A 144179-nucleotide genomic window follows, 5' to 3' on the forward strand; every position below is an offset into this window, starting at 1 on the left:
AGAGCTGAGCAGAGACTTGCATGCAGCTGTCAGGGTTGAAGCTGGGGTTGCCTGAGAGAAGCTGGAGAGGAGCTGAAGGAGCAGTGGATGTCAGGTGTAGTCTGTGAAGGAAAAAGCCAGTGGCTGAGGAAGAAAGGAGAAAGTATCAATGGGAGTAAGTGTAAGTCAGCAAGGAAGAACAACAAGCTGTCAAAGGATGATTTTTTGATTGTGAATGCTGGAATTTCCACTAGCTTCACTCCGATAAGTCATGAATGGTAAGCAAGAATGGTTCCCTCTCAGACACTGGCACCTAGTTAAGTTCAGAAATCCAGACCAGTGCTACAGCAAAGAAAGCAAACTCACCCTCAGGCTAAGCATTGCATTCGTATTCCAGCCACCTCCTTTTACAAGGGAAAAAAAACAGTGTCTGTCTTGAGTTCAAGAGTCTGACAGTCACACTTAAATGCTTACAAGAAATGCACTGTGCAGTTAAAGCTGCAAAGGAAATATGGGGATTATCACATAGCTTTGGCGTGGTGAGGGCAGTGGTAGCGCAGGCAAATGTCTGCTCTGGCATTTCACAAACCTAATGGAGAAAGGCAAGGGTGAGAGAGCCTCTCACCTTTTTGGAAAAGCATAGCTAGAGAAGGGATTACTACTTAGGAGAAAGCAATAAAAAAACGTTTGTAATATATGCTGGTAATTGAAGAGCTGCTGCTTAATCCTGTTCATAGGTTTAATAGCTTCTAAGGGAATTTAAATAAGTTAGTGAGGTTTAACATTCCTCTGAGAGATGAGTCCATGTATAACCTTGTATTTTATAATTAAAAATCTCTTTGATCTGTAGGACCCAGAAAATTGATTATAGCAAATTACATTCTGAACAACCAACCACTTGATGCTATGAATAACACAGGAAAACTTCAAGACCAGATATAGCATGTCTGCATAGTCTACCAAGGATGTGGGGCAATGAAGGTCTTAGCTGCATAAATGAGAATCACATGCTATTGAAGGAACAACGCCATCATCTACTTCCCCTTACTTCCACAGAGTAGCAAAATATGTATAATTTTAGCAATAATGTGAATGGTATAATAATGATAAAAGAACCCTTAATCCCTGAACTGGGCTGAATGTCAAGCAAAAAAAATTGCGAGAAAATTGAGACAAAAAAAATCCACAAAAGGAGTTGGAGAAAAAAGGAGATAAAAATAGGTAAAATGAACTGGCCTTATTGTGGCTAAGAAGCATCAGCTGGGTCAAAGGAAGTGCAATGCCAATAAAATAATAGCTCAACCTAGGACAGATTGACATGAGTTATTTTTACTTCAGTAACAAATTGTATTAATTTATTTAGATTAAATATTGGATATGTTAACTCAGTAACTGAGCTAGACATAAACGAATACAGGTGTACACAAGTCAAAAGCATATTAATATTTAAACATAAAAACCTTGAATTTCCACCTTACTCCCCCTCATCACCCCTCTTCCAGAAATCAATCCCTTTTTCCCAGAAAATAATATTTCAAATTAGCAAGCAGGGAGTTTGCCATTAAGGTCATAAAGTCAAAGATGAACCAAGGGAAACAAAGTTGGGGAATACAGAAAAGAGAGTTTCAAAGGCAATAGCAATATGGAACTATTTTAAAGCAAGAACATCTCCATATTACAGCACATCAAAGAAAGCATTAATTTCTACTTCTCAGGCCATTCTGAACTCTACCAAGACAATAGTTGTCCTTTATACTCAAACTGTAATCACACAGAAAATACCATATTCTCAGCCTTTTCCCTGTTATTGAGCCATTGGAAACCAGACAGCTACACCATAATTTGTTCCATACAGGGAAATAATAAAGTGAAATTACTTCATTCAGCACTCTCTCCATCCCTGGGTAGCCTTCCTAGGAACCCTCATGGAGAGTGTATGCTACAAATCCAAGTTTTTCATAAAAACATGGATAGATAATCAAGACAAGGTGTGAAAGTATTATGTACAGGAGTCACATCTTTATCAACTTTAATTGAGTTTGTTTCTTAAACAGGTTCTATTTAAGGAGGTGTCATGCTTTAACCCCAGCCAGCAACTAAGCTTGTTCACTCCCCCCGCAGTGCGATGGGAAAAGACAATGGGAAGGGTAAAAGCAAGAAAACTCATGGGTTGAGATAAAAACAGTTTAAAAATTGAAATAAAACAAAATGAAATAATAGTAATGAAAAGCAAAATAACAGAGAGAGAAATAAAACCCAGGAAAGACAAGCGATGAAAATGAAAACAATTGCTTACCACAAACAAACCGATGCCCAGCCAGGCCCTGAGCAGCGGCTCCCCCACCAAGCTCCCCCCCTAGTTTTAATGCTGAGCATGACGCCATATGGTCTGGGATATCCCTTGGGTCAGTTGGGGTCAGCTGTCCCGGCTGCGTCCCCTCCCAGCTCCTTGTGCCCCCCCAGCCTCCTCGCTGGTGGGGTGGGCTGAGAAGAAGAATGGCCCTTGGCTCTGGGTAAGCACTGCTCAGCAACAGCAAACACATCCTTGTGTTATCATCAACTCTGTTCTCAGCACAAATCCAAAACACAGCCCCATATCAGCTACTAGGAAGAAAATTAACTCTACCCCAGCCAAAACCAGCACAGGATGTTTATAAGTAATTTTTCTCTACAAAGGTGAAACCCTGAAAGATAAGCTAGTTGATCTTAGACCTAGCTCCTAAATAGAAAGCTTGATGACACACCTTGATTGTAAGTGACATGAGACCATTAACTGTTGGAATATCGTTCAGATTTTGTCAGTAGTAGTTGAATGTTGACTGACTTTAAGTTGTAACAGAATTTTCAGTAAGTTACTTTTATGGAAATTTAACTGAATTTCCCCTAATTTTTTAGCATAAAGAGTATCGCAAGGTTTGGTGTTGGTTTTTTGTTTGTTTTTCATTTAGATAACATCACACACTTCTGTAACTACTTAAATAAGTTCTGGAAGGTTTCAAATTCATCATTTCCAACACATATTCCAAAATATGTACTTACATTTAGATAATACAAATCATCCTATTTAATCCCATTCATTGGACCAAAGGCACATTTTTATTTCAGTGCAAGTAGTAAAGGTAAAATAGGCAGGAAACATATGCCAATCTTAACAAACGAGACTAAGATGAGAATTCACCTCCATGTTTTCTTCAGTAGGATTTTATACTTGGATAGCTATGTTCAATTGGCTCTCTCAAAGGAAACATATCCTTTTGCAGTGGAGACATATAACTATTTTATTAAGCAGTTCAGTTTGAAAGAAAAGTTTCATAATCTCTACAGCAGCTTATACTTAATGAGTCAGAAATCTCTTTCTGTACATCTCATTTTAGTGTTGATTCCAAAAATAATACCAGATAAAAATCTTTCACAGCTCTCCAATATTCTTTCTCCCTCCCTCAGCCAAGCTTGTAATTTATATTTTTATTTCTAATGACTCAACTCTATACATTAAATACATTCCATAAAATAATACTTGTAAAAATAAAAATCACTTACTGAAGGCAGTATCACTTTTTAGTGACTGCATTTCTGTAAGAGTCAAAAGGCATCCTTTTGCATTCCTCCAAAATCACAAGAAGTGTGAAATAGGTGTTAAATAAAACTGGTAGTCACAAAACATCTACTACAACCAAAACCACCACAAACCATCCTCTACCTAGTATCCTATCCTGCAGCCATGTAATCAGCGCTAAGGCCAGCACTGCATTCTAGCAAGGATACTAATATGTACTACAGGTAATTTTGGTCAAGTCTGGTAAATCATATCCTGTATTCACCAATTACAGGAATATTCTGTATGTGTGACTAGAATTTTCCATCATGAGGCAGAGCAAGGTCAAACTTCTATTGCAGCCCTGCATTTTCTTTTCTGTTGCAGTCATTTGATTGCTGCATACACAGCACACAGTCAAATAAATAAGGAGAGCATTAAACGAAAGCCAGATAAGAGGTGATTGCTGAGAGCTGTGAACTAATGATAATGCTTTTTTTCTATTCTTCAGTGATGTACTCAGCAGCATACCTGCAATAACTAAAGTAGCAGATAATCCCCCTATCTTCTTGTAGAATCCCAATGATACCAATTATTGTCAAAGGGCTACATTTTTAGTCTTACAAATAGCATCCACTGATTTAAATTTTCCCTCTTAAGAATGCTGAAAACAGTGGCATCTCTTTTACACTTTTGTTGTCATTGCAAATCTATATCTGCCCATACTATATCAATGTGATAGCTTTTCTAATTGGATCTATTTGTGGGAGGAGAAAGGATCAATAACAGAGAGAGACACAGAGAGATACATTTTCAGAGGTGAGCTAGGAAGAATATTGAAGCTGAATTTTCATCAGTATGACAGGAGCTCTGCATCTAATTTCCATGAATATGGAAAACAGAAAACTTTAAAAAAAACCACATTTGTAAGGAAAACAGATGAACATTAAACTAAATCAGATGTTGTAATTATTATTTTTTTTTTAACCAGTCTCAAAACATCCATTCAGAACATTTAACTAAACCTCTGAAGATGCACAAATTGTTTGTGAAGAACAGAGAGACTGAGATACAACCCACGAAGGGCAGTGGACAGTGACCCAGGTGGTCAGAGGCTGAGCTCTTCATAGCTTACAGGCCTCCCCACACTCACTACCATGACAGTGAAAAGTGTAGTAACTTTGCCATAAATAGAGCTTCTATGCTGGCTTACTACATCAGATGTATGAAGACTAATAACCAACTATATGAAATGTCTTTAACTCCTCGTCTGTCTTATTTTAATGGAGTAGAATAATGTCAATGGCCTTTTCCTAACTTACAGATCCACAGGAGATACAGGTGTCTGGTAAGGAACCACAGAAATTGTTCAGCCCGTGACTCACTAACTGTACCACTCATGGATCTGAACCTCCACCAGTCCCTTAAAAAAAAATGCGGTATGTCATTGTTTCCCTAGCATTAGTACAGAAAGATACTGATACCAGAGGTTGGCAAAAAAACCCAAACCACTACCCCTTCCCCCCGCAAAAAATAAAATAGTATGGGGCAAGACAGTGAATTTGACAAAAGTACAGTCAACTTGAAATGGCTCATTATTTTACCCCAGATACATCACAAGGTTCAGGCTAGGCAAAAAAAAAAAAAAAATAAAGTACCTTTTAGCATTGTTTTGCCAAATGAAGTAGCAATTAATGGCTCAGAAACTATAGCTCTACAACAGGTTATAGACCAAGATCCTATTTACTGTTCAGCCTGAGGGATGAAGGATTCAAAGCTCCTACTTTTCACTGCCCAAAAGAGTGTCTTGACCATTAGCTAAGGGGAGATGAGCTCAATCTCTTGCTGTGAAAGCTAATCCATTTTGTAAAAGCTAGAAGTTCAGTGGCAGCAGGAATAGTGCCCAAGTATCCCAGCTTCCAAAGAAGTGTCTTACTGAGAGATTTTTAGCTCTCAGCACCTGTGAGATTGCATAACACAAATTTTCACTGTAAAACCCCATAGTTTTTGGCCTATCATCTTAAAACAACAGGATGTTAATTAAGTCATGTAAAGTTAAATAAAAATAAATTCATTTAAGTCAAAATGTCTCCCCTTTTCCCACCAAAATACATAAATTAAAAATTTCAAAGCTTCTTTATTGTCTACCATAGTGTCTACAAACAAGGTCATTTTCAAAGTTTCTTTATAGTATTTTTCAAACATATTTTCAGCACATTTCGGGGGGATGACTGAAAAAAGCAGCAGCACCTAGAAAGGTTAGTCACAAATTAACAAGTAGTTATTTTTGGTTCAGGTGTTTCCGCCACACAGGCTTTGTAAGGTCAGTGTGAACACCAAGCTTTTGTTCAGTTGATAATAGCATTTCCACGAGAATGTCATTCAGTTCTCCTGAGTGACTTCTCACAGATCCAGGGGGATATGTTAAAATTCTTGCCTCACTTCCTTTAGTTCTGCTTCACGCTAAATTGATCCCACACTGCGGTGTTCCTGCCAATAGCGCTTTTCCTTACATCAAACATCTCTAAACTTAAGAGATAAAGTCTCTGGTTGCTGCTGTGGTGCTCCCTGAATTTCTGTTTTGGATAAGAAACTTCTGAATCAGCAAGAGATTTTATATGTAACTACTGGAGTCAAGTTTCAGGGTAATATCTGTACTCCCTTTCACAGAATTATTTTTTGTTGCTTTGATTCTTGCAGCCTGTACCTTCTGTTAAAGATGTGGATTGCCTAAGATTTAAATTCTCAGAGAAACTCCAGATTATTTTTTAACTGCGAGCATTTCCATTGTGGGACTTTTTAAAAAAAAAAAGAATTGTCATACAGGTACAGCTGTCAGCTTCCTTTTGTTTCTGTATTCCCACCCCAGTGAAACTGTGCACATCATCTCATTTCAACACATGCATACACCTACATTTCATATCCAACATGGACCACCAAATCTCTCTAGTATGTTTACAAGAGTACATGTTTTGAGGATGACTATCTTTGCCTTAAAGCAAAGAAGTATAAATGCACACACCGTACCTATGACAAACATGGGGTAGTAAGCAAGAGCACTGTGTCCTTGACTGGGTACAGAGGCTGCCAAGAGACGAACAGTAAGAATAGAGGCTTAGCAGTTCTTTCAAAGTTGCTTTCCAGGTTACATCTACAGGTCTCAGGAAGTGGTCCAGAGGAGGTTAAGAAAACAATATAATCTGTATAGCCTTTTTTTAAGGCTTCCTGATAAGGATGATATATGCTTAATAAATAGTAGGTGTTAACTTCATTTCTTCTGGCACAAGCCTAATCGCTCTTGTATTGGAAGAGGATCAGATCAGGGAATACCTAAGCAAACTGGACATACATAAGTCCATGGGCACTGACAGGACACACCCATGTCTGTTGAGGGAGCTGGCAGATGTCATTGCAAGGCCATTCTTGATAATCTGAATTATCATGGTGACTGGGACCAGTGCCCAAAGACTGGAGGAAAGCTGGTGGTACTCTGTCGTGGTTTCAGCCCAGCTGGTAACAAAGCACCACGCAGCCACTCACTCACTGCCCTCCACCCCGGCCATGGTGGGATGAGGAGAAAATATAAAGGCAGGCTCGTGGGTCGAGACAAGGACAGGGAGGGATCACTCACCACTTATGGTCAGGAGCAAAAGACAGGCTTAACTTGGGGAAGAAACAAAATCAATTTAATTCACTCCCAATCAAAACAAAACAAGGATATTAGGAAGTAAAACCAAACCTTAGAACACCTTCCCCCCACCCCTCCCTCCTTCCCGCCTCAACCCCACTCCCGGTTTTCTCTCCCTCCTCCCCTCAGTGGCGCAGGGGGACGGGGAATGGGGGTTGGGGTCAGCTCCCCACACCTGGTCTCTGCCGCTCCTTCCTCCTCAGGGGGAGGAGGACTCCGCACTCGGCCCCTGCTCCACCGGGGGTCCCTCCCACGGGAGACAGTCCTCCACCACCTTCTCCAAGGCGAGTCCTTCCCGCGGGCTGCAGGTGGGCATCTGCTGCCCCGCTCCCCTCCATGGGCTGGGGGACACAGCCTGCCGCCTCACCACGGGCTGCAGGGGCAAACCCTCCTCCCCGCCTTCCTCCTCACTGACCTCGGTGTCTGCAGAGGGGTTCCTCTCACATCCCACTCCCCCCACTCGCTCCCGGTTCCCCTTCCGAAATCTGTTCTCCCAGAGGCACTACCGCCGTCGCTGACGGGCTCGGCCTGGGCCAGCGGCGGGTCCGACTTGGAGCCGGGGAAGCTTCCAGCAGCTTCTCACAGGAGCCGGCCCTGCGGCCCCTCGCCCGCTACCAAAAAAACCCCCAAACCACACAAACCCATAACACACTCCTATCTTTAAGAAGGGCAAGAAGGAGGATCCAGGAAACTACAGGCCAGTCAATTTCACCTATGTCCCTGGAAAGGTGATGGAGCAGCTAATCCTGGAAACCATTTCCAGACACAAGGAGGACAGGAAAGTCATCAGGAGTGGTCAGCATGACTTCACCAATGAGAAGTCATGCTTGCCCAATTTGATTAACTTCTGTGATGAAATGACTGGCCTGGTAGATGAGGAGAGAGCAGTGGATATTTTCTACTTGGACCTCAGAAAGGCCTTTGACACTGTCTCCCATAAGATCCTCATAGACAAGCTGTTGATGTATGGGCTGGATGAACAGTGAGGTGGATTGAAAAGTGGCTGAATGGTCAGGCTCAGAGGGTGGTAATCAGCGGCTTGAAGTCTTGTTGGAGGTCAGTAATTAACAGTGTACCCCAGGGGTCAACACCGGGTCCAGTCCTTTTGCACATCTTCATTAATGATCTGGATGATTGGGCAGAGTGTACCCTCAGCAAGTTTGCAGATGACACAAAACTGGGAGGCATGGCTGATGCACCAGAGGGTCGTGCTGCCATCCAGAGGGACCTCGACAGGCTGGAGAAATGGGCTGACAGCAACCTCATGAAGTTCAGCAAGGGGAAGTGCAAAGTCCTGCACCTGCAAGGATCAGTCCCAGGCACCACTATATGCTGGGGACCACCCAGCTGGAAAGCAGCTTTGCAGAAAAGGACCTGGTGGTCCTGGTGGACACCGAGTTGAACGTGAGCCGACAATGTGCCTTTGCAGCAAAGGCGGCTAATGGTATCCTGCGCTGCATTAAGAGCAGCATTGCCAGCAGGCTGAGGGAGTTGATCGTTCCTTCTACTCAGCACCATTGAGGCCACACCTGGAGTTCTCTGTCCAGTTCTGGGCTCCCAGCTACAAGAGAGACATAGACATACTGGAGAGAGTCCAGGGCCACAAAGATGATTAAGAGACTGGAGCACCTCACATATGAGGGAAGGCTGAGAGAACTGGGACTGTTTAGCCTAGAGAAAAGAAGGCTCAGGAGGGGTCTTGCTAGTCTTGTTAGCACCTGAAATGAGGGTCCAAAGAGGATGGAGCCAGGCTTTTTTTCAGTGGAGCCCAGTGACAGGAGAAGAGGCAATGGATACAGACTGAAACACAGGAGGTTCCCTCTGAACATTAGGAAACACTTTTTCACTGTGAGGGTGACTGAGCATCAGCACAGGTTGTCCAGTGTGGTTGTGGATTCTTCATCCTTGAAGATATTCAAAAGCCTTCTGGACATGGTCCTGGGGAACCAGCTCCAGGTGTCCTGCTTGAGCAAGGGGATTGGATCAGATGACCTCCAGGGGTCCCTTCCAGCCTCAGCCATTTTATGATTCTGTGTAAAATCTCCCGAGAAACAGGTCTGGAGGAATAGCCACTGGGGCTCTGTCTTCTCCCCCTTGGTCAGATGGAGCAGCAAGCTGGCATGAGCAAGAGGTCCCTTGAGCAATGGGAGGTGCAGGAGATCTTGTAGAACTGAGAGCAATGTCTGTTATATAGCAGTTATTTATAGAAGAACACATTTAGCAAAGGAAGATATCCCTTTCTTTTGATTCTGTTCAAGAGAATCAAAATAGCATTATAATGGGAAAGCTGATCCATTCTTAATCATTCCATCAAAATTAGTTTGCCGCAAACACTCCATAATTGAATTATTCTAATGAATAAAAATAACCGTGCAAATCCAGATACTTTCCCCTTATTAAAGAATTCTGATTATCTTCATTATCTTTAATATGAATTCTGGACAAAGAAAAGAAATAGAATATGCAAATTAATTACTTGCTTTCCCTTTGTGAAATTACCTTTTCATAATTTGTTTCAAAAATGCAATTATTACATATCTTGTCTTAAAATAATACTTTCAGTAAAATTCAAACCCTATAGAAACCATTCGAAACTCCCTCTTTAACTTCAGTTCTGTCAAATATCAGTCTAAAAATTAGCTCCTCCTTTTTTCTCTGAGAGCATTACTTTTTAGAAATTAGTTTAATTAGCAAGACAAATAGCTGTAACAGCATCACAGGAAATGCATCCTTGAGGGAAAAGGGCAAAAATCTGTGTAAAAAGAAGACACATTTAGGGTTTGACAGAGTATCTTTTTGCATACGGAAATGTACTAAAATTAAAAGAAATGCTTGCTTTTACTATTTTACTATTTTTTAGAGTAAAAAAGAAATCTTTGGGAGCAGACAGCAAGTTACCACACACATAACAATTGTGAGATCTCTGCTTGGAATATTTCACCTGTTTTTTCTCTTCCTATGGATGTCCACATCTTATGTGTAAAATAACAATGACACCTAGAGCATTGTTATGTATCTTACCAAGGAATCTGCATATTTTTTGTTCTGACCAAAGTTCACATATGTCTTTCTTCTTTTTCTGAAGGAGCTTATTATAGGATTAATGAGCTGGCAGAAGAAAAATAAAATCAAATGGTGACGTATTTAAGCTTCAATTTTTTCAGGTGACATTGCTGTAATATACATGATACCTTGCTTCTTCCCAACATCGTAGCACTAATCTACTAGTCAAAGATACGGTATTAGAGAATTTATCTAAACAGAACTGCCAAATTAATATTCAACAGATATTCTACCAAAAAGACCCTTTAAAACTTTGGAAATCTCTAGCAAAGTCCTAGCAAAGTCAATGGAAAGACACAGATGTTTCTGAAGATTGCCATGGGATGGTCCAGTCCACTTCAGTTACATGTTTGCACTTCTCATTGATCGTATAGAGTTGATCAGCTGAGATGCTCCTCACTAGTTGAAATCAGGATAGTAAGATCTCTCTCACACCCTACTACTGACTGCAAACAGGCAGTGGTAAACTCCCTCCCAATATCCATCGGCTTGTAAAAACAAGAAGGAAGCCTGACATGATGCAGAGCATCAACTGACATGAAAGTGATTTCCACCCTGTTTCTATCATCACCTCACAAATCAACAATTTACCATTTATTCTTGTTCTGCTCCCACCTCTTCAAGGCTTTTGTCAAAGTAGATGGTATTTTTCTTCTACTGCAAATATACAGACATCGTGTTCTCCAAAGCTTCAAATTTAACCTATGCCAAATCAGCTTAGCGTAAGACTTTGGTTTCCAGTGTCTTAGTCCTACCGGGCAACTGGCTAAAGCAGTGGTATTTAAGGATCCCACTGAAAATGCTATTGAATCCATTAATGCCACAGGAACAAAAAACCCCACTGAAGTTATCTTCCTATTAATGAATAAGATACAACTTAGCCCCCTGCTTTTCATAACATAAGATACAGGCAGTCAGCATAAGTGAATAGCTGGTATCGTGACATACCTTTTCATATTTCCCTTCTTTGATCTTACAGAGCTATAAAGAGAAAGGGGAAGGGATCTCTCTCCTCCCACCATTCCCATCCCAAGAAGACAAGTATACAACTTGAAAAAGAAGATACTAAGTTATGAGATGTAAAGGGGGTCCATATTTGTTTAAACCAGCCTACTCAATCCCCCAGCACTGCTGGGGAGCTGCAGCCACTGTCTGAAAACTGATCTCTAGACCTTTATTCAAGGAATACCAGTATCTAGAAAAGTCTGAGAAAAAGCCCCAGGATGACAAAGTTCTCTGATATCTTGCTCCTTTTCCTGTGACTCCAGAAGACTCCTGATGGAAATCATGATGGCTAACACTGGTATAAAAGTGTCACATTTTTTTTCCTGGTTTTCGTATATATTTATTCTGAATCTGAGAATTTCTTCCTCTTGTGGCAGCTTTCCACAGAACTAGGTCCTTTCAAGTTCAGCAATGAGCAGAAGGAGAATCAAGAAGAATGAGGGCCCATTCTGCTTTATTTAATTGCTTATTTCGTTTCTTTGGGGCGTAGGGAAAGTGAGGAGATAAGCAGTTTACTTTAATCAAGTGAATCACCTTCATAATCTGAAATTATCAGATTACTTCCCTTACGATTAAGCCAAAACTATTTTCAGTATCACTACTAATAGGTTTTAAACTGTTCTTGAAAATGTTTCTAAACTAAATGTAGGACTAATGTTTGAACTCCAGACTTTATCCCAGCAAAATTTGTAAGCCACTGCTGTCTCAGCCAAATTAGATCTATGACTGGCTTTTTCTTCAGCTGCATCCAGTGGTCATGAGATTCTCCTTTAAAACAGTGCTATGTATGACATTTATATTAAATCTTTGTTTTCTTTGCTGCTCTGCTCCAATGTAAAATCAAACTGTGAGAACAGAGAATGAACTGGATCACAAACAGAGGCTCAGATTTGGGCTGACCATGTCACCATGGAAGCAAACAGTACCTCTCTTAATTAGACAAGGACTTGTCTTGGTTAGAGAACACCCCAGAAGGAAACATAGTACCTAAAAAAGCTAATTGAAGAGGCCTTTACAGCCTCTAAGTGAAACATGTGCTTTTCACTGCTAGAAGTGGTCACCACTACAGTTAGTGGTTAGTAATCCAAACAGAAGTGGAGTAAACCATGTTAAACCTATGGATTGCTTACAGAATTGGCTGCCTCATCTGTGCTCCCACAAGCTCGTTTGCTGAAGGACTGATGATTTCCCTCCTGCACTGCCCACAAACATCTTGAAGAGCTCAGGTATCTGACAAGGATGCAGGATCATGTGTGTCTGACAGCCCAAACAGTGTGATGATGGGAACCAGCTGCTGATGAGCTGTATCCCCAGGTTTTCTCCTCTTCTGATGTTCTGCCACCAACTTGGCAAAAAAACAGGTCTGGTACATTTTGCTGTCATCGCCCCTTAAGCAAGGTTGTGTAAAGTGTGCCACACAGACCAAGATAGCAGAGAAGAGATGTAATTAGGTAATGTCTTGACAAACCAAAGAATATATTTATGAAATGTACACACATGGAGAACCCATCACAAGAAAAGCAGATCCAAGAGTTTCAGCAGAAAAAAGGACAGGCCTGGGCTAAGAGGGATGATTACTGCAAGAAAAGTTAAATTTTACGATCATATGGAAAAAAAGACATCCAAATTGGCAATCTTAGTTTCAAGAGAGAGGTGAACCAACAGATTTATATGCACAAATGGAATTTTAAATCATCCTAGTTTGGTCAAGTCACATATATTTATGTCTTTTTAATCTGAACTGATAAAGAAATCCCTCTTCTTCTTAACACTGATCAGGTTAACAAATATTCTTCTACTATTTCTTTTTCATTAATAGATTTCAAATTGAGCATTTATCTTATTTTCTACTTTGTCAGAATCACATCCCAGCTATTTTTTTTTACACAGCTTTACGACGGCTGCTGAGAAAGTTTCTGCCTGCAATTCAGAATCTCAAGAGGTGCTACACTTTGAGACAAAGAATCATTATAATTAGTGACTATATGTTGTTAGAAACAAATGTGATAGATACCAAATTATAATGTTGAAGCAACCCACATTCACTGATCAGCGCAAGTTCAATTGCAATAACCACTGATCCATGTTGTAGCTGACTTGTAATACAAGTCAGAGTATTTAAAATATAAAATGCCAGGTTTTGCCCAAGTTGCTAATGCCTCAGAGGTAAAAATGCTTAGCTGTGTGCATCTAGAGAAATAAAAGTTGCTGAGTTTAAAATATCTTCATTTGAGCTCTACAACATCAGCAAGTCTAAAACAAGCTGGGCCCCTCTTATGTTTCTTATATAGCTTTCAACTACCATTAGTATTAGGCCAAGATTTTTCAAATTGCTTAAAGAAATGGAAGTAATATCAAAAGACAAGACTTTCAGCCAAAAGTTTCAAATGCATGCATTTTATTGCCTATTATACCCCTAAATAAATGGCATCATTCTAATTTTTGTTTGTTTTTACTTAAAGTTTGGGTTCTTTACCCTTAAAAAGGTACTTAAAGCTGAAATCATCAAGATATTCATTTCCTGTAGCAGTGAGGCCTCAGATGATAATGCTTTATAAATCACTTTGATATCAACAAAATGTTTTTTTCCCGTAACTAATTTCCCTCAGGTTTAATATTTCCATTTCTAGCTCACCAACCTTAGCCGCCTTACTACTCTTATGCCAAGCTCCTAGTATGCTCACCAGATAGCAGTATTAGTAGGAATGTTTTCACATCCCTTAAGCCCTTAAATCCTCTTGTCTATTAATGAACCAATCTATTGTGGTTGCATACAAAATTAGTCCACAAAGGAGTTTTCAGTGCAATGCCAAAAGGAAAAGATTTCTGTAAGAGGACAGCTGGGGGCCTGTCCACTAGTAAATTTTATTCCTCTTGCCACATTCATGTTTCTTAAAAACTCTTTGTCTCTCCCGCTACCCAAAACAGATCATTTAGACTATTACCCAATGTCCTGCATGGTCCTTGATGATACAAACTGAAAACCATACCTAATCTCAACATCTTAACATCCTTTTCCTATAGACCTTATATTTCTAAATATAATATTTTATGTTTTCTCAGGATTTGAATTTCCCATCTTCATACCACATTTCACCAGTATCCAAAAAATATGATAACAGCAGCAGGCTTACCTGGCTCGCAGCTGCTGTCATTCAGCCAATAAAAAGAACTACCAATACTGTTAATACAAAAAATGAAAAATAAAAAATTCAAAGAGAACCCTTTGAATCCCAATCCTGTGGTCTGTTCCAGCCCCTGCCAGGAAAATACACTCTCATGGTTATTGATCATGTGAGTAGCAAAGAAATTAAGTTTTATATATTTGTTCTTATACCTGGCTTCAGTATGTGTGATTTTGTATTTGGTTTTCCATCTGATTTGTAAGACAAGAAAACAAGATCATTTTTTTTTCTTCTAGATAAGGAACATAAGTCTTGGATCAATTAGATGTATTAACACAATATAATAAAGGATGTAATGCTTGAGCCAGGTAACAGTTACCACCTCCCTAAATCATGTGGAGAAATTCCAGTACTTGCGGAGAAAACTGAAGTGTTCATGAATAAAAGGGACACGCAGTGCAAGGTCTCATGCCTTCTGCAGTAGAAAGTTCTCAGGAAGAGAATCCACACAGCAGCTCCATGAAGCTCTGTTAATGAAGGTGACCTGCAGTCTTTGAAAGCTTTGCTGCTGTTAAGTCTCCTGACTATTCCTTTGCTCTGCCAAATTGTTTATGCAATAAATACTTATGATTATCTGATAGCTCTAAGGGTTTCTTACAGCATACAAAAGCCATATTTGACTACCTTTCTGTATAAAACCATTACTATTTCTGATTCTCTATTCAAAAAAGAGATGTATTTTTTATTTGACATTACTGCTTACAGTAAGCTACCAAGCAAGTGAAATTCTAGTAACAAAAAGATTGGAAATGTCTAGTAATCTCCATCAGCTTTAATCTCAGCATGATCTATCATCTTACCTACTTGTGATTATAATCTTTTCTGGTTTGCCACCTGCTTGATTTCAGTGATTCTTAAATTACTTGGGCTAAAAAAATTGCTTCTATCAGGTAGCTAATTCTACTTGCAATCTTTTTTACCCCCTTTAACCTTGAGATTCCAAAGACTTCAAGAGAATACAAAACTCACAGAAACTGCGTTGTGAAGGAAAAATCCCAAACTGGCCAAGAGAGAGATGTGGGGTTTGGTTCTCCAATGAAGGGGTGGTGAAGTCTGCAGAAAACAAACAGCCCAGTTAAACACGTTTCAAAATAAAAATTTTTTCCAGGTTGGTTTGTACTAGAAATACTGCTTTACAGATCATCTATCATATTTTCATTTTTCTGATGAAAACCTTAAAAATACTGATAATTTTTCATACACATTGAACGGTTCCCAACAAGAAAAAGCCCTAAAATTCTTTGAAGCATCACAAAAGTCTTCGGTTGCCTGAAGGAACGCTGTTGCATTCTGTCCGGCATATGATCCCAAAATGGAAAAGTAAGAGTAAGGTACCAACACTGACTAAAACCTAAACATTACTCATATCAACTGGCTTTCACTTGGGCTAAGCAGCAAATAAGAGTCTCTGAACACCAGTTGGAAACTAATTTATAGCTATCAGCACTTTGCTCTTGGTAAACAAATGTTTGGTATTTGTTGATACGAAACTATTAAAATATTACACCATGCCCATACTTTAAATTCCCAACTCCCAAAGAGCATGCCATTATGCTCAGACATAAGAAATCATTAACACACTAACAAGGCAGCAAGAATACTACAGGGAAAATAAAATTTGACTTAGTTATCGGCTTCATAAAGTACATCAAGGAGTACTGATGGAATGGCTGTTCCTGTCACTGCATTTGCACAGCCCCATTTGTTACTCTTTTCATAGCCTTTCCTACTATATTTCTTATTTAGTTGTTAGCTTAAACCAGAGATCAACAAGCAAGGTACACCATGAATTCACAAGTTTATCTATCTGGTGACACAAGAACGATGCTGTACTGGGTCTGCCTGGGATGGAGTTAACTTTCTTCATAGCAGCCTGTATAGTGCCGTGCTTTGTATTTGCGGCAACAGCAGTGTTGGTGCCACACCGAGGTTTTGGCTACTGCTGAACACTGCTCGCACACCATCGGGGCTGCCCCTCCAGCTCTGCACCACCAAAAGCCAGTAGGCTGGGAGTGTATCTGTATTGCCCGCTCTTGTCGGTGTTGTGGTGAGGTTGCTTTGATATTGGCGTGGGGAACTTTTGCTGATGCATGCAAAGTTTGTGAAAAGCGGGTGATCAATTTATATTTTAGTGAAGATTCATAAATATGTGTTTCGAAGATGTGTGGGGTGGAATGTACCAGGTGCAGGTGCCCAGGCGGAGGCAGCGGGTTCTGCAGGGCGGCCTCTGTGAGGAGAGGCCGGGGCTGCCCCGTGCTGGACACTCCAGCTAGTTCCAGCCGACCCACCGCAGGGCACCGCTCAGCCCCTCAGACAAGATGGTGGCCTCTGAGAAAGTGTATGTCAGATAGATAGGGTAAAAAATGCCATGCAGCAGTGAGAGGAGTGAGGAAAAAATGTGAGAGAAGGAGCCCTGCAGACCCCAAGGTGAGAGGAGACGGAGGGGAAGGAGGTGCTCCACGCGCCGGAGCAGAGGCTGCCCTGCAGCCCGTGGTGAGAGCCCACAGATTTATCCTGAAGGACTGCAGCCTGTGGGAAGGACCCACACTTGAGCAGTTTGTGAAGGACTGTATCCCCTGGGAGGGACCCCATCCTGGAGCAGGGGAAAAGTGTGAGGAGAGGCAGAGAAGAGCTGTTATGGACTGACCACGACCCCCATTCCCCGTCCTCCTGCGCCACTTGGGGAGGGTGGCAATGAAGGAGTGAAGTTGAGCCTGGGGAAGAGGGCAGGGGGCTGGAGGTGTTGTTTGAATTTGTATTTGGTACAACTCAGTTTTAATTGACAATAAATTAATTTTCCTCAAGTGGAGCCTGTTTTGCCCGTGACAGTAACTGGTAAGTGATCTTCCTGTCTTTATCTCAACCCGTGAGCTTTTCCATCTTATTTTCTCCCTCTGTGCTCTTGAGGACGGGGAGTGACAGAGAGACTGGATGGGCATCTGACAACCAGCCAAGGTCAACCCACCACAGCCAGTTTAGGATATGGACTTTTCAATCCCAAATTTGCACTGTGGCCTTAGTTCATGTACCTTGTGTGCACATTATGTCCCCAACTACAGCTATGATAAATCTAACAGCAAGAAATCACTGCCATTCTACATTTATTTCTCACTCACAGCTTGAATAATCATTTCACTCTGTTAAGAACACACTTTCAAAGGTCTAAATGTCACCAATAAAGCTTCTTCCTTGCAAATACTCATATCGAATTTCAGTGTCTTTCACTTCATCCATCAGTAGAAAGCAATATTTTGTCAGTAATCCAAGCAGTTCTAATTGACAAAATCTGTGCTCTTAATGTCTGTCATTCAGGCATCATAATTGTAAAATCAATTTTCACCAACCATCAATACAATTTAATGAATATTATGGCAGAAAGACAGCATAAGACACAGAAGGAAGTTAAGCAGTAAAGGTAATGAAAAAGTTGAGATTCACAGCTAACAACAGACAGACAAGTAAAAGTTTAGTACTATATCAGTTATGGGAATATTTGTGTGTACGAAGCATATTTTGCAACCCTGTTTTGTACTTAATCAAATATCTCTAACAAAAGAGAACTGTAAGAACAAAAATTTTACTTAAGTTAGTATTACCATTCTATTTCTAGCCTGTTCATGTTATATTATAATAGTATATGATATAATACATGTAATTTATAGTATAAATTATAATTTATAATACAAATGAAGTAAGGAAATATCATAACATACACAATGCAAGAAATATGACTAAAAGGGATCATTACCTTATTCTACAAAATTTGTTTAGTATTTGAACTAAAGTTCAAGAGAATTGTGGAATGATAAGAAGGCTCTGGTAAAGTACCAAGCATATCCAAAATTTTGCAGTGTGTTTTGAGCTGCGTTATGTGCAGAAAAAGTGACTGAAAAATGTCACTGAAATGTGCTTCTCCCAGATCGAACCATTATCTATATATAACTCCTATTCAAATATATTTGTACTGAGGTAAAATTAAGATAAGATTAAATTGTTTTAAAATGTAACCTCACCCTTAGATTGAAAAGGATCTCAAAACAGAGGTGAGGAATATGCATTGCATATTAACTGACTGTTTAAAAAAGGTGAAAAAATTCCTTTATGATATTATGGTAGCAAATTTCTTTCAGTGAGCTAATAAATCTTGAAAATATGTGTTTCTGTACTCTAAACTAGTGCCTTAGTGAATGAATAAACTGGAGGTTAGAACGGGGTTCTGCATATCTATAGTCTTGCCCTGGGGCTAATCTTAAACCTTATAACTGCTTAAAATACTGTGTGTGGTTTTAATAGAAAATAGCTGCTTTTACTCTCTTTAATAGCTGACAGCTCAAAAAGGTTCTGGCTTATCTCCTGAAATATCTAAACAGTGACAGTATATGAAAGCTCCTTTTATATATCTCCTAGGTGACACTTAATACAAATTCCATTCAGGTAACATCGTTGTTGCCTATCAAACAGAAAAAAAAAAAAAAAAAAAAAGTATCCACATGCCTATACCCAGTTAAGTTAAACTAAAGCCTCCACAAAAATCAGTAAGCAGCTTCTTTATATCCCTTTCAAATTATGGTGAAAGCAAAAAAAAAAAAACAAACAACCCCAAAACAACAACCAAAAAAAACCCCAAACCCCAAAACCCTAATAATAATAAACTAAATAAAGTTTAAATAAACTAGATATTACATATTTAGATGAACATTTTGGCTTGTATTTCAATAGCTTACACTAATTCGGATCAGCGACATATACATTGTCCTTAATCACAGTCTAATTATAAAACATTGCTGCATTCCTAACTTCTAATTACTGCCTGGAAAATCACCAACTGGACAGTATCTTCTTTACTGCAGACAGATCTAGCAGTTTATGACCATGCATTGCTAAGGCTCTTCATTTTTAAGACCTCTGCCTGTTTTAAATAGGAAGAGTTCTTCTGCATGCCTCAATTTACAGTATATTATTCTGAAGATATCAAAATATGGGAAACATGTACTTTTTTATGTCTTTCAGTCTCACCTTAGAAATTATAGTGACAAACTTTCAAAAATAATAATGCAGTATTTCATCCTAGTTATTGTTGGCTTACACATTTTATTATACGTGCATCTATTTTGTATCTTTATATCTAGTAGGTCTTTAAAAGACAGCTATTGTCTGCCTTCACAATTCAAGATTTGTCATTAAAATACAGTGCATATTAGTAGCCTGTATAGAGCAAAAAGACTAATCCAGAAAACAGTTCTCTTTTGCTATTCAGTTTGACACTTGACACTGTATTTTGATCTCGAAAATTAAAAGAGTTACAGTAGCCCCATCACATTTTTTTCCTCCTTACTCCTTCTTTAAAAACAAAGCCAAAATACAATCCTTTACCAAGAGGGACATCAGGACTACCTCTACATGAACTCTGCCATATGCTGTATTTATCAATTTTTTACCGGCTTAAAAATTGAGGGAACACCAAAAAATGGAAGCTTTCATCACTGATTGAGGAAACCTGTCTTGTAGTCTCTCTCTTTACAAGACTTTATTGTTCTATCTATATTATTTCCCAGTGAGAAATTATTCCACAAGGATGTTGGTATAAATGCCAGTAATTTCATTTTCAAAATAAACACATTTCCAAGTGCAACAGAAATCTATTCATTATTATTAACTGCAAATTTGTATTTAGGTATCTTTAGAAATTTTCCCTAAAAATTGTTTCCAGCACATATCCACCCTTACCCTTCCTCCAAACCCTCAAAACATTACAAGAGATAAGAAAAACTGGATCCATTTCAAAGTGAAAACAACATTGGTTTTAGTCCTAGCTGCTTTCATATCAATCCTAGATGCTCAAATCTTTATGAGAAAATAATAGAAACTTAACGAAGGAGGACTGTATCAAAGCTATAGATTTTAAGATTTTCCTCCAAATTTTACAAAACCTTAAAATCTATTTGTAGATCCCCCCTTAAGAAATGCATAATTCTTACATTTATATTAACCCGAAACAATCAAAACATCCTTAACCAAGCAGACAAAACTTTTGTTTCAATACACAGTTACTCTTTTTCCCCCTGTGATTGCTCCCCTCTGAACCCTGGACTACAGCTGGGACCAGTTCCTCTCACAGGCAGAAAGACCAGAAACCATTTTGAATCGCTAGAGCTAAGCTTTAGGGTATGTTCAGGAGAATGTTTGCACTGAGGCACACATCTGCTTCACACACACTCTCCTCCAGGTGAAGTGGGACCCAGCTCTGCTTTAGAATCCATGTTGTAGTAGCAGAGTACCACGTTGCTAAAGCTATAAAAGAGATGGAGAATACTAGCCTGATCATACCTGTCTTTAACGCGGCTTCTTAGTTTCTGAATCAAAACATCCAGTTCCTTTGGAGCATCAACTGGTTTGACCGTCTCTGCCCAAACACCTGGATGTAATGTGAAAAAAAAAAAAAAAAAAAAGCACAAATCTTTAAAACACATGCTTGAATTTCTAGTTTAAAATAAACACTTTTTAATATCAGATTGCAAACTTTTACACTTCTAAGTCCCCACCTCTAAAAATAGCTATCAGAACCAATGTTTATTTTTTTTCTTTTTGACTGATAATCAAGTAAGAAATTTCATATTAAGCCTGTGCATTAGAAATTCTGTTGCTATTTTACCAAGCGCCTTTTACCTAGGGATGACAGCTGAGATGAGCCCTCAAAGGCCTAGAGGGAAAAAGCACCAGAATGTAAATGAAAACTCCAGCCAGCTTGCTTGAAATCTGAGTATCCCAACCGCCTGAGTAGCTAAAACGTACTGGAATTAAAGCTTCCACAAAATTCTCAACCAGAATAATGTATAAGAACCAAAACATGTTTACTTTTCATGACATTAAATTACAACATTCTGTTAAAAGTATGTTTTTTCAGTCAGTGAAATTCTGTTGAAGGTTTATTGACAGCCGCACTGAATCAGGACAATAAAAAATGCTATAGCCGTATGAGGTCTTAAACTAGATCTAATGGGTTATTTTAAATGCACACTGGAACTGGAAAACAAGGTTTTCAACTATTTTTGGCATGCATTTGAGGTAACCTTTTCATTCCACTTCCTGAATATTATTGTCCTCCTCATGGTAACGCAAAATGCTCTATCTTATTATTACCACTACTGGACATAGAAATATTTTATCTTTAATGCCAGAATCTGACAAAATACTTACATAATAAATATAGACTGCCTCTGTCCCTATTAGATTGTAAAATGGCCATTTCTGTCAGGTTGTCTGAAAATATTTGTGTCAAGTGCATTGTGGCAAACTAGAAAATATATTTTCCCCTTTCCCTGCCGTAGTAGAAAGGTGAGAGTTATATTGCTACTTCTTGCCCTGGAACAGGCCTCTCTTCCTGTCAATCTAGCATAAGCTTCAGCAAAAAAGAAAATGTAACTACACATTCAAAAGAAGAAAAAGCCAAGGACAGATTTGTTTTGTATCACTTAATGCATGACATGAATAATTGAGTGAGTCTTTTTTCTCTCCAGTTTCTATGCATAAATCCCATCATTCAGAGTGAAAACACTACCCCCACTCAAACTGTTTACAGATGTTATTAGAAACCATAAAGTCAAAGTCACATGCCTGAAAATCAATTTTGAAAATAGTGAACTTCTGAAGAGCATGTATTAATTACACAACTTGCCTTGGCAGGACTAGCAGTTTTATCCTTCTCTATTAAGAACAATTAACTTTTTTTCTTTGGTCTAAAACTTGCTTTAATTTTTTCATTAATTAGTAATGATATATAACACTGATGCACCAGAACTGTGTCATGAAACGTTACTGAAGAAAAATTAAGGAACTGCAACATCGTATTTTAGCTGGGTGAAGAGGTATACTATAAAAAACAATTCTGAAATACATTCACGTGCTTCAGAAATGAACAATTAACAACCTGTGAATGAATGATTTAGAAATTTTATTATAGATACATTCAATAAAGTGCATTTACACCTCGCTAATCAGAAAACTACTGCTTAAAGCAGTCCCAAGATGCTGATTACCATCAACACGTGAATACTAAACAGCTAGGCAGTTTTGCTCATAGCTGGAGTTTTGTACATCAGGCAAGAAAAGCTTTTTGATAAAGCAGCTCTGTCTGATTCAGAATGGCCCCCAATGCTATCCAAAATGACAGCTCAACCTTCATTACATTAGGAAAATACAACAACTCACACGTAGAATATTGCAGTCTGACATCTTAATGCTACCGATTCCTGCAAAACGCTACAACTGTAGCTCGAGGCAGCGAATTCCCCTATTGTTGGCACCAAATCATTTGCTAGACTGGCACAGGGCTGGCCAGCTGGCGACACAGGAGCTGGACCAAAGCCCACAGGATGCTCCTGGCTGCCAGTTCCCTAGAGGACATTGCCTGAGAAGCCAAACTGGGAGAAAGGGGCTGCCGCCCCAGCCCGGACCCCCAGCCACTGGCACGGCAGGGATTTGGCAGCAGCGGCTGCCACCACCAGCTCCTCCGTTGCATCCCCCTCGACAGTAGCAGCCCACCTCACTGCGCCAGGCAGAGCACGCAGCGACAATCGCTGGCAGTGGCAAGAGGGCCTGAAGAGAGGGAAGGGAAAGGGGAGCCGTAGTGAAGTGGCTCTAACGCTCTTGTAGCAAACAAGGTTGCAACGTAGGGCAGTAAGGTCAAGCGTGCTGCATGGATAAAGAGAAGTCTGTATCTTCCCTCAGTTCCGAGGAAAGCATCGATGTAAAACAGACTCCTAAAAGCCTGTACATGAAGGCTGGTCTTTCCGGCGAAATTCACTCATCATTACTCATTCCTGAGGGTGTTCATATTTCTGCAGAAAAAGGAAGGAAAAGACCATTTTTTTCATCAGTCAATGAAAAAGATCATTGGATATACTTGCATTTCTACATGCAAATGACCTTTCTTAATCCGGCTTCATCCCTCCAGAATCCCAGCAACTAACTCAGAGCAGGGACAGAGCATAACTACTAGAAAAAAAGTATTTAGAGTTCACCTGAAGGGAGAAAGAAGCCAAGCAGTGGGACCAAATCCTGATAGTCTCTCACCTTGCAAAAGTCTGAGGCACTTTGCCTGCCCTGCACCTCAGTCCGGAGCTACCACCTGGGGCTGACAAGCCCTCCTTTCCCTCCCAGTTCCACATAATTTGAGGCTTTTTTACTTAACAGTTTGCTGTACCCAAGCCCAGCATAAGTAGTAACCAGTGAATCTCAAAAGGTTTCAAGGTTTAATTCAGAGAAACATCTGAATGGCCTTAAATCCCTTCAGACTTAATGGGCTGAATAGCTCATAAGAATCAGGTCTCTGTTGACATTTCCAGTAACTTGTTTTTAACAAGGATTGAAATATTACAACAGCCTCTCCTGTTGTTTTGATATTTCTTTATATTTTCCTAAGCAAAATCAGACATAAGAGATTATGGGGGGGAAACAACAGAGAATGAAATTAAAGAAACACAATTTAAAGGTGCTTCAAGTTCCAAACAAAAAATTCAAAGGTTTTTAGGTAGCTGGTTGGTTATACATAGTTTCCAGTTTTGTGGTCAATTTTTTCCCAAACATTTTAATCAAGACTGAAGAAACAGTCTGACATTCTATCATAACAATATCACATCTTTGGCAAAGTGTGAACTCTTCTTCAGTATTGTTTTACTTGAAATTTGCTTGTTCAAGGCTACCGAATCGGTCTAAATCTAAATTATTATCTGTTGGATAAAAGAATCCTTGCCTACAAAGACTATTTATTTTCCACGGGTCATGGCCTGGTACCTAAGCTTTGCTTTAGTTTCAGTATGGACATAATACAAGATAGGCAGAGATGTCACTAGTTTGCTATATGCAAACTTTAAATTCAGTCACAGATGAGTTTTTTAAAATAAGCAAAGCTGATGGCATCATTTTGTTCAAATACACACGTAAGTTTTTTAGAACAACCCTTCTTAGCGTACATTTTTCTTGAATGATAATTTTAGGTTTTTGCAAAATGTCAGCCTGTGTGATTCCCAAGTTATGTGATAGGATTACTCATTACTGACATACCTGTATCCTTCATAATTCTACCCCCACAGGGTTAACTTCTGTTTAATAACCAATTTCATTCCTATTTTCCATGCAGTGGCTGTCCTCTGCAGCCATGGTGCTACGTCACCCTATGACACAGTTAAGGTAAAAATGCATTCTGGAACAGATTGTTCCCTGCTGTAATTCCTTTGAAGCCAAAACATTTTCATCAAGGGTAAACTCAGATCACAGTCTTTTAAATTGAACTCCTCAGTATTTATTGAAGGTAAACCGAGAAACGACTTGTTTCCAAAAAAAATTCTCATGAAACTTTTTCAGGTACTACTGTGTACTATTTCAAGGCAGGATTATTTTATTTATAATATTAGTCTAACCTAAAATGTACAATAGCTTCTGAACTTTCCAAGTGAACTTTTAAGTACCTGAAGTGAAAAGGTCACAGCAAAGATATTCTGAGCAGATTTAATAAACTGACAATAGGCTGGGTGTCCAGTCCTTAAGTAGGGCTTGTCATTGGTTACTTACTCCTAGTTTCTAGAACACAAAAGTTTACAAATGTTACTTCATCAGATGTTAAACCAATTATCCTTAACTTTTCTCTTAAGCATAACATCTTTTTCCATTCCCTTTCATTTTGCCTTGTGTTGGTCAATCTTTTTGACCTCTGAATACAGATGTCAGGAGCTATTCTGATTGTATTTGAATATTTTATGGTCTGGAGGTTCTTTCTCCATGTCTTAACCTGTCTCTGACAAGACTGGGAGGTTGCATTAGTCTCAGGGGTATAGAAATAGCTAAACTTTTGTGAGTTTCACATCAAATATAATACCAACAGCAGAGAAACAGTGTTTTATGTCATGTCAAAAATGAACCATGCCAGTCTGCTTGAACTGGAAGGGGCAAGTAGGTAAGCCCATAAAATAAAAATCAAACAGTCCACAATACATTTAGTATTTCAATGAACCAACAAGGAGGCTACAATCACAGAAACTGTATCATGTTAACAGATATCGGATGATCCGCCCCCCCCCCCCGCCCCGAATATTAAAATTACAGTACAAGTAGTAAAACAAAAAAGGTCTAGCATGATACTGTCAAAACAATGCATATGGTTGGGGTGGGTTTTTGTCTTGAAAGCCAGATGCTTTTTCCCCTGTAAGGCAGGAGTTTATTTTTAAATGCTCTATTTAACGTTGGTCGAGGCCCACCTTGAGTATTGTGTGCAGTTCTGGGCCCCACAGTTAAAAAAGGATGTTAAGGTACTTGAATGCATCCAGAGGAGGGCAACAAAGCTGGTGAAAGGGCTGGATGGCATGTCCAGGAGGGCCAAGGACACGGGCTTTGTCTAGTTTAGAGAAAGGGAGGCTGAGGGGTGACCTCGTTGCTCTCTACAGCTTCCTGAGGAGGGGACGTGGAGAGGGAGGTGCTGAGCTCTTCTCCCTGGGATCCAGTGACAAGACACAGGTGAATGGTTCAAAACTGTGCCAGGGGAGGTTCAGACTGGACATTAGGAAGCATTTCTTTACTGAGAGGGTGGTCAAACACTGGAAGAGGCTTCCTAGAGAGGTGGTCGATGTCCCAAGCCTGTCATTTGGACAATGCCCTCAATAACATGCTTTAACTTTTGGTCAGCCCTGAAGTGGTCAGGCAGTTGGACTAGATGATCGTTGTAGGCCCCTTCCAACTGGAACTATTCTTTTCTATTCTAAGGCTCAAAAATTTCAAAACCTCATAGAAAAGACAGCTATCTCCTGCTAACCGACATTCAGAAAGAGTTTTGCTATCGGTTAAAGGGGTAGGACTTGACCCATCTTTATGAAGCAAAGAACAATACAGTCCCCTCCTTACCCATTAAAATACCAAGAGCCCAACACCATCTTTTCTCTTCAGTCATTTCTCCAAACATGCTGCCACATTGGGTCTGCCAAACTTGTCTTGCCCTTTCTTGTACTTCTCCCAATGCAGTTTGTCCCAGGAGATGGAGACAAGCTTCAAGTTCGTGGCACTGGTCTGGCAGAGGAGTGGGAGATTAAGACATAAATTTTCCTTTTCTATCTATCTCAGCTAAATCTACTTCTTAGTCATGTTGCAAAGGGTGTGAATGAGTTGTGAACAGAAAAGGTCCTTACACCCTGGAAAAAATCCAGGTGATATCCTCTGCTTGTGCACACATGATCCCCACACTGGTCAACACCTGGACTTGCACAGAATACCGCTATATCAGACAAGCTATGCTTGGCCAGAACAAGCTCCATCTTGTCCACCTTTTCCTGTCTCTGATGATTATCAACAGTAAGCACCTAAGTATAAAAACTGAGCAGATATATAGCAATACTTTTCCTGAATATGCTCCCAGCCTTTGAATTCAGAAGGAATTTCTGTGGAAATTCAGATTCTGCCCAGTTAGGTAGTGTATCCCACTTCCTTCTAAAAAAAAAAGGTACAAGACCCCTGAATTGTAACAGTTATTGGTCCCCAGAATTGGTAACTGTGTTGCTGGGTAACAAAATGTAATGGTCAATGTACCATCTATATTGTAGTCTCTTAACCATTTTTACCATCAGTCATGTAGCTCCTAGATGTCAATATCTCATGTTCATGTAAAAAGAGGAACCCAACAGAATTGCATACCCATTGTAACAACTGATTGCTTTACTTATCGTTTCTTTAATTCAGTGGAGAAAAATGTACTTTTGGGTGCACCTAAACAAATAAAACAATGCATCAAAACATGTTTTCTCTTTATTTTCCCACAAGATTCTACCATTAATAGAAAACAGTCTACAATCAGGAATAGATTAGGTAACTAATTATTTAGTGCAACCTTAAAAATGCATGCTTTCTGGACAGACATATCCTTCTCTGATACAAAATTGTATGCATCTTTGAAACTAAGCCTGAATTTGTACTTAGGTTGCAGAAGTAATTAAGTATCGTATTTCTTAACAAGGCTACCACTTCCCAAGTATAAATAAAACATTGAGACTTGGTATGCATAGCATTATTTGGACATATGCCCAAGTTCCTGATTGCAGCTGGCTAATTGCTGTATGATTTTAGATATTACAGCATCCGTTTTTAATTTTGTCACTCGTCTGCTGTGCCAAAATCACTCATAGGAGCAGAATCTACAATTAAAACTTCTGCAATATGCAAAGAGTAGCAATAACGTGCATGTAACAGAACTAGACTAAGTCAGCCTTTGGCCTACGTGTTTTCTGAATTCAACTGATCTTCAGCAAGGCTTCATTGCATTCCTCCTGCAACATCTAAATGTAGTCACCTGTGACACAGAATGAGCTCACTCCCCCAGAAACAGAAACAAAAGGAAGGAATTAAAAGCTAAAGTTGCTATACACACAAGACACTTGTATAAAGTCACAAAATCAAGGCAATGAAAATGCAAGAAACCTGACAGTGTCACTGTCTTGTAGTGTAATCATTCCACTGCATGCTTTTATACTTCTTCCTCTGAGACCCAGTCTACTAGGAGTTAAGTAACTACATGAGAACATCAACCCTCATTAATTTCTACAGTCTCTGCCTTCATAGCTGAAAAAACACTTCAAATTACTACAGGAGTATAGCTTAAGAGGTGAAAGTCAGAATGCATATTATTCTGAAGAGTAAGTTGAGATTTTTAGAACAATCTTGTGATTGGAGGATTCAGCATTTTCAAATGCTCAAAAGTTGCACCATTACAAATAAAGCCTTTATTTTGCTTCCTAGACACAACCTTAATTTCTCCCTCCTGCAGCTACCAGATGTCAAGAAACTCCACCCTTTCCTCCTTAAGCACATCAGCTCTCCAGCCGCACTTTACCCCGTGCATCAGATTATGTACCCACCTTCCTCTCTACGGTTTCTTTCAGGGCACTACCACTCCTGAACCAACAAGAGAGAGAGTCTGCAAAAGCAGGAAGGCCAAAATCCTTATGTGATTTGTTTACTGAAGGTAGTTACAACTTTGCTCTTGGAAGAAGCTGGAGGGCAGTGTTTATCGTCATTATTGAGAGAAGCCCATAGGTTCAGATCCATTGAAAGTGCTGGAAGAGCACAGCCATTTTTGAAAAGTTAAAGTTACAATTCCTTCAAAGACAAAGAATGAACATCCCAATCTCTGCTTAAGGTGGCGTCAGTTGCAGAAAATGATACTGTCTCCTTAATATTTTTTTGACAACATAAGAACATCAGAACATGCCACAATTCACTCCTGTAACAACATTTAAACATATACCTTGAGGGTGGTTTGTTCTGCTCATTCCAGACTCTTGCGTGAAGATGCCTCTTTTTCTCCAAGGATTGCATGCCTAAGTGCAATGGCAGCAAAATGTACATGAGAGAATGTGACCAAAGGACTCAGTCTTTGGTATGGCACCGGCCCCGATCAATCACAAAGTCTGGAGAAGAAAAAATCCCCAAGCTGGTGACTCTCCAGGTATAAAATTAATTGCCTATTGAAATAGAAGACAGGCACCAAATGTCTATGAGTGAACTGGTGACAAACAACCACAACAAAACCATGCATATGAGAAAACTCTCAGTTTTAAGAGAATTTGAAGTGCTTTTTTGTTTTGTTTTGTTTTGTCATTCTTCACTCTGAAAATTATGCACCTCTACAAGTCCTAATTTATACAGTATATATACTATTTATGCAATGCTTATCACAAAAAAAAAATACTTAACATCTTCCAAAATAGTATTTCTACTATTAAAGTTCATATAATGAACTTCTGAATTGGCAGTGGTGGTATCCCATTTCCACAAATACTAATTTTCTGGACTCCTGTTCTGATTCAGCTATTTGATAATTAGGTAAACAAAACCAGTGTTGCTCTGCATTTTTTTACTTGGCTATTTACAAAATAAAACCCGAAACGCTATAAGAATCTATCACCAAGAAATTATTTGATAATCAAATAGTAAGACTACCTTATGTACTCAGGTAGCAATGGGAAAGACTTCAGTGATTGTCATTGGACTGCCTGCAATACATTCTTACATAGAATTCAGGATTACCATCGGATTTCCCACATTTTCATTTTCACATCTTAAAAAAGGAAATAACTTTTTTTTAAAAAAGAAAGATTATCATGTTTTGTCCCTGGTTACAAGTAGGATAGGAAGTACATCAAAAAGTCCCTGATGGGGATGGTTGCTACAGATCAACAACATGAACTACAGAAGTTAATGCTTATGAAAATGAGATCTCAGTATCAGCAGTTCAACAGTTCAGTACCTAAACATTAATGCTTGAAATACTGTTTTGGAAGAAATTGTTCATTTTCTTTTTGGATGATCACCATCACTTCATTACTTTAGCAGAAAAGCAGACAGTAATACCCCTCAAGAGATCAGTTGTGTTCTTGTTGAAAAAAACCCTCAAAATAGCAGAAGAGAAATCAGCATTGAGAATTGTAAGTGCCAAAAGCTAACTTCTAGTACTGTATGATTACTATTCTTCACTAGGCTTAGAAGAGAAAATTTCCATTGTCAAATGTTTTTAATGTCAACAATTATCACTTTTGGAAGTGATAATTAGTCAGCTAACACTACATGAGGAACATAAACTGAACACATAATATGTTCTTTTCTAACTAAAATAAGAAGAATAATTACTCTTCCATTGCTGCAACACCCCAAAGTCAATAAAAGAGAATAGGTTCTGAAAGCTGAGATAAAACAGGATAAATGGAAGGCATCTAACAGCAGCAATCTTCTCATTTTAAGTTCTAACTTCCACTAGAGGTTGAATTCCTTCTGAGAAATTCAATTCTACCCATATTCTCCTATTGACCTCTGTCCTGAACAGGTTCAACAGATTATTTTGCATAATAATACCTGCAGATTATCTCATAATCAACTTCTCAGAATTTAATCAGCAAGGATTTAGTCATATACTTACTGTTTTGCCATGATAAAAGTTAACTTTTTGCATTAGATCCTATTATGGTTTTTATACTTACTGCACCTACAAAACCCACTAAAATCAGCTTAATTCTCCTTACTCTGAAACTGACCTGTCTGCTAAACCTATTTCAGAGATAATAATTTGTTAGATTTGTAGTGAGTATGTTCTAAATTGATCTAATTAAAGTGTCTTGAGAATAAAGGTTGCAACACCTATTCTGATTAAAGCACCAATTTTAGCAATTTATGGGGTTTTTTTCTGAAACAAACTCCTTTGGGCTGAAGTTGTTTATTGTTTTGCCTCAGCTCCATAACTTGGAGAGGGAGAGGGAACAGTATCAGTTAGTTATCCTTATATTTTTCTTTAGAAATTATTAGAACAACTACAATTTTTTGTGATAGTCTAAGTATTCCTAATAAGTGTAGAAAATACCATATATTTCACAGCAATATCAGATAGTATATGCAAAAAAAAACCAAACCAAGGGGGGGGGGGTGTTAAAGGCCTTTATTTATTCTTGATTTTGAAAAAGAGATCCCCAAATTACATAAGAACTATTAAAAATCAGTACTTTTTTTCAGTTTTGGAGAAACAATGGCTTTCGTTGTTGTTTTAGAGTGACAGCTAAACAGACATGATGACATGTGCCCATGGTATGGTTGAGAGGAGCTGTTTGGCAGGGGGTGAATCAGGAAAGAGGAATGCTACTAGATGTAATAGCTCTGTGAAGTGGATTATCTTCCCAGGATTGCTGTGGTGCCTCACTTTGCCAGGGACTTGACTCTGCAAGGTGCTGGGGTTTTGGGGGACTGATTCAGCAAAATACCCTAACTTCAAATACATCCTTAAATATATCTACACAAAATGCCCTGGTGTAATATTACATACACCTTTAAACCAGCTTAATCACCAGGAGCTGTCGACCAAAATCATATTGTTGCACATAATCTCGGTACAGAAAAGCACCAGACTATAAGCTTATGACACCTGCCCCAGTAATCAGAAACACACTCTGCAGGACAAATTAGCCTGAACTATTTGCCACACTGCCACTGATAATACCAGCACAATGAGATCAAGTATTTATATACTATACTCCAGTTTCCACTATAAGCAAGACATGAGGTAATACCCCTCATAAAGTCAACTAGTCAGGAAAATAAAGAAAAAAATACACACAAAAAAAACAAACCAGAGAGACTTTCAAATGTAGAAACCAAGACTTCGCCTCATCTAGATGCTTAGAACACTATGTCACAACCACACTCATATTCCAGCGTAAGGATGCCTGTAGGCATGTTAACTATGCCCCCGGCACTTCAGTATCACTGACCATTAAAATTCAACAAACTGCATCAGCAACCACTCAACAGAGAATGAAGGCGCCAATGCAGATGCCCTGAATGCTGACTATATAAAGTGTTGACGATATACACAAATTCAAAAAAAGCAAAACATTTTGTGTTTTCTGTGTGAACAGCCACATAACAAGGCTACTCTTGTGATTGTACGTGGCTCAGTATTTAGTTGGACAGAAGGCTGTTTCTTTTATTCAAAAAAATCAAAATCCTTAGTATCCATTGCAGACATTTCATCTGCCACTATATAAAAGCATCCTGCATAAATTAGAGGATTTATGTTCACTTGCAAATGGAGAGACAGAAGATTAATTCATTGCATTTAAAGGTTTCAGACAAGGCCAGGCTAGTGAGTTAACTATCTGTAATGAAGGAACTGAAGCTTACGTTTCTTTGAAGCATAGGCAGAACTGGAAACGAATTTCAACGTTCTCTTTCTTTCCTTCATCTTCTGTCATAAGCAAACAAATAAAATTCCTTAATTCTTCCCCACATATTTCACTGAGGAATGGATGAAATGGAACAGACCAAATATAGAGAAAATCTGTTAGAAAATAAATCACCTTGACCAGGGAGGATGCAAGCAAGAGGCTCAGTATGAGACACTGGTAACAGGATCCTGGGACAGGTTCACTCTTGAAGCTTACCAAAAGACATTAAGGGTCTTCACCTCTTGTTGAAAAATGAATGATTTCTTCTCAGAAAACATAAACAAGAATGAAATCTCTCTAATGATTTTTACATGTACCTTTCCACAATTTTTCAGTAATTACCATTCTAACTCTAAAAGATAGGGCTTTTAGATCGTAATTTGAGCAGTTCTTTTGTTGGCTGAAGAGAAAATGCACTAAGCACTTGTACAAGAATCTGCTGTTGGAAAATCTAAACTGTAATACCTGAGTCTAAGAGCAGCAAAATTGCAGAGCGTTAGCCATATTGCCAGATTCACAGCCAGTAGCCAAGATATAGCGACAGGCATTGCCTATTACTATATCATCAATACAACCCTTCAAAATTATCTTTCTGTCTACTGAACCAGGTAGTCCTGAGAAACAGCAAAGACAAGGAACAGTTTATAATCTTCTGTTGTTTACATTACCCTCTTTTATTGAAGATCCAGTTTAAAGAACCACTTATCAATAAGGTCACATGCATCCCTATAGCAGGAATTACTTAAATCTCGCTGAATTTCTCTGTGCTGTATCTTTTTCCCTAATGAGAAATGTCCTTTAATTGCGCAAGCCTGTAAGGCCTGTCTGATCTTGGCACTGGAGCTGTGTTTGACTATCCTCATGGTACAACTGTACTTTATTGCAGAGGTATAATTCCTGTTAATGTGGACATGTATTACCTTGGTACCTCTTTGAAAGGTCAGCTTGGGTTTCACAAAGCCAGCAAAATTTGTCAAGAGGCCTTAGTCAAAATGACTCCCGCAGACCGCAATGCTCCCCAGCACTAGCAGTACCAAATTATCTCATTTGAAGCCAGCCAAGGTATACCTATATGAGCTTCAGCCACACCTTGGAACCTGAGCAGTGATGGGTTATTTATCCTCAAAACAACCCTCAGGAGTGCCTCTATTTTGTGTCCTATTACATTAACTTCTATACACCGTAGCTTCAGCTGGGGAGTATTTTGAAATAAGAACATAAAATAACATTTGAACATTTCTTCATATGATCTCTGAAGGATGGACTTTACACCAGGTATTAGGAAGGTATTTCTACCAAGATCTTTCAAGAGGTATTCGATTTCAAGTATAACAAAGATCTAGCAAGACAATGACAGTACATCTCAAATAATGCAAAGCATTTCCATTTTTATTTTGTTATATTAATGCATGCAGCAATTTCTAATATCAAACTGCTCAGCACATACTACACACGTTCCATTACTGTTGTTTACACTCAGTCAATATTTTAAAAAAACAAGTCCACATATTACAGGTCTACATGGGACTAAGTAAGAAAATAAAGATATCTCACAACAGTTTATGAACCAGATTTTTAAAAAAGCTCATGCCAGCTTTACTCACCTTCCAACATCAATGGTAGTAGACCTCAAGGCAGCCAGCACAGGCGTATGTTTTTCAGAGTCATAGTCTATACATTTTTTTTTTTTCTAGAGTATAGCTTATAAGAAGGTCTACTAATAAGCAATAGCTTGGAGCTGAATTTGCCTCCAAGTGAAAACAATGATCTGAATACTCTGGACATACAGTATGTTAGAAATTTGGGTTTATTTCTCTTCATTTAAGAAACATGCTATATTTTAGGAGGCCGAAGTTCATCTCTACAATTTTTTAAAAACACAAGATCACAGGGAAGAAAGAAAATCCTTTGGGGTGACCTCACACTCTGGTGCATTGACTGTGAACACAGCTATTCCTAGTTAGCAACAAGTCTGCAAGCACCAGCTTGGAAGCAAGGTGACATGCTCCACTTTAAGTAGAACTGAGCCACTAATTGGAACAAAATATCACTTTGCTTGAAGAAAAATCGTAGGTTATAGCTGCATTACTCTTTTGAATTACCAGTCAGACCCACCCTAAGGAAAAGGGTGAGTTCTAGACCCTGATAGTTTTCTGGGCGCTATGCTGAAAAGAAAGTATAGGAGCACAGTCCACCCACAGCGCACTTAGAGTAATTCAGAACTGACAGGCAATAAAAGAAATATTGTTCCTCTTCTCATTTAGAAGAACAAGAATAGCTGTATGCAATTTTATTTCTGAATTTGATAAGTGAAAAATGACTCATTTTATTAGACAAAGACCATTTAAAATGCTAAAAAAGCCTGCTGCTATAATTTGCATACTTTGAAAATGAAATTGGTTCATCACAGAACATTTAAGTATAGTATTATGAGATATGTGAAAGCCTGTAGATATAAAAAATGGTTTATATCATATTACTTTTCAGTTTTGTGTTACATTAATGGTCATAAAAGGTACACAATAAAAATATTATGTAACTGTTCATATATCATTTGACATTTTGGACTATCAAGGTAGGCATGATTGGAAGACCAAAATCAAATTGCTCTGCTTACACACAGCAATAAAGCAAAAAGGAATGGACTAAAAGGGAGAACCTGTTTTGAATTGTATGCCTCTTCTCTGCATTTACAAATGGATGTGCCCATCAAAACTGCAACCTCAAATCAGTTTATCACACATATGACACTCAAAGTATATAAACAGATGACCTTGTAGCCCTGTTGCACTGCTAGTTCTGTGCCCCAAATCAGGCAGGTAATAAAGATTTTACAGGTTGAGAGTTTGTCCTCAAAGGCATATACCATTATGTCTCCCACATACACACACACTTTTAATTAACGTATGTTGGTATAGCTGTATAGCAGCCTTTCCTCCCTCTATCCTTTTCCCATCTGTGCCATCAAAAAAAGTGAGTGGTGTTGAGGCAAGATATGGTTACACACCCAAGCAGGAAACAGTTCAGTCAGGCTGCCCAGATAGATGTTAATACATATGTAAAGTAAAATCTCAAGGTAGGTTTAAAAAAATTGCGTTGACACCATTAGAAACTCACAATAGAATTACCACTTTGCTATGTATAGTCAAAATATGAATATCCTCTATGTTGCCAGTTGCTTAATTTTAAAAGTTTAATTTAAGATGAATACTAGGGGGGGGAAAAAAACCCTTTAGGAGTCAGAAAAAAATTATTTAGTTTTTAAGTCACTGGGCTGGAATTCAGGACACAGTTCAACCAAGTTCACTACAGAATTTTTGTGTAATTTTAAAAACATCTAATTGAATCTCTCCATAAATCTCTTTTGCCTACAGTTTATTCAGGCTATTAACTCTTTGGGGAAAGAAGCAGGTTTTTTATGTGTATGAATGCTGCACCTAGATGACAGGGCCTTGCAATGGTCACTTACATCTGAAAAATGAATAATGAGGTTGTACGACCTTTGCGCTTCCCCCATCACTCACGCCTGAGAGCAGCCCCCAATGAACATCTGCAAAGCAAATTGATTATCCTTCTTCCAAAACTTGCCTTCCTTCTGATGCCTACAAATAAACTCGACAGCAGCTAGAAGCAGTGTGCTCAGAAACCAGCGTTACACCAACCAGTATCATCTCCTGTTTTCTTTTACTTTCCCCATTTTCCCTGTGCTTTTAGGAGTGGATATTGCCTCCTTGTCCTGTGTTTTTACACCATCTACAACAAAGACGGTCCTGATCCATGATTATGGTGCCCCTGTGTTACCAAAAACCCCAACTTCCAATATGCTGCTCTGATGGCCCCTGGGGAGCCCCTGCTCCTCCCAGCCCCCAGAGAGCTCCCAGCCGGTGCAGCACTCCAACAGTGATTTTGGTGCATCATTTTTATTTATTTGAAAAATAACAGTAGAGTGGAATTCTGTTTAAGCCACCTAACTTTTATAATTTTATATTTCATAGTAAAATAATTTTACATTTTATATTAAATTGGTAATAATAAGCACTGCAACCAGAAGTCTTGGGCTACAAAGTATTTGATAGCTTTATTTCTTTGAATTTTTATTGGTCTGTGGTCTCTTTACTTCTATCAAGTCCCTCACTGAAACTTAGCTTAAAGTACAGCTATCTCCACTTCTTATCAGGGTGTGGGAGAGACAGAAGGAATTGTAATCAAAAGTGTTACAACAGTTTTGCATTTCTTTTCCTTTTATATTTCTTTTTAAGTAAAAATCATTTCAATGCTATTTAACCTAGCTGACAAAAAGTTAAAATTAGTGCAAAAGCAGAAGGGGAGAAAATGAGCACATCTAGAATTGAGAAAAAGTGAATTTGGATGAAAACAAACTTATGAACAAGGTCTGGAATTAAATTGATTCTTTTTTGAAACAAGCTCACTTCCCCTTTTTCACATTTTGAGTCATCACCATGTAATGAATCATTTTCACGGAATATTAATGTCTCACATGGTTTTTTTACTTGCTAGGTGATGCAGCATTTTAAACTTTTAATTATGAAAAAAGGAAATTAGTGTTAATAACTTTGTAATATAAAATCCTTTACTTAAAGAATGAACTTGCCACAAACAGTAATAAATTTTGTTTGTTTGGGAAAAGTTATAAGTATTATACAAGGACAATAGCCCAAATGTTTGTAAAAGTCTATGAAGGAAAGAGCAAAACTGCAATGCCCTGAAAGCCAATTCAGCATTTCCTGATGAGGTCTTGCTGACCTCAGTAACTTTGGGAACATGCTTGGCCTGTCTAAGAAGTTGGAGAGTAGCTAATGAATCAATGTGAGGTCCAATTTTCAAATAGGCTTAGAGTGCAATTTCAAATGTGATCTCTTACATCCACTTCGTGACATGTAAAACATGTGAATTTGTACAGTGACATACAGAATGAGGTGGAGTTCTGTATCTAACATATGCACAATAGCCAACATGTTAAGGGTTCTGCTCAGAAAAATTATCTCCTTATGACATTTACAGAAAGTGCAGCAGATCTGAAAATAGTCACATCCAAATTTGGAGCACAAATGTTTGGTGGTTTAGATTCCAGCAGTACAATTTCCATTTTAAAGGTTGGAAATGGAAAGAGGGGGTGTGATTGGCACCAATTATTTGAGTAGTATAACAAGTAATTCTGATTTTTAATTCCAGTTCTGTAGATGATAACAATTTGCCTTGAAACATCATGCAATGATTGCAGGTGGCCAGCAGATAATGAAAGATCCTGTTTACAGAAGCTAAAATATTTTAATTCTGAGGAAGCGATCGTTACCTTGAGTTGAGAAGCAGTGTAGTTGTCTTTTATTTTTTGTGACAGTCTAGAGAACCAGTTTGTGATGTTAGAGATTCAGTTTTGCCTCAGAGCAGCCCAAGAAGAAAACTGTGCTTTGAATTACACCAAGAAGAGATCTGAATGGAGGTTTCCCACTGCTCAATGTGCATCTAGCTATCAAGGCTCTCTTTTTCTCTCTTTCATGTCATCAAGCACTGATTTAGAGAAAAAGTCCGAAAGGCTGGAATAAAAAAAAAAAGCTACAGAGCAAAGCTTAGAGAAACTCTGCAAGTTGTTCTGGAAATGCATAGCCATCTTTTATGCAAACTTGCTCACCTTGCTCCGGGTGTTTGAATGTTCTCAAGGACAGCTCTAGGCACAGATGAAGTCACTTGCTGCCTAAGGCAGCACAATGCAGAAGGCAGCAAGAGAGCCACGAGTACTCTGTCTTGTCAGCCTGTGCCAGTTCCCCAACATGACAGGCTTGCTATTACAGTTGTTATCAAACAGAGAGGCAGAAGTCTTTCTTTGGGGAAAAAAATATAAATACATATATATATGTATTTCCACTTCTTCTTTCTCATCTTCACCTTGACAGTAGGTTTACATCAAAGGAAAAAGTGGAAAGACAAAATATGTGTTATTCACAGTTAAATATCCAAAAGCTTACAAATTACCAAATCCAATTTCGGATATCCAAGATTATCAGCACTTATCAGTTAGGAAGATGTTAAAATATCTGACTTAATCATAAAAAATGGCATGTATATGTCCAAGATACAGGGCATACATACTTTTTGGTTTTTTTAAATATGGGCAAGATGCTTTTGAACCTCTAATTTCTGTGGAAACTTGTCCAGCAAATGGCATCTTGTTTTGGATTAAACCTACCTGTATTAAATCAACTTCTGTTAAGTATGAATTGTTCACTATTGACCCAATTATCTAACTTGTATGTGTACTTACCTGCCCACATGTACTCTGGCAAATGCTATAATTACCCTGATGAATCACAAATAGAATTTTCATTTTACCTTACAAGTACCGGAAAACAGTGGCTAGAGCATGACTTGATTATATAAATGCTACCTTATTGCCAGGAATGACGACAGAGCTGGTAAAAGGTGGTGTTAAATATAGCTCTAAATGAGCCACTCTGTTCAGCAGACAGAGAGAAAACAAAAATCAGAAAACCACAGTGAAAGAAAATAACAAAAGAGGAAAGACCTGAAAAAAATCACCATAGTCTGCTGTAAAAGCTGGAAGAGAAATAAACACCAATAAGCTGAAATTAAAAGCCTTCGTAGGAAGTATTTTAACGTAGGAAGACAGAAAACATTACATAACATAATACTCAAAAGGCAGGAAACACACAGCTGTGACTCTTCTCCTCCAGTTTTCTAACATGCTTAAAGCCACTCATTTCCACACAAACTATACATAAGAAGCAGCTGAAAAGCTCCAGTTATTTCTCCCAGTGTTCATTGTAATTTACACTCAGTAGATTACCTCCGGATCCCTTTTCTGAAGGGCAGTTGTTTCAATCGCCCTGTGACTGGAGGATACAAACATTTTTTCTTACAGATATGTAATGCCATGGTGAAGTCCAGCTACGTTCTGCCTTCTGACAACTCTTCAAATCATGGAAACCAGCTGAGAAGGACGTGCGAACATTTGCAAAGATATTCAGAGAACTAGATGAGAGTGTCCTTGGCTTCTGCACAGTAGGACCCATCAGATAACATGAGCTTTCATTTGCTTTGGTTTACTTTGGCTTTTCTTTTTTGAAAGAAATGTTAGAAAATACTTCCTATATTTGCTTAGAAATTGATCAGTGAACTTCCATCTACTGTAGCTACGTCTCCACAGAGTGACATCATGATTTATGAAGGCATCTTTATTTAAAAACTGTTTAAGCAAATACTTCATGGGAATTTTCTTGGGAGATTAACATGTGCCTTCTGAAACAGCTCCTGATGATCAGGTTAACTTCTAATCCACCTGAGGGTTATTAGGTTACCAATCAAAATCTTTTTTTTTTTTTTTTTTAATTTAAATTCACATCTTGTAATTATAAACTTTTAAAATGTCTAGAAAAATAATATATATTTGGATATAGTTTAGGTTCCCATGCATGGCACTGAATTTGAGGTTTGAGGTTGTGTTTCTTTCTTTTACAATGTTGATTGTCTCTTTTTAAATCTTGATTGGAAGATATTCGGAGGTGGGAGGCTTTGTTTTGGGGTTTTTTTTCATTTCTTTGTACTTCTAGGGGAAGAAGGTACTATTTCTCCTGGAACAAATCCTAGTCTGACTTTGATAAGAACACATGAGAAAAAATGCAAAACCAGTTTCTAAAATTTAAAAAGACTGGGGCAGCAACTAACATCACTTTGTCAAGAGCAAAGCTTGTTAAACCCATCTAAATGCCTTTATGGCAGGGTAACAGGCCTTACAAACAGAGGAGATGCTGTAGGTGTTATACAGCTCAACCTCTGGCACTGTTTCACATGACATTTTCAAAGCAAGCTAGAGCAAATAAGTCTAGCTGAAATTGCTGTTAGGTGGGTGCAAAAGAAAGAAAAAAATGACTTACAGAATATCAGTGGTTCACAGTAAAACTGTGATGAAGGATGTGTTAGGTTACAATTGTCTCTCCAGGATCTGGTACTAGTCGGTACTGCCAGCAGACTATGGTAAAGGTAATAGGCTTATGAGATTGGAAGAAGATATGAAACTGGAATAGACTGCAAATACACTGAGGGAAAGATTATAACTCCAAACAAATTAGAAAAATGACCTAAAAAAAGAGGAAAACAAAAATCATTAAAGATACATGCTTATGGGAATAATCCAACTCACAAATAAAGAATGGCAAAACTGACCTTAAAATTTAGTCCATAGTGAACTGTGACCTGAAAACAGTCAGCATAGAACTGTAAAAAACTGCAAAACACCATGCAGAATGCATAAACAGGAGCGTAACAGACAAGTAATGCATCTTCTTCAGTCCATACTGTTAAGTTTTCAATAGTAAGATCTTGCCCAGTTTGGGGATCCACAGTGCAGGAAGGGCACACTGAACTGCAAACAACTCAGAGCATGATCAGAGATCTCAGAAACCTATTCTATGAGAAAAGGCTACTAGGAAGGCTGAAGACAAATATGATAACTGTCCTCAAATGCATAAGTGGACGTTACAAAGAGGAAAGAAATTGCGTAGAAGTAATTGGGTGAAATTGCAGCAAGAAATAACTAAATTAGACATTTAGGAAAACCTTTATAGTGGTGAGGAAGGTGGAACACCAAAACATAGGCCCCGAGGAGATGTATTCCATCACTGGAGACCTTTAAGGATTCAATAAATGAGCACCTGTCAAATTTTTTATTTATTTATATGTGTTTTTTCCACCATGAAAGGAGATTACCTAGGTGATTTCTGAAAGGCCCATCAGATCTGATTTTTGTTGGTTTCTTTAATTCTACAACTTGTTTTCAAATGGGAAGAAAGGGAAGAACACAAGAGAAACAGGAAACACACAACAGAATTTTTTTACTATTTATATAAAACTACTAATTTTCAACATTCATGTAAATATGTAAGTTTTAAAAAATTATTGGGAAGTATTTACTTGTTCATTAACTGCAAAATTTCACATCCTTGTAAGTCGAGACATGATTTCATTTTGTACCTCAAGAAACAGGATTTCCCCTCCCTCCTCCGCATAGAAGAGACAGGATGGGCTTGTATCTTAGTTTCATAAGAGGTAGCCATGTCCTTCAGTGATAACCATCACCTGGATCTTGGAAGCAACTCACCATCTTCACTTCCTTTCTTTGTTTTTGGAACAAACCCCGTTATGCTCCAAATACATTCTACCTACCATGGTCATAAACATGGATTTATGTTAAAAAGCTCTAGATTATTCTTGTTTTGGAGACCTCTTCAAAACAATAGTAGAAATATTCCCTGTTTTCATATAGAGCAGACATTGCCCATGTTTGACCAAAACCACCAATTGACCAATTCAACTCAGTAAAGGAAACATGAAGCAGATCAATTTCTAATCTTTCTCCTCAAGACTGTGGTGGGTTGACCCTGGCTGGGTGCCAGATGCCCACCAAAGCCGCTCTATCACTCCCTCTCCTCAGCTGGACGGGGGGAGAAAATATAACAAAAGGCTCGTGGATCAAGATAAGGACAGTTTAATGAAGTGAAAGCAAAGGTTGCACACGAAAGCAAAGAAAAAACAGATGATGTTATTCTCTACTTCCCATCAGCAGGCGATGTCTAGCCACTTGCTGGGAAGCCGGGCTTCAGTACGCATAGTGGATGCTCTGGAAGACAAAAATGCCCCCCTTCCATCTCCCTTTACTTAGCTTTTATATCTGAGCTGATGTCATATGGTATGGAATATCTGTTTGGTTAGTATAGGTCAGCTGTCCCGGTTATGTCCCCTCCCAAGATCTTGCCCAGCCCCAGCCTGCCATTGAGGGGGGGGGCAAAAATGTTGGAGAGACAGCCTTGATGCTGTGCCAGTGCTGCTCAGCAGTAGCCAAAACACTGGTGTGTTATCAACACCTTGCTAGCTACTGATGCAGAGCGCGGCGCTACTAGGGCTGCTATGGGGAGAATTAACTCCATCTCAGCCGGACCCAATACAAGCACAAATGGCTCTGAGCCTGAATTCTCAAACATCCCACATCTAAGAGATAATTAAGACAACAAACCTAAGTATTGCTAACAAAAACTTAACATCTACTAAGCCGTTCAAGGAACTGTGTTCACTCTAATGTGCACAAAGCTTTGCTACTTTGTAGTGCTTTTAAAGCCTAGGTCCTAACATCATCTTGCACTGCAGAATTATGTTTTCCACAATGAAAAGAGCATTACGGCCAGATGAAATACCTGCATCCCTCAATAACCTTTTGAAATACACTTAAATGTCAGCTATGCTACTTAAATATATACACTTATTTTTAAAGCTGTTAACTATCATCATGGAAAGGCTTGATTGTTAGAAACATAGCAGTCACATCTTGCACCTCTGCATTAGTAAGTGCAAACGACTTATTCCAGCAGAACACCCCTTGGACACAGTATTAATAACACTGTCTCTAACAAGTGCTCAGCCTGTGTGGCTAAATGGACGGCATATGAAAAGATAACAGTGTTCTGTAGAATCCATTCTAAATAAAGAGGTACATTACGTATTTCCTACATGCATTTTGGCTGTGATACGTTACTAGAGCAGGACATCCCCTCTAGTCAGTACAGGCAAGGACAGAGTTCAGTCATTTTCATTGTATTGGACACTGAGAGAAATTTAAAAAAATACGGCTTTTGAAAAAACCTCCTCCAACATTTTTCAGTGCTGCACCTTTAGTTTATGCCATTTGGAGACGAAAAATTTTTGTTCCTAAATTAATCATTTTACATGCTGTTTCAAATGGAATCCAGGACCATACTACCTAGGAATGTGGTGTAAGTAAAATAGGCAAACTGGTATGAACGACTCTGTATTATCACAGTACTTTATTCTATATCAAGAAAATCATCTAGGCCTTAACTGTAGTATAAACTTCTCAAAGTCTTTACCCACTAACAATGACCTGCCTTAAAATCAATTATGCACTTTCATATCCAGCCCAGACTCATTCAAGAAAGGACTTAATGTGTTTTCCAAAGTAGACTATATCTGCATATTCTAAGCTATTTCCACAAATATATAAAATCTTATTCCTTTCCTACCTTTGCTTAAAGTGTCTCCTGAACACTGATAAGATGTTCTACGTTGTGATTCTTCCCATCCTACTCTACAATTATGTATTCTTCAGTTGTAGTAAGGTCACATTTCTGTAAGGAAAATAGTTTTGATTGTATGCATTGGAAAAATCCAACACTTGCCAAATGCAAACCAGACCTAAAATCCAACAGTCTCTTGTACTTTACAAACAAGAGGAGAAAAAAACAATTTTTATGGTTGCTTAAGAGTATTTATCCACAAACTATAACAGAAAAGATTAGGTAAATGTTAAAAAAATATAGCTTAATCAGATTTCTATTCAACAGTGAGAACAATACATATAAAATTAAAAATCTGAAACTCTGATGCTAATTACATTTAAAATATAGCCAAATGTTCTAGTTTTCTTTCAAAATCTGGAAAGTTTTTCCTTAGAGTCAAAACCAATGAAACATTTCATCATTATCTGATGTTAATTAATGGCTTTGTATTGACCTCAGTGAGCACAGATGTTTTGCAAGGTGCATTCTGTTAAAAGCTATTGATAGTCTAAACACTTCATAGTAACTAGCTCTGTCTTCCTCCTTCTTGCATTTCTCATACCTTGAACTAATTAAAACTAGGAATGATTACTAGTAATTTAGTGAAAGAGGCAATAATCTTCACCCTTACTGAAATTGTTTTGACTTGGTACAACACTTATATTTTCCAAGCTAAGCTGTAAACTAAACAATAAAGAGCACTAGATGTAAAGAAGGTTAAAATGTGAAATCCAGAGCGAAGACAATCAGTGAAGATGCAATCGTTCACGGGAATGCAGAGTAGCTGTGGGAAGTTGAGATGAACTTACTAGGCAGTGCTATTAATTTAACAGCTCAGAAAAAGCAACGTTTTGCTGAATTAAGATCTTACTTTGTGGCTAATATGTAAGCAGGCATCTGAACAGGCAGAGAGCATCATGTCCTTCCTGGCACTCAGAAGTACATTACGAAATATTCCCATTTGCATACAATCCCAGCAACAGCCCCCACGCTAAAGCGAGACTGTTGTACATGGGCATGCACAGCCACCTATTTTGAGAAAAGAAGTCTATGTTTTATAAAGCCAAGAGGTTAATACTCAGTCTCATGCTCTGTGTCTGTGACAAATTAATAAGCTACAGAATGTTCAAGACGGTGCATTTTTAGAGCAAACCAGAAAGTACACAAGACCCTCCAGCAGTCAATAACCACACAGTCCTGACATTACCTGAAGAATTGGGTTGTCCACCACATTCTTTCATAATTTGTGACAATGGATGATGCACAACAGCCCCAGCAAAAGTAGCTGGGCTCTGCTTTAGCAGGAACAGAAGAACAATCAGAATCTCGGTATAGTTCACCACTGCTTTCTATCAATTAAAGCCATCAAATCTGACATGCTTTTACAATCCTCCAAATTTCCAGTCCCTAAAATCTCTGTTGCTGTCCCACAGCAATGGGAATTCACTGGTACCGAGTACTCACTGTTGTGGAGATGCTGAAACGGCTCTGTAGCCACACTTGGAGATATATCTGGAAAAGGACTTGCATAACCTTGTAATGCTCCTACCAAGGCCACTAACAGCTGTAATCTCACACTTCTGTGACCACCTTCCCCATCTTTCTGCCAGTTACAGGTCCTGCGGCACAACTGATGGAGTGAAAGGAGCGCATCTCTTACAATACAAAGTTTAGCACCTTGCTTAACACTACTTTTACCGGCAGCGTTGACTCAGTACTGGCCTTTACCCAGAAGCAGCTGAGGTACAAATATGTTTTGTTTTGTTGACTTTGCAGTGATAGCAATAACTTCGAGCAGGAAGATGGTAACCATCCATTGGTGAGGGCAATGAAGTCTTAAACTGCTACAGCTGTTTCCTAAGGGATTGCAAGCAGAATCCTAACTGAACTTCCAGGCTACATCTAGCCTACTAAATTAAAACTGCCAGGAACATGCCAATCCTTGAAGACAGCTGACAAGGATCAACCTGCATTTATGCTGGTAAGAATCTTTTAGCCTCTGACCCAAACTGACCACATGCTAACACCAGTCGGGAGTGGGCCCTGACACATTTTTTAACTCTATTTATGCCCAGGTATGGTTTCAGAGTGATGCACTCCAGTACCTGGCAACCTTCCTAGGGAATATATTAAAAGTACAGGTGTAGATACAGAATCCTTTTTAGTACTGTCAAAATCCAGCTTACAGATGCATGGGTTGGTGTTCAGACTGTGCTAGGTGGGGAGCACCATTTTCTTTTCCTCACACCATTAAGGTGTCAAGGTGCAAGAGACTTCTGTTGGTTCCTTATGTAATAATGTATCATAACATCCTATCTTTTTGGATAGGATATTTGAATGTATCATAAGATCATATCTTTTTGGTCCTTTTCATTCTCAAACTTGTAAGACCAAATATCAGAGCCATAAAATAATATCAAATTTTTCATTCAACATCCTAAAATGGAAAATCCTAGTTTATTTACTCTTAAGACTGACACTTCAAAATTTCAGACTTTCCACACATAAACTTAGCTCAAGAGTATTTATACTTTAAGAATACTTGGATCAAGTGGCACCATATAAAGAAAAGAAGTCAGATGATAAACCAAAACCAGGTGAAAGGACTAATACTATTTTCCTCTCAGTGGAGCTATAGCAAAACATAGCCACCTGGTGCCACAGAACTTTTCCTGGAATCTAATCAAAGGGCTGAAAACACCACAAAGAAAAATGAGATATTGGAAATTTCCAGGGGAACATGTTCATGAGTTTTGTAACTTGACTATAGTTAATTTTTTTGGTTTTCCAAATCACATTTTGATCCCCAACTCAAATGCATACAATCACGGTGCACTGTGCCTGTACTTTTCCCACTCTTCAGCTTGTGAACAGCTTATGGAAAACCAACATGCCAACATTGTTTTAAAATGATAGCCAGCTTTGGCAGTTAGGCAGCTGAACCAGATGCTCCAGTGTAGTTTCTGGAAACTAAAAATAAAAATACAACAATTCAGAATCCTGATACGGAAGGACTAATACTAAAAAATACCTTATCTGATCTCCAGAGCACACAGTGTGAGAAGACTTCAGGTTCGGAGGGGCTCAGGCATAGCAGCACGGAGCTATGTTAGCACATGCTGAGCACGCTGGTTTTTTCTAGTTCCCAAACAAGTTTCACAAACAGTGCTGAGCTCCTAGCTGCTGAAGCTAGATTGCTGGCAGTCTTTTAGTTAGCTAACATAATGCCTATCTCGGGTATATATAGATTACACTGAAGCTTTGATACTTTTTTCCACGAATAAGCATTAACATATTCTATCATAACTGCTTTTCTAGGGAAGACACAGAAATCTTGCCTCATAAAGGGTTGTGGGTTTTTTGTAGCTGCTCTGTAGCACAATGAATTGCACTGTTGCACTCACTGTGATAACATACTCCCGTGTATATTAAGCAAGATATATTATAATGTTTCTGCATTTTATTTTTTAAACATGCTTTCTGTACCTGAAGTACAGCAAAATATCCTATATTGGATAGAAGGTATCTGCTGTTGTGTGGGCTTTTTTTCACGTGGGCTTTACCTTTTCCATTCTCACCTGGGCAGAAGAAATCATTGATACCCTTGCTTCTTTCTGCTACCAAAATGATGTTCAGAAGTCTTGTGATACTAATGTTATTCTCCCTGCTCCAAAGACCGAGCCTAGCAGGTTAACATCATTTTGGAGGAAAAAGTCTGGGAATATTTCAGTGTAACTAGTTTCCTTTATATAACTATTTACTACCCATGGAACAGAAATTGTCATCCTGCTTTAGCCCACTCTACCCAGGGATCTCTACCAAAGAGAAGGCTCAGGAAGATATTAACATTCTAACATCCATATTGAAGTGCGATGATACAATGAATATTTCTAAATCATCTTTCCCACCACAAAGACACGATATTTGAGTTTCTAGTGCTGAGGGGGTGGGGTTAGCTTTAATATTTTGAAGCATGAAAGTATTTCCACACAGTGATATTCAGCCAAGTATTAAACCATTCTAGTACTGTAAAGATATGCATCTTAGACGAAATCATCCCTGACAAAATTCTTACCCTACCCTTAGGTCCAATTTTTCACTTAAGCTGCAACAAATTAAATAGAACTCTTCAATATGCAACATAAATTACATACCTCCAGAGTATAGAACAAAGATTTGCTCTAGGGAGAGGTGTTAGGTTTTCTTTAACCCAGGATTGTATCAGTGATCCTGTTTACCAGTGCAGTCCACACCTGCACAGCTGAAAGGATAATGAACCACAGCAAGGGAACAAGCCCCTGGGAAAAGGGGAAGATTGTACAGATGAAAACCAGCTCACCACGCAACTATGCCCTGACACTGGGCTCAGGGGTTTGTATTATTTCCTCCCATTTGCCTTGGAGACAACTTGTTAAAAACATGCATACAAAAGATTTATCTTTTTGCAATAAACTAAAATAAAACGCTATTCCTTCTCTAGACTTCAAAATACTTTAGCACCCACGAAACATTAAACAAGCTCCTATCAGTCAGTGGAAAGTCTTTTAGTAATACTAATGAGCTTTGTATCAAAACCAATAAAGGTTCCTGTCATTATCACCTGTTATCACCTTATATTTAGAGAGCTACATTCACACATTTATAATACAAGTATAATTAGCTGCTAGCCTTGCTTATGATCAACATCACCTTTACAGAATGATAAGAAATATGATTTGATTAGCTTGTTTTTTTTTTTTAATTTCTCTCCCATTTTTGTTCCTTTTTTTCTTTTCCTCATTCATTTAATCAAAGGTATATAATTAAAAATTATATAGAATTGCTAAGGCTTCTGTAGAATATGATGCTTGCCATTGGCCTTGCTGGAAAAGGGTGTTGATTTCACCACGTGTCCTTTCTATCCAGTCTCTCAGCAACAAGTAGTAATTTCATCCATTGCTGCCTGTACCTGAATAACCAGCTTTTCAACAACTGAAATTCAGTTGGAGACAGAATGGAAGAATTAGTAATTCACCTGCACACCTTCAGTGCAAATGTTGCCTCTCTGGGGAATATTACATCTATGTCCTTAGCATAGCTAGACAGAAAAGTAAACAACCAGCAGAAGAAATTTTTGCAAAGGTACTGGCTACCAAAATCAGACTAAATGCTGCAGCAAACTCAGCTTAAATCATTGTCTCAGCAGTGTGGGGAAGCTCTGGGTTTTTATTTTTTTAATAAAAACTTATCAGTGGAGAATAAAAAAGTGCAGGATGGTGAATAATGCTGTCAGATATTAGATTTCAAATGAGATTTTCTTTCTCACCTCTGAGGGACCACAGCCATGGGCAACACACGCTGGGACAGGGACACAAGGACCGAGGGACTCCAGCCATGGGCAACGCATGCCAGGGCAGAGGAAAACCAGTAAGAGCAACAGAGAGAAAGCATTACACACAGTCCTCAACCTCCTGCACCGCCTCACCAAAGGGATCGGGAGGCACTGAGCGTAACACCCAGCATAAAGGGGAGGGGAGGTGTTGGAAAGAAATTAAGCTGGGGGGAGGGAGGGTTCTTTCCCAAGGTTTTTGTTTATTTTCTGTCTCTTACAACCCAGATCAGTGATGAAAAGTTTGTGTTAATTAGCAAAATTAAGTAAAATTCCAAGCTAAACCACTTTTGCCTGCGACAATGGGTAACATAGATATCCTGCCTATCAGCTAGATACCCATCCTGTATGACTTTTAGAGCTTGAGGCAAGTTTTTATTGCATTTCATGCTCATTTCCCATTACTACTGTTATCAACTGAGAGGCACCCGACTTCTGTTCACATTCCGCTCAAATGAAAAAGGACTTGAAGTGTGGAATTCAGGCTAGGTGTATAGAGCTAAGTGTAAAGAGCAGGGGGTTTCCTGTCCTGGTGTGATCAGGTTGCCAGAACAAGCTCCAGCTGATCTTCTGCCATACCGTTCTCCTTGCTATTAGAGATCTCTTAAATCATGGCTTCTATCACCTGACTGTATAGGGAGAAGAAAGTCACCTCAAAAATCTGAGAATGAATACAAACAGTAAAGTCCCACTTCTAACATGCTATTTTGCTGATGAACACAGATCTAAAGCAGTACTTATAAATTCTAAGTGGGAAAGAAGCTATCAACCTTACTTCACCAGTATTTTGGGATAAGGACAGTTCCACATAATCCTCAACTCACTAATACCACAGTCCTTCAGTAATTTTTTTTTTTTTTTTTAAATCTTATAACATGAGTTTATGTGTGAATGCTCATTTGTTCAAAATATATTAGAATGCCAACATACAAAGATAATAACAGAAGCCAACTCTCAGAGAACTACATGAGACAAAATACATCATCACACCTTTCAGAAATTGCATTTTCACTTGCTTTTCTGGGCTTAGATTTTTGTCATGTATTTGGGTCTAGAAATGTGAGATTGTAACCATAACAGGAAAACAATGAAAACAGCTGAAACTTGAAAGCACTATAGGATTAACTGTCAGCAAGAATGAAAACCTGAGTGTTTTATTTTTCCTTCATATATAATTTTGGGTTCAGAAATCAACTTGCATAATTTACTAGCACAATGATCATTAGGGATTTAAGGGGACTCTGCAGTGCAGTTGCACGTTTGTCATGCATACATTTTGCTGTCAGCCTACAAGTACCTGTAACTGAAATAACACACAGCTACCTAAATGCCTTTGTGGACCTAAAAATAAACTCCTGGGAGCTAGTAAGCACTGACATGAAGGAAAACCCCAATTTTAGAGGAACCTTTTCCACTTTTCATACTAAACATACCCTAACCATACGCCTGTTAGGAAGACAGGTACTGCATATTCATCTCATGACTGCATTCACTGGGGACTTCCACCCAGGGTGGGATTCACCTTATTCTACCTCCTAAAAGTTCAGGATCTTGTCAAGATGTGTTTACTATGAGAAGTATAGTTGCGTGGTGAGTACTCAGAAACCATCCCTTACCCGAAGCCACTGGGAACATGATCAAATTCAGCATAAAAGTTTCCAACTATTAAGTATTAGACCTGCATTTGTATGAAGCCTGTGTCATTCCCAAAGTTTCATTATTGGTTTTACTTTCATTTTAGAACCAAATCCTTCCCCTCCCATGCTGGTACTTGAGATGTATTCATAAAAGAAACAGTTTGATATGTCACATAAGGCTAATGAAAGCTCTCTCACATATGTAAGAATATCTGATAATGAATTAATTCTATATAAAAATATTTACTAAGAGTGAGTTAAGGTCACTGTCATACAAGTGGGATTTTGGCTACTTCCTTTAAAAAAAAAAAAAAAAAAAAAAAAACCAACAAATTTAACCTGTTCCCTCTCCCCTCCCTTCCTCCCAACCCTTTAGAAAGTATTTAAGGTTACAGCATATATAGTCTAAGAAATCTTCATTATATCAAAACCCCAAATCATATACTAGGTAAAACTCAGAAGCAAAGTTAAAATAACAGGCCAGGGCAGATGAAGAAATTGTAATGGAAATGCAGAACTGTAAAAATTGGAGTCTTTTCATCTTGGACGCAGAAATGATGAGTCTATAATATTTGTCATAGGCAGGAGGGGAGGGGGAGTTAAAGTACTTTGATACTAGCTAAATTTAGTGCCAGATTCAAAAGCCATGAAGATAATACTGCTGCAATTGAAAGGATGAAAACTTCAGTTTCATACCCCACAATACTGATGTTCAATGTTACAGACGACTTAACTTTAAATATACTTCTATCCACATCATACCTTATTATTTCCTTGCCAGAGTTGTTCTCTCGTTAATTAAAAACATGCGGCTTTTCACTACAGCATGTAAAAAAATTATCAGTGATTAAAAAAATGGGCTTTAAAAATTGAATTCGCAAGATAATGGTTAGCTGAATGTTTAAAAGGACTACCCTGGTGACTCCAACTATAAAAGTAACTCTGCCTATGTCATTTCATTTAAGGCTTACTATTACAATACTAAGACCAAATTGTAAAAAATAAAACTTTAAAAAAAGTGAAAGATACTTAAATTTTAAGACAAACATTGGCAAACATGGCCTGGGAGAAATTCTGCATCAGGGCAATGTTTTGGTGTCTTTTGGGGGTTTAATAGAAATATTAGGGGTAGGGTTACAATAGACAGCAAGAGAAAGCCAGGATCTCCAGCTGCAGCAGCCCCAGCAAGGGTCTGCCAAAACTTGGTGTGAACTGCAAAAACTTTTTTCCAGCAGAAAAGTTGTGGTTACTGTTAAGGTAGAGAAGAAAAAGATTAGATCGGCAGGTGCAGTGGGGCTGGAAAGCAGCTGTCCAGGCAAAGAGCAGGTTGCAAAGGGACCTGTCCTGGGAGAAAGTTTGCATCAGGGCCATGCCTCCAGGGCTCTGCAGATTTTGTAGGATTATTTTTAGAATGTGGGTTAAGGCAAAGAGAAAGCCTAGATTTTGCTGTGAGTGGGGCTATCAAGTGCCTGTCCACTTAGGTGTATGCTTCCACTGCTTCTGAGCCGGGGGAAGCTTTTCTTCACTTATTGAAGTGGGGGGGTGGCAGCATCTGAGTTTGTTTAAGGTCAGGTTGTTCTCATGTTTCAGCAGGTCAAGATCAGCTACATCAGCTGTATTCTCAGGATAGCCCAGTCATCACTATCTTGGTGAACTCGACCTCTTCCTCTGATGTCCTTTCATACCAGTGTTCAGCTGTCAACAAAAAAAGGCCACTGGCCATTTGACTTGAATATTCATCCATCTATTTTGCATTTTTAGCAGTTTAACTCACTGGTTTTGGTCATTTTGTTCTATAAATTTTGTCCTAGGAAAGAAATAAGAGAGGGGGTTAGGAAGACTTATTAGTGCTTTGCAGTTAAATTCTCATTTTACTTAAAGTGGCATCAATCTGGTAAGTTAAGTAAAATAGTGAAGTTACACAGTAATGGGTGAAAACTATTTCACGTATCCTGAATCATAGCAAATGACAAACTGTTTCCAATAGTTCTTAAATCAACTCTCCTCTGTCCTGAGAGGCATCGTAATCTTTATCATTATCACACCACCTATTAATTGGTTCAGTACCATTAAGAAACAGCACTATTGGAAGATCTCCAGGCATTACAAACCTAAGAGCAATCATGCTTGTTACAGCCTGGCTCTTTCTGACACTGTGATTCCCTTTTTGCCTCTTCCCCAGGGTTCACCTTGCTTTGAGCTGGATGCTACACAAGCACTTCCTTCAGGGTAACCATGGGAACCAAACTCAGAGCTTCATATGGGATGCGAAGGCTTGACCAATATTTTTAACTTACGGTGATGCTTTGTTTTAAGGATCCAGGCCTATTAGTACAAAGGTTTTTACAGATTAGTGCTTTCCCTACCTGAAAAACACAGTGAAGGTCAGCTGTTGAAAATATTAATTCTGCATTTCAAGCAGAGATTTATAGTTCTGCACAGAAAACTGTCCTTTTCAGTGAATAACTGCAACAATAAGAAAATAAAACCATCTATCATGAACGCATGAATTCTTAGTAATCCCATGTGGTGGGTTCACCCTGGCTGGAGGCCAGGTGCCCAGCAAAGCCGTTCTATCACTCTTCCCCTCAGCTGGACAGCGGAGAGAAAATATAACAAAGGGCTTGTGGGTCGAGATAAGGACAGGGAGAGATCACTCAACTAATTACCATCATGGGCAAAACAGACTCAACTTGGGGAAAATTAACTTAATTTATTGCCAATCAACCAGAGTAGGGTAATGAGAAATAAAATTAAACCTCAAAACACCTTCCCTCCACCCCTCCCTTCTTCCTGGGCACAGCTTCAATCCCGGATTCTCTACCTACACTCCCCCAGCAGCACAGGGGGATGGGGAATGGGGGTTGGGGTCAGTTCATCACACCTTGTCTCTGCCGCTTCATCCTCTTCAGGGGCAGGACTCATCACTCTCTTCCCCTGCTCCAGCGTGGGGTCCCTCCCATGGGAGACAGTTCTCCACAAACTTCTCCAATGTGGGTCCTTCCCACGGGCTGCAGTCCTTCAGGCACAGACTGCTCCAGCTTGGGTCCCCCGCAGGCTCACAAGTCCTGCCAGAAAACCTGCTCCAGCGTGGGTTCCCCGCAGGGTCACAAGTCCTGCCAGCAAACTTGCTCCAGCGTGGGCTCCTCTCTCCACGGGGCCACAGGTCCTGCCAGGAACCTGCTCCAGCAGGGGCTTCCCACGGCGTCACAGCCTCCTTCGGGCATCCCCCTGCTCCAGCGTGGGGTCCTCCCCTGGCTGCAGGTGGAGATCTGCTCCACTGTGGACCTCCCTGGGCTGCAGGGGGACAGCCTGCCTCACCGTGGTCTTCCCCACGGGCTGCAGGGGAATCTCTGCTCCAGCGCCTGGAGCACCTCCTCCCCCTCCTTCTTCACTGACCTGGGGGTCTGCAGGGCTGTTTCTCTCACATATTCTCACTCCTCCCTCCAGCTGCTGTTTCTGTGTCCACTGCAACTTTTTTTCCTTCTTAAATATATTATTGGAGAGGTGCTACCACTATTGCTGATGGGCTCAGCCTTGGCCGGCGGCAGGTCCGTCTTAGAGCCGGCTGGTATTGGCTCTGTTGGACATAGGGGAAGCTTCTAGCAGCTTCTCACAGAAGCCACCCCTGTAAACCCCGCCGCTACAAAAACCCTGCCACACAAACCCAATACATCCCATGACCTATTTAAACAATGCATCCATGAAACTGGAAATCTTGAGTTCTCTTTCTGTGTAACTCACTGGCTGTTAATCTTGTTCAAGTCAGTCAAATCACCCGTGCCTCAGTCTCTGTGCACTAACCTACATCAAGTACCTAAATACCTGGTTGCTGAGCCATTTCATTCATTCAAGTTTGTTAAGCAGATTTCCCAGACAGAGGTAGTACAGAAAACCTTAATATTAAAAGTTATGATTGGTCATAGTGAGGTGGCATGGCCAAGACAACTTGAACGTAAAAAAACTAACCTACAAAGCCTCCTGAGTAGACGCAACTGAACTGGGAATCTAAGAAAAACTTGGTATCATCTGAGATTTCTTCCATATTCTTTGCTTTGTTTGGACCATAAATATTCCAAGCACAGTTTCTTCTTCTATGTGAGCTTTTGTTGCTTGACTGGTAAAAATGTTGGATTCTTTTTTTCCATTTAAAAGAAGTTCTGTTTAGGTTCATTTTTTTGCGAAAGACTCACGACTACTGACTAGGCTGCATTTTAGTGACTGACCCGCTCCTAACACAGTAATTTACCTTCCTCTTTGTTTGTACCTTCACCCTAACCCTCTCTCCACCTCCCATACCCTCTCCTCAATAATAAACACTTACTCTCAGATCCGCACACAGAGCAACTCAGTACATACTCCCAGTGATGCCCATACTGACTAAAGTTGTAGTCCAAAGCTTGGATGGGTGGAAATATGCTTTTTTAATAACACACCAAGTGCACAGAAATTAATATTTTAACTGCAAGAGGTTTATGTTAATAGGAGCATAACAACTTATTTGCTTACCCTGCTTTCCCACCCTTTCAACCTTCATACCATACAAGTTTCTAGTGTGTTCACCTTTAAGCCTTACAGCTGTCCTCTATTCGTTATCTGTAACGGTAATCCCAGATTTCTTTTTGGCTCAAACAATACTGCAGTACCACACTAGGATATACCAGTGAGTTTAATGGATCCCTGACTCTTCAACTCTTCTGACTGACTGGATACACAAAGCATTCACTCTGGAGTAAAAACAGTGTCTGTAATGATTCAATCTAAAGGAATCTTATTATAATTTTTACTCCCTAAGGCTCTAGTAATAGTCATCTGTCACTCTTTGAACAAGTTTTACATAGATGCTTTCACCAACACACAAGTAGAATATATGAAGTGAAGTCTGAGGGCAGTTTGGCAAATTTCAAGTTTACCTGCATGATTCTTTTCTGTTTTCCAATAAATGCTTAGCTTATAAAACATGATATGTAATGCAAACACCTTTACAGTAACATAAAGTATTCTCTTGCTGTCACTTACAAACCATAAATTTATTTGGAACTGTGCTAAAATCCTGCTTCTATTCTGTAAAAAAAAGTAAAGCAAAAATTTTTAAATAGCATTATATCACTACATATCTATTGCATGGCTTTTTATAAATGTTGATGCTGTTACAATGTCAAGGCTAATTTCTTACAGGCCAGTAGCTGTCAAGCCTGTATTTACTCTGATTCTAATGCTGTCTTCTAATCAAGGAGCCAAGTCGAGGTTCTCAGGACAAAGTTAAGAAATCAGGCAGCAAGTATTTCGAATTAAATTGATGTGGTAAAATTACAAGCCCTGCAATGATGGCATTTACTCTAGACAAGGACCTGTATTTGAGCCTGTTACCATCCAACAACTCACAGAACATTTCAGAGATGAAGGGTCTTTTATTTTCCTAAAACCCTGGGACTAAGTAAATAGAAGTAACACAAATATGAAATACTCTGTTTCTGAAAGCAGACATCATCTTATTTCTACCATATTTGTAAAGTGTTTGGCACACCGTTGCTTTTTGGTTGAGTCTCTCTTCGTCCCCAGTCATTACCTACCCCAACACACACATACCCCAGAGCCAATCTTTACAAGCAGATATAGCTGATAAAACATTCTTCCCAGTGTTGGAATAAATTTTACTAAAACCATAAGCACTACTGTAGAGTAAACAAACGTAAGGGGTAACAAAGTGCCTAAAGAATTTGCTGTGGAGTCCTTAAAGGAAAGAATCCCCATTTCTTTGTGGAAACCTTTCCTGAATTCATCCTTGTGTTACCTCTTCCAATATCCCAGATCTGTGTATAAAGCACAAACTACGCTTTTGAGAATACAAGGTAATAAATGAGATACCAGTAGACAGCCTCTTCTAGCACTGTAGAAGACAAAAAAAAAAAAAAAAAGACTTCCTAGACTCAGATCCCAAAAGCAGAATCCACCCTAGACCCCCACACCTGTGCCTACATTACAGAGACACACATTACTGGGTGATGTACCACAGCGTCCCATGCAGTCCTTGTCTCTGGTTAGATACTTCAACCAACGTAAAGACAACCATGTCATATGCCTTGGGTTTTTCTCCAGAAGAAAACCAAGCAGGCAAGAATCCATACTGCTTTTCTGCACATCCTCCAGCGTAGATGCCAGGGGTGCATACCTGTCTGCAGGCAGACCTGGCCAGGGGTAGCTCTCAGGAAGCAGTGCCAACACACACACCCTGTAATGACAGAGCATCAAGGTCATGAAAGCTGTTTGATTTCTTTATGTATTATTATTCAATACTGTTATCATTCCAGTACTGCTACCAACCTTTTCTCCTGGTCAGACACCTATCTTTTTTTTTGTATTTTTTTGATTCATACAGACCTGATCAAATATTTTTCTTTCCAGAGATGAGTTCTCAGAGCATCTTTGCTACAGATCCTATGCACTGAGTCTGGACATCCAAGGACAGGTTCTCACAACCTTTGGGTCCAAAGCAGCTCATGAGAACTATAGATCATGCAAGTATGAACTACATAATAAGTCTCTGCAGAAAATACAGCCAGGTTCCCTTGGATTATTTTTTTTCCATACCCACCAGTGAAGAAAATAGGCATTTGACTGCAACAGATCTTATGTGTTCTCTCTGTGCTTTTCTTTCTTTTTGTGTCACAGAACTACTTATATTCCACACGTTTCTTCCGTTCACAGCAATTCACCTCCAAGCAAAGCACAGGAAGACCCAGGAGAACAGTTTACAGACCGAAGCAAGGTCAGCAACAAAAGATTTGATCACAAAGCTGTGCTTTTAGGGAATAACATTTATCCCATTTGTCTTTTGTTTATTACCATCATTTAAGCCATTCTGTTATGCGAGCTGTTCTCCAAAGGAACCATTTTCCTCCACACAGGCTTGCATATTCAACTTCTGCCACTCTCATCGTACTGGCGCATTCTCTTTCGCGAGTTAGGTGCCCTCACCTGTTATCATCAGCAGTTTCAAATCACTCCCCTGTGAAAACTACAGTTTTATTATATATAGGCTCTAAATTTATTAGCTTATCATCATGAATGTCACTCGAAAAGAATGTTTCTAAAATGAGAGGTAAAAACAATGCGAATGCATGTAAAACAGCCCAGCTATCACTTAATCTTTGTGATAAAAAATAGATTTAAAATGGCAATAAAATTGTTTTTTACTGTCTTATCTATAACAGTCGAGTTGCATTCTAAGATTCCTCCACTGTTAGGGATTCACATAACAGTGCATACAGACATTTAAATCTGTCCCATATACAAAATTTGAACATCAGAATATGCATGCTTAGTTGCACAAAACGAGTCATGCCAACATACACACTGCTAATTGTTGGCTCGATTTGATGAATAATGAGCTGGCATCAGGACATTAGAACTTCAAGCAACAGAGGAGCTTACTCACTCTCATATAATTTCCATGTTATAAATATCAGATATGTTACAGAGGAAGGGGATCACTGGGGTTTTTTTCTTCCCTATATCAGACAACTAAAAAGTCCTATAACTGTCACCAAAAAAAAAAAAAAAAAAAAAAAAACAAACCAAAAACAAAAACAAAAAAACCTCCACAGAAAACCAAAAGCTCTTTCCTTATTTGAAATTTGAACATACTGTTTTATTTTTTTTTTCTAAAAGATGATGCACAGCAATAATACTTGCATGGGTTTTGTCCCAGGAATCAGAAGGGAGCCAAGATGTTCACCCAAGGATCAGAATCACAAGCATACTGTGAATCATATCTCTTATAATATTCTGTGGTGATGCAAACCCAGTCTCGTCTTCAAAAATGATTTACACTAAATCCTCATGTTCATGTCTATTTCCATTTATTTTCATAGTAACATACGCAAGCTACTATACAGGTAGTACATGCAAAGTAGCCATTTGCACGGAATTAGTCTGGAAGTATGTGAAAAACAAAGTGAGTATTTGTAGATGAATTATATATTTAAAATCAATACAATTAATGAATTTTTTCACAGGCTTGATATTCCTTTCACCTATGTCAAGTGTGTGATGATCAACAGGCTTTCCTCAGATTTTGCATTTCAACCCATGATTTAGGTAAAATATTTGTAAAACTTCATTTAGTAACCCAGCTTTCAGTTGCCTTCATAACTGGTATATAAGGATTAGATTTTAAAAGACCTCTACTGCTATTTTTGACAAAGTCATTCAGCACTTAAATGCCAAAGTTTATTTTGAGTGTCTGATATTTAAAATGTCCCCCAAAATAGGGGACAACTTTTGAAATCTGGCATGTATGACAGCATATTAATAACACTTCAGGTATATTTGTTCCAAACACTATTAAATACCAGACATATTTTAATTCTTAAGGATACCCAGCATTGACAACACAGAGAATGAATGCTGAGTTTCTAAATTTAATACACAATTCAGTCACTGGTCCAGTGTCATAGCATCCCTCTGTCAACAAATGGAACAAAAGTATTCACTCACTTCCTTCCAAACCTATAAAGACACAAAGTAAAAGAAGTGTTACAAATTAATCCACCTAAATGTTTGTTTCTGCCAGGCTAGATTTGCAAGTAGAAGTAGTATTATGTGTTTGTTTGGGTTTTGGTTGGTTGGGTTTCATTTGGTTGGGTTTTTAAGTTAGGTAGCATATTTGGAAGGGGCAGACAAGCTTTTGGACTCATGAGCTCTCTAAGTCTGAAACAGAAGCAGCAAAGTCCAAAACCAAATACAATTTGAGCATAATTCCTCTTAGTTTCACCTAAGTCACAGTTAAAGCACCTTAGAGAAAAGCAAGTTGGACGCAGTGGGTAAGAGGAATGTTAACACAGAAAGGTCATGCCATGGTCAGTTAACTCCTAAAAGGCATACTCCATGGACACACAAAAGGCAGTACATGAAGAAGATTATACTGTGGCACAAAATTTAGGGTCCAGCAGAATCATGAATTTCAGGTCACAGGCTTGGTTTTGCATGTTGTTCAACCTTTGAGGATCAAGAGCAAGAGACCACAGATCTGCTCTGTGAAACATTCTCCTTGGTAACTGTTCCTGTTCTTTTCTGATTGCGTGTGAGGGTTTACTCTGGTGCAAAATTGTTGTTCAGATCCATCTACATTTTTTTAAATGATGAAAAACACCATAATTCTAGGACCAGCAAACATTAGATTCAGTGACTGATTCAGAGTATCCTCAAGAAGACACTTTCCAATGTTGGTCTAATAGCTGTAACGTTCGTCACTTCTCTTTAAGGTTGTAAAGTATATTTCCAAAAATCCTGCTTGATTTACATGAAAATAGCTTTGGCATTCATGAAAAATAGATTTTTTTTTTTTTTTTAATTATGGAGCTGTTCTAAATGCCCTTTTAAGAACAAAGATCTTGCCCAGATAATCAAAACCAGTTATACAACTGCTACTGAAAAGACAAGAGCTAAATTTTATCACTATGTTTTACATCCACAGCTAGAGAGTTTTGTGGTATATGGCATATGTTCTTTGCTTCTTATTAACACTAAAATTAGCCAGAACAATTTGTAAATCAGCAGGAAATGCCACCATGTCTTCCAACAGGACAGATAGACTCTTTCTTTCCCCTTCCCCAGAAACAAATGAGAGGGAAGGGGAATTTGGACTCCATGGACAGCTTCACAAAAGAAAAGAGCAGAGGGAAATGGCAAGCCTTGATTATAGAAAGGAAAGGGAGAAAAGATAGGAAAAAATACATGAAAAAAAGAGTAGAAAAGACAGAAAGATTTCCAAATTCAGTGCTCCATTCACCTTCCTCTCAGAGAGATTTGTACCTCACTTAAATTAAAACCTTGGTAGCTAGACTCATATCAAACATCCCAGAAGTTCAACTTGGTAAAGATACATGGTGTCACATCCATCTCTATAACAAACAAATCTTCCCCAAGCTGTGTGTTTAGCTCATGTACTGCATAATATTTTTAATTTCCACGTAACAGCAATCTCTTTGCTCTATCCCTTCTTGCACTGACCAGTAAATTTCACAGCAAGGAAAAATATATTTGCAATACAGATTGGAATTATGCCACTATAATCCTTTAACATGTCAGGAGATGTGGGAAGTTTTAGCCTAAAGAAGTCAAAGAAAATTAACAGAAAAGAAGTAGTAACTCTAAAGGAAAATACCACTGGTCAGCATAAGACTTCATTCATTTGCTAGTTTTGAACTTTTCACTGCTTACCAAACAGAAATGTGGCATTTTGTTTTCCAAAGAAGAAAATATATTTGTACGAAAATTAAACTGCAGCCTTTTAGCAGATGTCGTGTTAGTTTGATATACCCTGGTCGTAAAGACAACAAAATAAATGATTGTGTATAAACAGTCCTCACACTGCTAAGAGTCTGCAGAAAAATGTGCATACACAAAATGATTCAGCGCATTTGTTGCCAGGTTTTTAAATGGCTTTACATAATTTAATGAAATTTAAATACAGTAAAAGGGCAAAGCTTTGATGCCCAAACTCTTGTTTCAATATTGCCTTTTTCATGAAGTAAGCAGAAAACCCCAAAAGAGAGCAGCTTTAATTAGCTTTATTCTAATCAGATCTAGAAATTAGACAAATAGATGGCTCAGAATGTATCTACTTTGTTTAGAATAAAAAATAACTCCTGAGGGAGCTTGAGATTGCAGCATTTCCTGTAACATAAATAGTAAAGTCTGTGTGGGAGGAGGCCTTGTATCAAAATAATTTGGTAAAGATTATCATAACAGAGATGTTTAGGGTTTTAGATTTTTCTCACATCCCATATCTTTTTTTTTCTTCACATTTGAGCAAGTCAAGTAATGCAGATCTCCTATCAAACAGTGCCAAACAAATTTGGTTCCCTTGAAAAACACTATTTGCATAAGCCCATTTATGCAGTTGAGCTTCTCTCCCCAAGTAGCTCTTCAGCTCCGTGCTGTGTTGCCTTTTTAATGGGAAACTTGAATAATGTTAAGCAAACCTGGGGCAGGAAAACACATTTTTACATCCAATTTAAAGCCCTAAGTAGCATACAGCTTTAATTCTGGTTCAGAGTTACCTGAAAGTAGTAAATGGCTCCATGTTTACTCCTATTTTAGGAACAGAAGTGGCAACTCTTCGATCTCAGTACAAGGAAAAGACATGGACAACTTTGGAAAGTTTCTCAGTATAAACTGTCCACCACTTGAAGGTGTATGTTCCTGGCTACATTTCCATAATACATTCCGTATTCAGGTGCACCTGCAGCCCAGCAAACATTCTGAAGCATACGTCTGCAGTGTCTCTCCATGGAACTAACACAGGCTGAAACCATTCACCACGTTAACTTTTGTAGCAGCTACAGCCATGTTAAGCGGCTGAGGAATGCACAGAAGCAGGGAGTGTAGCGTGCCGGGGGGGGCTTTAGCCTAGATTTCACATTATTGCAACAATTCAACTCACTTTAATTGCATTAGATTTATCAGCATCAGTTTTCGCTAATGAACTTAGGTATTTCCTTTCCTGAGCTTTTCAAGGTACCACACGGCTCTGCTCCTATCTTAGTCGCTAAACTCTTCAAGGTCATAGATTAACTATATAGTGGTTTTTGCAGAATTTTTACAGTGCTTTTAATATTTTTTCTGTACACTGCCAATGATTAACAAGACTTATCATACAAGGCTTGATCCAGAAAAGCACTTAAACACATGCACAACTTTGATTTCTTGAGCTGACCATTTAATCTGACAAGACCAGGCACATGCTTGAAGTTAAAAGCATGTTCCATTGCTTTGCTATTTGTAAGTGAGAATGTTTACCACTATGCAAGGAGAAACACAACCCAGTAAAACATATCCCTGCTTTGCGTAAAAAAATAATGTTCTCAGATTTAATCCTTGGAGTATGCATGAATTTACTTACAATTTTAACATTTTCCCTAAAGATGTTCTTCAAGACAGGTCTTATTCTCAACTGCACCGGGAAAAATCAAGTCAAAGATTTCTTCAGGCAGCTCTTCATAGTCATTTATTTATATTTAAGTATACAGGACCCAGCAGATTCACTTAAATCAAATGTCCTCTCTATTATTCTAAAATGTATTAACCTCATTCTTCTGCCTCTCAATTTCAGCAGCAATTTTGTTCCACGTCTCATTATGCTAATAAAGGGGAAAACCTGATTAACCTAGAAGAATTTAGACTTATCAATCACCTCAGCTCAAAGTAAATTGGTATTGCAGTGAAAATGCTTGAAAAACTCTACCACATCAGAGGCTTACCAAAAACAACACAGACAGAAAACTAGATCTTGACAACAGAAGTAAAATACAGGTAGTTTACAAAGCATCTGACCATTAAACTGTATTTCTCTGCTTGTTACATTACTAAACCCAAACTCTTCTTCTGCAAAAGCTACTCATACGAGGGTTTTTATGCAAGGGACACTACATAAACAGCCAACCAATTCTTTTCAGTAAAGATTGGTATTTATTAGTAAGGCCTCTTTATGAAATTCTAGAGATTAGACAGATAGCCTGTGCCTGCAATTCAAAAAACTCTCAAAGACCCCAGAATTGATATTACAGGCTAGAACAGAACATTGGAAAATGCCGTAAAAGAAACAGGAAAGTGATAGTGACTTCCCGAGGAAGTGCTTGGCAGCCTGTCCGACTATGACAAGCACCAAATACCACACAATTTCACAGATCACTAGCAACCGGATTGGTAACTTGAATCTCCACATAAACAGATAATTTTGAAATATCTGCAAACAATCTGACATCTGGGAATGTTTTTGCCCATTTCCTTTCTTCATCCCAGTCATGCATTACAGGTCCTGGCCAATAAAGGAAATATTATTTTAATAATCTTATTACAGTGAAAAAATTGCAGTTCTAAACTGGACAGTGTCAACTCAACAAGACAAAAAGTGTCTGTAACATTTATGTGCTCTGTAGGAATAGCCAACTAAGTTCTCAAGCCACTATCTCAGTCGAGTCATAAATAGCATTAGTAAGTGGTGATGTAAGCTGCATTCTGTATGACTGTACCAGTGTGTCATAGCCCTATTCTGTAAACATTCATCTTTAGCAATGAACAGTTCACTCAGTTCTCTGCACTATTCCTTCTGTCGCCACTGTACTGACCATGATAACAAAACCAAAAAAAACATACCGAATGAGACCAACAGGTGATTTCACAGAGGTCACTGTAAACTTTGACTGAAGAACTCTCTGTTCACCACATTTCCTTCCTTATCCCACTAATAGGATACTTTCACGGAAGATACTTGACAACAGTTTGTACTTTCAGCTGGTGCAAATAGATTCAAACGGAGAGGAACTTGCCATGGTGTAAAGCTGGAAGAAACCAGGCTAATTTGAAAAGCAAAGCTGCTTATACCCTTCTGCAGATGCCTTTATGCTTGCCAGCTTTAGAGAAAACATGAGCAGGGGTTAGATACAGAGCTCCAGGAGCTTCATCCAGTCACTGCTGGCTCTGGGAAGAACGTGCCAACACCAGCCAGCACCAGCCCCTGCACGTGCCCCTCGCCCTCACGCTGCCCACAACATGAGGACAGAGAACTAAGGGAGGAGGCAGGAGACTGAGGGCAGTAGCCAAGCTTCCACAGAAATAAAATATATCCAGTTTCACTCCTCACACCTAGCTGCACTCTCTAGAAAATTGACCAAACTGTGAGTGTTGCCGGCATGTCTTGCTTTTTAAAGATTAAAAAAAAAAAAAAAAAAAAAAAAAAAAAAGTGCTCAGGATGTTTTAAGATTATTATTGTTGTTTTCTCCATTCCCCTGCCTGCCAAACTTCACCTTTTGTGAGACAGTATGCACCCAGAGAAATTACAAGGAATCCATTTTTTTGCTTTTGGGTTTTCCATCTAAAGTATATAAAAACCCCATGGAAAAAAAAACACGTTATCATTTTGTCTTTCTAACATACAGCTTTTAAAGTGATTACAGAGACAGAGAAAAATCTATGAAAAAAAAATATAGAAAATTGTATACTTTGACGTTAAAATAGAAAATACTCAACTGTATACTTTTAAGTCATTGTACTTTAAAAGCGTCATTCTAATTACCTGGTTTTTGGGAATGGTGCCAGTGCTAGCTGGAAAAAGCACTCTTATCTAGCCATCAGCTACAAAATAGAAAAACAAATTGCGAGAATTATTGAGCTTTTGGATTTTGGAATGATTGAGACCTAGTTAAAGAAACATATGCTACTTTGATTACATAGCAGCCTCTACTACGTGTACTCAAATAAGAATATACTAAAAAAAAAGACTTCAAACAACATACTGAAAAATTAAATACAGTGTCCCTGTATCCTGTCTGGTAAGGCTGCTATACCCCATGTTATGGTTCATGAAAGTTTCATGCTTTCTTGTGTCATCTACAGAAAAAAAGATGATACCCAGTACATCATAAAGGCGGAGCAGCATGGAAAAATGATAGCAGATCCATTTGTAAAGCCTTCAGTGCATAGTTAGCTTATCTAAGTATTTTTAACAAACGTGAACCATCACAGTAAGTTTATCAGTTTTTCAGCACTTCACATCATACAATCATGGGGCTTTTTTGATCTGATCAGAGGAGCCTTAAAGCCCAATGAATTCACTTTATGGCCAAGCCACCACTTCACCATCACCATTTGAATTCCTTGGATCCAGGCCAGACTGCTTGGCTGGAAGGAGCATTAACCAACAAACAGTCTTGAAACTGGAAGGGGTATAAGGTTTTGTTATGCCTAACTTAGAAAACCTGCTCTCCTAGCAGATCCACAAAGCTCCTTTTAGTATTATTACATGCATGCAGAGTAATTATGTTAATTCTGCTAATTAGTCAGTATGGGTAAGACTGTGGCCAAGCTCCAGTTTCCCAGCCCTTTCCCCATTATAAGCTGTTAGAAACTCCAGAAAAAGGCTCAACAACTCTTGGTAAAATTTATTCCTATTTGGATTCGATCCAAGCCATTCTACATAATTCCATTAAAGCACAGCAAACAAGGCTAGGCATTAATGCATAACTGAAGTAGGCTTTATGCTGTCAACATGGATCAGATTCATACTGGCTCCATTCCAGAATTATGCTTTTAAATGCTTATTTAGTAACAAATCACATAGAAGATAAACAAGCAATTAACCAATCTCCCAAGAAGCTAACAATCAAAATACCCTGAAGAATTAAACATACTAGATTGTTGCCTTCCTCTATCACTTGGTTTCGCAGTACCTATGGTATGTGACTTTCAGCCAGAGCAAGGTCATAGTTAATTGACATAAGTGCATGCCACCATTTCTTAATATTTAAATTTTATGTTTTAAGCACACAGCAATATGCTGAAAGTAAGATGGCATGCAGATCAAGGAATGAAAACTTATAGATTCCATATGTACGCTGTTGTTTTCAGAGTGCTCAGAAGGTAGGTCCACAAACATGCTGTTCACAAGTCTGAACGCATATCCAAACTGTGTGGATTTACAACTGTGTGATATGAGCAACTTCCAGTGTTACTACCTGTATCTGTCACCTTCATGCTCATACTAGTTTTCATTATTTCAACATTATTACAAGGCCAAACCCCAATCGCTTTATTCGTATAGTTATGTTAAAATCAAATAAGAGATGAAGCAGCTCTGAGTTCAGTCACATCTCTGCACATTGTAAATTTTCATTAGATCAGACAGATAGGTTGGAGCCTAGTTTCTTGTTTCTGCTGAAGTTTAGGAATGAAATAGGCAGAGTTTAAGACAGTCACTTCTTAGTATGCTCAGGAACAGGGCTTTATAAACCCAAGGTCATTGGGAAAATCTGAAGCAATTCTTCAAAGTCCTTACTCTGTAGGCTTTTAAGATTAGCAAGAATCCAGGTAGGCAAGGTAATGACAGACAGGAGTCAGAATAAGAGACATAATTCTGTCTCTACGCCCACATAAGAAAGATTTCATGACATTGGGCTCAGCTGTTTCAGGTTAAGATTAACAAGTAACTGCCCTAGTCAGAAAATATATTTGTCATATGGTGTCCAGGAGGTGATGCATTATACATCTCTGACTTTTCCTTATGAAGGATCAGCTAGCTTAGCTTATAGCTGTTCAATGCATTTTTGTTCATCTACCTCCTTCTACTGGAATTCTCACCTCCTCCTTTCCACAGCTGTGCCATGACTGAACATAATCCTTTTCAAAAATCCCTCATGTATCACTTCCAGATGTGAGCTTGTCTTCTCCTGTTTCAAAGTTATATGGCATTGAGCTATCTGAATTCTGATACACCTTTACTTGCCTCTTTGATCAAGCTGTTGTTTACAGATGCATGCTATCATAGCTCTCAATTGTCAATTTATCACCAAATTTCTACAGCTCTACTTATTTTTTAAAAAAACCAATGACTGGTTACCCATGTCCTTTGTTACATTAACATGGCATTGTTTCCATTCCTCCTATGCAATGTATGTGGATAATTATTAGTTATGGTTATTGAGGGTGCTGGTACTGAACTACAACTATAGGTATTGGTATGAATTGTGCACTGTTTATTGGCAGAACCCTATTCAAGGGGTGTCCAACCAGCCAAGTGAGCAAATGCTGCTGTCAGACCATAACCAAGACTTACATTCACCTGTGGCAGTTCCTCTCATTCTGCCCTGACAAGGCACACCCCTCCAAGCATATTTTCTTCCCACTTTTCTTTTCATGCTATTCCACCTTCTGAAAAAAAACACCGATGGAGAACACCAGGGTTGAAAAACAGCATGCAGTCTCAAACCTCTAAGGAAATGAATTTAACTTTGTTTCAATTTAACGTTGCATATACTTAATTTGGGAGGGGAAGAGCTTACTACAGGGCTAGAATAGTAATAGTCAGAACGAGACATAGAAAGTAACAGATGGCTCTTACAATCAGGCTTCACTGTAAACACTTCAGTTTTGCATTCTTATACTGGAGAACCTTTGGTGGAAAGATTCGAAACAGCTTCAAGGCACAGAGAAAGTGACCAGATTTGCAGGACTTGAGGAAAGAAAAGAAGGTCAACATATGGACGTAAATATGTATACCACTGTAGTAGAAGTGTGAAATTCCTAAAAAAACCCTTGATCCTGGAAATAAGTGGATCAGTACTCCTCCTACCTGTAACTATCGTACCTTGATACAGTGTTCCCAGCAGCTTCTTTCAAGTTAAGTTCTCTGTCCATCCACCAGCTACTCATCCAGTCTCTGGTCTTTGGAGGCTCTCTGAGATACCTTGACAGAGTCCTGTCTGGAATACCTGCAAAAAACATCACCCCACATTGAACAAAGGAAACAGAATTTGGAAAGGACAGATGCACCAGCGCATCCTCTAGTTTTCACACAAAAAAACTTCCTTTCAGCTCTCATCAGACATTGCAAGTGATAGAGACCAGCGTCAGCAGTGGACCCAAACCTCCCATCCAAAGACACCGAAAACCACCACACTGCAGATAAACAGCTGTCACTCTGCCAGTCTCCCACATATTTGTCACTCAGTAGCTAAATCTGATACTGGACAAAATTTGCTGGTAGGCAATTAAGTTCAGCAGGTTTGGAGATGACAAAGTGACTGTTTGTTGTACTCAGCACAGATGTACCTCAGAGACAATGTATACACACACTTGCCTGGGACCACCCTCCAAGACAGCTTCCTCCACAGAGATGGTCTAAGAGCTCCAGTCGTGAAAATGATTACCAGGAAGGTGGAACCACAGGGAGAGTCTGGATGCAGCACTGTTTCTTCGGGGCTTCCCTTTTGGTGCTCCACATAGTTTCCTCCAAGTCAGCTGTCGGATCTCTCTCCTCGTCCAACAGCCGCTCTGGATGGAGAAACTTGCCTGTTTTATTTTCTCGAGGCTCTGAACCAAGGTGACCTCATCTTCCTGCCTAAGTCTCTCAGTTCAGACAGAGGCAACCTGTTGTAGGGACAAGTGAGCCCCACTGCCTGCCTTCTGACCCATCCGCCTCCCCGTGCCCTGAGGAGGAGCCTCACCCCACACACTTTCAGATGTACGCACCAACCCCAGGGTGGGTCCATACTCACTTCTAGGTGCTTTGTGCCACGTAACTAGAAATGAGTGATCTTTGTCAAGTAGCCTCAAAGCTCTATTCATAAAGCAGGAATGCAGACCACCATCATAAAAAAGTGCTGGAATGGGGGTGACCAGGCAGGGATAACAGTACGCCTTAGCCCTACGTGTTGCAACAAGGGCATCCTGCTCTGTGCAAGCTTGCTAGGAACAAGTGCTGACCAGCATGATCTGTTTGAGTTGCCAAGTTCGACAGCAAATATAGGCTCTTGGGAAGCATGCTGAAGGCTGCCAGGTGACACCTTTGGGCTCTCTCAGGGACAGCTTTCTGCTAAATATTGCTGGTATAAAATAACAGAAATCCTGCAGCACATTAAGCAGTAGTGGATAGGTCATAACAAGCTCATGGTATAAAACTCAGAAGCAGGGCAAGTGCTGAAGGGCCTTGTAAGGGTGTCGTGAAAGGCTGTGATATAGGTGTTGGGTCTGACCACATCTGAAGCAGTTGGCAGAGCGAGTATTGCACACATTGTCCATTTTTGTTACTGTTTTTGCATTGACCTATTCTCTCCTGTCTGCAAAATCCTTAGAAAGCTATGAGTAGCACTATGAATACACTACAGTTACTAGGAATATTCCAGCTATTCAGCTTATATACTAAATGACTGAGGTACAAAGGTGCATCATTCAGATGGGATACAGACAGCTATGTTTTCATCTCCCCGTTCAGCCACAGACTTCACACATGCCCTAGGACAACACAATCATTCTGGAAAGTGGGACTACATCCATCTGCAAAGTCAGAATAGTAATACTTCTGCAGAGGTACTACATCCATAATGGTCTGATGTATATGCAGAACAACTTAAGCTCTGCTATAATGAGGTCATACCTTAAAGTAAATAGGAAGGCAGTGACTGTATATGTTCATACACATCCAAGTGAATGACAGCACAATTTGTTCAGCAGCTCTACGGCAGTGTCATTTGCCCATGTTTTCCTCACATACATCTTTGCCCTGTATTATCCTCTGACAAACATGCAGCTGAACAAACAGCCTAGGTGCAGCAAATGCAAGAGAACATCTCCGAGAAGCTGAAGGGCTACAACACAGCCACACCATGGCAGTCATTCAAAGATCTGTTACACTCACTCTTCTGCATTTCTTCTGCCAAGTAGCAGCAGGAGCACAATTAAACAAATCTTTGGATGTGTCCTTGTCATGGCCACTTGGAGCCAACACACACAAAGCATTATTATTCTCTCCCTACTAAGTATTACTGAGCTTTCTACAAAAACAACGCACCATGCCTGCATATCAGAATTCAATGGGTTAACATAGACAATAACAAACAATGAAAACTTTGAAACTTTACAAGTGTATGAAGGTTTTCCACATGCTAATGTTGGCCTCAGCAGCAGTAAGGGAGCAATTTTTCCATGGTAATGAACAGTTCCTCTGATACAAAGCACAAAGCACTCTCCCTTCAAAATCAGGCACGTAAGTCCTGTCTTCATCTCACTAACCTTTTCCTCACTGTTGTCTATTACTGAATAACTAAAAAATTCTGAATTTAGGACAAAATTATTTTGTATCACTTACTTTGTAACCCAGCACAGCACCACAGTGCCTTATGCAAATTTGTTCCCCTCCTCTTATTAAGTAAAGCAGCACAGAACACTTGGCCAAGTTGCAGTATATGAAAGTGAGACCTCCTGAATGTACCTACAAGAAGTAGTGGCACACCAGCTTCCCATCTTCAGAACGGAAGACAGATAAGGACATGCAGGCTGCAGGAAAGCACGGTTCACCAGAATCATCAGCAAATCCTTGACTATACATAGGGCTTGAATTTCCATGTTGCAGAGGAATCGTTTCTGTAAACAGGTGTTCTGACATCAGTCTAACTTACTAACAGGGGGCTGTTCCTGTCATTACCAAGTACAAAACAGAATAATACAATCTGTGTTTGCAGAACAGTTTCAAAGATGAAAAGCCTGCTCTTGTATCCTTGCTGTTGTATATCATTAGATTCTGCAAGACAGTGGTCATATTTCTACAGTTCCCAAATTGGAGTGATAGGAATTTTTCAAAAATATGTCAAAATATTTTTTCTTAATGTTTCTTCATGCATCTGTTTGGCCATCTTTCAAACAGCTCTACCACATTACACTGTACAAACAGAACTAAGATATGGACCCAATCCTGCAACTCTTTCTTGCTTGTATAATTCCTCAAATTACCTCACTACAGAAATGGAATCTCTCCTGCTCCCAACCACATCTGTTCTCCAAGATTCCCCATGCTGCTCATGTCCTCATACATTGTCCCAGTTATTGCTCACTCTTGTTGTTCCTTAGGTGTCCTTCTAATAGGAAAAAATACGTATTTACATAAGAAACACATGTAAATGAGCAAGTATATATATGTTAATATTTGTACCAAATTCTGTGCACACTCTTACCAATATCAAGAACTGAATCCTTGCAGCTGACTGCATTTCATCTTAAACACCTTCAGTATATTACCTGTAAAATATCCTGATACTTAAATCTCCTCTAAGGACAAAGGAATGCATTTTGATTCTGCGTTTAGTTTCACAGGAGAGAAATACTCAATATGTTAGGCCCTCTTCCTGTTAGCAGTTACCACCACTCTTGTGTTGTGAGAGCATAGCTAGCTTTAAAAGGGCTCTCGCCACAACAATTGTGTGAAACTGCCTTTTGCTGATAAGGGAAGGGACTGAATACATTGCACAGAGAGAGTTAACTGTTACACACAACTTCACCCACATAATTTATACCCACTTATTTCAAACTTTGCCTTTTCATAAAATCACAAAAAATTATTTCTAAAGTTTTAGGTACTACTTTCACCAAAACAGCAATCCTACAAAAATAAGTTTGTGTGTGGGTTGCGGGAGCATAATCATGGACTCAATACAGATCAATATGATCATAGTTGAAAGACCCTTTACTAGAGCATCAGACATCATTTTATACATTGGTTCCATCCGTACATGCGTTTAGCTATTTTACTATTGGTTACACACATTATTCACGCACTGTCCATGCGCCTAGTTACACTTAATGATTGGTTATATCAACACTGTACACGCGCATAAACATAAGACATAATTGGTTATACTAACTAAAACATGTGAAACTTGTCTCAGTCTAATTGGTCAAGATAAACTGCCGAATTGAGGTTCTTTGTGCCAAGTTCCCTTTATCGTGGAATGTGCACCTGTGTTCTTCTAACTGATATCTTTCTTATTTTTGTCTTCTTGCTTATTCTGTTCAAGGCCTTCTAAAGGCATCTGGAATGCTCTTGTGACCGTTAGCTAAATATGTTCCCATAGTGGGTGGCTTGAATAAAACCAGTAGAAAGAAATATAGTATAAAACCAGTAGAAGAAAAGCATTTTGTAGGAGAGAAATATCAGTTGGTCACAGGACATGGGAATAGAGATGTATATTCATCTGTTTTTTGCCAACTGCATACACAACTTTCTATAAAATTATTGTGTCTTTGCACACAAATGAGTATGTATATGGAAATGACGCTGTTTCTTAAACATCTGAACTTTACATTCAGATACGCATTTGCACATTTAGAGGTCACACCACATGAGCTTGGCCAAGCAACAATATTGCTCTAGCTTGTCTTTTACTACCTTTGAACTGACAAACAGATAAGCAGAGTCTTTGACCTTCTACTAATTTACTGTAGCAAGTATTTTCCCTCTCCTGCTCTACTACACTCAGAAGTTGCTCTCAGCTGCTAACAACTTTTTTTTTTTTTTTAAATAAGTAATAAAATAAGTTTTTTATACTTGGAAATCCACCATATTTCCAAACAACGTATTTCTAAAACATACGGTGTACACACAGTAAAAAGAAACAAATAATGCTGATGAATACTTCTTGAATTCCAGAACATTAAAATGAGATTTAATGCAGTGTCACTCCATTATAAGAGAACATAGAAGAAAATAAATCATGACAGCCTTTTAAAATATTTAAATGTATGTTTTGTATTGCATGTTCAAACCTTACTGATTTTCATAATCTATGGATTATCAGAACTGCTAGGGATCTGCAGAGAACAAGCTCAAGTGGCAGGCCAGTTTCTTTGGAAAGGCTCTTTCTTCGGCACACAAGTGAAAAAGCTGCTGTTGCTGATAAGAGGTAGCCTGATCTATCAAACCTCCTAACAAGCAGAGCCAAGCCTTTCCCTTCCTCCTCTCATCCGGAAGTTTAAAATCCTTTGATCTCAAAGTTGAGAAGACATTTACTACTTTTTCCAGGCAGCCTATTTCTCCCCCCACTCTTTCCTGAGCCATAAGTGAAGTGGTGCCTATGGCCAACTACTGCCCCACAGGTTGACCAGCGAGGCTGCGATCAGGGACCCCAGCCACCTTCTGAAGCTCTCCTGCTCCCAACCCCATCTGCTCTCCTGGAGTCCCCATGCTGCTCATGTCCTCACATGTTGCCCCAGTTCTTACTCACTGCTCTTGCTTCTTAGGTGTCACTACCTCCTTTCCCCTTCTTTATCACCACGACTCCCAAACTCCAAGACCTCAATTTTACAGGTGATTTCTGAGGATGTGAGGAGGCGACAGTGGGATATTCTTATCTCCATTCCCTCTATCGCACTCCCTCCCTTATCTCGTGCCTGGCTGATGGGAATGTTCTTCTGCAGATTCCCCTGCACTAGTACCTCACCTGCTGACAGGAAAAAATGAGTTTGAGTACAGGTTTCAGTATGAGTGAGGTCAGTGTTTAATAGGGATATTTTTTCTAGTTTTAGTGACACTGCCAATGTCAAAAATTTAGAGAAGTGACAAATGCCTACTGGTTTTGAGACAAGTTTTCATTTCCTTCACACACACACACACACTTTTGCCTCTTTTCATAGGCTGAAAAAAGTTTTTGAAATAGGCTTTTGTGGGTAATGGGAGAAAGTATCTATTGACTCTACTGCAACTACCAAAAAAGTTTATATATACATGGACCGATAAAAATCAACACCACTGCAATTAGCAAAAGAAATGTAGACCCTCCTTATGGCAATAAAAAGTTAGCTATTTGGATATCATTATAATTAACATCAAGTGAAACCACCCTGCTGGGACTATAGTTAAAGAAATACTACCTGCACAGCACCTTTCATCCTGAGAAATGCCAACTCATTAATACTATCAACAGAAACTAAAATATAATGCCAAAACTGTAATACACTCACTACTGTTGAAGGACACTCTATGGAAAGAAAGAGGATCAAGTATTTAACAATACATGGAAACTTCATTGCTGTGCTTGAGGTAAAGAATAATTCAGTAAAGAATAACCTAGCAAAACAGCACCATAACTCCTCGCACTGGAAATTAAGTAAGATACAAGGACGAGCACCTTATTTTCAGCAAGTTTTCAATAGACTCTGAAATGCTTTGAAATACTACAAATACAGTTTTCCTGACTGAAAATGAAGCCTTCTGAACTTCTTACCATCTCATCCCTTATCATTATGAAAAGGAACCGGGTGTTTCAGATGTGATTGCTCAAAGATAGCTGCCTGTATCTATATTTAGAACTGTGAAAATCAAATGGTCTAAATCCCATCAAAAGTGGTTTGTTTTCTAATCCAGTAATCTAACAACTGGGACAAAATTGTCTTTCAATTTAGAACTCTAAATATGAAGACCTGGTTCTCAGAATTATTAAAAATATACAACTGTCACTGAAGTAAAAACCCAGTTTACAAGGTCACAGGGTGGGGGGCAGTGTGTCCCATTATAGTAAGTTATCAAACTTGGCTTCCTCTCACTTCAGAGTGAACTAAACACATCATTCATCTTTAAAGCAAAGTAAGTTCAGAAAAGCAGGGGAAAAAAAACCCAAAATCTACAGTTGTTTTTTTCATGACATCTCTTGAAAGTGTTTTGATTTCAGCAGACTAGATGGTTTTATTCTCTGAAAAGATGACTTCCAACTCCTGCGTTACCAATACCATCAATACACAGCTCTCACTGGGTAACATCAACTCAAGAAGAAACCATGTTTTAATTTATCATTTGCTACGTTCCTGAAAATTTGTCAGAAGATCATGCCTTTTCTATACAAACTTGCATTACATAATAACAACATGATATTTAAATGAAATTTTAATACAGAAAAAAAATAATGTGAGCTCTACCCTCCAGAACAACTTTGAGATCTGTCTCTCTCAAATGCTGGTAGAGCCTCAAGGGTATTCTAAATAATTTCATTTAATGTAATCCCTTTTACGTGGTTCTGCTCTGTTCTGTTACAATCAACAGTTTCCATGGGAGCAGCCAGGGGATAGAATTGCCTTGGGCATATCAAGACATGTTTCTCCATCAGTGCTGCAGAGGACAGTCACTTGCTACTGCTATTACATGGGGTTTTTTTGCTAAGTTACAACAGAATAATCAGTATGGAATTGCTGAGATTAAGACAGAAGAGCTATAAAGGAGTTCAACTTCCTAGAAAGTTGTCTAGAAGTGTCTTGCTGGTTCAACTGAAATAAGTATTACTGATTTTTAGAGGTGCATTAATTCAGAAAAATAAATAGCCAGAATATCCTATTAATTCTAACACAAAGCCATAAATAAAACTCCTGTTTAAAGGTAATGAACTCTATTTTACTGACTGGATAACATTTTACCTGACAGTATATTCACACAAAGATTGTGCAAGTCATCTACTTGACTCCCAGCCACTATCACAATAATTATTGCAACAGAAAGCCTTATTGGTAGATATTAATAAAACAAAGCATGCACACAGTACATATGCAGGATTAAAGCCTACATCCTTGTAGCTGCAAGGCTTATGTTTTATTTCAAGTAATGGTGAAATAGTCCTGTTCCAACACTGTTTCTGTCTACACAAGTCTAAATTATTTGATTCAGATTTTTACAGTAAAATACAAACTGCACAACAGACTACCCAAAAGCTTAACATGCAAGACTCAGTTTGATGCACATGTTCTTTCTGAAAAAATAAGAGAATAACAAATGCACATACAGCGACGAGAATCTTATCAAGAAGCTACTGTAAAAACTTTTATTTCAAGGTTTACTTAAAAAACACAGTATAGATCAGCTTTTCTCAAACTGGAGCTCAAAATAGGCTGCAATCACACAATCATTCTCTGTTTTACTACTTTTGGTATCACACAGTTGGATCCATTGGAGGTCCCACTACAGAAACAGAATCATATGTGCAAATTAAACGCAAAGATTTTCATTGTTCAGTTAAAAAAAAAAAAAGTTTTAAAAAGCTAAAACTTAGAGCTAACTATGCACTTGTGTGTATGAATGTATTAAACAACTCAGATAAAATTCTGACATCAATAATGGCCACATCCATGTTATTCTTTCAGATCTGCTTGAGACTAGACTCCAGACAGTATATTTATATCATTCAGAACTAGTTCTAGTAACACAGTTCCATGCAAACACATCCAGCTGAAAACTCACCATTGAAAATATGCCAGAAATTGACGGGGCTAAAGGGATAAGCAGAATTAAAACCTAATAAAAAGCCAACAAGGTAGGAAGATTTTAACATCTTCCATTTGTTAGACGCTAGTTCAGTATTTGCAGCAGAACAGTCTTGCAAGTCAAGCAAACTGCAGAGGAGATGAGGTATATTCTCAGACTTTACTGATTAGTTATTTCAAATTTGAAGGTAATACTGTGTGCCAACTTGGCTCTGCATTTTTTTATTAATGATATCAACAAGAAAACCTGTTCCTAGCTGTGCAACTTCAGAGGCAGTTTTCTGAACATTCATTTTAGTGATGGTTTATGACCTTGGCCAGTTCAAAAAATGCAGTTTATGGGAGAAGCCAGCCACCTCTAAAAATGGTAACGGCTCATGTCTCAGTGCAAATATTAAGTTAAAAGGGAACAAACTTCATGAAGAGCTTTGTAGTCTGAGCCCAAGCTTTGATTTATGCTGTCCATCTCACTGGTTGTAGTCTTATCAGAACTCAATTTGTAGGGCCTGGCATATATGTGTTGTTGTATATTGGCATTGGAGGTGGTTTTTGACAGAGATGGGGATACGTGAGGATATGGGGAAAAGGATTAATGACAGCAGAGAAACAAGAGTCTAAAAGAATCAGATAAGGAAATTTTTTAAAAAATCAGCTTCAACCCAAGTAAAGTTTCAAAGCAAAAAATACGGTTCGAAGTAATAAAGCTTTTAAAATCTGAATACTGTCTTAGTGGTGCTATGTTATCTTTCTGCATGCAATTTATTAATTGTTTAAATAAAAAAGATGTAAAGAAAGATTTTTACTTTACCAATTAATTCCAAGAAATTTTTAAAGGGCTTACAGAGAAAATCTTGTAACACACAAAGATTATTGCTACACTACTAAATATAACAGGCCAGGGACTCCTCTTGCCCTAGGAACCAAGCAGCACAGCACAGCTCAGTTTATACCTACACGGCTGCACTGTCCTCCACTCAAAATATCCCACAATAGCCACAGCCCAGCTTCCCACTGGAAATAACCCTCACAAGCACCGTGCCCAGGCAGCAGCTGGAAGATTGCTAGTTGGCAGGAACAAAACGACATGCTGATGAACTGTATAAATGCTGGTCCTCAACAGCCCTTCTTTTCTTTATCAGTGAAGGCATAATTAAAGATTCTTTGCAGCATTCAGTATTAATGCAAGACTCCAAATAACACTAATACAACCAATGCAATGAGTCAAGAATAATGTCCATTACCAGCTTATTCATCTACTTATTTTCTTGAAGCTACTTGATGTTTAAAAAAATACACCAAATTACATTTTACTAGTTTTATTAGATGTTCTTTTGGCACAGCAAAAATCCAGATGATGATATATTTTAATTTTTAAATGTACTTATTTCATGGAGAGTCTTTTAATCTTTCTCACTTTTAATCAGTCATTCTATATTATCATCTCCAGCTTGATTTTTTTTAATTCATAATTAGCACAGAATAAACTCTCCGTGACTGAATAGAATTTCAATGAAAATGAAGATTTCCTTCAGTGGGAGAGATTTTAAGAGTGAGCAGTGAACTCAGATGATCGGCATTGCATTATTTCTGACAGTCTCCTGCACTAAGCCTAGAACACTGCCATAGGTGAAGCGTTCACCTAATTGTGGAATTAAGTGGAGGCAGAAAGGGGGCAAGAGGAGAGGTGACAAACCGAAAGCTTCATAATAGCAAAATTTTGGCTAACAACATGCTTCTGCCATCCTCCATTAAGATGATTTTGATGTCTATTTTGCTGAGTATTCACATTTAAATCAGCGGGGGAGGAAATCAATAAAAAGTAAACCAGTGGTGGACAAACTAAATATTTTCTTTTTTCTTTTTCCCATGAAGAGCAGCCATTTGAAAATACTAAGCAGCACCAGCGGCAGTAATTCTTACCGTGTCACAACAAGGTCAATACATTACTAACTTTACAATTCTTTGGGTAATAGATGCGACATGTTGAAGCAGCTTTTGGTTCATTTGGTATTATCCTCATTATGGCTTTAGCTGGCACAGGGGATCAATATTTCTGAACATTACACTGCTCCTGAACAGACAGAAGGACATATTGTTTATTTGGCTGCCTAGTGATTTCTGACACAGGAGCCTATCAATTATATTATGGTATGAAAACCAGTGCCAACTAAAAGGACTCTTAACAGAACACCACGATATGGTTACTCAAGAGCTGATTATTCAGGAGCAATCAAAATATTAAACCTAGCAAATAATATTTAATCTGAGGCTGGCTCTATAGCAATCTCTGCTTTTTTTAACACTGCAAGACTACTTGTCACTGAGTTTAAATATTCATTTTATGAGGTGGTGCAGGATTCCCTAGAATCTACTTGATTTCAGTTGCCAACAGTTAAAGCCTTTGGCAAAAATTATCCATTTAAGCAAATACAACAGCTAGGCAGGAGATGGAATTACATTACTTTCCTACAGCTAGTTATGTTCTTGCCCAGTGTGTCCATTATTGTCCAGAAGCTTTTACAAGCACCATTACCCTAGACCCTTTTAAAACTGTTTGTAATGCAAGGTTAAATCTCTGAACTGCATTAAATCTCAATTCAAACAACCTCATTGTTATTACATATGCATCACTATTACAGACACTCATTTGTGCATCTATAGTTAAAGTAAGTTGTGGTTTTATAGCAAATATCAGGTGCAGAAATTTGATCTGAGTCCAAAAATGTCTACTGGGATCATCTGGATTCCTCTGTCCAGTCAGGAGCAGCCACAACAATTTATTAAAATGACAGGGCTTTTTGCAAATATATGCTTTTCCCTACTGCCCCATCCCTTGCAATCAAAACCATGTTCACCCACCAGCTGAGATAGGGAGAATATTCTGAAGCCAGTTGAAAAAGAAACCTTAGATGTACATAGGGTAAAAGAGAAGAGACAGGATGAAGCAGCCTAATCTATCATATACTTCTAGGAGTGAGGAGGCCATCTGTAGTGCAAGACTTCACTTAATATCAAGGCTTTCCTCTACATCGCTTGTGACATTTGAAGATCTTTTAATACACTTATGATATATAATGAGCTGCATCTTGTGCATTCTAACAAATGCTGCAAAGACCAATTAAGGCTTCCTACACATGGAAAAAGTGTAAAATTTAATTAAGACATCTGTCTTCAGATTATAGAAACACCAGTGAGGAATCAATACAATGGACAGCATCTGTTTGGTTTCTCAGCTTGAAACTAATATTTGCTCAAAATGGGACTGACAGGATCACAGAGAAGCTTCTGGAAGGAGGAGCAGATTACTTCTGCTCCAGAGACTATGCTGAGGGATAAAAGCTTTTTAGATCAGGATGAGGCACGCAGAGTTTGAGATGGGAAGAGTAAGAGAGTGAGACTGAGGATGGAAAAAGCCCTCACCATAGTAAAGAGACTAAGACATTCCTGAGAGGAACAGGAAAGAAACACACAACGAGGTCCTTCCTGGTGGGCTACACACCAGAGGAACACACAGGTTTTGCTGCAACACAAAAGACATTAAACCTCACAGGTAGGTCCAGACACAGGAGACAGGATAGAGGGAAAGTTATTTATAAACCTTTTTGTTTTTCTTACTTACTCTTTTATTTTAAAGTTAACTATTGATTTTTTCCTCCTAATAAAACCTTTTCTAAAAGTTATTTTTAGAATCATATAATTTAGGTGTAAGGGGCACAGGCATTTTTTGAGAATCCTCACTGTAAGGGAAAATAAACCCACCTCAGATCAATGGCTATATGTGGATTCTCAGCCAGGGGAAGAAAAAAAAAAACAAAACCAAAAACAAAACCCAAGACAAACCAAAACCAAAATATATTTTAAAGAATATGAGCATAAGATTCAGATGCTCCAACTTGATGCTTGATTTGGATGCTCTAATTTGAACTCTCTAACTTTGTTTACCAGACAGTTTGAAGGAAAACTCCTATTAAAGAAATATCACAATCATTAGGTCCTGGACTTAACGCCATGAAGTCAGTTTTCTTGTAAAAGCAATAAAAAACCAGTTATTAAGTAAGGTTTCCTTATTCTTGGGGTAGGCTTATTTTCCTCCTCTCATTGCACCATACCAGAAACTTTTTATTGCCTATGGTGTCAGTCACACATAATTTAACTGAAGCCTTCCTGTTTCTGTCTGAGAACTCTCCATTTGGCCATGATTCCTACCAAACTGACCAGAAGAGCGGGCAAGGATCCACTGTTTATCCACTATAATTTTACAGTGTAGAAGCAGATGTATCGATATACTTTACCACTGCTTTCCTTTACAGAACCTTTTGTTGGAACACATTTACAACTTTAGCCAAAACTGTCAGATTTAGTCTTTCAACAATAAAGGAGTGCTTTTGGAAAGGTTAAAGGAAACTGGTCAAGGGTTTTCAAATTAAAAGCTCTGACTTAAAATGGCTTGCAAGATTACCCTTTCTACCTGTACCTAAAAATCGTTATGAAATTAAATGTTCAGCAAATGTTTCAATGGAACTTCAAAGTGGACATCAAGGGATGCAGAAGCATTTTAAGATAAAGGGCATTACTCCTCAATACACAGCAGCAGTCAGCATTGCATGTTAGAAAAAGAGGAGAATCTTTCTAAATAAGTTGCGGGGGCAAGTTTTCCACAGATGTGCTTTATGCTACAATCGCATTCATCAGTGTTCATCTGCACCATTAAGAAAAGATATTTATCAGGGCTTGTTTGCTGTTAGTCATTATGTGTAAGAATAGAAAAAATAAGCAGCAACAGAAATGCATAGGAGCAGCCTTCATTCCCATTCTTTTGTCAACACAGTGACAGCTACAGTGACAGCTAACCAGGTGCAAAAACCTCCTTGAAAATTAAGTGACAGCTAACCAGGTGCAAAAACCTCCTTGAAAATTATTGCATCTGCATGTCCTGGAATTACAGCAGAAGTTTTTGTTAAGGTGATAGCCTTTCAAAACAAAGATTTCAGACAATTGGTCTGTAAATTTGCTTACTTTAGACAGGCAAGTAACAGAGCTGCCAAACAAGCTAGAATATGCAACCCTTGGAGGACCAAGTGCAAGCTTTGGGTTTTGTTAGTTTCTGAATAGGGTTATTAAAAACAACAACAAAAAAAACCCAACAACCAAAAAAAGCCCAAACCACTTTTGAGTTTCTCAACAATTGATTTTAGTTAGCTTGGGAACCACCAGGAGTACTCCAAACTACACAGAGACAAATTTTGTGGTCTTATTTCCTTGTGTAGCATTTCGCTGAACAAATGCACCTTCTTTCAGTTAGGGTATTTATGGAGTAAGACAAAACATGGTAAGGTAGCAAAATGTGTTTGTTGGTGACCAAAATAAACAAGCACTCTCTTAAGTGCAGGAATACCTTGCCTGTTCCTGAAGAGATCAGCCAGGTTTTACAGATTTGCTGATTGTTTCCATGAGGCCTTCACTTCTAGTTGCCACAACCTTCTGTTCCTTTCCATTGCCAGGAAGCTCATTCTGTGAATTGCTAGGGTTCATTCCTTTTTTTCCTGCTGCAATATCTTAAGGACGGCAGAAGCAGAGCAGCTGGGATATTAATGGAGTGCTGAGTAGAACAGCGGGAAGGTAAATGGAGCAGCAGCCAGCAAACAACTGAAAGCTGAGGGAAAAAACTTGGTGAATCACTTCTTTCCCTCCTTAGTGCTGAACTACATGAAGGTGAACTGCAAAAATACTTATTAAAAAACACATGACATAATGGATGAAGGACCTGAAGGAGAGCAGGGTCTTTAGATCTGTTAAAGATGTATTGTCTAGACCAAGGGCATCAATAAATTCTAACTATACTTTAAAATTTACTGTGGTATCGTCAGGAACTAGAAAAAAAAAAAAAATCATCATCCACATCCTTGTTTCACAGAGTCTCTATCACAGTACTTAAAGTCTCTCCTGTTTCTCTTTTCCCAAGATATAAACTGATTATTTCAAGGGACAAAAAACTTAACCAAACAACAGTGCGAACTAAATAACTTGCAACAAATAATGTATCCAATTCTCTTACCATGAAGACTTCATTACATATCCATTTGAAGCAATTTTTAACAGAAACAACAGCAGCATTAAAATTAAGTAGTTGTAGGTGGGTGTTTTCCCTCATTTAGCTGTAACAATAGATTCTGGCTGTTTGATACTGTCAGAATTTTTGAAACTGATTGCTGAGTTTGGTATATTTTTATTATTGCCTCTGGACATTATGCCGAAGTTGAGGGGTTTAAAAATAAACAAAAAGCTTACAACTAAAACTTTTAAGTTCCTACATACAGGTGCTACTGTATTCTTCTTACACATCATTACATATCTGAGCCTCTTTCAGCATTGCACCAGCAGAGGCAACTGCTACCTGTCCAAGGGATACCTTTCTTCCTCCTCCTTTTCCACTTTCAAAGAGAAACAAATCCATGTAAAGTTTTCCAGGTGCTACTATCGATAGCTTTTGCTTTAAGTGTGCAGTGAATAGCATTGAAATGTGTAAAGTTCAGCTAACGTATCACTGTCCAATGCAAGACCATATAGGATGAGATGTTTTAATTTTAAGAAATATTTCACTTGCACACTCATTCTTTCATAGTCAAATGCTCACAAGAACGAAGATGCACATATCCAAGTAGTTCGTGCAAGATGACTTGTGGTGAACAAGGAGAGCAAGGAACATCAACAGCCACTGAATTCTTATTCTGTCTTCTGGGTCCCTCACAGGCTGGCAACATGCTGGCTTTTGGATGTAACTTTTATACAGTTTATGACTTGACAGTGACTGTAAACTTTTAATCCTGTGCCACCTCTATGACTCCTTAAACAACATGTATTCACCCTTTGTATCTTCTTCGCTAGCTATAGCCTGTCCTTTGGTTTAGGCTTTCTTTTGTTTCCCTAAACTGAATGTTACTGAGACACTGCATACAGATGTGCTATGATTTTATTAAAATACTGATCTAGATGCCATCAACACATGTAATTCTTTTGTCTCTTCCTTCACCATTTCCTCTGGTGCTTTCACACCCAGACATTCCCATTCATTCTTTCTTTATACCAACAGTAACATTTCTATTGCATATTTCTATAATCCCTGCACCTGAACCTTAGTCTAACCATGTCATGTAACTTCTGCTTCAATCATACGACTCTACTGAGAATCAACATCATTCTTTCCGGACGGAAGCCTTGAAGCAAAGATTGAAGTCTGTCACACCTGGAGCAAATACGAGCTATCATCTAGAGACTTTCACTTTCTCAGAATGATACTAAACCTAACTGTAGTTCTTAACAAAATCACCTCTTTCAAGATCAAGAAAGCACCCTCAGCAAATTTGTTAATGATACTAAATGGAGGGCACCAGTCAACATACTGCAAGGCAGGGCTGCCTTTCAGAGACCCCGAATGTCCCCGCATGCTGAAAAATGACCCTCCAGAAACCTCATGAATTTCAATAATGACAAATGCAAAATCCTGCACCTAGAAGCAACAGAACAGGCTGAGGATGTCTGGCTGGTGAGCAGCTTTGCAGAAAAGCACCTAAGTGTCTTGGTGGACAAAAAGTTGAGCATGGCTCTATAGCACGGCTTTGCAGCAAAGAGGGCTAACCACGTACTGAACTGCCTTAGCAAGAATATAGCCAGCAGGCCAAGGGAATTCCACTCAATTCAGCAGCTGTGAGACTGCATCTGGAGCACTGTGTCCACTTCTGGGCTTCCAAATCAAGGAAGTCATTGGCATACTCTAGCAGGTCCAGCTGCAGAGGACTATCCAGAAGACAGTCAACACGATTAGGAGGCTGGAGCATACTATTTGCAAGAAGGGGCTGATAGAGTTGGGATTGTTCCGTCTATAAAAGAGACTGACTGCTATGCGTGTGAGGGTGAGGTATGTCTCTTACTTCCCTCTTCAAATACACCCTAACAGAAAGTATAGGTGAAGATGGATGGAGCCAGACTCCTCTCAGAAGTGCATAGTGACAGAATGAGAGGCAACACATACAAGTTGCAACATGGAAAATTCCAATCAGGTTTTGGGTAAAAACATTTTAACTGTGAGGGTGCTCAAACACTGAACAGAAGCCCAGAGCAGCGGTGTTATTTCCATCCTTGGAGATATTTGGCATTCAACTGGACAGAACATCAAGCAACCTAATACAACTTGACTCCTTTTTATCCTTTCCAACATAAATTATCCTAGGAATACTGAAGAAGCCTCTGCAAGCAAATCACACCTTGTAGTCTTATTTATATGAATTAAAATCTGGCATAAGAATACAGGTAGAAAGCTTTGGTTAAAACCAGTAATCATTAGGTAATGAAAAAAAAAAATCAAGTTACCTAATTTGTGTCAAACAGATCTGGATTCATAGCCATACTACTGTTTAAGTCGTTTAGCACTTTTCCAGATATTTTCCGAAGACTGCATTTCAATTTCTATTGTCTATCTTCTGCCACACACCTACAAGATGCTTTCTTTTTAATGAAAAAGTTAGAGAGAAAAAAATGTCTTGTTTAATGAAGACTTCAAAGTTAAATTGAGTTTCCAGGGGAAAAAAAAGTTGACAGTTTTCCACCTATATCCAGTCCATTTTTAATTCCAGGGATGTATATGAGTGTCCCCATGCACTTGTAACAGGTTCCAGGAGGTGGAACTACAGAATTATTATCCTATTGCCTTAGTCTCAAATCTTACTTCTAAACATCCTTTGCATTTTCTGTGAACGCTGACTAGTTGCCTATTTGGCTAAAATGGTGAAAGCCTTCATTACAAGAATCTAAAAGTGTGTATTTTGCCAGTAGGGCAACAGTTACTCATAGAAAATAGATTTCAAACTCTAATAATCTTGTTTTATCAGACTGCATTAGGAAACAACCAACCCTAACTTCTCTGTTGTGTTTTGGAATTGTAGTACCCTGAGCTCTAGTTTAAGATAGAGTAGCTTCAGGGGCTATTTTAATTTATGCAACTCATACTAGTTCTAAGGGTAAAATTGTTTTCCCTTATTTTTAAGCAAACAAATCAAAGGTGTAAGTCAGTCAGTCATTTAGTATCTTTTCCCTAGTCAATGGGGGAAGATTATCAATCCAGAGGATGATTCATCCTTATATATGGAGATAGTTATTCAAGAGTTGCCAGACGTTATTATAGAGGAAACCAGATGACTAGATCTTCTCAGGTAGATAACATTAAATGATCACATATTCTCTGGGCCTACCTGGAGTGAGAACATGCAAGCTACTACTTGCCTGAATTGGTGTTGGAGCAGAAATTGGATACCATCTCTCTCACCAACAAAGAGCGCTCCTATACCATACCACAATCTCAGCAGAACCCATTATTAAGAATGTTCCATGCAGGTTTTGATGTAGATTAATTTTCACTTATATTTTAAGGAGTTGCATCTCACTTCAGACATCTGATATTCAGCTAAATCACTTCCTACTAATTTTCAAAGTCATGATAGTCTCATACTACTCTTCCTTTAAGCCACTGTTATTAAATAGGAGCAAGAGTTAAAATCACTAATTATTCTTATTTTTTAAGAAAAAGCGTTTTCACTCATAGATCAAAGTCTTACCTATAGTATGTTTCAACATCCATCTACATCCACCTACTTAACAACACAGATTTGTAAATTCAGGAGCTGTATATCATTTAACAAATATATCTAGCTTCTTAGTATTCATATGCATATATATGTCTACATACAACAGATAATTTCTGCATGTGATCCTTAATCCAATTCTCCCAAAAGCTTATCTAAGGCTTAGCGAACTTTACATCCACAACAAGATACTATACTGAGAAGTAGATACAACTGACACTAAGAGCAGTGTCAAAAGTATTTTTCCTTTGCTTTTCAGTTTTGTGGTTGCGAAAATTAAAATGTTAAACAAAATCAATACAAAGTGTGATGTACCACCACCAACAGCCAACATAGACTTACTATTGCCTCTATTTCGCTCATTCTATGCAGCAAGATCTATTCCTTATTAGATACCCACACTGGGACTATTCAACTGGTTGTGAAACGTTTTACTTGAATAACCGCATAAAATTGTATGAAAGAGTATTTCTAAAGCCTTCTAAAAGTTAAGACAAAGAAACAAAGTTAAAATGCTTTAAGTTGAAGTCTTCGGGAAGAATTTAAAAAATAGGAAACTAAATTAAATGCCTGCTTGTCACTACAGTTCACTGAAGTTGGGAACCTCTTTACCACCCTTTGAAAAAACTAAATGTGTAGTCCCCTATACAGACACTCAGTTTTTCAGAAAAACTGAACAGCCTCCATGGAAGGGAAAACAACTGCTGTCTACTTTTGAAAACAAGGTTTTTAAGTTAAAAAAAATCTACAAAGTCAAGCCCTAAATCAGGATTCTTTCTAATTTTAGGACTAACCTAAATGTCACTACCTCTATGCTTCCCATACGTATTTGGCACAGATTTACAGAATAGTGGGAAAAGTCTATCTGAAAACATGCCAAGACCAGCTTTGGTCTTAAAAAATCTTTAATAATTTTAAAAATTAGGTCCATGTTTTCTGCCTTTATATTTTAACACACCTAAAAACTCATTTTCAATTTGACACCTGAAAGCAGACAAAAGGGGAGGAGAAATAAGGAAATACCCAGTTTATTTCTCCCTCATCATCCCCCTTTGTATTTTGTCTGGTATATGGGTGATTTTTCAGCTGTCATTACTGTGTTCTGACTGTAAGGCTCTGTCAAGGGCTGCCATCCAACTCTCTAAGCAAAGGTCACTCAGTGGCAGGGATTGGGAAGTATTAGAGAGCTTACAAGGAGGAAGAGATAATGACAAAAATCCAGTGTTTTAAGCTCCCTGCCATACCCCTCCCACAAAATCCTCATAATGAACTTTCTATGCTATGAGGTTTGGGGTTTTTTTAATCAACATTATGTTGTAAGTTTCACTAAAAATAAATTATATATTTTTGCTACATCTCTTCATAACCTGGTTCAACCTTTTGGATTTCAGCTACCAATGTACAGAACAGATTAAAAAATAAGCGAGCACCAGTCTCTAAAATAATCTCTATCCAGGCCACCTGATTCACAAACATCTCTTATCCTCAGAATGCAAAATCAGGTCAATAGTGAATTATGCTTTAACCTATTAGCATCCCAACACACCTAATAACGAACAGAGTATCAAATGAGCCTACAACCATATGTGTAGATCAGAAGTTAAAACAGCCTCTCAGTGCATTGCAACAAACAAGCATGTTTAATGGCTTTGCAATAGCAACAAAGGTGAGGCAAAAGCAACTGAAGAGGCAAATGCCAAATTATAAGCTTGAAACCTCCAGAATTCAGCGTGTTAGAAAAGAAACCACAGCAGCATTTGATAAGCAACTTGGCTGAGTCAACAGATTAATTACTGTGGAAAATATTCATGTCATGTGCAGTTAATTTGACATGCTTCCTATCTATAATGTACTAGTTCTCTGATGTAAGGCTCTATAGTTATTATACTAGTGACCAATAATACAGTTATTATATTAGTGACAAATAACTATTGCATATGGCTAGTTATACAGGGTATCACAGAGTTCAAGTAAAAAAAAAATAATTAAAAAACCCTGCATCTTGGCAATTTTCTTGGGAAAAACTGCTGTATCATTTTGGTGAAGATAATAGTGATAAGCAGTAACAGAGAATGCAGAGCTGGAGCCTCCAGAATTCCAAACGGGAGTCTGCATCACCAAACGAAATGATGCTCTGGAGCATCAGGATGGGTCAGAGGGCCAGCCCACATTCCACATCCAGCCACTGGCAAGAATATAACACGCTTTTAGAAAATCAAAGTGTGAAAGACAGACATAGACCAGGCTTGCTTGCTTCTGGGATTTTCTTGAAAGGCATTCTCAATCTCAGCCACTTCCTCACCACAGTATGTGCCAGGTAGAGTTAGCAGGCAAGGAAAACCCTTATCCATCCATCTCACATCAAGTGTTATTAAAAAAGGAAGCCAATTCATTTTAGAAACCATCTTAACCTAATCTCAGATTACTTCTATCAAAATGCCTTGACTGAAACCATATTGTTATTGTATGGCAAAATTAAGCACATATGAATGTTTTATTTATCAAAAACTCAGACCTTTCCACACTTCAGTTATTCTTTTGCCATTTTAGAGTTAATGCTACATTTTCTGCACTTGTAATTGATTTCCTTAAGGTAATCATAAATCCCCAAAATCATTTTTACTTTCAAAATATTGAAATGTGCTTTCATCTTAGCTATTCTGCCATATGTCTGCAGTATAGGATCTCATGCCAGGATATAATCAGTTAGAAGAAAAGCAAAATTCTGGTGTCATTAAAGCTATAGATGTTCCTGCATACCTTATTAGGTAGAAGTTGGCACAGGCAAATACTTCACAGGAACTTTTTCCTCCTAATATTCCATCTATCTCCCTGTCTTCAAAAGAGGCTTCTCTAAGCAAAACCAAAAACATCACCAAAACTTTCACCTTGGTCAGAATTTTCAGTTTCTTCTTAAGTGGTAATGTGATCACATGCCAAGCACTTTGGGGTATACTTGATCTATGGTCTTTGCAGTAGTATTCAAATTAAGGACTCTGCATAGAGAAGAAAAATATTTCCTGAACGTTCAGCTACATATTTTAGTTATATTGTTTGTAGCTTTCATATTTTGTTTCCATTGATAAATTAGCACTGACTTTGCTAATATAAATGTTCCTAAAAGCCATATTTCTTTGTTTACCCAGACAAGTATTTTAAGAAAGTGCTTCCCAAATCTTTCTTAAGTATTGTTTGTAAAATTCAACATTTACAAGTAGGTACTGCATCAGTCCACTACCTCCTGTTCCACTCATCCTCACTGGGCGAGTTCTAAAACTAGTTAATACAGTATGAATGGCAAATGCTGCCAGCTAACCTACCAGCTATGTTCATTTAGTGATGTAGATTATAAACTACCCTTATATAAGGCACTGGGTGTTACTTAATCTACTATCCCATACAAGATCCTCACTGTGTTTCTGCCTAAAGCAGTCAGACCCTCAACACCACATTTCTAAAACTCAGTCAAAGCAGAGCTGTACAGCTGACTTTGGATGAAAGGAGGAAGATGAAAGGAAACGTGGCAAGGTCAATTGGAGGAGTAACAAATTACTTCCCAAAACATTTTTAGTGTTGACAGTAGTTCAAGTCTATTTTTAACACAATTTCAAAAATGCAGGAAAAGAAAGAGGAGAAAATGAGACTATTCAGTTGAAAAGACAAAGGAGAGCAGAAAGAACATCCTCAGATCTAATATTTTTAGATGTTACTGAACAGTCACTCAACAGTTGCACTGGGAATAGAGTTGAAGTGTTTGTGTTCCAAGAGTCAGTGAAACTAAAGAAGGATCACAAGCAAGACGGTGCCTCTTTGGGCAGTTCTAAGTCAGCTTAGTGAGTGACAGCAGTAAATACCCAGGCTCTCTGATGTACTCTTGGATTATTAAAAGCTAAGAAAAATTCTAGATTAGAAATGCATCACCTTGCTCTAAATGAAAGCAAATTATTTAACCAAAGATTATTTAAATGACCTGGAGTTTCTAATTCAAAACATTTTCATTAATTTAATCCATTTGCACAAAGTTACATAAGTCACCATAACATAATCAGCATTAAAAAAAAAAAAACATATATTACACGGTGACATTAAGATGTTTTCATCTAAAAAAACTCTAAACCCTTGAGAATAAAAATAGGTTTTTTCAGGTCAAAACAACAGACAATATTTTAATAAAATGCAAAACAACATGGTTATGAAGAAACACCTGTGACCTGAATGAGACTCTTTAAGGATGCGGCTATTCTAATCTATTATTCCACTAGCTCTACCTCATTATTCTACCAATACTAACTCCAGCAAAGGGGTGAAAGATTTTAGACATGCCAACTGCCACGTCTTTTTTTCATAACCTGTGTGCAATACTCAGCGCTCTGCCAATATCAGCCTGCTCATATGGGCCCTTGTTTCAGTAAAACCAAGAGATACTTGAAGATACTTTCAAAGCATTTGCCCAGTGGTTAGCCACTGTATGTCTGAGAAGGTACAAGTGCAGTGTACTTCTCGGAGGAACAACACACAATAGGGACTATCACGTTATGCTGAAGAGAAACTTATTTTCATTATGAGACATTTCTTCCCTTCCACTGTGTTCTCACACTTACATAGAAGTTCATAGTTCAAAATTAACACACAATGTATTTTTGCACTGACCATCTCTTCTTGTCTCCAGATTAAAAACACAGATTCTTTTTTCCTGCTCTTAAGATCAATTACCTTTCATGCCACAGCCAGCTCTTCCATTTATTATTTTCATACAATTCTCACAGTCATTTTGTTAGAAGAAAACAAATAAATTCTTGCAAATTACTTCAGTCTTAGAGCTAATAGTTGTATACAGATTATGTTAGGCTAAAATTATTTACATTGATATTTTAAGTTGGCTGTTATGGGGGAAAAGAACTTTAGACAGATGATCTGATCTTGGCTTCCAGAGACTTGCTATACAGCAAGTCAAATTTGCTCCTTTATAGCTACAAAAATCTATAGTTAATTGTTGCAAGTCAAGAAAGACTATAGCTACTGATTCTTGGGCATTTACTTTAATCCCAGACTCCAAGGGAAAATAAACATTTGCTTATAGATTTATGTCTAAAATTCACATAATACCTGCAAACAGCAAAACAGGTGCCTTATTTTATGCATCAAGTCAGGTGACAGATTAATAGAAAAGATATAATATTAACAAAATATTAAAAAAAAATTGTACTCTCAAAACTGACTGCATTCTCAAGTGTATTTTTGCTTCCAGAAAGTTACAATATACATATTAGCATGTTCCAAAATATTTTGCCTGTACAGAGCCAGAAAGATGTTAACACCTAATACCCAATGCTCACAAAGATGAAAATTTGCTCTTTACAGCATATACCAAAATGCCTAAAGATGACATCAAAGAACAATAGGGGAATCATATGAAATGTTGTAGACAGCTGGCTGTTGGGGTGGGGGAGGCTTGCAACACTGATATCAATACCAGGTTGTGCTAAACATCCCATTCTCTCTTTGCATGCACTCGTACTGTGCAAACAGTGGGACCAAACGAGGTTCTTCAGGGTGTATTCTGTCCACATGCCCAGGTATGCACGCACCGACTTCTACCAAAGCATCTATGCACATGGAAATAGTGAAGAGAAAATTTAGCCTTTGATATTTTTGGTTTAACTTGGTCATTTAGGGCTTGATCTACAGCCCTCCAAAGAATGCTTCCTTTAAGTTTTGAAGGCTTTACGTTGAGCCATTACATAACTATCACATGGTTTACATTAAGTTCCTCACACACCTTTTACAGATGTATTAAAAATTGCCAGAACAGACCTACATGCACTATTGCAACTATGGTTCTAAATACACTTCTAAATCAAAATTGTGTTAAAGTTGATACTAACTGAACACATTAAATAAGAATAAGGTATTTTTTAGAGTACTAAGTACATCTCTGTAAACAAGTGCTAAGTTTGCTGGATTCTAGATATGCTGGTTGTGAAAAATGCGTTGTTAATGTGCCTCTACAACGTTATGTTACTCACCTCTGAAATTCTCCATGGAAGAGTACTCTCTTCCTCTATCAAGGCCAATTGGTGAGTTATAGAGAATAATTTAAAAAGGATAGTATTTTTCTGATTTAAAAAAAAAAAAAAAATCTGCAAATGAAGCTGAACAAAGACCTAGCAAGTTTTAAGAGTTTCTGATACTCCTTTAAGATCAGTAAGGACACAAAAACAGTCTGACAAATACTAATGTTCCAAAAGGGACTGCGTTTAAATTGATTTTAAGTCAAAATAATAAATGGCTTTTGTTGTACATTCTAGGAAAGCACCTTGTGCATCTAAGAGTGCATTATGTGATCTTGGGTAGGAAATAGTACATTCTTTGAACATGAAGGAACTGAATCCCTGCTTAAAGGGGGTTGGAGTACATTATTACAGCAACATGAACACAATTATTTATTTTGATTTTACATGTTTCTCTCCTTGATATTATGGTAATGCCAGGTTCTGGTTTGAAATTACAGAATTCATCTAGACAATAGAGAATTACAAAACCAAAGCAGAAGAGAGGAAAGAAGGGACCAAATCCTGTAACTTTCCACTTTTATCCAGAAAAGCTTTTGCTATTTGTCTAGATTTTTATGATTCTTGTCAGTGCAGTTTCTGAGCTTCTTACATATATTAATGGATTTGTTCTCCTCAAATAGCTCGGAGACAGAAATATAAACTGCTGCTTTACAGAGAATATGAATAATGCTTCCTTCACCCAAAATCACACAAAAATACTTTGGGCAACCCTGGAAACTGAACCCACATTCAGATGTACATGTCTCATTTATGAAGTCAGTTTTCCTTCCTGCTAAGGATGGATGTGACAGTAGCTTATGTAATAATGAACACTTTACATGCATTAAGTCTCAGTAGTACGAAAGGAACGGCCCCAAAAGGGATGTCATCCACACCCAGCCAGGCACTTACATCACCAATAGAACTGGAAACAAACTCCCTGAACTTGCATCTATGGTATCGGAAAAGCATTTACAAAATGACTACATTTATGCATTTTCCAGTATAGTTTGACCAGAAAAAACTAGGGGAGATACACAGCAAGAAAGATATTTCATGTTCATTTGAAAGAGAGGATTAGGCCAAAAGAAGGAAAGTAGATGGAAAGGGCAGCCAGGTTTGCATGTCCCATCAAATATAACTTTCTGCTGTTGAAAACTCGGGAAATTAAGAGAAGATGAGCCCAGAAGACAATGTATCCTGCAACTATGCCACATACTTTTTTCTGCTGGCTAGCACACTTAAAATGCTTATCCTCCTGAACTTAAGAAGTTCTAACAGCAACAAAACTGTTCAAGAATGAAAACCTGCTTGTATTATTGCATTTGTGAACTGCAGCAATGCCTGCTTTTGAGAAATATCCTTTTAACCTTGAAAAGGATTGATGTCTTCATGCAGTGATGTATGGGGATATCTGCTCAGTAGTTATGAGCAATCACTTCACCTTGCAGGCTATAGCTATCAGTAGAGATGAATGCAGTTGCAGGAACTAGTTAATCACTGCATAGTATGGGCATTGCCTGGATTTATAACCACAGCTCTAATAGTACAGTTGAATCCAGTTTTAATGTTTGGGGACATTGTATCACAACCGTGACAAAATTAGATGTTTCAAGAAAAAAACAAAACAGAGACGATGTTCATTTATGGAATTCTGATGCCATACCAAATTTTGTTGCATGCAATTTTAATCCAAATAACACTTAAAACCCACGACTTTCAAACTAAAAGATAAACACCTGACAAACTCTATTATATCCATGACTCAGTTGTAAAATATCAGACTAACTTTCAATCCAGCAATGCCCCAAGTTACTCAAAATGTCATTTTGAGTCCTTTTTAGCAGCTTCTTACTTTTGTATGCAACCTAATAATCAGCTATTCAGTACAGCAAGGAGGTAGCTCAAGGAGTGGGTTGCAGGAAGAATGCAGATGTCACTAGCAATGAAAAAAGCAATGGAAATTATATTAGTGCCCTAAGATATCACGGAGTAGCATATATTTTAGCCTTTATTCAGAACATCAACTGTTAAAGTCCTCAAGTCCTCAAGTTTTTCAGCTAACAATCTGGGAAATGTTCTTATAAAATGCAAACCATTAAGAACAACAACAAAAACCCCAAACCAAAAAAAAAAAAAAAACCACAAAATAACACTCCAACACCCATCTTACATTTTCTGTAACATCAACAGACAGGGTTAAGCCAGTTCATGTTCTGTTCCTCAGACACTGGTATAGTAATTCCTTCCTCCTCTATCTACCCAATACAAAATGAAAACTATGGATCGAGGTGCCTTTGCCCTCTATTTTTTACTGATTTATTCAGCAGCCTTAAAGCCTACTGTCATACTTCAGGAGGGGCTGCCACATATTTGGACTTTCCTGGGTGTATCTTCTTTTCCTGCTTGGATATTTCTACTTTGTATACTACATGTACACAACACATCTGTTGTACCTGAGACATGACAGTATCACTGCCCATCATAAAAATATGGATGTATACATGTTTCCAGCCAAGGAATTCTGAGGAACACGATGCCATTGTAGGGAATTAGAAACAGACCAAGATTTTTCTTGCTACAAAGCACCGTATTTAGAGAGCAGCATATTACATTTGATCTCAGAATAAACACCAGCAGAGGATTGAGCCATTTTTATGAAACAATGCTCCAACTGAGTGAAGTTGGAGACAGCAAAGATGATCTTGTAACCTTCTACCTAGACAGCCTTCAGAGAGGAGTACAAGTATAGATTGCGCTGAATCTTAAGGCTCCAAGTAACAGGCAGGACAGGGCGAATGGAAAGGACAGGATGGAAAGAAAGGATGCAACAAAGCCAATTCAGTAATGCTCAAGAGTAGTCTGTGTCCGTATGTACGTGTTCGTCTGTCTCTACATTGTGTATGATCCTCTTTGTTGTGAAAGAAGTAATAACTCCACAAGCCTAAGGAAGATCAGTCAAACAATAAGGGAAAGACAATCACTTTTCCTCACTATAGATAGCACCATCAGCTTTAAAGGAAAGCAATATTTTTGTCATTACCTCTGCAGAATCCCAGCTTTCCTCTGACTCGCTGTACGGTCAGCAATTGCCTTAATGTCAGGGCTCAAAGAGTAGAAGAGAAGCTGCAGAGCTGTTTAAAATACACAAGCCAGAGACAGGGACCAAATGAATGAGTCCTATGTATAACGCATGAGATTTGACAGATCTGTAGTAGCTGCTGCTAAATGATTCACAGCCCTAAGAGAACAAAGCTGACGATTTCAGGAATCTTTCAAAGAAATACTACTTTTGCAGCCAAATCACAAGAATTTCTAAAGCTTTCCAAAAGAAAATGAGCAGAGTTCCTCAAGACCAAGCAATAGTAAGAGCAACATGAGTGACACTTCAGGATCAGGGAGGTAAAAAGAAATTAAGAGGTAAAACCTTAAACATGATAGATTTAAACCAACTTCTCCGCAGTTTAACAGAGGGCAATCATAAGCATAAACAGAAAAACATAAATAAAAAACCTCCACCCCTATGGCTCTTTGGGTATAGGTGTAATAAAACTGAGATGACAGCAGAACCAGACCTGTTCCTCTGTGCTGATGAGAAATGCAAAGTTATGTATGTTAAAACAACACTCAAAATGCCATTGCTTAAAAATGTGCCACAGACAAGGTTCCTCAGTGACTAGTTTTCTAATCCACTCTACTGAAAGAAGCTTCTCTGAGTGCAGTAATGCATAAGACATCTCCTAAATTCCTGGTTAACATGACAGCTTTGTTATCACAGGCAGTACTTGCTTACACATAAGGGTAAGAGCTGTACATGTCAAAAGCACATGGTTCTTCACGTATCTGCTCTTGAAACGTTCTTGCAATCACTTGGTATCTCAGGGCAGAAAGGTTCACTAATAGATTTGCCAGGGAAAAAAAAAGAAAAAAAAAGAAAATGTCTTTCACTCCAGGTATAAATACTGTTAACTTACCCTAAACAAGAATATAAACATACAAGAGTCCCAGTTCATCTTGTGTTTAGAAATGCACATGGAAATATGCATGCCTTTGAAATCCAGATTACCTCAGCATTTGATTTGATGCATTTATATGCATCATTTATACTCCATATTCCCGGGAATCAGTATCGCACTGCTTTGGCTATCCAAACATCCAAGCCACTTCTCAGTGTAACCTTCCTGCCACGATTCAACTGACAAGTACACAGCTGCATTCAAATTTAAGGGACTTCCTAGATAAACACTTGTTTGAAGACCTGTGCAGAGACCTGGGGAAATTACACGAATTATACTCAAAGCAACCACTTCTGCCCATCTACAAGTAAAACAGTTTTAACGTTTTCAATTAAAAGGAGAAAACAAAGTAAGTAAACAGAATAACAAGAATTAATTCCTGAAGTATAAACAAAGCCATAAAATTTCAGTCTTTCCCTCTGGGGAAGCAACTGTTCAGCCAGGTGGTTGCTTTCCCTTCACTCCAGTAGCCACCATTCACAGTTTGAGGCTTAAGTCTTCTTGATAGCAAGGCCTGATTTAGGCCGCACTGATCTGCTGGTGCAAATCACCTCAGCCAGGTGCCCGCCAGTCTGCAAGCCATCCCTCATGCTGCCAGTTCCCATCAGCAGCTTCCACCAGCCATGCCTTACATCCCAAACTCCTCTAATTTTTTTCTTTACCAACAATTACTTTGCTGTTTGAGATCTTAGAAACATGTTTACTGTGTTGGGAAAGAAAGAGAGTCTCAGCTCACTGAAAATCTCAGCAACATCTTCTGTCTCACACGGCCCAGAAGAGAAGGACAGTCCCCTGTGCCTTTCTTCTCTCTTTTCTGGACTGTTTCCTTTCCGTGTTTAGATGAATAGCCTACAATTTTTATTTTCTTTGTATTAGAAATGCATCTTAAACATAACACCACATCTTGAGCAACGCAATCATGTTTCAGATCTGTTTGTTAATCCTTTCTTTGTGTCTCCTCCTCCCCACCAGATACATATCAACAAACTGTACTGTCCAGCACCACTCCCTTTCCAGTTCCTGGGGAGGGTCAAAGACAGGCATTTTGCTTGTTGCTTCATCAGCTTGGCTCCAAGTCTTTCAGCTGTTGCTCTTAAAACATTTATCCTTCCTTTTGTTACCGGGGGCTTTCACAAGAAGGAGACCAACGCATTGCAGAGCAAGCATTTGGTTCAACAATCCATACACATTTGCACTTACACCATGATTCCTGAATAAGTTTTCTAAAACAAAAAGACTATTTTCATTAGCTATGGACAGACTCATCCCTGCCTGGCCCATACTGCCTTTGGAATTATCCTCTTTCACCCATTAAGTCTGTGTTTTTCAGATTTGTCAAAATAAAAAAGTTAAACAAAAGTGTCTTCAAGGCTTCAGATGACTAGTTTGGTACAATGACTGATTGAAACACTAACATCTGTTTCTATCACTATTATGCTTCTTCCTGCTTTATGGAGTTGGAGAAAAGAGAAATATGTTTCTTTAAAGTCCTATTGCAAAAGGCAATCAAGAAAAGTTGTGAAAGAAAGCAGCAGTACTACCACAAACAGTAAAAATATTTAGGATTGGTATAAGGTGTTGTTTTGCATAATAAAATTCTTGCTCAGCACTAGGAAAAAGCAACTATTTCTGTGAACTTTTCAATTTGTCATACAGCAGTATGTCCCAGGTATCATGTAAATAGGCTAGCAAGATTTCTAATTGAGAAAATTATGTATTAACTACCAACATGCTTGCAAGGCAAAAGTTAATATATTGACTTATTTTAAGTTGCTGAAACAGGGCAATGAGATGGAGTAAAGAACAAAGGAACAGAAGCCAAAAGCAGAAAGTTAAGCCAAAAAGGAGGGTTTGGAATCGGGGAGGGGGGGGAAGTGTAAGATCATTTTTACCTACACTGCTATAAGAAATCAAGCCTGCTCTTGTCGTTGTTGACCCTGTGATGATATGGAACAACCTGCTTGGTAAACAGTATTTGATATTTACCAGCAGACTCTCAAAGGGAAAATCTCCATGGGTACTTGAATCTCCTTTTGCTTTTCCTAAACTTGTCAGTGAAGAAAGATATCTCACTCTTTTAGCTACCATCAACACCAAAAGATAAAATTGAATCCATCTAACTCATTCCTAGTGAATGCAGTCTTGAGAAAAAAATGTTCCTTCTCTCCTATACACACACATATATCCCTGGTGACAGCAATACAAAAAAATTGAGCATACTTATTGAGCAAGGAGATCAAATTGTTTAGTAAGCAAAGTTAAAAGTCATCTAATGTGCAAAACGGCCTTGTCTGAATCATATACAAAAGTCATTTAAAAAAGCAACTACCTGCATAAAATACGTTTAAGTCTCCCCATGTAAGTGCACACAGGAATGCTAGCTGATTGTGTATGTACATATTTATCTTTGTATTTGGAAGTTTTTTCAGAGTTTTCTTTTTCTACAACTAATTTAACATGTCACACTACATTCAACCATGGCATACTTGATAACAAGTACTACTGTAGAGTTGTATCTTGTACACTGAAGTTATGACTAATACAAGATACCAATTTAATAAGCTGAAAAAAACATAGCAAGTCTATTTTTTTCTACAACAATTCAGTATTTGTTTCAGATAAAGCTATGTAAAGGAATAAGTGAATATACTTATTTGCTAATACCGCTGGGGAAAAAGAGCATTGACTTACTTAAAGAATAAAATTACTAATGGTGGTCATTCCTTTTTCCTAGGCAATGCCAGAATTTCAAACCTGTAGTAGTGCACAAAGCCCAGGAAGCAACCCTGTTCCTAAAATCATTTATTCCAAATAGAAAAGTGTTCTAATACAGGCAAATCTCATAAAAATGGAAAATTTACAATCACAAATTTGAGATGTACATTTTTCAATAAATTAATCTGACATGTTAAAAGTTTTTTTTAATGTATTTACATAAATATTCATTTTGTTGCAAAAATGCAAGAAAAAATAAGGTCTGTTTCATGCTTCCCCAGCTGGAAAATTACAACCAAAATAAAAGCACATATCTGTGAAAGGTTGATATGTTTCACATTTTCTAGTTTGCTTTAAGACAAACTCTTTGCACAAAGCTCTGTCTCCCAGCTTCTTCTTTCATTTTTTACCCCCATATTTAAACCAATTTCCTTGGTCTTACTGGTTAAGTCCTGTCCAGTTTCCTAAGCCAGTTATCTGTAACTGGGGAGCTGGATCCCTACTTCTGTGTAAACTTCCTAACCAATAGGTGAAGCAAGAATCAAGTAATAGTAACTCATTAGGTGAGTTACTCTGACATCTTATAGAAATGTGTTACAAGAACCTTATAAATTATGTTCCCACCTAAATTAATGCATATCACCCTGGTTTTAATGCTTCTCAGCTGACACTAAGGAACACAAACATGGACCTTGGAATTTGGGGCAACACAGGTCCAGTGTTCATATAGGACTAAATGTTCTTCACAGCTCCCTAGAAGGATTTGATCTGAGAGGCATGCACAGCACACGCTTCCCACACACTTCTAGAATTAGGCATATTAAAACATTTCAGCCACAAATATTTCTGCTTCATAGTGGCTGGAGTCCTTCTTTTACCAATAGCTCAGTGGCTAAATCACCTGTTCAGGAAAGCACTATGCAATGTAGCCTCTTCAGCCTGAGGAGGTTGAAATCTATATATTTCCCCGCAGAAAGAACATCCTCGGCATACGCATGCTGTCTGGTCTGAGATAATTTACCTTCCCGTTGAAGCTGTGCCACTTAGTAAACTGTGATTCATGATTTACTGGACCAGAAAGAGGACTGACTCACTGCACGAGTATGACCCTCTCCTCTGGGAATAAAGACGTTCTCTTGGGAGAATACCTCAACCCCTTCACCCAGACTGTCTGCAGAATCTCATTCAATTGAATGAACATATGATGGTCTGCTGTCAACAAATACTTGACCTTAGTTAGGCCTGTATGAGGCCAAGAGCTAGCTAAGGTTGACCTTACCAGTCAAAATACAAGCTGAGTCTGTGATACTACAGCTAATAAGACAGTTACGAGAAAGCAAAATGCAGGAAGTGATTCATAAGTGATGCTGCCTACAGAGCATTAAATGTAAAAGAATCTTCACTAGTCTCATTCTCATTCAAAAACCACAGTGTTCGTGGTAGGTTGACCCCAGCTGGCAGGTAGGCCCCTACCCAGCAGGATGGGGGAGAACTGGAAGGGCAAAAAATGAGTAAATTTATGGGTGAAGATAAAGACAGTTTAATAAGTGATGGATAAGAAAGAAAAAAACCAATCATTCTCCACCAGCGGACCAATGCCCAGCCAGTCCCCAAGCAACAGCTGCCTTGGAAAAAATCCCCTCCCCCCCCCCCCCCCCCCCCGCCGCAACAGTTTTTATTGCTGAGCATCAACACCATATGGTCTGGAATATCCCTTTGGTCAGTTGGGGTCAGCTGTCCCAGCTGTGTCCCCTCCCAACTTCTTGTGCCCCCCCAGCCTCCTCGATGAGGGGGCAAAGTAAGAAACAGAGAAAGCCTCAATACTGTGCAAGGACTGTTCAGCAACAGCTAAAACATCAGTGTGTTACCAATACTGTTTTGGTCACCAGTCTAAAGCACAGCACCGTATAGGCTGCTATGAAGAAAATTAGCCAAATTTTCCACCCCCAGCCAAACCCAGTACATGCTGAATCAGCTCAGACCACTTTCACGTTCCTTTTGATTTCCGCACCCCTACATTTGTCTTCTTTCACAGAACTAGATGCATGAACAAGCAGAACTACCGCAGGACGTTCAGCTCATGAAACTAACTTTTCTCTCCCACTTGTGAAGACTCGGATGTTCAGGCCCTGGCTTGAGGTACTGCATCTAGCTGCTATAAATCAGGATTTCCTTTTAGTAAAACCATTGTCATTCAGCCAGTACCTGCGGGAACACAGGGATGCCATGAGATGAGAAATATTAACATGTGGAATGGCTGAGAGCATATTAGCACACCTGCTGCTATCACTGCAGCCCAGGGAAGGCAAAAGAACTTAATTCTTTACTTTCTGTATGCCTACAAGTAGTTCAATTTTTAAAAGATGCGCTATATCTAAACAGTAGATGAATATGTTATAGGGAAACTACACATTATGGTAGGAACAAGGAAAAAAATCTCATTCTGAACCAAATCAATACCTACACCAAAAATTGCTCCTTGTCTCCAACCTTTGAGAGAATTTAGAGTTGGAGGCATATACTATACCTTCCAACATCTGACTTATTTGTAATGTGCACCGAGATCTCGGTAACTGGTGATCTACAGCTGCAAAACTTTACACACTCATTACATAATTACAAAATGATCGACAACAGTCGCAGCTTAACAACAGTGATACAAAGCTGTCAGCGTGGGCTGCAGACCAAATGCTCACCCCAGTTCTGTTCCTTCAGTGGTGTTTTGGCGCTGCAGCCAGACTGACATCTGGTCTGGCTGGTGCTTTGTAGCACCCAAGGAAGCCTTGAGTGGGACAACCCTCCTCCCAAAGGGAAGGAGGAAAGCACGTCATCGAACTTCTGCATTTCAGCTCACCTCCTCTTGCTCTACCAGCACCATGGAGGGTTTATCACCTGAAAGAAAGGCACCCCAGCCCATGACACACAATTATTTACAGTGGTAGCTTACCATGGCTGCAGCCATCCACAGGCAAGCACAGCATAGATCCAGTCTGCTTGTCGGCCCTGAGCATGTTACATCAGGATTAGGCCTACAAGTGTTCTCTGACTCCATATAAATAAGAAGCTTGCTTTCAGTTCTTGCCAAACAAAAGAACCAAGCAGACTGAAGTTAACACTAATTCTGGCACACTTCTGCAGAAGGGACTTGTCCTTTCAAACTTTGCAACCTTGCCTGCATTCCAGTATCTTTTTATAGAAGAGGTTACAGAGCTTGCATCTCATGTGATGCGACTCTCGTATTCAAGCCAATTTGAAGTTTTCAAGTAGGATTTCCTACTACATGCTACCATGTATTTCAAGATATATTGAGGATGTTCCCATCATTCATCATGTAATGTCATCAGTAAAACCAAATCTTTCCAGGAAAACAATTGGTGTCTATATTATAGTGCATACCGATTAAATACATTATTTAGAAAATTAAATGAAACAATAAATAGCTCTTTTCTAGGATGAGATATTTTCAACAGGCAAGATTATTCTACCTTGATTTAGCTTAGTTACAAATCTCCAAGACAAAAATTTGCAATTTTACTTGATTAATGTATCTTACGATATGTTCATGAAGACATTTTTTCTTCATTACTTGTGGGATGCTACTATGGATATAAGGTATGATGCACGAAACACCCTCTGTGAGATGATATGCTCCTAGCTGAGTGAAGTTTGATTAAAGAATATTGCTTTTTTGATGACTATAGAAGCAAGCCTAAGCTGGCTTTCCTGAGCATGGGAAAGCTACAGACTACTGTCTAGATCCAGCCCCCTGCCCCTCTTTAGTTGCAGTTCTGTACCAGGTGACCAATTCTCTCTTGTGCTGTACCCCTTACAAAGTGAATATGAGATGCTCGTATGTGGCATACAGGAGGAGAGGAGATATATCCAGTCGTGACAGTGCCCAGCTTGCAGGGATGTTTGTGAGGAGAGCACATAGTTCCTTTTACACTTCTCACCCCGAAGCACGACACAGAGCTTACTGTGCAGCCACCGTGCCTAGGGCCTGATTCTCCACTCCATTTCACGTGTCATGGTTGTGCAATGGAAATCAATGAAGTTACACAGCCAGAAAATTGGTGAAACAGAGACTGTCCCTTACTCCCTGAAGAGGCTTCATTTCACTGGTGGGAGAAACAATCCTTGTACATACGTTTGTGAATCTGGCTCCATTTATGTCAATTAAAAGTATTGCTTTTGACTTCAACGGAGTCTAGTCACATTTGTTTACTGTTCAGAACGTGCTCTGGAGACTCTTCAAGAGAAAGGTCTTTTTATCAGGTAGAGGTTAAAAACCTGTACACACATATGATGCACGGTATTTAAACAAAGTTAGCAATATTCCTTAAATTTGAAGACAAAAGATATTCAAATGTTCTAATGCAAAACAGCAGGTTTCTGATCAATAAATTTTTTTAAATGGCTATAATTAATCCTGTACATCTGACAGAAATAAGGAGACCGTCCCCCATGGATATAAATTTAATCTTCGGTTGACAATTCACACAAGGTAAACTTTAAATTGTGTGCAAATTTACACACTCTCTTTTAGAAAAATTCATTAATTCACATGAAACAGAAGATGCCATACAGTGAACTGCAGTTTACCAGCAGAGTGGGACACAACGAAATGATGGCTAGTGACTCACACAGTGAACTTCGCTTACAGTCTCACCAAACAATCACTACTGATGTCTGTTAAATAAAAGACAGGAACACTCTAGGCAAGATGGTAACCTCTCCTTCCACTTAAAGTTGTTTTCAAGCTTTTCACACTGATGCAACCAAAAAGTTAAGAAACTGTGGACTAATTTTTTCATACAAAGTAGGAAATGTCATATAACATGAATAAAGAAAAGGATTATAAACATTGGGGTTTGCCCTCTTCCCTTAAAATAGAGAAGATCATGTTACATTATCAGCCATGTGAGCTCAACCTAGGAGCTCAGTTAAGTGAGGAACACAACATAGAGGGAACATTAACAATATATACTGTGTTTCACCCTAAAAAAAAAAAAAAAAAAATACTTTAAATGTTTTACAATAAAAATAAAAACTAAAAAAGAGAGTGGATGTAGAATGAGATTAGGCTTTGGATTATGAAGAGGTATGAGAAATTAGACAATAGTTAGAGCACACATTGCTTTTTTTTATAGTGAATAAAGGAGAGAACTAAGAACAAAACAAGTGTTTTTCATTATATCATTATTTCAGATTCTTCCTAAAAGAAGAATCAGTCCTGCCAAAAGAAAGATAGGGTTTTGGGGTTTTTTTTCTTTCTTCTGAAAAAAAACTGTTACAATAGTATCATAACTCTTTTAAGTATAGAAATATGCTAATTAGGATGTGTGCTAACTATGCCAAAAAGCTCTATGCGATTTCCAAAAATAATTCTTTCACTAGCACAGAGACTTTTTATATGAATCTGGGTACTACAGCATTCTGGTTTTGAAGGAAGAGGAATCCTTCTATGTCAAAACATAAAGCTTTGATTAGGCCCCATTCTACCTTCACAAAGTATTAGTGTACACTTTTTCTGTGTGCTAAACAAGATTTTTCATTTATAAGAGTATAGAGAATATTGTGTGGGGTTTTTGTTTACACTCACCGCATTCAAAGATGTTCTCTGAAAAGATCTCTCCTGGCTGAAATCATCAGAATATCATTTTTCGAAGGTGCCTAAGGTTGGGAAGATTACTCCAATAGAAACCAACTGTTCAGACGCCTGCATGCCAAAGTTTTATCCACTATTAGCCACATCCAGCCTGAAGCAAAGTTAGACCAAAGATAAAAATCTTGACAAATTAAAATGGCTTTTGAATGGGAAGTGAATCTTTTTTTTTTAAGTGTACATATATTTTGCAACAGCCCAACATACTGCAGAAATTATCAGAAACAAACACTTAACAGCTATAATCATTAACCACAGCAATTTGTTCACATTTTTCAGGAGGACAGAGCATCTGTTGAGCAGTACAATTAGTTTACAACAAGCATGCTGAAAATACACCAGAGTGCAACACACTCAGAAAGAAGCCATGTCCACTTATGTAAATTAGCATGTATTACTGCTAGATTTTCTTTTTTGCCTTTTTTTTTTTTTTTTTTTTTTTTAGGATGCTGGTCTACATAGCAGCATACATTTGTTGGGGTACCAAATGCCCTTTACTTCCCCTGACTTGAACAGCAGCGGCACACAGTCCACATGCTGAAGCAGAGTTCAGGGCAGGTCTGAGTGCCTAGTGAATTATTGGCTTCATCTAACAAAGCACAGCCGCTTCACATTCTGTTTATAGACGCATCATGGTGATGCATAGACCTTGCCAAAGGGAGAATTATATAGCAACAGTCTTTACAGTTAAAGAAACTTAGCTGAAAATGTAGGTCTTATAGTAAATTGGGCTCCTATTTCCTTGTGATTCTTCCACTAACTGATTTAAGAAAGAATAACAAGGTTTTACTAAAAATAAGGTGTTATTAAAGCAGATATAGTGTGATTCTTTAAATACATCTTTACACATGTCTCTATTCAGCTTCACAAATGAAAGAGTAGAGTTTGATTAATTTTAAAAAATACAGTTACCTGAGACAGCTTTTCACCTCTATCACACAGGAAGGATCACAAACAGGTTGTGGCTGAGGTTGCAGTGTAACGTGTCACCCTGTGCACCACCCCAGGAAACTGTTCATCATTATAACCACTGCCCTCCTTTGAGGGTGAGGAGAGATCAGGGCTAGCATGCCACAGGGAGTCTACTCCTATGATCGTTGAACTCAAAATGTTTCGGTCAGATATGAAAGAGGGGAAATGGATGAAAACCAGCCTGATCTCCTCAGGATCCATAGGGAGGCCAAGAAGCTGCACGCTGTCGGTGCGCCGGCAGGACTACGATATGGATGCTGTCATGAAACTGCGCAGTTGTTGGCACAGTCTTAACCTGATTTTTGATGCAGTCCATCAACAGCATCTGGAAAAGAGAAAGCAGAGATGAGCCTAGTTGGTTAAGTCATATTCCCCTTCTCATTTTGTCAGGGCAAAGAGGACAGTCCACTTTCACTCCTGATGCTATCCTATTAACTGAGAAGATAACGGGTTGTATAGGATTCAGTGTCAGTTTTGACAAGGCAAAAGGATTCAAATTTCTCTTCACTGTAATTGAGCACAAGTTGGCTTGTTAGGAATGCTGAAAAAGTACCAATGACCTGATGAAGTCCATTGTTCATGCGAGGAAATGCACCCTTGCCAAAACTGGGACTTTCTCACGGGTGCACAGATTCAAGTCAAGTTTATGGAAAGAGAATTGCTGTGCGCCATCTCCGCACTCACGTGAAAGAGAACCACGTTAAAACCTAAACTTTCCGATACAATTCACAGAAGTTGTGAAAGCTCTTTCTAACTCCACTGTGGAACAATAACAGATTTAAAACCTATGAAAGTGTTCAGAACATGGAGTATTGCCAATCTGCCCAACACTTTAAACTCTGTGTAGCGGTTCTAGCTTTTGGAAACTTATACATATCCCAGCTTCCTTCCACTATGGTGAGTAATTGTTTTGTTTGAAATATTTTCACAGAACATCCCTCTTTATTTCCTTCTAAACAAAGCATTTCTATTCAAAACACTGATTAAGGCTCTCCTTTTAAACAATAAAACACCACTCTACCTTGAAGCAGTTCAGTGTTTTATCTTGTAGACCTATCATCCACCTCACTCTTTGAGGTTCTTTGCTCTGAGGCAGTTTCAGGCTGAAGTACTTAGATAAAAGACTGCCCGAGTACAATGGTGCTACTGCAATAAATGGTAGGCATGCAATAACATCACCTGAGCACCAGCACTGTAGCAAGCACTGTGCACTGGATTGCAGAAAATGATTTAATGAACTGAAGTTTTGAATGCTTACTGGATTTGAAATCCTATGGCAACGTTTCCAAGAGTAGACACAATTTATTAATTACAAGCATTTTTATATTCTCTCTCTCCCCATGCATCCTCACAATCAGTTATCACTCACACCATCCTAGGGGCACAGCCTGGTGCTGACTCAGTGGGAATTAAGCTTGATTGCCCCACTGTACATCACCTATGTTAGTTTTCCCTTAAAAGGCTCCCACTTAGATCCTGCTGCTTTATAGTTCAGCTTAGAACCTGCTGTTTTATAATTCAGATATAGCACACAGAAGGGTCTGGTTTTACTTCGAGATATGTTTTACAGAACCATACTTAAAACCAGCAGTCACTTTTATTGAAATCATTCATGCCGTAAGTTTAAGTCTGCCTGAGTGAAAAAGAGCATAACATTTCTACAGTGCTGAAATACAGGATCTTTTTCTATGCAGAAAAAAAGAAGTGTTGCTCCACAATAAAGACTTAGTATTTAAATGCTTGTTTTATTTTTTTCCTCAGTGTAAATGTAGAGTACATCCCTTTTCTGAGGTTCAGTATACATGGGGTATTTTGTACAACTTAAGTCTTACTCAAGCCCTCTGCACACAAATGAATGTTACCCAACAGTAAACATGAGTAAGAATCCTTCACCTGGAGAGTGGAGGATTTGCTTTGCTCAACTTCATTTTACAGGCACTACACACTGGTATCCAGTTTCAGGCATGGCCTTCACTAAAGGGAGTTAGAAGCTGTGGAAAAAATCAGTGGACTATTATTACATTTCATCTTGTTTTCTTCACAGCATTTCAGCCAATCCATTTGAGATCCTAGACATTTTGATCCACAGCCTACTGCAGGTCCACTCAACATTTACCAAGGTCTGCAAAAGAAACATTCTGGCTCTGCCTTTGCTGGTCCATCCAGGCACAGCTGGGCCACGAAGCTGAGCTACAGCTGGCCCCCAGAACCCAGCGCTGCATCTCTTTGTGCTTCTAGTGCCATCTAATTCTCTGCCAAGAAAAAGCCAGTTGAGGAAAATCTAAACGCCTTCTGCTGTATCTGGCACAGGGAAGGACTGCAAGGCATTGTTGCATCCATCTGCATTTTCAGCACTCAACAACACGTGGTTTATTCCATGTCAAGCATCAGACTTCCCCGTATGAAAGGCAGAAATACATGTGTAGCCACAGAGACCCTTTTAGATTAGGAAGAGTAAAACAAAATCACAATAAGAACTCCAAAAGGAATCATGCTGCGTCACGTCTCTTACAGTTATCTACAATGAGCTGATCACAGAGCGGCTGCTTGTCTGCTGACAGCAGGATAGTTACCATGGAAAATTTTATAAAAATAAAGACACAAAACAACAATTACAGTAAAACTGATAAATCCATTAGCCCCTTACCTATACATTATACCTGTGGAGCACTGAGGTACTTGATGAAGGCACCGCCAGGAAGATTTTCTACCTGAAATAAAACATGAATTAATAATATTCATGAGATGTGATGCAAATATCAAGGTGTGTCTAGCATTGACATTGCTTTTGATAACTCCTATAACTTCATCAAATTTATGACTGCATTTCAGGTCCCAGTAATTTCTGAGTGACTGGGTGGGTATCTGCTTCTCAGTTTTAAGACATTAATGTATTTTGCAAAACCTTATTTTCCAAAATTCTGAAGTTCTACCCAAAGCATCAATAAAGGGACACTTACATTAAATTAGTCTTCCTAGTCTCCAGTTAGTAGATCCTACTCTATGGATTCAAAATTAAACATGTGAAATCTGTTTTAGTTTCCTGCCTAGGAAACCAGAAAGAAATCCTTGGAGACTTTAAGTACCCAATATTCTACTTGAACCTGAAGGAACTGATATTTAACATCTCTACATATCTAGAAATCATATATGAGCAATGCATGTTTTGTACATATGCATGTGTGTGTATACACACAGAACATATGTATGCAGCAAAGAGTCAGCTCAATGCACAACCTACTTTTATATAGAAGTATATTTTATTGCTCCTTTCCATTTATTAAGCCATATTCATGAAAATCCAGAGCCTAAAAAGAGCTAGTCTGGCCCTCATGCAGAGGTGACTGAGCCAAAATCCATTCAACCACTTCACCCCTCTGTCACTTCTCCCTTCATTTGCATTCATTGACACGTAAACAGGGAGGATGTATCGAAGCAAAGTGGCTTATTACTAATTGCACCATCTTCATTAATACTACATTATGTGTGTCTCGGCTATAGAGAACCGACAATGCAAAAGATGTCAAGAGCTTATCAAAATGTGCATATAAATATTTGGTCCGATATTCAACATGAATACACTAGCAGCCTCTGCTTCAACAGCCCAAAAATGAAGAAAGGGTCGTTTATCAGCTGCTAAGCAGGAACAAAAGGGAAATAGCCTTAATTTTCCAAACACTCAGAGCTATTTACATTATTCCTGTGCCCTTTAGGTAATTAGGCATCACTTCAGAATGAGAAATCCTCACTGTGGTACAAAGGTATCTGGCTGTAAACCGAGCCATCTATGGCACTTCCATTTGTAGAAATGTCCTAACAACCAAAACACAGATAAGGAGAGGTCTTTATCAGGGGCATCCAGAGCTTAGGGGAAATCACTCCATAAAGACCACAGGTACTTCAAACTCACAAGAAAGAATTCTAGACAAGAAATACCAAAACAAATAGGAAGGCATCTTTTTGCTCAAGTGGAAGAGAAGGACTGCATCTTACATTTGCTTCACTTGTAACTGTTTACAAATGTCTAAATAAAAATCTGACCTCTGTCAGAGTAATGTAGTGAAGGCATGACTTTAAAGAGTATGCCCACAATCCAATGTGGATTTAAATGAAACCAACACTTGTGCATCCTTTTCACAAGGGCAACAGATCAGGATAAAGCAAGGTGGTATTCCAGCAACCACCATGGCACACCACCTCTGAGATGTGTTCCCATGCAGCAACTGATACTGATGTGCACCGAGAGCACTTCAGCGTCTGCAAAGGATCACTTTTCAGAGTTTGTGTTACTGGCTGTGAGGTAGAAGTCATTTCAGCAGGTGCAAAGTGGCAAGCTCCTCGCCCATGTGCTGATTAAGGGACAAACACTCTCCACCTCTGAGCAAAGTTTTAAGGAAAGGAAACAGGAAAAATACATGGAGAACATGCTGAACCTCTTTTGTACTTTCCACCTTTCTCTGCTTCTCCAGGAGACCCAGGAAGTCAGAGTTTATTACAAGTAGCATGTACAACTGTAACCAGCCACAATGAACCAAACAAGTAAACATCCAACTAAATACATTATTCTTCATCCAAGTTTAATTCTACAACTGTATGTCCTGGTTTCAGCTGGGATAAAGTTAATTTTCCTCAGTAGCTGGTACAGTTTGCTTTGGATTTAGTGTGAGAATAATGTTGCTAACGCACTGACTGATGTTTTAGTTGTTCCTAAGTAGCGCTTATCCTAAATTAAGGATTTTTCAGTTTCCCATGCACTGCCAGCGAGGAGGTGCACAAGAAGCTGGAAGGGGGCATAGCCAGGACAGCTGACCCCAACTAGCCAAAGGGATATTCCATACCATAGGAATCCATGCTCAGTATATAAACTGGAGGAGTTGGCCAGGAGGGGCAGATCGCTGCTCAGGCATCGGTCAGCAGGTGGTGAGCAATTGCATTGTGCATCATTTGTCTTGTGTTTTATTTCTCTCGCTGTTATATTGCTTTTCATTACAATTATTATTATTGTTGTTGTTGTTGTTGCTGTCGTTACATTTTATTTTAGTTATTAAACCATTCTTATCTCAACCCATGAGTTTTACTTTTTTTTTTTCCCCCCAATTTTCCTCCCCATCCCACTGGGAGAAGGGAGGAGTGAGCAAGCAGCTGCATGGTGCTTAGAAGCTGGCTGGGGTTAAACCACGACACTGTATCAAAACAGAATCAGCTGCTCCTGAAACAGAAGTTAAAAGCTTTCCCAGAGTCAAGAACAGATTTTTAGATTTCAGACCTTTCTTCCACTTTTTCTTTACTGAATAATATGTTTTAATGTCACTGAGTGAGAAGCCTCACTGAGCGCTTCTTACATGGGACTGAGATCCCAGATTGTATTCTACTGTACTTTGGGGAATACTTTTGTCTGAGCTACAGTCAGTAATAATTAGAAATTAATAGCCCAAGGGACATATTGTCCTGAGAAACCTATCAATCTATTTTTTTAATCTTGTAATTAAAGTTCAAACACTTTACATCATGTAGAACTCTATGCATTCTAGGAAATATTTCAGTCATTAATGTATCATTTCATTCATTTATGGCTAGCAGTGTACTAATTAAAGTCAGCATGGAATTTGAAGACAACCTAGTAGATTTCTTTCTTCTTTTTCACTTACTTAAGCTCGGATGGTTACCTTTTATACTGTTAAGATGCAAATACAGATACATGCAATTAAAAAAACCCATTTCCTAAAAATGTCTTTGTTTTACTGGGTCTGCCTGGGATGGAGTTAACTTTCTTCATAGCAGCCTGTATAGTGCCGTGCTTTGTATTTGTGGCAACAGCAGTGTTGGTGCCGCACCGAGGTTTTGGCTACTGCTGAACACTGCTCGTACACCATCGGGGCTTTCTCTCCAACCTCGCACACACACACACACACGCACAGAGGCCAGCAGGCTGGGGGTGGGCAGGAGGCTGGGAGGGGACACAGCTGGGACAGCTGACCCCAGCTGACCAACGGGATATTCCCTACCATATACAACATTGTGCTCAGCAATAAAAGCTCAGGGGAATGGGCAGGACACAGGGACATTCATTATGGCATTTTTCTTCCCAAGAAATCATTACGCATGTTTAAGAGGGGAGTGAGAGGGAGATAGAGTGGGTGTTTTGCTGCTGGCTGGGGCCAACCCACCACATTGCTCTTTCTGAGTATTTCCTGTAGTTGACTATCTCCCTTGCTTCCTGTGCATTTCATTCACTGCATCCAGATCACCCCTTAAGTGGTCTAGCAAGGGGAATTCCCTGCATAGCTTCTCCAGTTGAAAATAGGCCACCTCCGATTTCAGGCTGATCTTGATAACAAAGCAAAGTCATCAAAATCTCAGAACAAAAACTAAGCAAATAATCTGAAACAAGGAGTTAATTTCATTTGATATATACATATAGCTAAAATGTTTTCCAAATATTGAGGTTTGAGGGTTGTTATTTTTCAACAAATAATAAATGAGAAAGATCATGTGTTTCTATTGAGGGCACCAATATCACCCTCCAATTTTGGTGCAAGGTCATCAACTTCCTCTGCTGATCACCAATTGATCAATATTTACTAGCATAATATGAAGAACTACGGAACAATTTGAGGAAACTGTTCTTTTACATAGATGAGGCTTTCTCAGTACAGTGTTTAATATTCCAGAAATACCCATGCAGTGATAACTCTGTTTAAATATTTACATAAGTGAGGCCCCAGCTCCATCAGAGTGGGAAACAAAGCTTCTCAGGTGATAATAGTCTGCTTCTGCCCTACATCCCTGTGGCACAGGGACACCACCTTTCTTTACTGATAAGGCACCAAGGTAACTAGGCAAGATCTTGAGTCCCAGTGCCCAGCTTACTCTTCTGACCTTGCAAATTTGATAGGCAGACTGTAAGGAGGGAGCAACCAATTTCCATGTGTATACAAGCAAACATAGGGGGAAGGGAACAGTCTGCCCATATCTAAGCAGAATGCACCAAATATTGAGTTAACACTAATTGAAGGCAAGTCTTAAAATGCTTTGAAATCCCAAGCTGCCACCTTAACACCTGTGAGTAACCTGTTATCTCCCAGTTCCACACCAACCCTAATACCGGTGAAAAACCAATACCTATGTTTCAATAGCTAAAGTTACATATCCTCACAGAATGAGGTAGGCATCATTACAAAGTTCTCATGGAAAGGAAATAAGCGGGTTTGAAACTATTTGAACACTAAATATGCAAGTATTATTGAGGAAAATTGACAACATGAGAAATGTTCCTGTGGAAGCGATCATTCTGATTTGGTCAGTCTTTGCCATCTTGTCTCAGTGTTCCTGCTTTATACTGCAAGTCTCAAGGCCTAAACAAAGATTAAGGAAACCTTTTTAATGTGTCCCCATCAGCAAAAGACTATAGAACAGCTACAGAAATACCTGTGAATAGCATAGCACTTTATTGATGCCTATCGATATGTAGGACACCATGCTAAATACAATAGATATGAGCAATAAAGTGAATTCAATTTCCATGCAAAAAAAGCAATTCATTATGCTGACTACAAACTGTATGGGTGGGGGAAGCAAAGATCAATGAAAAGCATGCTTGTTTGATTATATGCACAGGTTTAACTGCTGACACAAAAAAGTATACTCTTCAAAGCCAGAAGTACAAAAGGCTTCCATGAATCCTTTGAATCCTTTCTTTTAGCGGCTAATAATAATGAAAGCAACACTAACTGCCTGGCTACATATACAATATAAAGTAACAACCTACAAACATTAACATTTCAAGAGCAAAGAAAATGTTTTCAGCATCTCTATATTAGCAAAGTACACAGCAGGACTTCTAAGCTAAGCTGGTTCTGGTCTAAACCCTGACTACACTCTCACTTCTTAGGGTCCTTGGGTCTAATCCTTCGCACACTGTGTCTTTATTGGCTCAGATTTGCTAGCAGTTTGCTGCTTTGTTCTGGTTTTAAAAGACTCTGAAGCTGGAACGATAACTAATTAGAACATTTCCAGTGAAACAGGTCAAAGTTTTCACCTGGAAGATATCCAAGATGCCGTGGGATCGGTTTCCAGCTAAAGGAGCCGAAATTAAAATCTTGGCCTTTGAAAACTGAAAATGGGCAACTTCTGTGCAATTTTGTTGTGCACTATCATCAAAACAGTCCAGTTTTGCTCTAATGTGGAAAAAAGGCCAAAGCCTGAAATCTCTAAAAACAATGAGAAACAGAACTGTTCTCTCTGGTCACTTTTAGTAAAATACTCAAAATACTCAACACCCTGTAGTGTATGAAACTGAACTGCTTTGTTATCATAATGTTGGGGGGGGGGGGGGGAATGAAGGAACCTACTAAATCGTTACTTTGCCACTTATTTTTCACTACAAGTATAGAAATTGAAAGTTACTTTCAATAGCTCTTAAATTCTAAAATGTTAGATAACGTTTTGAAGTAGAACCTGTAGGCCTACATTACATGATCTCATTTGAAAGTATGATCTGAGGATGTAGAAGTAGAGATGGGTTCACACTGGCACACAAATGCTCTTATGCCAGAGACATCACCAGATTCATGTGCTGTAACAAAATAAGGATGAAAGGAAGTATTAACTTGGGAACTTCCTTTGTTTCTTCCTGCTTTACCAAGATATCTTCCTTTATAATTTGCATAAAACTCATTATGGGCTTTTTGAAGTAAAAGGTTTTGAATCAGGTCTTATGGGCTTTGCCATATATCTATTTCTTCAGACTCTTAAGCCTAGCTCCACATTAGCTCAGTCACCACTTAAACATAATTAAGTAATGATCTAGAAGAGTATCAACTATATGTAATAAAAGCACAACCATAGGAAATATTATGTAATTCTAATAAAAAAAACAAATGCCAGCAATAATTCCCCATAGTGCTGAAAGTGTATGGGTAAGAAAAGAATTATACATTCCTTAAAAGTTACTGTCCTCATTTATTAAATCCTCCAGATGTATTTCACAGACCTTGTCTTTCCCTAATCACCTCCTTTTATGTTCCTTAATGTAATATTGCTAGACAGTCAAAGCTTCCTTCACAGCTTAAGATGGGGACACTGGAGTGCTTTTGTACCTCACGCACCAAACACATTCCCATCAGAGATTTGCAAATCCCATGGAGGCGCTTACATTTGAAAACCAAACTCAAAGTCTGGAGATCAAAATAAGCAATGAGCGCATATGACAGTCTCTTTGCCAGATTCAGTGATTTTATCGTGTTCTGTGATAAAAAAAGGGTGTAATCTGACACTGCAGGTATTTTACAGCACATCACATCCAGCAAATGGTTTATGGAGCTGCATTTAGAAAAAACCCACAGATTTTGCAACTTTTTTGAATTGATGCTGCTTCTGGAATTTCATTATAATCTATATGTATGGCTAATACCATATATATGGATGGGAATGGGTCATGATATCTAGCCCCTTTATTCAGACAATACAGTGCAACAGCCATTCAGTCCAGTAGATTGCTTTGATGTCTACTCTATACATCCTTGCACAGAACAGCCACAAATAACTTGCTCAATCCTTGCAACATACTTGAGACTCGCAATAAAAGGCCCAAAGACACAACTGCAGTTTGACACAGGAAGAAGAAAAAAAATCCTTAGTATTGCCAATGCCTTGGCCCCGCAGGAGTGCAAGGAACTTGTTACTTGGGTTCCCCAGGTGCTCCCAAGCAGCTAACTGTGCTGTACATTACAACACAAACTACAGCTTCCCCATGGTCTCTGCCAGACTTGGCAAATACAACAGGGAAGGAAAAAGGATTTTCCCTCCTGATCCCCAGATCTGGTACAAGAGGTTAACACACCAATGCACACCAGTCAGCCCCCCAGGCAAACCCATCTCTACCAATAGAGAAGTTTGAAGCTTCACAAAAACATTAACACTATCATCCTTACCATCACTATGCCTGAAGGTGGGGGACCCTCGCTCTGGCTGGATACAGACGGTAGGAACCATACCATCACACCTTTATTCCATTACTGCTCTGTTATATGATGAACACATAGACACATCAGAGTTGAGGTGAGGATTTCACTGCTTCTCACCTCTCATTTCCCCTCCATCCCTCACCTTCTCAGAATATTAACACTGCTGGAAAGACCCTCTCGTTTTGCAGTTTCTACTATACATACATATTATATTAAATGTTTGTATATTCTCAGACCTTTATTCTCCTGTTTGCACTTATTGATTTCAATCCCCCTCCACTATTATTGTCCTCTCACAACTGAGTTATTGGTGTGTAGTATTCGAAACTCATCTGTGTGAAAGATAGCCACAGACAAAGCAAACTGCATTGCTTTAAAGGTTTCTTTTAATAGTTCAATATAGTCACAAATTAATTTTCTGCAAAATGAAATATGAAAAGCCTCCACTATAAATAAAGTTCCTGTGAAAAGTCATCTTATTCCACTGAAAACACCATATTCAAAAGTTAAAAATAAAGAGTTTTTCAAGAAAAATAGTCTAAGTGGGGGTAAAACTTCCCCCTGTCTTTTGTATTTGTGAAGTTTAAACTTTTTCTGTAGGTTTAAATCTCTTCCCACCTCCTCTTTTCTTTTTCAGCCAGAAAACCAACAGTACGGAGGTCCCAGTGATGAAGAATGACTCACCCACAAGTGCTGAGTCACAATCACACCGAATACACTCTTACATCTTGATGGAGCATCAAATTCGATAGCTTTGCTTAGTCACTTGAGTTTGCCGTAATTCCTATGATTCACTCAATTCCAAAACTTTGATTCCTGATTTCTTATTTTTGCTCGCAATATATATTCAGTTGTATAACTCTTACACAACTCTTAAAGCTGAATTTTTGCAAGCCACCACTAATTCTAAATCAGATCCCAAGCTTCAGACACCAGGTGCGTCACTTATCAAATCCGAGAGACCAATATGCCACAGTCCACATAGGTTTCATTTGGAACTGCTGATCTCCCACTCCTTGGACACCTACAGAGAATGCCAGCTGACATCTGAAGATACATGCATTAGGACTTCATCCCGCCCTGACTCATGCTAGCAACAACCTACCATCGGCTTAAAAGCTTCACCTTTCTCTAGCAGGGTTCCTCAGCCTGACAAGGTCAGACACAAGAAGCAAGCATTCAGCAGTTTGCACAGAGTATAAGGTATTTGACCATGATGAAACAAGTCAATGTTGGAGCGACAGATTTCCGATTCCTTAGTCATTTCAGTTTGTTACCTTTTGTCCTATCTGGAGGTAGATAAAGCAAAATTACTTTACCCAACTGTTTATTTGTTCATCCAATTATTTATATACAGAAACAGCTAAGGTTGGTCAGAACTCGACTAAGGTAATTAATAAATGTATTTCTTTCTGCAGGAATTTACAGCATTGTTTTATCTAATTACTCTTAACATTTCAGCCATAATCCTGAGAACTTCTATAAAGGTTGCAGACAGGCTAGTATGGGGGGATGAAGGAAACTCATCACTGACAGAGGGAAAGGCAGACACAGTAAATAAGTTTCTGATGACTACCACAATGCAATACCTACAGGAGGTAATTATCACCATGCTGTTATTTATTCTTCTGTCTTCAGGCAGAGTTTTTGTGTTTCCTCACTGTCCATTTCTGCAGCAGCTGCACTTACAAGTTTTATGCTCACTTAGTGGTTAATAAGTCTGTTGTGCTGAAGGCACCCGGTCAGTTAAGTACATCTGGAAAATTTTGCCTTACAAAAAGATATTGTGAGGAAGGCAGGGGTCAACTCTGTGGATTTCTAGGCATAAAACAGACCGCACACACTCAGATATAGTTCAGAGATATCCTACAATAAAAATTGAATGTCTTTACCCTTGCTGAAGGATAACTACAGCTTTGAAGCTTCTTTGGCCAGCTATTCTGACCTTAGCAATATTCAATAATGGCATGAAAAAAAAACAAAATTCAACCAAAAAAGTAAATATTTGGCCTTTGCTCATAAGAAATTAAGTTGCAGGCTGTAAGTTCTCCATACACTGCAGGTTCCCAAGTCCTCCTCCAGGCATTTACGCAATGATACTACTTTTTTTTTTTTTTTTTTAAATCCCAGCCAACCTTAGTTACAACTCATTTTCTCTAAAGCATTGTCCTTTTCCATTATGCATACATAGTGTAAGTAAATTAAAGACATATCCTGATACCAGTGAACAGCCTAAAGAACTCTGCAAGAATTGCCCTTCCTACAGGCACCTGAGATTCAGCAAGCTATCCGGCAAGTAATTCTACCTCTTCTTTCCTACCTCCACCCAGGCTCAATTACCCACTGTGCCTATCAGTGTGAGCATGAGAGCAAGAGAAGAAATAAGAGATCCACCCTAAAACAATTCATATCTTGGTGTCTTAACACTCACCTTGTTCAGGTGACTGGTCTGATGCAGGTAGAGGATAAACTTGAATCCAGGCCTCACACAACAGTGGAGAGAGAACTGTGGTGGGCATAGTAAAAGCCACTTTGGCACCTGCACCTCCTTTTTAACCCAGAAATTCCAGTTTACACAAGAGCTGAAAAAGGTCAGTGCAACATATAACTGTGACGAAGCTTTAGAAAGAGAGGAGAGTCAATTTTTGACATGTTGATTTTGTTTCTGGTGAGAACAATACTTCACCAGGAAAATACCAACCACCTTTATCCAAAACTACCACCTCCTTTGCGTATAAAGACAAAACACCACCCTGCCCAAAAGATACACACTTGTATTTCTAATTATCGGTGCCAGAAACTGTGGGGCAACCAGTATCTTCCTTCTCTTCAGAGTTTTGATGTGACAATTGTTGGAAAGCTGCTATTGAGATCAAAACTGACCAGCAGGACCGTGGCTGGAGAGAAAAGAAGGCAGAAGATCAGGACAAAAGTAGTAAATACTATACCTATAGCATATTTTTATAAGGCTCCTGCTTATTTATTCAAACTGTAAAAAGACACCTTTTAAAATACTCAGATGTTCTTTTTAACAGGGCTGTCTGCTCATGCAGCACAGTGACCTTGGTACACAGTAAAAGCCAATACAGTTACCGAAGACTGATTTCAATAACTTTCTGGAAAGGGTCCAAAGCAGCTTTTCTTTCTGCAGTCTCTGCATCAAAAACAACAACCTAACATAGAAAAAGGAAGACAGACTGTAGCTGCTCTTGAACCTGGTGTAAGAGACATGCGGTTTTCTGCTACCACCACAAAATTCATTACAACATATCTTCTATGGGGAGTGTCAGATGAAAACACCCTACCTACCACTTGCCATGGCTACACGTCAGGGCTAGCAATGAACTACCATATTTCTATTCCTCCATTAAATAGTGCAATGCTTGCTTAAATACAAATTCTTTTTAGCAGTAGAATAATTTTACTTAAGAACTGTGGTGTTTTGTCCATTATAGACAAGGGAAAGTGCTGCAATGCTGTTGTTTTGCTTTTTAAAATGTTTCATTACTAATACTAAATATCCACTAGTTTAAATATACTCAACCAGCCAGCTACGAAAATACATTATTCTACCACTGGACCCATCAAAAAAAAAAAAAAAACAACAAAAAAAACCCCAGCCAACACTGATAATCTCTGCAGTAGCCAAGTGTACCTTGATGTTAGTCTATACACACAAATGAGGATCTCCTTATTCAGAATACAAATCTTTCCAATCCTTAAGTGCTCCATCAGGAGCCTTGGACTGCACCTCTCTGCACACAATTTAAGCTGTTTTCTACAGGATGCCAAACAAATATATTCACAGGGACAGAGCATTACCAAAACAAATACCAAGACATGAACAAAACCAGACTTCAACCAATAATTGAACAGAGCCAGTTCAGTCTCTCTTCAGTGATAGCACTGCTCATGATTTCTTTTCACATCTCACTGGAAACTATTTAAACAATGGCCTTTCCATATCTTTGTTCACACAGATCTTTCTGTGAAATATTTATTCATGGCCAAGCAGACTATATTGTTTATTCGTAATTGGTCAAGTAGTGCTTTTTTATTCACTGGACATGCAATGCTTGCAATGAAGTTTGAAGTAAGGAAGCTTGCCAAAACTCTAGAGAATAAAGCCTGGAAAGATCAAGGTTCACCAGACTGTCAGCAGGAACTAAAAAATAATAATAATTAAAAAAAAAAAAAAAAAAAAACAAACATCCTTTTAAGGTTTCAGGCCTGGCTTCAGAGCAAACTCCTTCAGAAAGATCCCTAAGTGCACCCTCAGGTCCCTTAAGGGACCCAGCAAGACTTAAGAACAGGTCTAAGAGATGTGACGAATCAAGAACTCATTATGATGCTGCTGTCAGGACCCTCATCAGATGTGTCCATCTGAGGAGAAAAGCCACCTACATGGTTACAGATAAAGTCTAAAATCTATAGTGACTTCCCCTAAAACTGCCAGACTTGCACGAACACTACTCATCATTACTCCTGACGGCTTTTTATACTGCATTTATTTAAAAAACAAACAAAAAAACCCCCACCCAAACACCACCACCAAAACCCAAACCAAAGAAATTAGTTTAAGGGTTAACTTGTATTTCTCACTGAAAGCACAAGTTTAAAGGCTGTATAAAGGCACGCATTTCTATCTGCATGGCCTCTTTATGAGTTATCAAGTTTGGTCTTTTTGCCATCACACATTTCCTTTTCAAGTTTTCATGGAGCATGGGGAAAAAGACATTTCTCAAGCAGAGACAGAACAATGTCTAACCATGTCAACTGATCAGCAGAACTCTGACAGACATCACATACAGATTAGCAGGTGTGAGATCAAAATTAGGAAAAAAATGTCAAGATGTTCTCTTTCAAGTAATTACCAAGCACATCGCAGCCAAAACTAACATTTCTTTACCTGTCAGTATATCACCTCCCTTAAGTTTTCTGTCAAGAGACTTTGCTGCACACTTTGCACATTTGCAGTTTGGCCTACTTTAACTTACGTGGGGAGCAAGTGTCACACCTGAAGGATATAATGGAAAAATAGTTAGGCAAGATGTCTCTACTTTTTTATTTTTGAAGTTGTATCTTGACTATCTCCTTTCTATTGACCTGTTAATATGAGGTAGAGTAATCTGTGAAGTAAGCAAGCTTTGCCGCCAAAATCAGGTCTTCTCAGAAAAGTTAGTGTAACTACATTGCTGATTAGACAAGTGTTTTATCAGTTCCAAGTCCATAGTTTCTCCCTCTGCCTTTTTCAAATAATAATGAATACTAGTTAATTACAAATTGTTACAAATCTTGCACAGCCACAGAAAAAGACAAAATATGTAAAGGTGTTAAAGATATGCTTAATGAGATGCTGTAAGCACAAAGTAGCTAAGGCCAGTACTATCTTCATAATTCTATTTTGTAAGTATAATATCATGTGCATCCTTTGCTCATGCATGCTCTTCTTTCCCAACATAAGTACCTCTGAGACCAGCATTTAACTCCTCAAACATTACTACATCCTCCATCAAGGACTCCATTGTTTCACCTTCCAATAATATTAAAACAACATCCTGTCATCCTTCTTTAAGATCAAAAATAAAGTGGTATTGCTCCTATTTTCTGCTACAATTATAAAATCTTACTTTGGTTCTGTGCTTCTTCCCTTTTATGCTCCAGATAACTCATTAAAACTAACACATTCTGCCTCCCATTATAAACCTAATAGTCCAACTTTTCTTCTTTTCCTACCTTCAGTATAGATTAAAATATTACACAGTTATACTCTTGAATACACTCTAGGCACCACCTAACTCATTTTTACAACAGTGCCAATGAATCCTCCAAGAGCAACCACACTACAAGTTCAGAATCCTTCAAATCCAGCAAATAAAAAGGGTGATTTTCCTCAAACAGTTCTAGACAGGAGGTAAAGGACCCCAAAACTTGCATCTTCACCATCATGAAATAACTTTTTTCAGCACCAGCTTCAAGATCCTCAAGAAATATCTAGTGGGGACTCTAGATTAAAAATATTACAATTTCTTATAAATAATTAAAATTATCTGCTGAGACGGAGAAAAAGAAAATCAAGTCTTCTAGGACAAAAAAAACCCACCCAAAACCCAGCAAAAGTGAGTATCTTTTGTAATGCAAAAAGTCCCAGACCGATTCAAGCAGTACTCCAGTACTTTTCCCAGTACTGAAGACCCAACAAAAACCAGACAAACAAAAAAAAACTCACCACAAAACGAAAAGAAAACCCAACAGAAGGAAGGAGGAAGGAAGGAGGAAGGAAGGAGGAAGGAAGGAGGAAGGAAGGAGGAAAGGAGGAGGAAAGGAGGAGGAAAGAAGGAGGAAAGAAGGAGGAAAGAAGGAGGAAAGAAGGAGGAAAGAAGGAGGAAAGAAGGGGGAAAGAAGGAGGAAAGAAGGAGGAAAGGAAAAAAAATTAGAAACTCACTACTTTACAGGCCTTCTAAAATTTTAGTGTTACAGAGGCAGAAGACTCTTAATATTTCTGGCCAAAGTGGAAGCAAGAAGCGCAAGAAGGAATTTGAAGTAGTTTGTTTCCATGAAACAACCACCTCAGTTTTGTACATCTTAAAGAACTAGATATTTGCATAAATAATGAAAATAAATTTGATAAAAATGTTTATGGGCTAATTTCAGTTTTCCTAACATCCTAGAAGCAGCTGTTGCTGTTTATGTCACCACATTACTGTTCACAGCACAAACAACAAGCAACTCTTCCAGCCACCACCTCAAGCCATGGTGGATACATTTTATAAGCAAGCAGGACAAAACCTGATGTATAGTTTAAAAGTGCTAACATGTCACAGAATGCATTTGTACAATCTTATTTTCAGAACCATCACAATATGCAGAGTCTTTGCCATCAGAAAACTTCAGTCGAGTGGTATTGTACCACCACAACAATGGGGCCAATCAGCTACTCTCACAGCTGCTTTGCAACCTGAAAGAAAAGGATTAATGATGACAATTCTGCTGACAAGGAGACACTGCTGGCAGGAAGAAATGTGCCATCATGTTACTTTCCAGCTGGGCTCCACAGACAGTGATGTTCCCGTACTTTGTCGTGTGTACAAGGTGCCATTGACTTCTCTGATCCAATTGCTCAACCTGAGTAAAAAAAGCTGATGGAGGATTTCAGCTTTTCTGTTATCCAGTTGGTTATTGAAGCACCTTTTGTGCTATTACTGTTTCTTGTTTCCCCCCTAGATATAACTGTTAGTCTGATAAATCTGTGCTGTAATTACTAACAAACAGCCCAGTTATGAAAGCTCCTACCCTAACCTACCTTACTGTAGGGGCAAAATATGGCATCTTTATATAGGTATTGCTGTAAACACACCAGTTCTGCATATAAGAAATTCATATATATTTGAGACCTTTTCAGATAAACATATACATTGCCCTCACATTACTTTCACCTCCATTTTTCCCACTGGATTTTTACTTTTTTCTGCACATCGTCCCTCAGTCAGTTACAGCAGGTAGCAAAAGTCTTTCATCTTCCATGGACGAGGTAAAGTACCAGGATCAAGGAAGTTTGGGGCAGAAGTAACTGTTGTCAAAAACAAGCTTTCATTTTTTTCAAAGCGAAAACCTATCAAGCACACTGAGTAAACAAAAACCTGTCACTGTCTCGTCATGCCCATAACACAATCAAAGTGCCAGAAAAGTTTCCAGAGATCATCTACTCTGTCCTAAAGCTAGATTATTTATAACTAAAGCAGTATGTATTGTATGGCTAATTCAACCCACTTATTATAAGTAATCATTTCACACAACACAGAATTTAGTTATACAGTATAAGTGATACTGAGAGGAAGGCAGGAAAGCCCCAACAGAAATACACGCTCGATATTCTCACTCTGCGACAGGATTAACACTTGCATTTCTGAAGGCTGAACAAAAGAGCTGACAGAGGTGAGAGGTATTTTTCATTCCAAAATAGCCCCCATTTTTTTTTTTCCCTCCACTGCTGCTCTTTTTTTCTCTAACTTACTCCTTGAAAAACAGAACTTGCCTTTCTGAGGTGATTAAGAGATGCAGTCTGACCACTAAAGACACTTCTGGCACTCCAACCTCCTCTTGGGTTTTATCTGGAGTGGGAGGAGCAGCTTGGGACAGTGATAAGGAAGACAACCAGGGTAGCTGTTTGGGTATGAAAAAATTAAAAGTTTTGTTAAAATACAGAAGTCTATGCACCAAACTGGCTTTATTTTTGTAGAAATGAAAATCCTCAAGGAAAAACAGAAAAACTGTTTACTCTAGACTGACCCCAAATTCCTTATTTTATTTTTCATTTACAAGAAACAACCTACTATACATCAAATGCAATAATTTTCAGAAAATAAACAGACCAGAAAGCTACAAGTTTTCTCTCATAAAGCTGGTAGGGAAAGAGACAGGGAGAAAGAGGCAGAAGGAAAAGGTTTTTCCCTCCTCACAAGATTTTCCCTCATTTTTCCCCATCCCCAGTCAAAAACTCTACAGCCAGCAAAGCCACCTGGATTTAGATCAACTCGAACACTGCCACATGCAACCATATAAGAGGCTCAGTTCACACTAGCTTAGAGATTCACATTAAGCCACCATAGCTTTCCTCAGTAGTGTAGAGCTATCACACCATTCATCATGACACAAACAAAAAGCAGGGCTGACTTTGGAGAAGAATCAAACCAGCGGAAACAGTCCTACGTAGATAGGGTCCTGCAGATTAACCCAATTTTGTCAGCACCTTGAAAGAAGAAGTATTCTCGTAGCTGTTAAAGAAGATAGAGCCTTCCCCTTTTTGTGTTACAGAAGAACCAGCTGTTGAAACTCAGCCCATGCCAGTCCAGCCCATCTGCTCAACACTGGCTGCAGAAGGGCATACACAGCGAAATACAGAGAGGGAAAACAGGGGATCCGCACAGGCCATCCTTTGAAGAACAGACGGTACGATAAGGATTTTTGTATGTCTCTAGGCCGCAAAGCAAGTCAGGATTTGCCTCTGATCCTTTACTTATCACTATTGTCATACAGGCCATTACGTTCTTTGAGAGATTTTGCTGTCCGTGCATCCCCAGACTAAAGCAAATCCTCAATAAATGGCACTTGTTATCCGAGGTCCAGACAGCATCTAAGCTTGGAAGAGAGCACAGCAAATGCAAACAAACAGGTTTGTCTGCATTCGCTTTCCCAAGCCTACCCGTACCTCTCACCAGGATCAGCAGGGTCCTTCGCTGGCAGTAAGTACTCTTTGGGGAAATCCACACAGAGCTCTGGGGCCTAAGGGGCCTCTCCCCCAGCTCCTCCTTTGGGCTCTGGCCACCATCCAGCATCTCCCCTGAGGTGTGCAGTGAACAACCCCACAGAGGTGAGCCCATTCTCGGGAGGCTCTGAGGAGCCAGCTGGATCCACAGGATGACAGTCCAACATTTCCTCTAGAAAGGTGACATCGAGGACACTTCCCCAGTAAGACAAACCCAGCTGGCTTTCCCTGGAGATGACATTCCTGAAGACACCACCTCCCGCAGCAGTGAATGACTTTGCACAAGGTGTCACGCAGGGGGTCCAGAGGCTTAGTTTGCAGATGAATGCGCTGCTATAAAAACATAATTAGGTCTCCTGTATACACACATTGAATTAACTCTTCCCACTGCCAGGCAGTTTGGTCTAATAGCTCCTAAACAACAAACCGGATTTACTTCATCTTCTTGTTCAGCTCGTCTGTGAAGCTAAAAACTAGCCGAGCTATTTTACAAGTATTTGTGGAAACACACTGCTCGCTGTAACTGAGCGCTTTAAAGTTCATTTAAAATTAGCCTGGGTCTTTGCAAAACTATGCACAGTACCAGTACCAGAGTTTCCTTTCTTTTTCTCTCATGTCTCTCTTCTCTCAGAAATGCTGGTTTGGTTTTTTTTTAACTTTACTTCTAAAATATACAAACCATTTTGTAAGCCAAACCCAATGTATTTACCTCTCCCCACCCCCAAAGAATTTACCCTCTATCAGATAAAGAAGGCTCTCTGAAAAGAGTTCTATCTTCTAGCCTGAGCAATTAATCATCTTGGTAACAGCAGACTGTGGAAAAAAGTCAAAGAACACACTTCATAAAATCAAATCCTGTGTTTTGCTGTTTCTCTCTTTAGAAAATAAAGAAAAAAACTAAAAAAGACCACCCCAAACTGATGAACTCTGCAACAATGCATCTTCAAAGCTTTTCCCAACTGGCAAGACATACTGGATGATTAATAAATGCGTTCTGTAAGTAGAAGGATGAACTGCTAATGGCAAGTCAGTTTCTGCACTGATTTCTTAAAAAGCCATGTTGAGTAAGGACATATTTTTGACTGAATACACTTGCATAAAGATACCATTATCTCTTGAATTGATACTGAATACTGAAAAGCATTTTTGAAAAACAAAAATAATCAAGAACTCCAACCAGCAGCCAAAAAAACCTTCACCCTATGATATTACAGTTGCATTATGCAAGCTAACTGAAATAAGCTGTTTGCTAAAAGGCTATTCAGAGAAGACCATTGACAGTACTTAATGGCTGACATGGACCATTGAGTAGGCAAAGCATCTATGTTCTGCAGAGTGAAAACTGCTTACCTGGGACAGATCTATTAGGCTGTGCAGGTTCATTGATAGGAACAGAATTATAGACATGACAGTACCACCGAGGATATTAGATCATAAAGGAATGAGACTAAAAGATTACTGTAGTAACTGATGGACTGTTAAGGCCTGGCAAGTCTATTATTTTTTTCCACTCCTGATTTCTTAGCATTGTCATTCCACTGCTAATTACCTAATTAAAGGAGCTGTGTGATATTAACAGCATATCTACTTCTTGTGGAGAGCTGAGAAGACTGAAGATTAAGAACACATGGTCTCTTGCCACCTTTGGAACAATGACAGAAGCAACATTAGCAAAAGAAATAACATGCTTTTTGTTAAAAAGTCCCTAAATTCTCCAAGAACATCAAGTTCATAACCTGCTGACAAACAGAGCACCTGAGAGTTACCCTCAGAACACTAAGCAAATGCCATGTACAGTGAAATGCAAAGTTTACAATCCCAGTGTAAGAGGAGAGGAGCTAACACTTCTTAAGGAAACAGGCAATTCATCTGTTATTTTAGGTATTGCATACCATGATTCACAGTGTCAGCATATAGATGCAAGCTTTTACTTAGCAGCTTGCAAACAACTGTCAGTCTTGGGGTGGCTTGATTTGCTGATAAGCTTGGGGTGCAGGCAGCGCTCTCAATGGGTAGCAGGGGCCAAGAACCCTGGAAGCACGATTAATTTACAAATATAAAATGGCAGCAGAACTTGGTGCACTGCTTGGACTTTAAACACAGCATTTATTAACTGGAGAGCTATGTAAGACAATGCCATGCAGAGGAAGCATGAAAAGCTTTCTGTTTTGAACCTCTTCTCTCTAGCAGTGTGAGTGGATCAAAAAGTGGGATGACTTTTCTAAAGTAGCTCAACGTTCTAAAAAATAAAACATGAATTAGTAGTTTTACAAGTACTTTACTCCTATCCTCTTTGTGCCAAAATGATCAGCTTATTCCTCAATCTTGGCCTAATTGACCATATTCTACTAGTGATTCTGAGAGGCTTAATTTTTAGGTGTTGAATTAGCAGCACCTTAAAAAAGCAGATCTCTTTTTGAAAGGCAAAGCCGTAATTGAGCATTTCTAGAGACCAAAGAGTGCAATACAGGTGCCTTACAAGGCAACTGACACATGCAACTGTTCTAATTGCTTTTGAAAATACTGGCCTCAGTGTTGAGCAAAATAAGCAACCCATCAGGACAGTTGCACATGTTCTTTTAGCCAAACTTATAAAAATTCCCCTCATTTTACCTCCTACTATTCCCAGTTTCTTCTCTTGCCTTGTCTGCAGCCCTTACAAAACATATAGACAACACTACCCACAGAGTTATTCAAACAAACAAAACCACAGTAGTGGGACAGCTATTGATCCCATCTTTATAATTTTTAGTTTGTGCTCAAGAACCGAAAAATGGTTTATACTTTGATTGCTCCATCGCCAATAGCATGCTTTACAGGCTGAAGGACTGATGCAGGTTATTGTAAAACATTTCCTTGAATTTCTTAAATGCTGTGAAATTTTTCATTGTGTTATCACAAAGTCATTAATTTGAGTACATATCCATTTGAATAAATGGTCAATTCATACCTGAGAACTATACTTTCTGTTTTATAGACTCAGAGGTATACAGTCTACCTTTACTTCTGTCAACTTAAAACTTCAAAGAAAATCCTTCCAATAACTTCAATTTAATGATGTTCATCATCACCATCAGCAACAAGCTCAGATTCTGAAATACTGACAAAGTTTTAGCTCTTCATAGTGCCCCCTAATATTTTTGAAATATATTGCAGAAACTGATCCTTCATACCAAATGTTTCCAAGCCGAGCCTCTAGAAGCTGCATTAAAAATCTGTAGCTTATCAATTTTGCCATGCTGAAGAATGTTTTTACAGCAATTTTTCACAGTACCTCCAAGGAACATAGCATTTCTCAGAAAACATTCAAATTAACCATAGTCTGTTAGTCCTTAAAGTATGACAAAAAGACAAACAAGTTGCAGCATGCTGCTGTCTCAAAAAGGTCCAGCTGCAGGTGACCTTAGAAAGCTCCAGAATGTTTTGTCCAAGCATGAAGGACTAGATTTGTCATAGGGTTAGTCTGCACTATATAGAGTAGAGAGGATTTAACCTAACAGCACATTCAACCATTGAACAGAACGACTGCAAATTTACTTCCAAACATATCATTTTGAATACTATAGCAGTTATAGTTTCCTCTAGATTCCATAGTTGAGATTACCAGGTTGCAACATTTACTGTAACAGAAGATAAATATTAAATCAAACCAACCAGTTAATTTGTCGCATGAGCCAAAGACCTTGTTAGAAGTCACAGAACCCCAAATTTGTTCCTTCGTGCTGAGGTCTCCACAGTATATTTTTACTAACTGCACCATCTACTGGCAGAATCTTACAACTGTTTTCAATCGATTCCCCCTACATACAAGTTTTTGATACTTCAGTGGTTCTCAATCATCTAACAACCCTTGAAAGATCACAGGCAATTTCTGTGAAGTTCATAAAAGGCAATAAGAAAAGCAAATCCATTTTCAGACTTAAATTAGCTATTAGTGTGCCTTCACCTCAACTGGAAAAGGGTACCTAAAATCAAAGAAAAGTGAAATCACCATCTTGCTTAGTTCAACTATTAAAACAGTAGTCCTTCCTACCCCTAGCCTCCCACCCCCCCCCCCCCAAAAAAAAAAAAGGAAAACAAAAGAAAAGATCCATAAGACACCTAAATATTTCCACAGATCTGGTTAGTGTAATAACCTGGGTGGACACAGGCCAAAAAAAAAAAAAAAAAAAAAAAGCAGGACCACAGTAACTAAACTTTGAAAAAGAACTGCATGAGAAAACAAATCTAGATGGTGTGCAGGGTAACTGGGATAGCCAAGGAAAATATTGTCATTCTTATTTTTACTTTTTTCATGCATTTAAATCTTACAACTCATACTTATGTCAAAGCAGGCAAAGTAAAAACAAGAAAGTAAGTCATCTGTGTACCATCTAGCTTATAAACATCAACTGGTAGATACATTACAACAGTAAGACCAGCAACTGATTACTGGAGCATTGTAGCAGTAACAGATCACTTATTTATTTCCCAGTACTTTGCAGTTTTTAAAAAAGTTTCGTAATCCAGACTGGATCTGTCTTAAACTATATAGCAACAGGAACAGCAAAAAATACACAGTTCATCTTCAGAAACAGTCACTGAACACAGTAAGCTTCTCCTTTCATTTTTACCAGGTCATTTACACCCACTTCTGTCCTTGGCTATATTTTACTGGGCTCAAAATCTTCCCCTACTTTTGCCTGCAGTGCCCCTGCCATTCTTCACTGGAAAGAAAGAAACCAAAACACGGGACCAGTTCTCTGCCTGCTTCTCTCTAACACATCACAAGATGTCATCACTTCTACTTGGAAGGGACATTTGCCCAAAAGGGACACCTTTGGAAAAATAAGGTGAAGCTTCTCAAAATAAAAAACCTCAGTGTATAATTTCAGATACATTATTAGAAAGCAGTCATGTATGTCTTGCACATATCTAAGAGTTTGTTTTCTGATTTCAACAGAGCACAAGACTTGGTTGATCTGGATAGTGTCATGAGAAATATTAATTTTTTTGGTATTAGGAGAAACACAAGGATTTGCAGATTCAGTGAAACACATGGTCGTATTCAACACCTTTGGTAGCCTTCACTAACTCCCTAACCAGAAGCACCTTTGGGCAGCATAAATTAACACAAAATGGCTCTATCAAGTACACAAAGCCACTTTCCTGTGTCTAAAGTGAGGGACCTAGAAACACTTCTGAGCTTCCAATAGACATCCACACCGTAACTGCCTAAGTCTGTAACAGAACAAGACCTGGGGGGGTTCAGTGCTCCCTCACCTTTGAGCCTCTCCTTGAGGAGAAGCAGGAATAAGAGCTACCATATGCTCTGGCCAAGCCCTTGATCTGGGGGAGTCTGGGTCAGAGATCACAGAGCACGCCGCACGACAAGGGCATTGTGCAGCTGCATTGTAGCACAAGGATGTTTCAGGGAGGATAAGGGAGAACACAGTCACGCCACCCCAAAAGATCACCCAGCTATTTGCTGACATACAAGAAATGCTGGCTTCTGAAGGTCAGTGTGCTGCATCGCATCCTTGCGAGGTACCTAGAGAGCAAGCTCTGTGAATACTTTCCTTACTCTCCCACAAAGCATCCGTACCAGCAGTTGATCACAGGGACCATACCTTTGCTCATGTTAAAGGGCCAAAACATAACAGTCATTGCAGATGTAAAGAGAAGCCAGTCCAGGCCATCCGTAAGAGCTCGAATTAAAAAACAGTTGCATCTTCCTCTGAAGTTTAGGCCATCGATCTAAGCAAAATACAAGGTTACATAAATTACTGGCTCTATTCAGAAAGGCAACATCTATATTCCTCAAGATCTACATTACCAATGGACTGTTTTTACCTCAGAACAAGGGACTAAATAGTCTTCCTACACACACCAATTGCCACTAAATTACCATGAGATCTACTCCAACCCACACAAGAATCTATTTGTATCCTCACTGCAGTTTTGGCAGTACATCAATTACTTTGACAACCCTCACAACTGTAGGAATACGTATAAACCTTGATCCAAAGATGAAATACTGCTTTCATTAGCTTAAAATAGCATTAGATAAGCAAACCTGCCAGCTATATTAGAACACTTTGCTGTTCTATTATGTTCTAGAGGAACCATCTCCTCCCTTTTACCTCTGCCTTTCTGGTAGTTTGCAGCAACACACCAGGGGAATACAAAGAGCTCAAAACCTGCAGCGGACTCCCTGCGTCAGCCATGCTAACTATTTACTCCAAATGGCTTTTATTTAAATTTAGCGGCTTGCAAACAGTCACTGTCAATTTGTTAGGTGATGGTAAAGTGGTGATCTTTTGTTCTGCACAGTTTTAAAAGGCAGATAATTGCAGACAGATAATCATGGGTATAGCCTGTAGCCTACCATCACTCCAGAAGAACACCCTGCTGACCTGTAAAGAGACAGGAATCAGTGTCAGAAAGATGCTGCCTTATGAATTTAAAAGGCTCCAGGGGAGAAGGAAAGGAAGCACTACATACCTCTCTGTTTTTACTTCTATTAGAGATTATTTCTGGTTCTTCTCTGGTTTGAAAGACTCAGTGACTGAATAAATCGATTGTTTGTGCTACATGTCCTTGCCCCTCCTATCTGTACAGCTCAGTAATTTATCCCCCTACAAAATGTAATGCTGCGTTAAGGATTCTTGAAATTATACATGACCAACTACACATTCACTAGATGACTCCCGGTGCCCCAACAGCGTAGCTCAGAATTTGCCTTCGTAGCTTCTGCCCACTGCAAAATTTCCAAAGTTATCTGTACTAGGATCAAAGAGCCTGCTCTACCCTGGTCACAGCTCTGCAGCTCCTACTACCCTGAAAAGGTTCTCCTTGTTGTTAAGGAGTAGCAAACCTTCACAGCAGAGTGACACTCGGCTCTTCAACACTACCGATTTGGGAACCATTATCTTAAAGGCTGAAGTACGAGTCTTTTTCTGTTGTCAGCTCTACATCTGCACCACCAACAGCTGGTCTTTCTTTTGCCTGGGGTCTTCAACTGCCTCCCTGCCTCTCCAGCCTTTTATATTGCCAGAGCTTTTCTCCCCTACAAAGTATACCTGCCTAGAGTGTATCAAAGCTAACTGGAATGTGAAAAAATCAGATGGTCAACCAGAAGTCAAGGATTACAAAAAGTGGAAATTTTCTCTGACGTATTCAAACAGTCTAATTTGGAAGGCAGGTGAATATAGTACGTGCAAAATGGCATTAAAAAAAATAGTTAATCTCCTTGCTTTTCAAGGAATTGCACAGGGTTTTGAAAACAAACAAGTACACATTAAAAAGGCTTTTATCCCTCTCTCTGTTGATATTACACTTTGAATACTGTAAAAAAGTTAATTTTATTACTGATACTGCAGTAAGAATGTTACAGAAAATATACCATCCAGCAAACACTGTGCAGCAAGTAAATAATCAAAGATTACTTAAGAATAAAAGATAAATGGAATGAAAGAGGGAATGGGAGAAAGAAAAAAATATTTATGGCAACTCCTCTGATGCAGGGGCATTTCATTACACTGTTAAAATAAAATAGCATTTTCACAATGCAATTATGCCACAGAGTAGGAATGATTTCACTAGAAATTCACAGGCTTGGCTTGCTAGGCTTGAGCAGGCAGAAAGAACTTTTATCTCAATGGTCCCTGACACAATATTGCTACACAAAGATAACGCCTTCTAAGTTTTTTAATTAGTTCCACATGCTACTCCGTCACATTTGGAAATTAGGAACCAGAAGAACATATTTTTTCCTAAAGTCTTGAAAGAAGAAAACATCATTTTGTAAAGTTCATCTCCAAGTACCAGAGACATTAATGTCTGCATGCTCTCACCCAACATCCACTGGTCTCAAGAAGCAAATACTCAATCTTACTCCACATAAAAATCAAGAAATACAGAAAATTACAGGAAAGAAAAAAATAGTAGGCCTACCTAGACTTAAGTTACACTAAAACATTGGCAGACACTTGTTATTCCCTATAGATGTGTAGATTATTACAGCATAATGAGCCTTTTGCCAGTTTCTCTGCCATTACGGTTTCATTAAGATGCAACATTCATCCTGGATGCGCTCCTATTCCCTCTCTGCCTAAAAGGGCTTGGAAAGCTCTCATTAGCTCAGCAACACAGAGGAAGGACTGAACACAGATATCAGGGAGCTTCTCTGCAAGGAAAGCCAGGCTGTGGCCCCAGCCCAGGCAGGGCATTGCCCCACCAAAGAGGCGACAGCCCCAGAGCACCCCAGCAGAGCCAGGGTGGGGACACTGCCAGGGGCTGGGGACACTGCCAGGGGCTGGGGACCGTCACACAAGGTGAGGGTGGGTCAGGTTATCTGGGACCTCCAGGCAGCAAGCCAGGACTATGGAGACAGGGCTGCCTGTCTGACCGGAGCTCCTTGCCACAGATGGAGGTCTCAGGTGAGGCTGGTCAGGGCAATTAAGGCTCTCAACCAATTAAGGCTCCCAGTGCTCTCTGGGCCATGATGATAGGCACTGATTGCAATAACATGATGCCGTGACAGTAACCAAAGCTTATAGCTTTTGTTGGTTTGTTTTCTGAAGTTCTACTTTGCCTTTCTCAGTACGAGTGCCTTAGTTAGCCTTGTCTCTTTGCTCTGAGATATACACGCTAGCTATTATTTACACCAAACTGTTTTCCGTTTTCCTGCAGGGAAGACCCCTCACAGAACTATCTGCTTGCCTCTCCTAGAATGAATAGCTTGTGCTCCTCATAGGAAGATATGGAAAAATAAGGACAGCTTATTTCAACCTCAATTGCAGGACTCTCTTCTTCCTTAGCCATAGTCATTGCCTTCTCTCTGATCAAAATATTCAAGTCGTAACAATTAGTGATAGCTCTTTGTGATTAGTCACCACTTTCTTCTCTACCCTGTGATCTTACTGACACTTTCTGCTCTGACCAAGCTGCAAAGCTGTAGGACAGCAGCCAGCCAGCTATTTTTGCTGGAATAGTTGCCCTCCCTTATTCCAGAAGACAGCCCCAAAACTGCCTTGACCCTAACCAACATCAAGCGGAATGATGCAATCTCCATTCAGGAGTACAGGAAGAGCACAAGAAAGGTATGGTTTTTTCTTAAAATTCACATTTATACAAATTTGGAGCAAGAAATAATGTATACTCCAGAATACCTAACACCAAATTATATTTAAATAATGCCATATATATTGAATCCAGCAACACAAAGGATAAATAAGAGACACTTGGAAGGGAAACACATCTTCTAACGGGCTAGTTAAAAAAACCCTTTACATTAGCCAATTTTATTGTTTTTTTGAAAATACCTCACCTAAATGTCATAATGGCAGTATCAAAAAGTACATTGTGAAGGCAAAGTGATGTACTTCTAGTCTATTAGGCACAACTATTTTCCATTTGTTAAAGCGGAATTTATGGTGAAGGTGAGCAGAGGTGTTTGCAGCTGCCTCAGATACTTCCCAGCTCAGCTGAGGAGTTTCTAAATGAGAGAACCCAGTAGGCAAGTACTGTGCAATCACACAAACTCATGAACACATATGCGTATGCTTTGTGTACAATGCCAGCACAGTCTGGCAAATACAGCAAAACGTTTTAAACATATCAGGAGGGGGAATAAAGGAGTTCTTTGGGTTTTGAAATGATGATGACCAAGAAATATGAATAAAAGCCTGTTTAAACAACACCTACCCAATATTCATCTCATTGGCCAAGTGGTATAAGGATCTAAAAGCAAAAGTTAGCTGCAAATTCAAGGGCAAAAAAAGCAACTTCTTCACCTACACATGATTTGGGCTTGCTGAATTCAAACCCACAGCCATCATTTAGACCAAGCACCTTCTAACAAATATATGGAAGCAAGACTTCCCAGAATTGTTATTTCACAATACTGAAAAGCATTTGAAGAACTCTTATTTCATGGTGTGGAATAATTACTTGGTGTATGTCAAAACGAGCTGATGTTCAGGGAGATTAACCCAGCCCTGCCAACTGTATGAATCACACGCTTCTTTGTCTTATTCAGCATCTGTGCCTTATTTTGAGCACAACTCTAACTGTAACAGCCATGTAAATCTGGAATAAATCCAGTAAAGTTAACGAACATGATTCAGATTTTTACCAGTTTGAGAGTAGTTTGGGCCTTCAGTAGACAAATGGACCACAGGTTGTGAACCAAGCATACTGAGAATGAGAAAGTCCATTTGTTTAAGGACAAGGATGAAAATAAACATGAACAGCTGCCTCCATCACTCGCCAGCCCATCTAAACAAGGCAAGGTTCCAACTGGAAAGAGTTGCACAAATATATTACAGAGCATATGAAAGCACTAAAGGCTGCAGAGATGGCTTTACTTTAGATGTTTCCCTGAACTGTAGGGTCTACTTCACAAAACTGGAGCCTGTACTCAAAATAAAATCCTGAACTTTATAGTTATTTAAGTGAGTACTTAAGTTTTGAAAACTTCCTCCTTGGCTCTCTTTCCTCTCCCTACTTAAGAAAATCAAGAGAAATGAACTTAAACAAGACATACCTAGTTGTGGGGAGGGGAGAGGGGGGGAATTCTACTAGTTTGTCATTTGCATTCTGCTCTAATGTCCTTTGAATACATAGATATATATATTTATATGTGTATATTACCCCATATAGGTGTAAGGTTCCATTTTTTGTGAGCACTTCAGAGAAGACTCAATGTTATTTAGCACTTACCACCCACAGAGATGCTGGTACCCAGCTAGAGTTCCTAAACAACTGGGTAGTATAACTTTAAAAATAATCCTTCTATACAAGAAGTTTTCAAAGTTAGCAATCTAATTTAACATTATTCCTATCATATTCAGAGCTGTCCATATATTTCTACCATCCTCTTCAGTTAGGTAAACACACTAGCAGAAAAGCACTTTCCAGTGGGACTATTATAGTAACAGCTGCTTCAATTTTCAGTTTGTACAGAAATTTCAAACAGCCTTAGCTGATATATGTTTTCAGTGATAACCAGTGAAAAGCCTCAAGCTTAAAAATCTCCAAAGAAAAAAAATCTCCTGTGCCCTCTTAAGTGATTTTACAGCAGAAAGAGAATTACTCACATGAAGTGCAAGCATTGCCACTTCTAACATGTAGTCTTATGTCCTCATCCTCCCATCCCCAAGCCTGCTTGCTCTCTGCCATCTTAGCCTATTTTAAATCCAGAGGAATAAAGCAGTAACTCACTTCAGTTATGATCCACAAATGCTGTAACGTAAGTGATCCATATCCAGCCTGTAAAGCCAGACTGGAACAGCAGTTGGCAGTAATTTTAACAGTCTCTCAGAAATTCACATTACAGGCTGAGAAGCTTATTTAGCACAGTGGTTTTCCTTTGAGGTTGAAGTATTCTGTCTGCAGGAAGTAACTGTCCTGTCTGGGCATCTGTCCTGGTTTTGGCTGGGACAGAGTTAATTTTCTTCATAGTAGCTGGTACAGTGCTGTGGTTTGCATTTAGTGTGAGAATAATGTTGATAGCAACAACTAAAACATCCTCCCCTCCCAGCCAACCCCCCCAGTTTATATACTGGGCATGACGTCCTATGGTATGGAATATCCCTTTGGCTAGTTGGGGTCAGCTGTCCTGGCTATGCCCCCTTCCAGCTTCTTGTGCACCTCCTCACTGGCAATGCATGGGAAACTGAAAAATCCTTGACTTAGGATAAGTGCTACCCAGCAACTACTAAAACATCAGTGTGTTAACAACATTATTCTCATCCTAAATCCAAAACGCAGCACTGTACCAGCTACTAGGAAGAAAATTAACTCCATCCCAGCCAAAACCAGGACAGCATCTCAGCAGTTTAAAATACCCTGAATCTGTGTCTGTACATGGAAATTAAAAATTTCTGGGAACTTTCTACTACTTGTGCACCACTAGTCAAGTGTCAAGCCTTTGTAAAAACAGCCCACAGCTCTATTTGCAATAAAGTAGTACCAAAACTGGGTACAGCTTTGAGAGAGAGATGACCTACTAACCAGCATCCATCATGGGTGCCAGTACAAACTGCTACCATTAGCAGCCAGTACAGTGGTCAGTGTGCTCTTGGAGTGACCCCAGGACATTCATGCCAGGGCCCAACACGGAACTGCAGCAGTCTATCGCAGGAGCTTTGATTGTGGATTATGTTTTGGAGCAATCTCATTTTCCTGCAGATATCTTTTCATATCATGCCAGAGAAAGGAAGAAGAATATGATGCAGCAGTGGATGCATGAACTCTTCTACAGCAGGAGAAAAAGTAGATGGGGAGCAGCTTTCCTGAGGACAGTAAACCTGCTTTGGTAAGGATCACACAGTACATGCAGTGTGGTCACTGTGCCACAGGTGGCTGTCCTCTCCCAGCTAATCCTGGGACACTATACATTGAGCAACACAAATTTTCATGAGATTTAGAAAGATGAGAAGTAGCAAAACAAGCATAGGGGCATACTGCAGTAACTAAGCATAGTGAGCAGCTTTCCTCTTTACTCATTCAATCATTAATACAGATATTTTTGGTATCCATTAGCAATGCCCAAGGAGCAGAAGCAGAGTACAAGCAACACACAAAGCTCTTTCTGCTAAAAATTGTCAAATTTCAAATAAATATTTGAAATACCAGTGATCTTGGGGTAATGCAGCTCACTGAATTAATTGCTAAACATCTGAATGTTTCAGAAGTTATTAAGAAAGCAAGAGACTCTCCCACCAACTCAGTAACCTTTGGAACAAGTCCCCAAATCATTAATACTGAGGAAATTTACCTATGCTCAATCATTCCTATTCAATTACTCAGAATTCACAAGCTGCATCAAGAAAAAAAAATCTCTCCAGCAACAAAACTCAATGTATGGTTTTGCTCTGCAGTCCATGCTATACTGGTTTAGTTTGCTGGGTAACAAGTGCAGCAGCTTGGGTCATTCAATACAGCAAGCTCTCTAAGCCAGAGTGATGCTCAATGTAGTTTTTCAGTAAAAACTATGAGTTCCTTAAAAAACAAGTACAGATATACATTAATGCCTCCCACCAAGAAAGCACTGAGGTTTTGCAGTGAAGGAAAAACGGCTGCATAAGGAAAGATTAATTTTATATACTTGCAGTGCCTTCTGCAGGTATTGTAGATTTGAAACATCGATACGCTGTTGGAAGCAATTTGAGAAGTCATGAGAAGGCAAAAAAGGAGCCATAAACCAAGCACTGTAATCTGTTGACAAAATGGATAATAGCTGCTCTGCTGGATAATAATAAACTTACCAGCACATTAGCAGATCATCTTTCATCCAAAGGACCTTCAGTCAGCTACAGGCAAACTATAACCCACATCTCTGTATCAAACTATACACACAAATTATGCATCTCTATACCATGTGCATATGCACACACAGACTCCCTTTCATTAAATTACAACTGCTGAAACAGTCACCAGTATAGCAAGTGCTTAATGGCACAGTTCTCTTGCATACCGAATCCACAGACTTTCTTCAACAGCTGCCAGATTCATCCCACGTTCACTCAGCAGGATGTGAACCTTGCTGTTTAAACGGTTTTGAGTGAGTCAGAAAAGAATCTGTCCGGTTACAGTTCTGCTCCAAAAATAGCACTCTGCTCATTCCCAAGTATTTCAGCAAGAGATGGGCCAGGTATGTTCCAAGTCTTAGACAAGAAATTATCTGCATCAAGAAGCCATACTAATTGGTATTTACCATATTCAATTCATTCCAGCTGCGGGGAGATACAGACCAAACTAAGAAGAGATGGTTCCACCTAGTAGGACCATTCTCTCTGACTCCAGGAGAGCCCTGGTATCTTAACAGCCACAGGTGGCTATGGAAGTCAGCAAAGTAAGGCATATACTTACTGTATTAGTTCAGCTCTAAAGGTCTAGTTTAACCTTACCTACCTAGAATATGGTGTTATGGGTTTGTGTGGTTTGGGGGTTTTTTTGGTAGCGGGCGAGGGGCCGCAGGGCCGGCTCCTGTGAGAAGCTGCCGGAAGCTTCCCCGGCTCCAAGTCGGACCCGCCGCTGGCCCAGGCCGAGCCCGTCAGCGACGGCGGTTAGCGGCCTCTGGGAGAACAGATTTCGAAGGGGAACCCGGAGCAGAGCGGGGAGAGTGGGATGTGAGAGGAACCCCTCTGCAGACACCGAGGTCAGTGAGGAGGAAGGCGGGGAGGAGGGTTTGCCCCTGCAGCCCGTGGTGAGGCGGCAGGCTGTGTCCCCCAGCCCATGGAGGGGGAGCGGGGCGCAGAGGCCCACCTGCAGCCCGCGGGAAGGACTCGCCTTGGAGAAGTTGGTGGAGGACTGTCTCCCGTGGGAGGGACCCCCGGTGGAGCAGGGGCCGAGTGCGGAGTCCTCCTCCCCCTGAGGAGGAAGGAGCGGCAGAGACCAGGTGTGGGGAGCTGACCCCAACCCCCATTCCCTGTCCCCCTGCGCCGCTGAGGGGAGGAGGGAGAGAATTTGGGACTGGAGTTGAGCATGGAGGGGGGAGGGGAGGGGGGAAGGGGTTCTAAGGTTTGGTTTTATTTCCTAATATTCTTGTTTTGTTTTGATTTGTAGTGAATTAAATTGATTTTGTTTCTTCCCCAAGCTGAGCCTGTCTTTTGCCTGTGACCGTAAGCAGCGAGTGATCCCTTCCTGTCCTTGTCTCGACCCACGAGCCTGCCTTTATATTTTCTCCTCATCCCACTGTGGCCAGGGAAGGGGGTGGGGGGAGTGAGCAAGCGGCTTTGTGGTCCTTTGTTACTGGCTGGGCTGAAACCACGACACATGGCTACATTCAAGTCTTCTTAGTTCTTTCTCCTAAATTAGACACAGTTCCTTTCTTTCCCCACAGAAGTATCACAGATGCGGTGGTTTAACACTTAAAAAGTCTCCCGCGTGGCTTCGAACGAGTCAGATAAGGTCAAGTTTCAGAGTGCTTAACAATTTTTATTCCCTAAATTATTTAATTCAGTCTTTAAAAGCTTGTGAATATATTTAGATATTTGGCCAAGACCTTCTGACATTTGAAAACTGGACCTACCAGAGGAAACACTGAAAAAGAAGTCCATGAACATGACATTGAAAAAAAAAAAAAATTTCAGAACCAGATTACTAGAAGTCAGCATTAATGGATGAAATCATCTACAAGTGTTAATAAAGACTAAGCTCTCCCCTGAAGCAAGCCCACATCAAGACACGAAGAGGTGTGAATGCATACTAGGGAGAAGAACAATATTTGCAAGGGATCTTACCATTGCAGGGCTGATAGTTTTCTGTTTTCTGTAATAGAAGTAGATGGATTGGAAACATTTATCAAGTGTAGGACACCTAATCAAAGATCTGTTGTCAGACCTCAGCTCTCTGAGCAGTCAGAATAAACTAAAAGAAGCAAACAAAATGTTCTCCTGAACTCAGTTAATTGCAGCTATGTTGTTCTCTTTCTTTCATGACAGGCTAACACTCAATAAAACATTTAAGTTTTTCAAGAAAAATCCTAAGAAAGGACGAGCTGACAAAAATAAACACTTCCATTGCTGTAAATCAATACATAAAATTTATTGAAATCCAAGCTCAATGTTTACAGAAGTCTCAATCTATGCACCTACAAGGACTGAAAATACACAAAAGTAGATAACGCATAAACTTAGGTACAAAAGCAGGTGGTTTTACATTCAAATAAGCAAACCCACTGTAATCTAGTGAGATCAGATACAAGGCAACAAAAAAGCAGATTTTTGAGCTTTAAAAAGAAAAATAATAATCAAACATGCTCTTGAAATGCAAGTAAGATACTCTTTCCTAAACAGCTGAATATCTTTATTATCTGCTGGACTAAAGAGGGTAATGCTAAGAAAGTCACTCTAACTATGCATGTACTCATGGGTAGGGACTGGATAACGCAACATATGATAGTGTGGCCCACACTGTGCAGTAGGTCAACAATGGGAAAATAACCCTCCTGCTTCATCTGCAACATTCATTCACTATTATACATCAAAACCACATCTGACAAAAACCTCACTGAAGAGGATGGCTGATGCCTATATATATATATATATATATATATATATAAATATTTTCTAAGTGAGAAAGCTGAGCTGTAGAGACAATCTCTAGTTGAGCGGAGCTGCATGCAAGAATAATTCTGTCGAAGTTAAATCGACAGGTTCTTCTTTTTTAAAGTAATGATTAAATGACAAATGTATTCAGCAAAACAGATTCAAGGGTCATACAATGTGTGACAGATACAACCAACACTTAGGAAACCCCAAGGTCAAAGACAGTGCAAAACCTAACTGTTCTTTAAAGTAAATTTCATATTCCTGCAGTGTCCTCCAGCAAATTCATCAGCATGGCTAATATGAAGCATGCCTCCCTTGCTTGCCAGGAAATAGAGCACACATATTCAATAGGTACGTCAGGTGGAACCACAGGTATTCCAGGCAATAAAGGAGGTGGCATGCCAGCTCTGCTAGAAAAGCAGTTTGTCGTAGGAGACACATTAGTCTCGCAACTGCGAGGCAGTGAAAACAAATTTTCCCCCACAAAAGCATAAATAACAGCCCTCCCAACCTTTATATCTTTTTTTCTTTTTAATCACAGATCCACTTTCAGAGAACAACCTCATTTTTGCTTTAGTATTTTGAAGTGAAGTTCAAGGTAAGGCAGCGCAGTATATCTTGGTCTGGTACAAGACTGAAAACAATGTGGCATTTACCGGTTTGTTGGAATTTAGCACTTCTCAGGAGCATTTCACTTTAGCACCTACTATTGATCCTGAAAGACTGGTGGGATAGCATGATCCTGCTCACCACTCAAAGCTACACGCCTTGGAATTGCCATATTTGTCCAAGACAGCATGACCTCTCCTTTAGCCTGATTTCAAATTACTTCTGTACCTAGAGAGTGTTAGGTGGCACCGTTCCCTTGTATAAAGCCTAGTGGATGACTTTTGCCCAAAATGCCCACCATTGAACCTTGGGCGATTTGCTACACCACATTCTGAACTCTACCAGAATGCTGGGACTAGAAATCAGAATTTTGATTGTAGAAGTGTCAACGTGGCTTTCAGTAGCTAACCATCTGAGCTCTTCACAGGCCTTTCAGCTTTCTGTTTTCAATGCCCTTCAAACAGCAGAGGTAGCGAGGAAAGAACAATTTAATAAGAAGTCTCTTCTGGAGAAAGAAGCTGAATGAACCTCTGTCTCCAAGACTCATGCCAGCACTCTAGCCTCTGAGGCATCCTTCCTCTGTGTTCCCCTCTGCTGAAAACTCTCACCCTAGAAGAAAGTCTTTGACTAGCAGTTAATTACTTGCCTCAGATTATGCTATTTCAAAGTGTTCTCTTCACACAAAGGAAAACATCATGAAACCACTCATGAAAACCACTCAGTTGCTTCTGCACTTCTCACTCTGAAACTCTGCCTGCCTCATTGGGATACTGCCATAGGTGCATACCATGATGTAACACCAAAGCCAATGCTGAATGTCACTTACTCCCTTGGCAATACAAAAAAAGGCCAACTGTGTGTTGACATTTTATGTCCAATTCACACCTTTATACACCTCATTTGCCGGACTTACTATTTGTATTCTTTCAAATTGAGACTGAAAAAGGGTTGTTTCATTTAGGGAAAATGGAATTAAAACAAAAATGAGTGCAGCTGACACAAGGAAAAAAAAGATGGAAAAAGAGCTTATTCTCAAAGTGTCAAGGCTATTTCTCTCCTTTTAAACTTCTTGGCTTATGATTTTCACCTAAGACTAAGCCAAAAGTCATATCAACATTCCTGTCAAGTCATACATTTTATGGAAGCAAGTAGTTATTTAATATCATGCTTAATACCATTGCTCATGAAAACTGATTAAAAGCCATTTGGTCTCATGACAGTCCTTAAAGTCAGGTTTTGTCCTATAGTGCCACTGGAGAGATTTTGTAAATTTGCATGAGTGCTGAAATCCTGGCCTGTAAGAAACTAAAGTTCAAACAGCGTCTCTTCACCAGAGCCAGGAAAATCTACGCTAAAAATCTTTGACTGAAGCTGAGCGAGAGCTTGAGTCTGTGTATCCCAAATCCCAATATCCAACCATCAGACTTCTGTCTCCATCTCTATTTATTGAAATCTCTACTCTTCATGCCTTCCCAATATTACCTATTAATTCTACTCAGATCAAGCCTAACTTCAAGATCTCAGAGGTAAATATAATTTCTTAGCATCTGTTTTACATAACACTTCTTTAACAAGACTGTGTATAAAAGTAACAGTATATAAGCACACAGGTGTATGCTATGCACAGAAGGAAAATCCCAAACCGTAAGACTAGATTTCATGAGCAGGGACCTAAATTGAGTGCTAGAACATCAAATCCTGATGCAAAAAAAGAAATGCTGGTGAAAAGCCTTTCTAACAGTGTAGCACTTAATTCCGGTCTAATCAGCAGCCACCAGTTAACTGTGAAACCCCATGTCCTTTCATCAGGCCCTAACTATAGTCAGCCCACAAAGGGAAAAAAAAAATTTTTGAACATGATTCTCCCCAGTGTCAGTTTGCTGAGGACAATGAGCACATAGCTCTGATACATCACTGTAGTTCAATCGCATGGTATTTTTCTAATTTGTTAACACTTTAGTCTTTAAGGAATAGAAGCACTATCTAAAATTCAAGATGTAGTGAAAATTCTTTGTTGGAAACACAAATTGTATTTTAAATTATGTGTTTTGGTTTGTTTTATTAAATAGAAGAAATCTACTTTGGAGGTGAAGTTTTGAAAGGGATAAACTGATACTGAATGAAGAAAAAAATTTATGTAAGCTTTCAATCATTCCTACAGTCAATCCAACCATTTAATTCTTCCCTCACCAACTCCTAGAGTTTCCTAAACCTGGTTTCCTGAAGTTTAGGAAACTATGGTTTCCCTCTGTAGGAAAATTGTGAAGATTTCTTCTAATGCAACACTGATCTGTGCCAAGAAGCAACTTAGTATGGAGTTGCAATAAAATCTATTAACTAGTTAAGGAACAGAATATCTTTATTTCCTCTAATCAGTGTATGTCTGCATTTGATAGACTATCAAATTTTTGTTGAAGATCATAGAATCATAGATAGAATGATTCTATGATTCTATGTCTGCATTTGATAGACTATCAAATTTTTATTGAAGATGGACTATGTTGTTTGTTTTTTAATACAGACACTGCATAACTAACATTTTAAAGAAATATCAAAGCAGTTTCCTTTTCAACACAGTTAAGAGCATTAATGTTTTCTATTGCCTTCAGTGAAAACAATGAGGTTTACACCTCTGCTGTTTTTAGCCATTTTAGCCATTCTTTATTTCTCCCCACATCTGCAAACTGTTATACTGAAAAGAAAAAATTCATTCAGGAACTGTTCATACTGTCCACAGCTGAACTCACTACCTTCAACACCATCTCCCTAGTTTCAAAAGAAAGAGGTAACTGTTTCATTCTTCATTCTTTTAATTCCTGTCAAACGGGTGCAGGTTGAGGAGGACTGCAAACCTTGCACTTTGATAAAGCGGCTTATTGAAAACTGAGAACAGAGCTGAGAGCCAGCCACTGGCACATTAAACTGGTATTAATCAAGCTGAACTTGGTAACAAGGACAGAAGTAAGGTTTGTTTACTTTCCATCTCCATTTGAATAGTAACAGAAGCATATGCATGAAAAAATAGCATCTTTTTAATTGTATTTGCATCCTACTTATTATATCTTAGTGAAAGAAAGAACAAACATTGGAGAGCTAAATCCTGGGCCCAAGGTAGTTTCTTTATAGCTGGTCAAAGGGAATTATCACCAATATCTCTCTCATTAAGCTCTAAATGACCAAGCGAGGACCCCAAGCAGCTGAGAACCAAAAGTATCTGAAGCAAGAAGAAAAGAAAAATCTGTCTATATTTCTTATTGCAGACAAGGACCCACAGACCAGCTGAGCACAAGGCCATGACAAGAGCTAACCCAACAGTGGGTTAGTAATTAGTGATGTCTTCCCTCTGTGCAGCACCTACAAACACT

The sequence above is a fragment of the Aquila chrysaetos genome, chromosome 4 (assembly GCF_900496995.4).
Source record: "Aquila chrysaetos chrysaetos chromosome 4, bAquChr1.4, whole genome shotgun sequence".
Lineage (NCBI taxonomy): Eukaryota > Metazoa > Chordata > Aves > Accipitriformes > Accipitridae > Aquila > Aquila chrysaetos.